At 36.1% G+C, this 144,179-nt stretch overlaps 2 protein-coding genes and 2 pseudogenes across 2 annotated transcripts; 1 reads left to right on the top strand and 3 right to left on the bottom strand.

The window, feature by feature from the left end:
• The first annotated feature begins 19,317 nt into the window (after positions 1 to 19,317).
• Positions 19,318 to 22,040, top strand: LOC129238690 (neprilysin-4-like). Its single transcript, XM_054873807.1, has one exon. The coding sequence runs from the start codon at positions 19,573 to 19,575 to the stop codon at positions 21,607 to 21,609; it is 2,037 nt and encodes a 678-aa protein (XP_054729782.1). The 5' UTR covers positions 19,318 to 19,572; the 3' UTR covers positions 21,610 to 22,040.
• Positions 22,041 to 30,473: 8,433 nt separating this feature from the next.
• LOC129239846 (U2 spliceosomal RNA) lies at positions 30,474 to 30,659 on the bottom strand (annotated as a pseudogene).
• A 237-nt stretch (positions 30,660 to 30,896) lies between these two features.
• LOC129239867 (U2 spliceosomal RNA) lies at positions 30,897 to 31,080 on the bottom strand (annotated as a pseudogene).
• Positions 31,081 to 60,394: 29,314 nt separating this feature from the next.
• Positions 60,395 to 137,943, bottom strand: LOC129237543 (sex peptide receptor). The gene is made up of 5 exons (XM_054872356.1): positions 137,899 to 137,943; positions 133,971 to 134,953; positions 118,936 to 119,066; positions 104,416 to 104,477; positions 60,395 to 62,790 (listed from the first exon to the last, which is right to left on the bottom strand). The coding sequence occupies exons 2-5, from the start codon at positions 134,491 to 134,493 to the stop codon at positions 62,061 to 62,063; spliced, it is 1,446 nt and encodes a 481-aa protein (XP_054728331.1). The 5' UTR covers positions 134,494 to 134,953; positions 137,899 to 137,943; the 3' UTR covers positions 60,395 to 62,060.
• Between the last annotated feature and the right edge of the window lie 6,236 nt (positions 137,944 to 144,179).

Here is a 144,179-nt window from a genome sequence, read left to right as displayed (position 1 = left end):
ATCATTCGTTTGTGCGATTATATGCTGGTGATTTGGCATCAGTGACTGAATAATAAACATAAAATTAAACAGACGCTGCCAAAACAACATGACAGCCACAGCCTGTCAATATCGACCCGTTCCTATTAGAAACGTTTATATAATTGAGCAATATTAGTTAACTTTTGACTTGTATGTTATATCAATTTTCTTTGTATGGCAAACTGTATAAAATAGCCTCCAAAGACCCTTGGTTGCACAACGAATTATGTATTCAATATTTGTAAACTATCTAAGCAAATAATAATGCCCATATTTATGCAAACACACACTCAACACTGCATACTAACAAATCATATATGTACATACATACATATGTGCATATATATGGGTATGTGTGGGTGTATACACAATAAATTAAAATATGTATAAGCACAATTTGCATAAACACTTGAGCAACGGATGTTTGGTTTATACGTAGACACATATACTATACAAATATTATGGGATGAAACAATTTTTGGCTTCATGTGCATAAGAATTGTCGTACATGAAATGAAAATAGTTTTCATAAAGCTATCATGAGCACATCACATCACAAAAAGGTTGTTGGTGTTGTCGCTGTTGCACCGTAGCCATTCCCCATATATAAACGGGGAAAACTGCTGAAAATATCACCAAATAAAGCCACATTTAAACAACATTAAAAGGAAAATGCGCATTTCAAATGACAGGAAAAACATCGTTAAAAGAAAAATCTTGCCGTCAATGTCGTGTCATAAACGTACCGGAAATTGTTCAATAAACCACAAAATAATTGTTTAATCATGAATATTGCCTTGAAAATAGGCTCCTTTCGGAGTAATACATATATGCCAATGATTAGTGCAGTCATTAAAGCTCCTTTTAAATGCATTTGAAGAGATTTTCTTCAGCTCCTTCAGCGAATTCTACTTAATGGCCTCTATCGACTCAAAGTGGCGTCCGCGGAGTAACAATTTAACTTTTGAGGAAAGGAAAAGGGCTTAAGCTGGTGAGCACGGTGTTTGCTCGATGATATTTGTCGAGTTTTTGGTCAAAAAAGTGTCCACAATATGAGCCTTATGAGACGTTGCGTTATCATGGTGCAAGATCCATGAGTTTTCTTTTCACAAAATGGGCCGTTTTCTAGGCACATTCTCCCTCAAACGTCGCATAACTTCCAAATAATATTCCTTATTTACGGTAGAACCATTTGGAATGAATTCCAAGTGCAAAACACCATAATAGTCAAAGAAAACGAGTAGCATGAATTTCACTTTTGATCGACTTTGACGTAATTTTTTGGGTTTCGGCTCATGTGTATAGCCCCATTCAGCCGCCTGTTGACTGTTGACTGGTTTGCATGTCAAACTCATATATCCACGTCTCCTCACCTCTTATGATACGCTGGATAAACGTTGGATCCGAATTCACTTGTTCAAGCATATCTTCAGGCACCTTCTTCCGATGAATTTTTCCAAAGAAATTCAACTCTCTTGGAACGATCGAGCAGCCATGCATCTCATGCCCAATTGATGGTGTAAAATGTTGCGAATTGATTCGTGAGACACGCTGAGGTCACGAGCTACCTTCTTCAAACTTAGATAAGGGTTTTCCACCACCATTTCCTTTGGCGACGTTTTGATCCGTTGGCTACGTTGATGGGCGACCGGATCGGGGCAAATCCACGACTTCTCCGAGACTTCTACGTCTCTAGGAAAACGCCAGCTGTGTATCCAGCATAAGAAGTATTTGAATATTTTATTGAAGAAATTTTGTTTGTGAATTAGTGGCAAACTGGTAAAACAATAAATTCTGAATACTTTTGAAACCTTTTAAACCAGCTGAAGGAAAAAATTTGTGAAGAAAGCCAGTTTGCAAAAGAAAAAATAGTTTAATCATGTCACAAGAGCATTTTGGTAATGGTTAAAATCCATTAGTTGAGGCATGATTTATTGGTGCATCCACCGTATTCATAAGATTTGACCCCTTATGACTTCCAACTGTTTGCAGACCTAAAAAATTGAATGCATGGAAACCTTTTTCATCAAATGATGAGGTCATAACAACTGCGGAAGCGTATTTTGCAGTTCTTCCAGATTGTCTCTTTAGGAATGGAATTCATAAATGGAATCTTGTTGAAACAAGTGTATCTATGTTCAGGAGACTATACTGAATAACGTGTAACAAAGTGTATCTCAAACCATAAAATTGAATTTTTCTTATTCAAACTTACTTAACTATTGAACTTCCTAGTAAACTCACAGCGAGAGACAAGTCAAGGGCAACGCGTGGTTTGGCAAACTCATATGAGGGCCAACATTTTCTTCACCATATAGCACTTTCCCACATAGAATTCCTCAAACGAAATATTACCCTTGTTGGCACTGTCCGAAGTAACAGAAGGTCCCTTCCAATATGCAATACTAAAAATTATGTTAGATTGAATGTTTGGAAGTTTTTTATTCAGCCAGCAAGTTTCGCTTGAGGAATGTGCGTCTAAGCAATATTTATAAATATATAGCAATTAGAGTCAAATTATCGCTTCGTCTATCTTACTATGCACTTTCACTTATTTTTAAATAGAATACGACCTTAAAATTTAATAGTTTTCCATCAGCAACGCTACCAAGAAGAAAATGCTGATAAACCCAGCGAATTAGCGAATACTTAATACCTTGAAAACTAAAATCGCAAAAAATGTTTGACTGAAAATTTGGGTTACGTGATCTAATTTTATCTAAAAGTATAAATTTTATGCAGAAACTCCATAAGAGAAATTCCTTAGGCCGATATGGCTTTCAGGGACTGGAAACCCGTTGACATAAAAATATTGGATCAGGGGGGCCTGCTTTGAAGGTGGAGAAATAAATAAATATCTCAAAAATTATAAAAAACCTAAGCCTACCCAACTTTTTCATCACAGTAATAAAACATATCGCACCCTAAATACAAAAGGGTCACAACTCAAAATGTGCAAATATGAACGAGACGTTATCAATAAAATGGTCGGCGGATGACATATGGCAAAAATAAATTTTTGGTTTTTTGGTAGGACTGTTATAAGCTTACATGGCAAATTTCAGCGTGATATGTCACATAGTTTGCTTTCTGTGCTACTGTAAACAAGTCAAGCTAGAGTGTGGAAAATTTTGAGTTGTGACCCTTTTGTATTTAGGGTGCGATATAGTCACTACCTAAGTGATATGCCATAAATTATTTCCACATAAATACGAAATGCCATAAAATTTGCAGGCTTATAAAGCCAAAATAGTGACCATTGATTTAATTTTTACGTTATGTGTGAAAAAATATGTGCGTCTGAAAAGATGCCCATTACTTATATCAGAATTCATAAAGCAACATGAAAATCAAAATATAACACCCGCACACATATAAAAGTACACACAGCTATGTTATTATTGACATGCTGTATCTGCCATAACAGGCTGCTGCATTTACAGGTGTTTTGAGCTCAATGAGCTTGTTACGAATATATTATATTAGCATATGTATGAATGTACATTTAGTGGAGTAAAATCCAAGTTCCATTTACCTACGAACGTATGTGGCTTCACGCTGCTGTCAAATCAACTAGTTCTTAACTACTTCTTAAAAAATCAATTGTAAGGCTTTATATCAATTATCAACTAAGTGTACACTAGTTCTTGGTCATTATAATGTTAACACAATACGAACTATTTTTCTGCTCTCTTTCTGTCAATTAAAGGTGCCTTAAATGGCATCAGTTCGATGGTTGATGCATAGAGACTGCCTTTGCTGATTCGTAAGTACGGAGCTTAATGACTGTTTTCAAACTTTATGTATACAAAACATATATCTAGTATATATATATATATATATATATTGTATATATATATACACTGCTGGTCTTAGGTTAGACGCACGTTTAGTTGCATACAACTTTGCTTCATATTTATTTATTAAAGGACGAAAGAAAAGAAGTTGATATGCAAAAACATTTCTTATTTAATGATACTTTAAATATAATATTCAAATGATTATACATATTTAACAAAATTGACGCAATTTGGCTTTTTAATTTTTATAAGAAAAGTATTTAGATTTTAACTCAAATTACTATTTGATTTATTTGAAATAAAATAAAAAAAATAATTTCAGTAATGAGTACTGCCTCCTTTGTTAATAATAAATTCATACATCCGGTCCTTCATAGAATGATACAAGGAATCTATGTAGTTCAAGGAAATCTCGCTCCAAGCACGTTTAATAATATATCTCCAGTTAATGTTTCCTTATCTTCGTATTGCTTTCCTCCTTCGTATATCTTCCGTGTTAGCCAGCCCCAAACATTTTTAATTACGTTAAGATCTGGAGAATATGGTGGTCAGATCATGATATTAACGTTCTGACTCGAAATAAAAGATTTTACTACTCGAGAGTTATGAATACATAGGAGCATTGTCTTGTTGAAAAATCCAAGGAATCGGTCCAAAGAGATATTTTAATTTTGGAAATACGGACTCCAACAATGTTTTGAAGCGATCGCCGTTCATCTTTTGATCGATAAAAATCAAGTCAATTGTTCAATAAAACGTGATAGCACCCCACACCATTATTCCCCCTTCTCGGCTATGATGGCGACTTAAATATAGCTCATCTTTCCGCAAATCGTGATAATAATATTGAAATCCATCAGGGCCATCTAAATTAAAACGTTTTTCATCAGTAAATACAACTGAACGCCAATCAGTTAGTCGAGTGTCAGATTGGACAGTCCACGTCATGTATTCTTTCGCGAATTGAAGCCGGTTTTCTTTGCGTATTGCATTCAAAGGGGGTTTTTTCTTGATTTTTAGACGCTTCAGGTGTTCTGCATTTCTGTTCGTACGCTGAACAGTTGATAGGCTTGCTTTTACTCCGGCCAATTCCTTGATCTTAGCAGCAGATTTAGTCGAATTCGAAGCAATTCTAACAATTTGGCGTACTGCTTGTTTTGATAATGCCTTTTTCCCCTTTGAAGTTGTTTCCATATGCCTCTGGATCCTTCAAATATCTGTCAACAGTTCTGGAGCTGCGATTTATTTGTTTGTTTTGTTGAAGAAAGTCAGCTTTTCCCATTTTTTTCTTCAAATGTAGCTCGAAAAGACTTTATTTGTTTATTTTTGATATTTTTTCAATACGAAAGTTTACACTTGTCCACGCAATACGAAGAAATTTAAGCTGCGTCTAATTCAATGAGCAACCGAAAACACGTGTGGTTGCCATAGAAATTTCTATAATCTCCGAATGTACAGTTATTTTTTCGCAAATCAACCAGCTGTCAGCATTTTTTTTTTTCGAACAAGATTCGCACTTTGATAAGAAAAGCATTTTGGACAATTAGAACAAGCATGATAATAAATAATTGATTTTGTTTAAAAAAAATGGTGCGTCTAACCTAAGACCAGCAGTGTATATATTTATATTTGTTTGACTGAGCTCCTCCTCTAATTTGTGGTGTGCACATTTATGTTGCTCCACAAATCCGCCGCGGCTATAAAGAGTATTTGGATTCTTTAGACTGAATAAAGAGTTCTTGGATCTGGTTTAATATTCACGCAATCGTAAGTTTCAAAGTTAAAAGTTATTATTTCATCTGCAACCGATGAGAGAATAAGACGTTATTGGGCATTTTAAAATAGAGATTAAGTGCAAGGCTTTTGACCTAGCTCATTATAGCGCCGCCTTACACTATACTGACATCAGGAATACGCCGAGTATTCCACGAAGGGTTCAGAAACTGCATATCCACGAAAAGTGTTCAGCAAAAGCGGAGCTAAGATGGCATGCGGTCTCCACCTGTTATGTGTATCCGTACTTTGACCGAAAATAAGTAGTCAACACTTACGCTCTGTTTGATTGTATGTTCTTTGAAAAAACTTCTTTAGAAGTTAACGTGATGGGAGAAAAAGAAAACTAAACAGCTTCTTCTCTGTCAACGACAGACACTACCTAAGCGAAACGCTTAAACGCTCTGCAGATACTTAATAAGGAACTTAAGGATATCACTGTCAGAGATAATAGGAGTCTGGCAATATTAGTTTTGTTATCAATTTGTTTTGAAGGCAATTGTAAGCCAAAACGCCAAGGGATCTAAATGTGTCCCGCTCAGCTTAGTTATTCACCAAACAAGAAACAAACATTTTTATTAACCAAATTTTCTTGTAAATGAGAATAATAACAGACACGCAAGCACGCTTGAAATACGCTTAAAATTTGCTCGAACCATTTTTTTTTTCAGTTGGGCAATTATGGAACTAGAACTAAACTAGTCCCAATTAGACTAGTCCCACGTGCACTAGAATAATTGCACACAATTTTTTTTATTAGTTCATATTTTCACTGCACAAGTTTTCGTGGCGTTCATATGTGCCTAGTCATATCGTAGATATAAATTTACATAGAATTTTATGAGCGCTCTTTATGGCATACAAATGGATGATTATAAGGCAAAATGTAGACGACTTCATTACTATTATTAATGTTATTATTATTTTGTAGATGTAGTTATGCAAATAGAAGCAAAATTTTGCACATTTTTCACACATTTTCAGTAAATTGCAGGCGGAGTCGAAAGTAGGAAACTAAACAAAATAAAATATAACTTAGGCTTTTATGAGGCGCAATATATGTACTATACCTTCACATAGAGAATATGTACATTCACACATACATATATAATACATAAAAAAATTAATAAATAATAGACAGGTATACTTCTGTTAAGTGTTTGGTCAAGGTTCTCCTCCTATTTGTGGCGTGCGTCGTGGTGTTGTTCAACAAATGGAATTTTAAGCTGACTTCGAACGGCAAATAGTTTTTCATGACGAGCTTTTTCCTCACAGAAATACACTCGGACCAATATTAGAAAAAACTTGTTCTATCTTTTGGTGTGACATGCACGGAGATTCGAACCTAAGCACTCCCGAATGGTAATCACACACCTCCCATTCGACACATGCAATCTGGAATTAGCGCGCAACTAATGTTTCTACGTTTTAAGTTGTCGATGACTGACCTATAGCAAAACAACAAAAAAAAAATTGTATTTGCTGTTGCAGCGATAAAACTACTAAGTATTTTAAATGCCATTTTTTTTTTTTAATTTTTATCGTGAAAATGGAACAAAAAAGGGCAGACTTGCCTAGGTAGTCACGTATAGTGCAGAGGTCCGCTTACTTGCATACAAATATCTACATCTATAACACCGCTTAATCGTTCTTCTATTGGTTTTATGATAGATATCAAGACTAAGCTATGAAAAGCTACCAAGTCTGAAAAATTAAAAGAAATTTCAATGATGGTGTATTTCAGGCGTTTAAGCTTTTAAACGATGGTCATTTGATTTCAGTTCCTGCACGAGATCTATTTTGTAGGCACGTAAGCCAAGTTCCTTACGTAAAATCGTCAGATGGAATCGAGGCAGTATGTTGACTTTTTCTTATATCACCAACACAATCTCAGTTTTGTCAGAAACAAAAAGCTGTCACACCCTCGGTTATGTCAACACATCGGCTGGTTCCTTCAAAAGCGCTTAGAGCTGGTAAACAGTCTGCTGATACAGGACAAGAATGACAAAAACAAGATTGCGCCTATCAGAGAGTGCGTGATGTCACATTGGTTCAGTGTTGCAAACTCTTTGCTCTTCGTTATAAATTTAGTACTTTTTATACCTAAAATATATATATTTCTGAGTTCGTGTTTGGGTCTTTTTGTAATTTAAAGCTACAAAAAAGTTAAGTTACGAAAAAATTTTAATTAAAAACAAGGCCAAAGGTCACTTTTGTATTTGCAGATTATGTTTAGAAGATATCAGTGCTATTGAAAATTTGTTGGTTCTTATAAAATTTGATGTTTTGAATGTGCAAATCTCATTTTTTGCTACTCTTGTGGTTATGCAAGGATCTGCTTGTCTCAACTCTTCCCCACATATAAAACCTTTTTATAAATAAAAAAAAAAGCCCTGAATTTACTGAGAATGAATTAAAGCCATAGAGGTAAGGTTAGGTTTGGCTGCCGCATCGCACATAGAGACAACGATGCCACTTAAACCGCGAGATGGGTCTGTTGTGAGCCGCTGGAGCTGGGCTACATTTCCCTCTCCATATTGAACCATCCTGAGCTTTTGCCAAAGCGTAAAAGGTTGTTGATACCTAAAGTGTATAGATCTCCTCGTTTCTGCAGCTACAACAGAAATCATGCGTGTAAACGCCTAATCTCCTTGCATGATTTCCTATGAGACAATGTCCTGTGAGGGCCCCTACTAAGGCCCTGATGAAGTCTACGCAATTTTATAATACTCTTGGACAGACGTAGATTTAGCCTTGGCCATGTTTGCCTAGCAATTTCACAGGCGTTAACGCTAATCCATCTTTGATTTGCAGAACTAATTAGTGCCTCCTTAATAAGAAGCTTACAAGTTGCGAGAGGTATCTCCATAAAATAACTTATGTTTGGCATGCAGGTACCTTCTCTTGCGAGTTGGTCTGCCCTACAGTTCCCTGGTATATCTCTGTGGCCTGGAACCCACCATAAAATTATACGATATTGCTTGGCCATCTCATTTAGAGATTGACGACAACGTAAGACACTCCTTGATGTTGTGTGGAATGCATCCAGGGCTCGTAGGGCAGCTTGGCTGTCTGATAGAATGCAGATATCTCTTGATGATGTTGATATTGCAAACAAATAAACACGAATAATCACCAACACCAACAATAATCGCAATTGCCGACAATGTGACCAAATGATAAAAAAATGAAGCCAAATAGAACTGAGTGAATTATTGAACTAACTTTTTAAAAATCTATATTTTAAGTAATTATAAACATCACACTTTAATTAAAAGATGCTAGAAAAATGTCAGGAGAAAGAACTAAAACTCCGAGGCTAGAGAACAAAAAACTGCTAAATCAAGTTTCGAAAATAGTAATCTGATCACAGTGGTCGCCAATTGCCTTATAGGAACATTACAAAAATTAGCTAATATTGTCAGAGCCGCTGAGAGTAAAGTAGTGGCACCACGATCAGCGCCAGGAGGAGAAGCTATATATATATATATAATCTATCATCCTTGCCAGCTTATTATTCTCTCCATTGTGGTTTTCTCTATGCCAACAAATGATTAGAAGGGCTTTATGGAAGAATGCTGCTCACATAAAATAATATTTGATATTTATAGAAATTATAATATTGGATATGAAATTCATATTTCCTATCGAAAATCGCACTATTTTCCTTTGCACTTCCTCAGCACAGTGTAAAAATTACTCCTCTTGCTGATTTCTTTTTGTTTTAGGGCCTGTTAGTGTTCTCGCAGCTTTCGCGAAAGGAGCATCACGAGAGTGAAAATATCCGATGTTTTGAATGCAGTTTTTAAATATTTTTACTCTTCTCAGAATTCGCCTATTCTTCGCATTCAACGACTCGAAAAGCTAACAAACCGAACCCTGGCTTAGATAAAGAAGGCTCAATAACCGTTATGGGATATACAATTGCACTAAAAAATATTTCAGTCTTATTATAAAACTAAAATTTTACATGGATATGTAAGTGCATATGTGCCCTTATTTATGAAAGTGGTCCAAAAAATGCGGTTATGAATTATTTCACACCACATTATTTTATCGATATGATATTGTCAAAAACGAACCATTAGATAGGGACTGTAATTTCAGTATTATATGGAATTAACTTAGTGTTAATTATGAAGGTGGTATAAGTTAAATATTTAAAGAATTTATGTAAACATAACTTTAAAATTGCTCGTGAACCTCTTTGACGCATTTCTGATCTACAAAATGAGAAAAATAACCAATCCTTTGTTAAGGAATGGATCCACAGGAAAGTACTTAACACTGAATATAATTTAATTTTCCAACCCCTTCGAAAAGACACATGCCAAAAATGATCCGAAGGGGAAAATTGCAGCATGCAATAATGAAGAAGAGAAATTACATCTTAGAGAATATTATGATGGACATTTACAAAGTGCTGAACGAGCTAGTAACTGAAAAAAGCAAAAGAAAATTTGAAGAAAACATATTGATTTGCAAGAAGCACTTCCGTATCCTAAACTTTTTGTTTCGCTAGCCTAATATAGGCGAAATATGTGCATATACAACTTGACAATGTTCCATAATTTCCATGATGACAATGTCCAGATATATGTATAGGATGAAGGTGCACGGGAAGTAGCATTTTAGTGCAAAATTACTCGAAAACATGTTTACCGCGATGCTTTTTCTGGCCAAAAACGTAACATTAAAATAGCATTGGCATGGATAAAAATTGCTCACTTATCAAATAATAATTACCCGTCAATAATTACCCGTGTTTGATGACAGAGGGCGTTCCTGAAGTATGCTGGTGTTAGCTTTGAGGGCTGCCATCTATCAAACGACGGTAAAACAAATTTCAGATTGAGTGATAGGTTAGTTTGGATTTGGCAGCTATCCGAGTAAGACGTGTTTCGGGATTTTCGCTAAGATGGAAAAAGAGCAGTATAGTTCGGTAATTCGCTTCTTGTTTTTGAATGGGAAAAATTGTGAGGAGATAAAAGCAAAGTTGAATGCTGTCTATGGGGACGCTTCGCCATCTACGACCACAGTTAGATATTGGTTTATCGAATTTAAACGTAGGCGAACATTCGTTTTTGATGAGGAGCGAGCAAGACGCGCCGCAGACGGGATTAATGAGGTAATCATTCCAAAAGTCCACGACACGATTCTCGCTGATCGACGAACGAAAGTGCGCGAAGTAACAGAGGCCATAGCACCGGAACGGCAATTAAAATTTTACCTGTTAAGTTGGCGATTAAACAATTGTTGGCCCTATGGGTGCTGCGATTGCTCACAAGCAACAACAAGCGGATGCGTTGTCAAGTTATCGTTGATGAAATCTGGATTCATCATTACACACCAGAAACTAAGCAACAATCAAAACAATGGACTTGTCCCGGTGAATTTGTTCCAAAGAATGCGAAGGCAGCCCTATCGGCCGGAAAAGTCATGGCGATGAATTTTTGAAATGCGAACGGCATCAATCTCATGGATTTTTTAGAGAAAAGGAAGAATGATCACTGGACAATACTACAGTGAGTTATTGGACCGCTTCTACAAAACATTGTAGGAGACACGATCGCATTCGGCGAAAAAGAAGTTGCTGTTTCACAACGATAACGCACCAGCATATTCACCCGGAGTTGTTGCCGCCAAACTGCATTAACTGCGTTATGAATTGCTGCCGCACCCCGTACTCACCCGATCTGGCTCCTTGTGACTTTTTCTTGTTCCCTAACATGAAGAAATGGCTCGTTGGGGGAAGTGTATCTTTTTAAAATGGGTCTTTGTTGAAAAATAAATAAAAAGGTTTTTGAAAAAATGGTGTCTTCATTTCTAACACGGGTACTTATTAAACCCCCCCATAATATTGAATAAAAAGCCCACACATTTTCGGTATCGGGTCATTCCTTTCTACCAGAAGATCGTAATTTTGGTTTGATAGAAATTAAAATAAAAATAGCCCTGAGCATTATTATGAATTGATAGAAAAGTGTAAAAGAAGAAATTCGTTTTCGATAAAATGAATGTCGCAGCAGGATTTTATTTCCACGAAATCACTAGAAGTACCAACAGCAAGAAGAGTGAAGAATAACGATGAGTAAAGTGGATGAGATTCTTCAAAACTGAACCTTATAAGATGTTCTATAAAACTTCTTCAGATGATTGCATGTTTTGGATCTTTCACTTAAAAGCGAAAGACCAAAAAATACGGAAATGTTGAGAGGAAATGAATGGCAGAAAAACGTAAAGATATTACATGTTTATTGCCACATATCCCTCTAGTTTTTTCAGAAACCTTTTAAGAATCTTAAAAACTCGAAATGGTAAAAATGGATTACTTTTTGAAAACAATTAATAAATTTTCATGAATTATTTCATTGAAGTTATTGTTTCAAATAAAACTCATAGTTCTTTATTGATTTTCTTAAATATCTGTTAATTTTGAAAATGGACTAAGTCAATTACAATTGTAAGAATAATATTTTCGTATGAAATTCACACAAAATTTAATTTACCTAAAAAATTTCGCTCAATCAAGACTAATACGATTCTAAATGAGAAGGTCGCATAATGTAAACATTTTTTTTTTATTTATTCAAATTCAATTCATTAAATATCTTGAATCAAGAAATATATGTATGCCTTAGCCCACTTTCATCATTTCACGTACACAGTACCATCACTTTTATTTCAATTCTGCTTTTTGAATTTGCAACGAAAGGAGTCAAGGCATGCAACTTCTCGGATTGATTTTCAGCATACCTTTCTCATTCGCGCCCCATGCACCATCTTTGCCTTTAGCAGCTCTACCTTAGCTGCATTTGCTGCTCATCTGCTAGTCAAGACTATGAGTATGCACCACAATTTCCAAGCTATTAATAGCCTTAAAAAAATGTATCTAATAATTACATAAATACCTCCTTTCAATGTGACATACATTTCTTATTCAAGCAAATCAATGAAATATGAACAACTAAGCAAATCGTCTTATCATTCACCCATTGCGTTAAACTATACCACTTAATAGGCATGCCAGTATAAACAGCAATGATTTTCCTTCAAGTGCAAGTAATCTGCAAAATATTACGCCTTCTTGTTTGCATGTGTACGTAGGCAGAGGAGTTCTCTAGGGATTTATTTGTACTTATGCATGCATCGTTAGCGTTTGCGCAACCTAATTTTCCAGACTCAGAAAGCTTAAATATTGATTAGTGATTTAGCACTGAATATGTATAAATGTATATACAGGGTGAATACCTATACACAGTCATCGCATTTGCTTATTTATACTGAGCTTAGGTAAACAAGTGGAATAAGTATTTCACTATATATAAATATGTGGTTTGCGCCAAAGGGAGTTTTTCCGAGCGTCTGCGAGTAGCAAATAAGCAATAAACCTCTTATTGCTTATACTATAAGGCCTTCCAAGTTCGCGTTTCTATTTATTAGTACTTGAGTTTCAGCACTGTCACAATACGATGGAGTATATGATGAATATGTAAAGTCTCTATTTATATAATTGTGTGACAATGTCGTGATCAGTAACCGAAAATAGCAAAATATTATACAGTGTAAGGGGTTGAAAAAATGAAAAAATTGAGTTTGAAATACCAAAATTATTTTTAATATTTATTGCATCCCAAAAAGGAGTAATTTACTTTAATTGGCGGCAGCTTAGCTGCAAGCCCATAATTTATAACATAATAACAAAATACATAGGTACAACAAAATATTACAATTAAATAGAAGCATATAAATATTATATAAAATAGTTAACTATTTTACAAACAAGAAAAACGTTTAATGTAAAAAGTTTCAGACTATGTATTTTTTTTTTATAATTTACATTGTAACTATATAGTTAATAAATTATAAACTAACGAACAATTTGGATTTAATTTTGTGCACTTAACTAAATTTAATAATGCTCTGCCAAAAGCTTGCAGAGAAGTGGGCTACTGCGTGAGTTGGTGCGGTTTTTCTTGTTTCAGCCTTTCTTTCCATTAACCGGGATCAATTAGGGCTGAGGCTTCGCTATTTACATGGTAGCGCAGTCTTTCCATATGAGACTTAGCGCTTACGTTGATCGAAGTGGCAACTGATTCGATGCCAAGGTCGTGTTCGAATCGGTGTTGCGGACGTACCAAGGTGCATTTAGTAGTACCTTATTTTGGAATCTTTTTATAGATTTTATAGTGGTTCAGTTTGAGCAGCCCCACAGCGGGATTCCATAGGTCCAAATTGGTTTAAGCACCTGCTTATATAAAAGAATTTTATTGTATAGGGATAAGGCTGATAGGCAACCATAAGCCAGTACATATTTCTATATCTGATTTCTAACTGTTCTTTTTAACGTGAGCATTCCATCTAAGCTTGGTATCTAGTGTTATACCTAAGTATTTGGCGTTGTTGTGACACGGGATTGACACGCCGTTTATGTATAGTGGCAGATATTGGATTTTCTTCTGTGTGAAGTCTAAATGAACCGATTTTGTAACATTTAGTTTTATGCACCATTTAATGGTCCACTCTGAGATTTTATTTAAATAAATTTGAAGGTTTTTGATTGAGTCAATATGGGTTTCTCCTACTGACAAGATGGCTCGTCAGCAAAAGTTGCTGTGGAGCAATTTGTGTCATTAGGCAAATCACATGTTAAAAGAGTATAGAGAATGGGCCCCAGTACGCTGCGCTGTGGGACGCCAGTTTTAATTTCCTTAAGTTCGGAATATGTGTCTTCGTATTTTATTCGGAAGAAACGATCCGATAGGTACGATTTTAGATTATTAAAATATTGCGTTGTTAGAAGCGCATTTATTTTGTTGAGGAGCCCACCGTGGCAAACTTTGTGAAACGCCTTAGACACCTCCAGAAAGACAGCAGAGCACACTTTTTTATATGACGAAGTAAAGCTGCTTGGGTAAAGCCACTTTCTGCATGTCGAAAATTAAAGATTCTGGGAGTTGAGGAGTTTTAACGTTGTCTGAGATGAGTTTTATTTCCTTTTCTGGTAAAATATCTTCACAGGAGTTTGTTCCGCTTATGCATCAGTGCTGAGTACTATGCCAGAGCACCTGTTTAGCAATTTCATCTTCCTAGCTCTTTAATCAAGATATACATAAACTGTTCTAAAGTAAACACTATTTTTGGAAAAAATTTTAGGCAATCAAAGTCAGACCTTCCATTTCATCTAAAATGTTGTAAAAATAGCGGGAGCTTTAATTTAATAATACCACTGATTTACAAATAGTTAATGCTTTTTTGCCAGGCCCTCCAATTGCTATGTAAAATCGGTTGATAAGTCAGAAAATCTGTGGAACTTTTTCCAGTCTCAAAAAATTTCAAGATATCTTTGCTATATTAAAGAAACAAAAGATAGGTTACAAAAATGTGTAATATCTCGAGAACCCGCTATTCGATGAGAAAAAGTTGACGGTAATTAAATTTGCTATATTTCACTTTTGCTTAAGTTTTAGTTAAAATTAAATATTTTGAAGTTATCTATAAAGCAAGGAAATGATTTTCGTCAAATTTTTTGTATGATACTTTTTGTTTAATTTTATATGAAAAAATTTAATTACCTAGCGTGATCTAGATTATTTTTCATCAACACTGTGAAGACTGAACTTAACAGATTTAACTACAAGGCATAAGCCTATATTTACTTTAAAAGTGTTTCATGGCATAGAATTACTGTTATAAATAAAATGAAATTAAAAAAGTTTGTATCAAAAGAAAACATCCTCCGGTAAGGGCCGATCTTGAATGTGAACCACACCTAAACGTCTAGTTTTTTTTGCATTTCATTTGACATTTTTCATTTTCAGACTAATTCAATTTGAACGATGGAAAGATACACAATAGAGCAACGCTTATTATGAAAACGGGCGTTCAAATCAAAATGCATATCGTGCACTTCGTGAAGAAAATCATCTTCAGTGATGAGGCACATTTTCACCTCAGTGGATTCGTCAATAAGCAGAATTGCCGCATTTGGGCGAATGATAATCCAAGAGTGATTGCCGAAAAACGAATGCACCCACAAAGAGTGACTGTTTGGTGCAGTTTATAGGCCGACGGCGTCATTGGGCCGTATTTTTTCCAAAATGAGGACGGTCAGACAGTTACTGTGAATGGTGTTCGCTATCGTGAGATGATAACGAACTTTTTATGGCCCGAATTGGAAGATATGAATGTAGACGATATGTGGTTTCAACAGGACGGTGCCACTTGTCACACAGCTAACGAAACAATGGCTCTTTTGCGCGAAAAATTTTATGGCCGAATAATCTCACGTCGCGGCGATGCCAACTGGCCGCCAAGATCATGTGATTTGACACTGTTGGACTTCTTTCATTGGAGTTATTTGAAAGAAAAGGTGTACGTCGATAAGCCAGCAATAATTCAAGAGCTAAAGGATGAGATAATTCGGCACATTAACGGCATAGAACCTCAATTATGTCTCAGCGTCATCGAAAATTTGGACCATCGGATTGAGGTGTGCCGCTGAGGCCTCGTTGGCCATTTGGCCAATACTTTTGTTCAATTATTGAGGCATACCAATGTTATCATAATGAAGCGCAACGACAATAATTTCCTAAAAAAATTATATATTATTCAAAATCAACACCGGCCCTTGAAAGTTAACCACCCTATATAAGGGTCTGAGAAGTTTGAATTGTTCCGTCTGACAAAGCCTAAGATCGAGTATGATTTTGAGATAATATAATTGATATGACTAGAGAATGAAAAATTAGATTCAAAAATTACTCCAAGGACTTTGATCTCGATTGTGGGATAGCTCGTGACTTAGCGTAAGTGACTTGAAAACATTTTTTAAAATTTAAAGAGATAGATGAGTATATGAACACTAAGAAGCGAGCTCATTAAGGTCAGCCTGGAGTTCAAGCACGTCCATTGGGCTTATTAGGAGTTTCTCTATTTTTGTATTACCGCAGTAAACAGATTAAAATATGTTATATTTGGCAGTTTTTTCCTGACCTTCAACACTGCTTCGAAGAAATAAATACTTATTTGTTGGCTGTCAGCACCCAGCAGGAATGTAATTTGTAATGAATTTCAAATTTAGGCGCTTACTGACCGTAAAACGGTTTTAAATGCAATTTAATGCTAATTAAATAACTGTATTTCGAGAAAACTCTGCGAATATCTTCACCTAAGCGAACAAATATAATTGCAACGTAACACTATTCAGCCAAAATAATTTTCTAATTCATACTAAACATATTTGCTTGAAAATTGCATAAGGATTTTCCCTTATCCTGAAGCTTACTACACTAGCCTCAAATCATCACATACAAGTAATGCATCATCTCTTTTATACAGGGTCGTCATAAATTTCAACTAAATACAAGGTGAAGTCCAAAATAAACAAAACTGACATCTTAAAAATGTTTTTGATGGCACCATCTTTTTAATCAGTTAGTGCGTTGGAAGTTACTTCCCTAGCTGACTTCCAATGAAAGCTTGTTGACATTCCGTTCAGTGAAGCGAAATTACTACGTCTAAAGTGTCATAATATTTGTATCATCGGTACAAAAATGAGTTTCGAAGAACGAGCTAATATCAAATTTTGTTTTAAAATCGGTAAAACGTTTAACGAAACATTTGAATTGATGAAAAAAGTTTATGGCCATAATTTTCTATCTCGTGCCAGAGTTCCGCAGAGATTTACACGTTTCGAAGATGGTTGTGAGGACATAAATGACAATGAATATACAGGCCTCCCACAATCAGTAATCACCGAAAACTCCATTGAAGTTGTTCCTAAATTTGTGAAAGATGAACCGAAATCATAGTGAAATTCATGTAATCGGAGTTGAATATCTCCAAAACATCGATTTATCGCATTTTTACTGATCAGTTGGGCTTACGAAAGGTCTGTGCACGTTTCATTCCACACAAGTTAACTGAGGACCACAAATTGCGCAGAATTCAATATTCGAAAGATCTCATTGAAGAGACGAGAACTTCCTTTACAACATTGTAACTGGTGATAAAACGTGGTGTTTCCAACATGAACCTGAAACGGAAACTAAGCGTTAAAGTGCCAAATGGAAGGCCCTAGGAGGCACCACCCAAAAAATTATGTTTGGAGAGCTCAAAAATCAAGTCGATGCTCATTTGTGTTTGCGATTCTAAGGTAATTGTGCACAAGGAGTTCGTGTTGGCCCATTGAACCGTCAGTGCAGTTTTCTATATTGACGCTTTGAAGCGTTTGTTGTGTCGCATTCGTCGAATTCGCCCTGAATACCGCGATGGAGGAAGCTGGCGCTTATTGCATGATAGCAGCATCTCATCGATCCACTCTTGTGACTGATTTTTCTGATTAGAAATCGCATTTTAACCATCAATCACTCACCGTATTCGCCTGATATGGCTGCATGGGACTTCTCCCTATTCGGAAAATTGCATTTGGCCATGAAAGGAAAACGTTTTGCGTTCGTAGATGCTATCCAAAAGGCTTTTACCGATATCTCAAAGGACATTCCGGTCAATGGCCTGAAACACTCTTTCGAAAACAGAATCGCGCAAAACAGTGTATCGACACCAGATAGATTATTTTGAATACATAAACTTGAAGGTATCAGAACAAAGTTCCGGTCGTTTCTATTTTAGTTCAGTCTTGTTTACTTTGAACTTCACCTTGTATTGTGTTTTTTTGGTAGACGATGAATGAGTCGAACATTGAACAAGGTTGATGAAAAATTTCATGAAACTTGTTCTGTCGAGGATAGAAAGAAGACTGGCAAATCAAACACTGAACTTTCTTTTCTTCTCTTAAAATACTGAAACCTGAAAGAATCTAAAATGTTTGAATGTTTTATTTTAAAGCAACATATAGGCGTTTTTTCGGAAGGACCATTTACTTGAAACTTACAAAAAATTATATCAAAATTGAAAAGACTACCTAACTGCACACTCGAAATTTTTCTAAAGATTCTGATTAAAAATATTTTAATTTGTTGAATTTTTCTTAAATTTGTACAAAGTTTGCAATTCGGAATTATATGGTTTTTGTAATAGAATGAACTATATTTTAAAAAAAGTTATTAAAATGAAATAAGACAGAAATAAATTTTCAAAACTGATCCACAAGTTCTAGTGCCATAGTCTAAATAAAGTGAAATAATAAATTTTTTTTTACTTGAGCTAACAAGACGACCTCCCTAATACGCGTATAATATTTAAATATTGAATTCTTTCAAATGTACTTGCATAATTACAAATGCTTTGAAAACCGAAATGAACAGCCCACGCTTTCCGCTAGAAAAGCTTCAACAAGGAAATGCAATACATGTACTATACATATATACAAACATATGTGCATATGTACTTACATTTTTCAAAAAAAAAGGCATTAAACAATAAAATTACTTAAGAATTCTCGCTCATGAAAATCGGTTATCAATTGAGCGTGACAAATTTGTGCGATTGCGCTTACGCTCGCATTTTTCTACAGTGACTACAACGCGAATCGAACTTGATTGCGAAAGCATTCACAATAGCAATATAATGAACAACTGCCAGATAGAAATACTTTAATCATCGTCGCTCACATATGTAGCTACTTAAACAGCTAATGCAAAGATGAACGTGCCCTTTTATTTTTGTATTTTCTACTTGCTCAGAATGGAATGGATAGGCAGCATTGATACATGTAATTAGCAACGATGCGCGCGATCGGAAAATACTCTTTAATAAAACGCTGAGACAGCAGAGCGACTCGAGTCGAATCGAACCGATCGTAAACAAAGCAAGGCCGCAAAGTCGGAACGCGCGTAATTCGTGCAGTTCATTGCGAGACGAGAAACCATCTGGTTGTTATAAGCGGCCGGGAAAACGCACGCTTGCAACGCGATACGGCAATTATAAATTTTTAATCTTATTTATGGATTTTTTTGTTGAAAGTCGCGATTAGGGCGGTGAGTTTGCAATTTTCTCATCTACAAATATTTCAAAAATGCGCACATGCACGAGCATTACGCTACAACTGCTGCATCTCTTCCACTTGCTGGCATTCCATCTGTCAACTGCCAGTGCAGCGCGCAGTATGAATCGCCAGCAATTGAAGACAATCGAGCGATATATGGATCCGAGCGCAGACCCCTGCAATGACTACTACCAGTATGCGTGCGGCAATTGGCAGTATGTGCACGCGGACGCCGAATATTACGAAACAATCGGGCTCATAGATTACAAAGTCGATCAGGAATATGCCCAATTATTGAACAGCGTACGCCGACGGCGCCGCCTCCGCATGGAACACACATTTGTGCGCAAGCTACTCGACTACTACAAGTCCTGTTTGACAGTGTACGCATATACACCACAGCTTTACTTGGATTGGCTGCAGGAGCACGAACAGCTGATATGGCCAACGGTATTACCGAGTGCGAGCCCCATACGTCGCGCTGGTAAACGACATGGCAAAGGCAAGGTAGTGCATTACGATTGGCTGAATATGTTGGCGGTGCTGCGTAAGTATGGAATGAATGCAGTGTTCATTGAGGAGACGGTCATACAACGACGCGATAATGCACGCGCCTCTGCCATAGACTTGGACAAGCCTGTGCTGAGTGGTGGATTTCAGCCAATGCCGCATAAGGGTTTCGAATTGATTATGGAATATTTGCGTGTGACAGATGAGCAACGCAAGGCCACTCTGTGGGATGCATTACACGAATTTGAGGCGAAGCTGAAGAGTTTAGACTTTGTGGAGGATACCACCGAAGAGGGTGAGGAAAGTGCGTCGGCACAACGTGAAACGACCTTAGCGGAATTGAATATGCCATTTCTCACACGCTACCTGGACATTATACTGGAGCGTCCGGTGGATCCTTATATGAAGCTGACAATACAAAATCTGCCATATATGAGGCTGCTGCTCACCGTGCTGGATGAGCATGAGCCGGAATTCATCTGCCGTTACTTAATGCTGCGTTTTCTTTGGTACCTGAATATTGATGGACCGCGCAACTTTCTCAAAGGCGATTGTGTCTCACATACGCGCAGCATGATGCCACTTGCCATGACCTGGTTATATGAACGCCAGAATCCCGAACTTATCGATGAGAAGTCACACATTGAAATGCTTTTCCGTAAAATGTTGCAACACTTTACCCAAACACTGCACAACAATGCTAATCAGTTCGATGCACACATTCTGCGCTTCTTGCAGGATAAAATCGATACGATGCGCATTAAAGTAGGTAATTTGCCACGTCCCGCCACCAGTCGCCAAGTGGAGGCATTCTATGCAGAACTGGAAATCGAACCTAGAGAATTTTATGCAAATCATTTGCGTCTACTACAACACTTCACACGCGCCAAGCACAAGCGTCTCGAAGAGCTGCTCGTACAAGATGACTCATTCTTTCACCTTGAAGATCCCGAAACTGGCGCTAGCTCCTCACCCTACTACCTGCTGCGCTCAAATGTGGTAATTGTACCACTCACACTACTACACACGCCCATCTATCATCCACAGTTGCATGAGATTTTCAAATATAGCTCGCTGGGCTTCCTGTTGTCGCACGAGATCACACACGGTTTCGATGACAGCGGTGTTGAGTTCGATAAGCGTGGCAATATGCGTGGCCCCTCCGATCGCATCAAATCGAATCGAATATTCGATTCGAATCTGAATTGCTTGCGTTCGCGGAATCCACAAATTGTCGATGAGAAAATCGCCGACGTGAGCGGTTTACGCTGGGCGTACGAGGCCTATTTCAATAGCATCAATGCCAGCAGCAACGCTAATGCCCGCCCGCTGCACTTTACCAGCCTATCGCCGGAGCATGTGTTTTTTCTTAACTTCGCACAATTCTTCTGCGGTTCACCGGCGACCAGTGCACGTGAGTTGGAGTTCAGCGAACATGGCTCCGATAAGGAGCGTGTCTTGGATGCATTAGCGAATTTCGCTGAATTCGGACGCGTCTACGATTGTCCAATGGGCAGCCGCATGAACCCTCAACGAAAGTGTCAACTTTGGAGATAGCAGCAGACAAACGTATGACTGAAACAACGACAAGTAATTTAGAGCTGCAAAATATGTGCGCTTGTGTGGGTGTTGGTGTGTGTGTGTGTTAAACCGAAATCAATGTATAAATAGGTGTAAGTGAAAGCGCGTGAATGTTGATACTCGTATTAGCTAACTAAATTATTAAGCTGTAAATAAAATAATTTTAGGTATAATTAAAAATTAATTAATATTTAAATGTAAAATATTGAAACTAACGCTTAAAGTGCATAAATTCTCAGAAAATACTTAAATTTAATATTCTCCTATGTATGTGTGTGAGTGTGTGTGTATTTTATTTTGTCGGTAGTGGAAACTGTAAGCTTGTAAATAATCTATAATACCCCACGTTCTAAGATGTAATAATTCGCTTTCAATAAACAAAAAGTTGGTACAATCAAATCATACAATCACAAGTGTCTTATCAATTTATTTAACCGCCTCATGCCAGCGCAATCTTCTATGCATTCCAATTCCATTGAATATGAAACGTCTGAATGGTTTTGAAACAGTTTCCTGGTATAATATAATATCAGTGAGTGTATGTGCGTATATATGCATTAAATGTGTGTACAATATTTTGTTGATGCCGTTTTTTTACTACACACGACTGGACCTAATAACCTCCAACATTAGTTTTGTTTGATTTATTTTCATAATTTTTTCGCCATGAAATGCCAAACTAAAAAATAGCACGACAGACTGATTTACTTTTATGAAATAGAACAAAAAAAACTATAGTGAAATGCGATAGTGATGCGATGAAGATGAAGCTGCTGTTGCAAGCCAACAACTGAAGCCAAGTTATGAGTTATTAATTCAGTGCTATTATAAGTGCATTTAATTGTTTTTGCTTTTTTGTATGGAATAAAACGAACTATTGTATTCTCATTAGAGAAGCTAGTATAAGCGGAGAGTCGTACTATCGATAATTCAGGATATTTCCAAAGTAAGGTCGGGACCCGAGATTCACGCAGGGATATAACTTGGGGCTTATATAAAAGCTAATAAGTCATCCGATCCAAATAATTTGGACATTGTCGTAAATGTGTCTAAAAGTTGGTTCATTTGTAGGCTCGAGTATAAAAAACTGAAAAAATTAAAAAAAAAACAAAGAAACAAAACTACAAATTCCAAAATTATTGAATGTTGAAAAAATTAGTACTTAATCTTTTTTAGTACTAAATTTAAAGGAAAATTTATTGTATTTGATAAGAGAAAAGGTTTTAAAAACCATTTCGAAGAAAATTTCGAAAAAAAGTTTACAAATATGAAATTTATTAAATGTTGGAAAATTTAGTATTTTTTAGTACTTAAATAAGCTTGACATCTTTCCTGTTGAAAAGCCTAGAATGAGTGGTGGAGAAACATATTCGAGTGGGGGTATTGCCGAGAAGTCCACTTAGTAGAAATCAACACGCTTACCAGAGTGGAAAATCATGCGAATCAGCCTTGCACGATCTTGTTAGCAAGATTGAAGCCGGGCTGGAAGCTGACGAATACACAATGGGCGTGTTCGTGGACATTGAGGGGGCTTTTGATAATGCCACTTTCGGCTCAATATGTTCTTCTGTCGAACGACACGGAGTTAATAAACCATTGTAAAATGGATATATTCCATGCTCTCTGAGAGGCTGTTAACCGCTGGTGAGAACAGTGACGAACTAATCACCGTGAAGGCCAAGCAAGGATGTCCCCAAGAGGGTGTTCTTTCTCCACTGCTGTGGTGCTTCGCCGTAAACTCTCTACTAGCGGAGATGCAGGAACTCGGTTTTCATGTCCAAGCATATGCGGACGATGCCTGTGAGCTAATATTGGATAAATCTTTAAGGAGGCTTTGCACGAAAGTGCAGAGGATTCTGGACAAAATCGATGACTGGTGTATGAGACAAGGTCTTTCCGTTAATCCGAACAAAACAACCTTAGCCTTGTTTATGAGAAAACAGAAATTGGATGGACTCAGTTTTCCAACACTGAAGGGTGTGACACTTGGTCTTTCCGATGAAGTTAAATATTTAGGAGTGATCTTCGATAAGAAGCTGACTTCGAAGACAAAAGTTTCACTGAAGGTGAATCGCGCATTGTGGACTTTTCAGCAATGCCGCAGAGCCTTTAGTAAAACCTGGGGTCTGAAACCTGCTGTGGTCCTATGGATATACACAGCACTTATCAGACCAATCATCACTTACGCTTCTGTGGTCTGGTGGCGACGGAGCATGGTTAAGTCCCCAATCCGGGAACTATACAGGCTGCAAAGAAGTGTATGTTTATGCATCACGGGTGCCATGAGTACAACCTCTGGTGATGCCCTAAATGCTATGCTTGATTTGCTCCCCCTGGATCTTAAGATACAACAGGAAGCAATAAAAGCAATGTGTAGACTCCATAAATATGGTTTGTGGCACAAAGACGGAACTTCGGGACACAGAGAAATCTCTAAGTTGCTATCTGAGCAGCATCCACTTTTTTGGCACCTAAAGACGACCTGATATCCACAGTTTCATTTGGAAGGAAATTTGATGTCAGATTTTCATTGCGTGAGCAATGAAGCAATCAAGAATGCATGGAGGAAGGTTTGACGGATATTTGTTTTACCGATGGGTCCAAGAATGAAATAGGGTCTGGAGCCGGATGGTACTTAGACGATAGTAATAAGTATCACTATGCTATGGGGGAATTGGCAACTGTTTTCCAAACAGAAGTTTTTGCCATCCTGAAAGTAGCCGAATGGATAATCGAGAGGAGATGGAGCGGGAAACAGACAAGGGCCAGAGCCAATAATCGGAATCAGTTCCGCTAAAATCAAGAATTGGATCAGCGCTTATGTAGGCAATCTACATAAGAAGCGATGATCCGGTGTAGAACGCTGCAGAACTGCAAAGTGCTTTGTGACAAGTCCGAACAGAAAGCTGTCAAAATTTCTACTAAACCTTAGAAGGAAAGACGTCCGGTTGATGGTCGGTATCATTACAGGACAAAACCCATGGGGTCAGCATATGACCACCATTGGGATCATTGAGGACCCGGTATGCCTGTCTTGCTTGGAGGAAGCGGATAGCACTGAGCACTTTCTCTGTGAGTGTCCTGCCTTTGCTAAAGCACGGCTACGAGTATTGGGTTCCGATGTCATGAGAATGAGTAATATTCGTTCTCTAAAACTGGGGGATATTTACAGATTTGTCAAAGAATCTGGAAAATTCGCACAGGACTAACTATCTCTTTCTCTGTCTATGTTCTTTCCTATCTCTTTCTCTGATACTTTTCTCCTTCCCTCCTTGACTATCTACCCCCTTTCCAGAGTTTTACATACAATGAGCTTTTTAATCTGAGTGTTTTAGGAGCCACCAAATCTCCTGGTGCTCCTTGGCTCGACCTTTTCAAACTTCAATTATTATTAATAATTATTTAATTATTATTTATAATAAGAAGTACACTGAAAAACTAAAACAACGTTTCAAAAAAAATTTTTTTTTTAATTTTACAAATTCGAAATTTATTGAATTTTGAAAATCTACAATCTTTTGCAGCAAAATATATAGGGCTGTTTCTAACTTTTACACTTGTTTTTTAAATATTTTAGGATAAGATATACTTTTAAAAAATTTTCCTTTAAAAAAAAATTCCATAATTTTATGAAAAGTTTTCGGGTAGCATTTGTTTTAGCCACTCTTTAGACTGTTTCTATTAATAGCTGAGACTACGTACAGAAAATTTCACAGTAGGATTCACACAACTTTTCGGGTTATATTCAAATACCTACGGCGAAGTAGTGAAAATAACGTATATCTGCTTAAGAATGTGACTAGCAACGCTTCGATCGAGTACGTATTCTAGAGCAGTATTCTGGGCTGATTTCAAAATGTTATTTCCCAAAAAAAATTTAAAAAAATTAAAAAAAAATTTGCATTAACAAAAAAATTTGTTTTTTTCAAAAAATGTTCCCTTTTTCTAAAAAAATGGAATTTTTTTCACATGTTTTAAAAGAAAATATTTCACATTAAAACACTATATCAGAAATCTTACTCGTTGTTGCGTTTTGTAGGGCGTATTGCCACAAGTCTTTTGACACTACACGATGAAATTATTATATTTCTCTTTTGTTGGGTCAAATTTAGAAATGCTTAGTTTATTTTGAGGTCTGTCCACAAGAACTGAATTAGTCGAATTGAACGCATTCAAAATATGTTCCCGTAGTTTGCCCTACATTTTTCGGAACCTCTGCCATCATATGGACTAGGGTTACATTTAATAGGTCTATCCATGAGAAGCTAGCTAACCATTAGAAGCTAGAATATCTGAATTTTCTTTGTCTTTTACTTTTGTTTTAATTAAGGGTTTTATAGAATATTCCGTTCTTATAGAAGTAATTAGTTTTAATATGCTTCAACGAAGCCTGCTTAATTTCCAGCCATTCTCGTTAATTTGTAATAATTTTTTCCTTAAAAGTGTTTCACATTTTTTTTCATATAAGGAATATACGGCGTAAATGCGAAACATCGTCTGGGAAAAAATTATCGTACATCAACTTCAAACTTTTATTTTGTTATACTACAATTTAATAGTCTATAAAGCTGGTACCCAAATTTAAAGAAAAATACTTATCAAGAATTTTGAATCTTGTACAAAATTTTAAACTTGAATTGTTGTAGTTTTTGCTTTCAATGAACTATATTTTTATAAAAAAATTTAATAAAAAACAAATAAGTAAATAGTCAAAACTTGCCAATATGTGTCGTCTTCATAATAATTTTTAGCTTTTACTCTTTGGTATGAAACCAATGCGTTTATTGTAGGTAAGTCCAATATGACGAAAAACTGTGACTGTCAAAAGCAAAGCCCTCTCCCAGTGTCTGTGGACGGTTATCAGATGTGAACCTCAATAAGTGAACCCTTATAGAAGATATTTTGATGCGATATCTACGCATAGCCAAAACTTTATACAAAATTCGCCAAGTCTCTTTGTCATGCAAGGTATAAATTTACATCTCTCTTTCGTGAGACCAAGTTCTCCGTCTACAAGAATTGATGTGCTCACCTGACCTGTAACAACATCTACAATTGACATTAAAACGGTTCCAGATATGCCAAATCAGTGCAAACTTATCTTTTTTTTTAAGTATAGTAGACCTTTCTGCTCCCACGTAAATATTTTATTAGCGGTTACCCGGAATTTTCCGTTGGTTCGCTGTACGTAATTGAATATAACTCCAAAAGGTAGCTTTCTGGGACCACTGGGCTTAGTCTCAGCTATTAATCAAAGAATAAGAAAAAATTACAAAATAAAATTTTAAATTTAAAAAATATTTACAAAAATATTAATAAAAACATTAAAAAAACTTATGATATTTCCGTTTAAAACTCCTAAACCAAATTTGCACATTTAATAAATCTCAAAATTATAAAATTTTTCAGTTTGATTATCAGTATTCTCTAGCCTACAAATAAACCAATTTTCCGAAAAGTTTACGACAATGACGAAAATACTTAGATCACTTAAGATGGTATTGCTCACATAATACTCTTACGAACTTACGACAAATTGTCTAGTTCAGTGGTATAGTTGAATTATTTTATTAAAAACTGAGATTGATTCTAGCGGGCACCGGCCGCCGCAGATTTCAACGCCTTCAAATAAATTATCCATAAAAATATTAAGTGAAGTAAAAAGTTCTAAGGGTTCTTCCTGACTAACGTTATATACAACGCACTTGGCTCTACTACACGGGAATATAAAGTTTACACTCCATTTGCAGTGCATCGATAATTTTTTGTTTCGTGAAGCCAGTTGTTGTTAGAACGTTCCCAGGTAAAAAATACATGTCTGTATCACTACGACCAAGGCGAAAAATTTGAGCAGGTGGTCAAAAAGATTGTGCCACTTATGAACCCAAAAAGTATTGATTGCGATTGCATAACGATCTGTTTTGCCAATATGACGGCGGAATATGAAGATATTGGCTCTGGTAGGCCAATGTCAATAAATGCTACCAAATTTAGGGAAATCCGGAAGTAAAGTTTATATGATGAATTTATTCTTGAAAAGAGAATTTCTTGTGCTATAGTTGCATTGCTTCTTTCCGGTATTATTTTCGTGTATCTAACCGTTAAAGTTTAAATGTAGTAGTAAGTCGCACTTAAGGACTGCTTTTGAGAACAGGTTCTTTGGGAACAGCTTTTGCATTTTGTTTATGGTATCATATGGCTTTGCGGCAAGGCTTTTGGGAGATAGACAATTTTTTTTCTTTCACTTTTATACTTTTTACTTTAACTGTATGCTGTATACCATAAATAAGTCATAAAAATGAGTAACAATTTATTTCCTGCATTTTGGCTTAGGTGCTAATGGCTTTCACAATTTTCATCGAATTTTGATTAATGGGCGCTAATTTTCTTTCAAACGAAAAAAAAAACAAAGAAACCAAAGGAAATTAGTATGCTTTTTTATGCATAATATTAGTTTGGGGAAAAATAAATCTATTACTTTCTCGGTAGATGGCTGTAGGGACCGATATCTCGTAAAGTATCGATTAAAAATTTCAAAGTTGTCAAGGTGACAAAGTTGCTCGTTGTCAAGGTGACATTTTACACTAAAAAAGCTATTTTGCTATTTTTTTTTTGTTTTTGTTCGATTCAGTTGTGAGTTGCAGGGTGTTTACAACGGGAGTCAATAAAGAATACATTCGGTACATTTTCCAATTTTTTTTATAAAGACGAAAATACAATGGTGCCGATACTGGGAACAGGTAATTACGTGCAATTTTGGTTTCGTTGACTCTGTTCAGGCATTTCTGATGTTAAAGGAAATGTCGTTAATACTGAAAATATTGATAAAATCATGAAATAAATCGAAGTTTACCGGCATGTTAGTAGTCGTAGCATCGTCGTTTTAAGCCATTTAAGCAAACATTTAACGTAAAAATAATGAATTTCTTTTTCCCCTGACACTTTTTCTGAAATTTTATTAAAAATTATACGCAACTGTCAACTGATTGATTAAAAAGTATTGCACAGAAAAGTTAATTATCTTGAGTTTCACGAAAAATATTTCAAAATCGCCACTGTAACTATTTCTAGAGGTAATGGCAATTTAATACATATTCTTTTTTTTTCAAATCGCAAAATTTCCTATACTACAAAAATTGTTTCAGATGTAAGTTTTACATTTGAAATGAGAATCAAACGCCGCAGGCCAGACATTTTTTTTTAATTTGTTGAATTGTGTAATCGATTACTGGCAAACTGATAATGAAAACTATTAATTAACCATTAAAATTGTAAGAAAAAAACACCTAACCGTTTTGATTATTAAGCGTTCACAAATTTTTCATTTCCGGTCAAAGTTACCGCTATGCATTTTTTATGCTTCATAAAAGATGAGCTGCCGGTCGTTTTGCCCATTTATTTCAATAAGTATACTCTCCCAGTCAACGAGCGAAATAATCAGATATAGAGAAAAAATTAATAGGTACTCATTGTGCGAAGAAGTTTACGTCATGAAGTGGCTTTGTGTATTCAACGAGCACAAGTAGGAAAATGTACTTAGCACATAATAACTTACACAAGTCCATTGAATATTAATCAGGCAATTGAAATCAAAAAAGTCTACACGATTGTATATTTTTAGTTAGAGGTACAATTGTGTGTAAATATTTTCTTAATAGAAAACAAATCGCTTACTTGTTTGAAGTAACTTTAATTTACGACAAGGCAATGCAATTCCTTCTGCTTACATATTGAATGTATGAATTAATGTACATATGTATACGCAACCACACACGGCAGAAACAATTATATAATCTTCCACAATGAGTATTTCTAGATGATCCATTTCGGTATTGTCTCGAGACTAGTCCAAAAAAAATAGAGGCAAAGTGTGATGTCCCGTTTGTGGAAACGTTATACAAACATGGACTAAGTAATGAAGTAATTTATTGGTAATCAATACTAGGCACATTTTAACGAGTCTATTAAAAAAAAAAATACCAGTCTAACGGTTAGACTTGATAGAAGTGAAACCTTCCGTAAAACAAACTGAGAGAGAATAAGACGAAAACAGCATTAGGAGCGGGATAATTATAGGTTCATTATAATATTGCTATAAAGTTCATATTTTATTTTCTTCATTTTATCATTATTCATCCTCAATGTTTTCAATTTCAACAAATGATACGAGTGGCTTATGATAGATAAAATATGATACAAATGCTTTGGTTTCGATGTTGTCAAAAAAAATACCCAAACGGACCGAAGAAACAGACTTACAAATTTCTTCCATTTTCGTCTACTTGTATTCATATAAAAATTTATGTCTCTTCCCACCAAAGCTAAATGTATTAGTATATTTTTTCTTGTATTTATTCAAGGCTGAAATCCAAAAAACTGTTTTCAATAAATAATCAGAAATGTCCTACAATGCAAATTTCAAAAAAAAAAAAAAATTGTATTTCTTGTGATTCGAACCAAGAATTTTGGATCGGAAGCTCACATTGCTAGCCGCTCGGCAATCGCGCCATACTGTCGGTATTGGCCTAAAAGTTATTTAGTTCGTCGCTACGTTTATATGTAATTCGTTTCACTTTTTCCCAAATCACTCCCAACGATTCTAAAGAAGTTTTCACTTCAAAAATTAAAGTACGAAATATTTATACCGATTCACTTAAACTGACTTTCAGTATCTAAACCAAAAATAGAAAAGCCAAAAAACTGTTTTCAATAAATAATCAGAAATGTCTTACAATGCAAATTTCAAAAAAAAAAATTCCATTTTCGTCTACATGTATTCATATAAAAATTTATGGCTCTTCCCACCAAAGCTAAATGTATTAGTATATTTTTTCTTGTATTTATTCAAGGCTGAAATCCCGGCGGTACTGCAATACCGGGTCAACCCGTGGCAGAGGCGGAGCAAGCCCATAAAACACTCCGCGCATTTCCAAAAATTAGTTTAACATTTGTTGTCCTCCGATGGAGGATCTATCAGATGTTAAGCTGATAGGAACAGATACCACACTACCTACTTCAATAGATTTTCTAATAAACCTTTTGAGAATTTACACGCTCACAAAAATTAATGTACGAAATATTTATACCGATTCACTTAAACTGACTTTCAGTATCTAAACCAAAAAACTGTTCAATAAATAATCAGAAAAGTCCTACAATGCAAATTTCAAAAAAAAAATTCCATTTTCGTCTACATGTATTCATATAAAAATTTATGGCTCTTCCCACCAAAGCTAAATGTATTAGTATATTTTTTCTTGTATTTATTCAAGGCTGAAATCCCGGCGGTACTGCAATACCGGATCAACCCGTGGCAGAGAAGGAGCAAGCCCCTAAAACACTCCGCCCATTTCCAAAAATCAGTTTAACATTTCTTGTCCTCCGATGGAGGATCTATCAGATGTTAAGCTGATAACCACACTACCTAGTCAATACATTTTAAATAATAAACCTAATAAAACTTTTGAGAATTACACGCTCACAAAAATTATTTATATCAACATATAATATAACGCTTCGTAACTAAATAACTTTTAGGCCAGCGACGACAGCATGGCGCGGTAGCCGAGCGACTAGCAATGTGAGCTTCCGATCCAAAATCCTTGGTTCAAATCACAAGAAAAAATAAAAGTTATTTTTATTTATTTCGTCGCTACTTTTATATCAACATATAATATAACGCTTCGTAGCCAAGTTGGTCGCCTTTTTCGTTTCACTTTTCCTCAAATCACTCCCAACGATTCTAAAGAAGTTTTCACTTCAATAATAAATGTGTACAAAAATTAAAAAAAGATTACATAGTATACTATAAAAACCAATTATGAAAAAATATTTTTTTTTCTACTTTTTTTAGTTAGAAGAAAATTTACACTATTTCTCACTAATTAACAACAATATCAAAATGGAAGGACTTACAATTGTATTTCGTCTACACCAGATCATTCTTATAGGAAACTTATTTTTGATTAAAATGCCAATAGAGATTTTATATTTACATAAATGCCACTTATGTAAAAATTATTTCACTTTTTTTTTAAATTCCGGCTTTTAAATTTTCAATTATTTTCTTGAATTTTAACAGCGACATTCCGCATTTTTAGTCCGTTGGTCGTTTCTTTTTATCAAGGGTGGTTAATAGGCCGGGTTTGTGGGGAGGCAAAAAAATCGTCCATTGCTCTGTGAAAATCATATTCTAGGGATCAAAATAAGAAACTTTGCCGAAGGAACCATACCTCTAAAACGAATTCTGATGTCCCCCAATTTGGGTCGAACTTTTTAGTTTCTTTTCTCATGTAAAGGCCAAAAATGGTGATATTTTGAAATGATTGTATGGGGAACCCCCCAGGGGACTTCCAGGAGGTGTGCCACTGGCATGGATGGATCGGCCGTCCAAAGTTAGTGGGGATCGGTCATACATTTGGACTCGATTGGAGCACTCTAAATGGGTCAAAGAGAGATTTTTCGTTCGACCCAAATTGGGGGACATCAGAATTCGTTTTAGAGGTATAGTTCCTTCGGCAAAGTTTCTTATTTTGATCCCTAGAATACGATTTTGACAGAGCAATGAGCGATATTTAAATCGACCCGCCCTAGTGGTTAAGTTTCCAGGGCCGGTGTTGATTTTGAATAAAATGCAATTTTTTTTAGAAAATTATTATCATTTCTCTTTATAAAGATAAAATTAATATGGTTCAATTACGCATGGAAGAAAATATCGGCCAAATGCTGGCCGCAGCCCCAGCGGCACACCTCAATCCGATGGTCCAAATTTTCGATGACGCTGAGGCATAATTGAGGTTCTCTGCCGTTAATGTGCCGAATTATCTCATCCTTTAGCTCTTGAATTGTTACTGGCTTATCGACGTACCCTTTTTCTTTCAAATAACCACAAAGAAAGAAGTCCAACGGTGTCAAATCACATGATCTTGGCGGCAAAAGAGCCATTGTTTCGTTAGCTGTGTGACAAGTGGCACCGTTCTGTTGAAACCACATATCGTCCACATCCATATCTTCCAATTCGGGCCATAAAAAGTTCGTCATCATCTCACGATAGCGAACACCATTCACAGTAACTGCCTGACCGGCCTCATTTTGGAAAAAATACGGCCCAATGATGCCGTCGGCCCATAAACCGCACCAAACAGTCACTCTTTGTGGGTGCATTGATTTTTCGGCAATCACTCTTGGATTATCATTCGCCCAAATGCTGCAATTTTGCTTATTGACGAATCCACTAACGTGAAAATGTGCCTCATCACTGAAGATGATTTTCTTCACGAAGTGCGCATTTAGATTTGAACGCCCGTTTTCATAATAAGCCTGAATAACTTTAATGCGTTGCTCGATTATGTATCTTTCCATGGTTCAAAATGAGTTAGTTTGAAATTGAAAAATGTCAAATGAAATGCAAAAAAAAAACTTGACGTTTAGGTGTGGTTCATATTCAACAGCCCTCGAAATTTAACCACCGTTTACAACTCCTTTGGCAAGCATTGTTGGGATGGCTGTATACGACTGATTTCCCTTCAATAGTCATGTTATTCTAAAGTGTCAAATACAATTAGTGATTTACATTTGGTTAATAATTTCTTTCCCACTTCTCGGTTTTCGGTGTTCCTATTCCTCCAAGATTATGTTTTGGTATAATCGTTCTTATTAAGTCTGTTCTGTTCTGTTCTAATTCTGCGATTTGTACCTGTTTGCACTATTTGTTGCGGTCTCAAAACTTTCCAGATCTCCGACCATATCAAATTCGTATTCAAAACGAGTATTAAGTGAATCAGAATAACGACAATTGAAAACGCCACTCGATATTAAAATGCTGTGGCTTTGTTACTATACTACCGCTTCGTTCTTCTGCACCATTTTTACGAAACGGGAAGAAGAATTTAAAACGCGTGGTTTCATTTCGACGAAAATATTAGCTATCATTTCACTCTCCATATTCTATATTCGTCTATTTTCGTCTCAATCGACGATGGTTGGCCGCTCAACCAATGGTGCTTATATACGCTGCATTTTTTGAGTAATATTTAATTTATATTTATTTCTCTCATTTTTCCGTGAAATCCCGATGCTCATTGGGCTTGGGTTCCCAATGCTACGAGCTTAATGAATCAATTCGATCTTTATTCCCAGATTTGAACTCTTATTGCAGCACTTTTAATAGATCGCACTCGCCTTTTACCAACAAAAGAATGATAATATCTCTTTTACTAAATTAGTGACTATGAAATGGGTTTAACTTTTTATTTAGCTGATGCATTTTTTCTGTAGATGTTAACAGTTATTTATCTCGACATGTGATCAAGCGAACGGTAGTCACACGCAAACCTATTCAGTCACCGTGATTTTAGTTTGCCGATTGACATATTGCCTACTTCAGACTTAAACACAAAAATATAAGAAATATGGATCGACCATACAATATAACAAACATTTTGCAAAAGTACCCAAATCGCCCCCTTCAGAGTAATCGTTAGCTAGAGCTGTATTTTGCATTGCTTTTTCACTGTTGGCTGTCCGCATTTGAAAATTGCAGAAATAACTTAGCACAGTCTAAGCAATTAATGAAATGATTGGAAAAAAATTTTAGGCGAAGTGTTTTCCAAGAACGACAAAAAGAAAATGTTTTCGCAAAAAAAAATCCTATTTTTTTTTTAATATTTTATCCTAAAGAATTGAAGTAAATGTATTAAACTGATAAAAGGGCAGGAAGATATTCTAAACACAATATAGGTATTTATGTATATGCTTTTCTTTAACTTCTAGTGGAGCATAGGGCGTCCAAGAACTCTCTCTATACCAAAATTTTCAATAAATTAAATTAATTTTTTTTTTAATTTTTAAAATTTTTCTTTTAATTTTTTTTTTAAACCAATTACCGACCATGCCCAAAATACTTGAACCACTTGTCGTGGATTTGCCCATATATAAATGTAAAATTTCAACAAATTCGAAAGCAGAAATGTTTTCAAGAATATCAAAGATCTCCAACACCTCTCTGACAGCACAGCATCAATCTCTCTCCGCAATACAGTGAGTAATTAAGACGAGTGCGTGAGCAAACGCTCTGAGATGGAACTAGAGGAATAGAGTGCAAATCTTAAGCACCTCTTTTGAAAAGTACAGCAGTTACTAACAACTGCTGGACTAATCTGCACTTATGGTATACCATATTACATTCACATTGATGGTTGAATGTAGTGCGTAAAACATACTGAGGCACTAAAAGATGAATACTAAAAGGGAACAGCTGCCACGTTCGAAGTAGCGCAAAACGATTTCTGAAGGGAGAGCAGAAATTAGGAGGAGAAATATGACTTCAAAGTTCTCACTTCCGGTATGCACATTTTAGGTGCAGACATAGAAAAGCTTATTGGATTCACTTAAAATATGAAATGGAAAGTTGTGGCTACAAAGTGAACTCTTTCCAATCACAGCATTTACATTTTTTAAGGAAGCCTAACTACTGTGTTAAGTCGTCCTAGATAAAAATTTTGAATAATTTCTTAACCGGTATTTTTTTCAGTTGGTCATTAAAAATCAAAATATATGTCCAAAGCGATTTTCCCATTTAACTTTATTACAACTTAGAAATCAACTTTTTACCCAGGCTATGCAGATATGTGCGGGACCTTTAAGGATTTTTTTTCTTAGGCGTTGTGGTAGCGCGCTACCCTTAAGTGGCCTTCTGCTTTCTCTCCATCACCTCTCGCTGCGGGACAACCGTCAAGTATTACTTCACGGGGAGGGAAGGCGATTAGTCGCCGTTTCTGTGTCGCAGTCTTTCCAGACGCCTCATCTCTTTCATAATCTCGGCCACTAGGTCGCATGCAGCATTCCACTGTTCCTTCGAGCGCAGCATGTGATGTTCGAATGTTTCCGGCGAAGGAGGTTCTCCAAAGGTTCTATAGAGTCTTTCTTTTGCAGAATGGAAGCGCAAGCATGTGAAGAATATGTGGTGAACGTCCTCTAAAATGTTTCCATCGCAGTAGTCGCAATAAGGATTGCCGTCGTGGTTAAACCTGTATAGATATTCTTTGAAGCATCCATGTCCACTGGGTCAGGTAGAAGTCTACTTCTCCGTGTGGCCTCTTTCACCAAAGCTTTTGGTTGGAAATGCATCTGTGCGTCCAACGCCCTTTGGCCGAGTTGTCCCACCTAGTTTGCCACTCGTCGATGCAATTATCACGTAACGCGGCCCGAGTAGACGGGCCTTTAGGATGTAATTTGTATATTGTTAATTATAGCAATATTATTCTTTCAGTTAATTTATGCTTTCAACGTAAGCAAACTTGTTTAATACATGCCTTACTCCAATCAAATCTTATGAATTTTCGTATATTAGCTCTATAACTTACTAATTCATTAAATAAATATTTAAAAAACGTCTATATATTAAGTCTCACATAAATACCACTCATTTGTAAGCTGATTAAAATATTTTATATATTCAAAGTCTCTTAAAGTTAAACAAGAGGTTTTTTGGAGTGTCAACTTTCAGAGCTGGTGCGCTAGTCTTTAGACAGTTCAACTTACTGCTGGGTAAATACATGCGCTGTGTTTCTAAATTAGTTGTAGATGTTCATCTAACGAGCGTTGCATGAATGCAATGCATTGTTCAAGTATTTGCCGATTTAGCAGGAATTTTTCTATGGTTTTTTACAACTTTGTTTTTATTAAGCTTGATTGTAAACGAAATCGTGCCTGGTGATTGATTAAGAAATATGCACTTTTAATACTTTTAAATATCTTTATCAAGAGTTTCTTAATGAATAGAGCTTAATAATCATTTGCTTCATACAAAACAAAAAAAAAACATTATTTAGTAACATAAATTAATTTTCTTTATTACATATGAGAATTGCCTATTGAGCTATTATTGTATAAATACCAGTCGTGCTTAAACGACGTGAGGGCATAATGAAACTGTTGCTTAACAGCCTTCAGCATCGATATCTCGACGTTCCCAACAATGGGGCATCCAAGAATTCGATTTTTCGGCAGATTTTACATATAGACGATAAGCACGACATGAGCTGGACATTTAACATATAATTATTAAGAGACGTGCTTTGAATAAAACTAGTGAAATCTGAAAGTATTACATTTTTATATATTATATTTTAAAACAACATCTATAGGTGCCTTTTGAAAGGCATTTATAAAAATAATATACTATATATAAAATATATATAAGTAATGTGTACAGCTAATAGAGCAAAATCATCATCATCATCATTAGTCACAGCTACAACCCGGGATGAATTTTGGCTTACTCCGCAATTCTCTTCTAGGCTTCTCTGTCATTTACTAGTAACCGCCAGTTTCTTACTCCAATGGTCTTCAGATTATATTCGACGCAGTCTTGCCAACCAGACGATGACAACATCCGATGAAGCGACGCTTGGAGGGTTTGAGAGAAAGATTCTGCGCAAGATTTTTGGACCTTTGCATGTTCGCAGCGGCGAATATCGCAGGCGATGAGTTGTATGAGCTTTCCGATGACATAGACATAGCGCAGCGAATAAAGATCCAGCGGTTACGCTAGCTGGGTCAGGTCGTCCGAATGGATAGAAACGATCCGGCTCTGAAAGTATTCGATGCGGTACCAGCTGGTGGTAGAAGAGGAAGAGGAAGGCCTCCTCTGCGTTGTAAAAATCAGGTGGAGAAGGACTTGGCTTCACTTGGTGTGTCCAACTGGCGCCGGTTAGCACGAGAAAGAAACGACTGGCGCGCTTTGTTAAACTCGGCCAAAATCGCGTAAGCAGCTATAGCGCCAATTAAGAAGAAGAAGTCTAGCCATCCTTTGCGCAATCTTCTCCTTTTTCTCTCCTCTTTCGGCGTAAAGTGCACAATTGTGTTTTTGGGGACGAGTGCTTTCCACTCCTACGATGTATCCCAGTCATCTTATCCTCTGCGATTTTATGAATTTTACTACTTATATACCTTCTTCGTTCATTAGACTGAGCCGGATGTACTCGCATTTGTCATTTCGCTTCCGGCCGAAGATTTTGCGCAATATTTTCCCTTCGAATACTTTGCGTAACTCTCCCACTAAATTTGTCATGCACCATATTCCGGAGCCATATGTTGCTATTGGCCGGACTGTTGGTCTGCACATCTGCATCTTACTTGCTCCAGATAAAGGTTATAATTCAAACAGCTTCATGTGAACACAATAAGCTTTGTTTTCTGCGCTCTTGTTGTCGCTTGTTACTACATAGGATTCCTAGGTATTCAAATTTATTATAATGGAGCAAAATAATTGCACTTAATACGAGACGGGTTCAATAAATCTCTGAAAATTGTAATAAGAAACATTTCATTTGGCTTACAAAAGCACAAATAAACAATTTATCTTTCAACAGAATCCCCATTTAAGTGCTCAATATTTTCCTTTATTGAACACTGCGTTCCACGCAATAGTCGCTAGGTGCTGAATCGAGAGATCGGGAGAATATCTAACTCATTTTATGAATGTGCAAGTTTGGGTGCTAGTGGATTGAGATATAAGTGACTCAGTCACACGAAAACGACTGAATTAATTAGCATGAGTCATGCACAGATGACCTGGGTAGAAAAATTATAATAGCTACTGTTTTATTAAAGCTGCCACCTAATAAACAAGTTAAATTAAATTAGAGGTATAAATTCAATCAAATATTAAAATACAAATGCCAAATGGAATAAGCTTTAGAGGGATTAATCTGAAAATATTTTTGGAGAGGGTTGCCACCTGCTTGAAAACTTAAATTCACTTAAAAATAATCAAATATGTGATATTAATTATGTCAAAGGAAGGAAGTTTGAAAAATCTCAATTTCGAATGCAGTTTTGAATAGGGTTGCCACCTACTTGAAAACTTAAGTTCAATTATTGTAAAAATAATAAAATAAATGATATATGCCAAAGGAAGGAGGTTTGAAAAATTTAAATTTTTAATGCAGTTTTGAATGGTGTTGCCACTTGTGGAAGTATTAAATTTAATACCTTAAATAATATATTACTAAGTAACCAAAATATGCAGTGTGGGTGGAAAATGAAATAAATTTAAGGAAAATATATCACGTCAACATAAAAAACGCACTACATTTTCCGTTTTGGTTAATTGACATATTTTGACATTAACTTAAAAAATATTTTCAAATGAGCTATATCAATGTTTATGTTTATACAAAATACGACCCTTAACAATTTGATATGAAAAATTACATCACTTGAATGTCCACCATGAGCACGTCGACAGGTAAAATCCGCCAAACACTCGATTCATACAAAAGCTGTTTTGATTTTGTTTATGATGATTTTGGAATGTTTTCCCTGATCTGACAAGCACATTCCAGTACTGTGCGTTGGTCCTCTGTGAGGTTGTGGAAGCCGAGGTAGAATATTTCCTTCTAGGGGCTTAATTAGTTACACTCGGCGACCAAACAGGACAAAAAAAAAATAAAGTGCGCCACAAATGTCATGATGAAAACCTAAATAAGCTTGACTCGTAAAAGCAAAATAAAAGAATAAACACTGATAATCTATTTTTATATTTTTTCAAAATTCATTAGACTTAAAATAAAATAAATAAATAAAATATGAGTGTAAGTTTAGAGTTTAGAATTTATTTTTTTGTAGAGCACCTTCATGTGCATGACATTCTCCCAGTTGAAGCTTTTTTGTTTTTGTTTATTTTGTTTTATCTGATAATTTTTTTTTTTTAATTTAATTCATAATACAAAAAAGCCATAAAATTTTTTGAAACCTTGTGATTGTACAAAATTCGAAAATTTCTTTTAAAAATATACATACGTATTTACATAATATTGATTGCTTTACAAATAAAAATCTTTATACTCAGTATTTGATAAAGGCTTCTTGATGCACCGCGTTGGTGCGTGCGGTATGTAAGTGACGATTAAAGTAAGGTGATTGAAACCTTCAAAGATATGGGTCGCGCATCATGCATATGCCGTGCTTCAATTCAGATAAGTACAGAAACTCATATGATTTACTTACAAGTATATATTTGTCCACATTTATATGGAATATAATTAAAAAAATATTTATGTCTTCAATACTGTAAAAAAACTGCAGGGCCGTAATGCATGTGCCTTGAAAATATCATGTAAAAAAGTGATTGTGGATGCACTTGGTAGTGTAACAGAATTTAATAATTTTTAAAAACTTTGTGTGTTTGCATAATCTTAATCCTAGAACGGATAGACCGAATTCGCTGCCACTTACACTGATATTTAGAGAAATATTGTTAACAGATCATTGGCTACAACTTATTTTGAAAATATTACTCTGCAGGTGAATATGAACAAGTAACAGGTGCTTATCAGAAAATGCTATAAATTTTGCGATTGGCCCCTAATGTCAGTTCTGTTTTGACATTCGTGTAGTAAACATATGCGAAATACACGTTAATAAACAATGTTACGATACACTGCTCCAGAACGCGGAATATTGCTGACTATTTATTTGACCAATAATCGGTCGGTGACTTTGGCACAACGTGAATTTCGTCGCAGATTTCCTCGCCGTCCAACGCCTACTGGTGAAACACTGCGACGTTTAGCCGCTCGCCTCGAAGAGACTGGCACAACACGAGATGCTGCCAGGCGTGGCAGACCCCGGAGTAGCCGTTCTGCAGAGAATATTGCTGCTGTAGCCGAAGATGTCATGGAAGCGCCGTCGACATCGACCAGACGACGTGCCACGCAAATGGGTATCAGTCGACGGTCTTTACAGCGAAATTTGGTACAAGATTTGAAGATGTTTCCGTACAAAGTCCAGACGGTGCATCAGCTGTTAGCTGCTGACCGCCAATCGCGTCTAACATACGCTCAAGCCATCCTTAATCACCACCAAGAGGAAGATGATTTTTCATCAAAAATAATCATGAGTGATGAGGCCCATTTCCATCTTAGCGGGTACGTAAATAAGCAAAATTTACGCTTCTGGGGAACTGAAAATCCGCGTGTAACCCACGAAGAGCCATTACACCCGCTCAAAGTCACTGTATCTATGGTGTGCTGTTTTCGCTGGAGGAGTCATCGGACCTTTTTTCTTCGAAGACGTCGCGGGCCAAACGGTTACTGTGAATGGTGAGTGCTACAGATCAATGATCAACGAGTTCTTTTTGCCGCAACTTGATGAATTGGGATTGGAAAACATGTGGTTCCAACAGGACGGTGCAACGGCACACACTGAACGTGCCACAACCGATATGCTGAAGGATGCATTTCCCGGGCGCTTAATCTCCCGTATTTGCACTGGCCAGCAGAATCGCCTGATTTGACCGCTCCAGACTTCTTTTTGTGGGGCTTTTTGAAGTCGCGGGTTTATGTCAACAAGCCTCAGACTCTTGCATCGCTTAAAGACAATATCCGTCAAGAATGTGAGGACCTATCGCCGGAAGTTTTGGCCAAAGTGGAAATGGCAAATGCCATAAAAAGGGCTCAAATGGCAATCAACTGTGGCGGCGGCCATTTACATGACATCATATTCTCGACTTGATGTAAAAAAAAATAAAAGACCAAATAAAAATAGTCTATAAGAAGAATCAAAGTTTTTCATTTTTTTTTTAATTACAACCGATGTGTTTTGGTTACTTTTGCGCCACCTTGTACGAGTTACGGCCCAATTTCGCTCATATTCCAATCACGGATTGTCTAGTCGGAAAAAGTGGGTTTGCCAAAAAGATGGCCTGCTAGATAACTCGGTTCAACATCTTTTGAAAAATATTATTTTACACTACCCTGACTACCATAAAACGCTTAGAAATGTTTGTTAGAATACACCAATCTCTACCCTATATACACCAAACCTATTAATAAGGCAATACGCAAATTACGCGACTCGTGCACGTGCTGAAGTTATAAAAAATTTTACGTAACTATTTCTTCAATTATAAATGTGCGTAGCAAACTACCCAACTTTCTGTCCTTTTCTGTGAGACTTGTAGGGCGAGTAAGTCAATCATTTATTATTTAATGAATAATTTCGAAAATTGGCATGCACGTGAGATAGAGCACGAACGGGCCGAGAACTAGGTTAAGCAGAGACTGACTGATCATCATTTTTAAAGGCCAAAACTGAACCGAACCTACAGCCAATTTCATTACTGTTCGACGGAAATCGAACCAAAGTGAATATTATCAGGGTTACGAAAATACGCAATAGTTTAAAAAATCTTCTTGTTTTATTGTAATAAAAAGAAAAAAGAAATATTATATTATTACTACTAATAAAACACATTAATTTCAATTCGTATTTAAAAATAAACAAGTAATCTGAAATACTCATATATTGCCATTAAATTTTTGAAGCTTTAAATAAAATATTTTCACCAGATATTTGACCAGATTTGACTAGTTGAAAATTTTGATACAACTTTGAGAAAGTTTTTAAAAAAGTTTAAACTTTTTATTTATTGTTTTCATTTTTTATATATTTTTCCAATGGGGACATATGAGAAGAAATCATAGCGATACGAACTAGGAGTGGCTAGGGCAAGTGGTTGCGCTTTTTAGAATACACTGTATGGTGGTGGACTTGGAATGTATTCATTAGATTCAATTTGATAACATATGTACATACAGTTATTTTTTCTATGCTTGCCACAGTAAATAAAACTCTTACGTTTGCATTACCACAATTTTCTATTCAAGTAGGACTTGAAGGGAAACCCACAATAGTATCAATATTACCATGTGAGTTATGTGCCTTTCATCCGTTGATTACATAACCAAAGTAGGAAGCCTAAAGAAGAAGACACAGTGATATTAGATTACGACAAAAATAAAAGTATCGTTGATGACAGGGATAAATGCTTGGCAGAATATTTAACCAAATAGCGAAAACATATATGGTTTCTGGCATTCTTTTACAATATTCTGGATGTAGCTACCGTTGCTGCGTACATAATTTAAAAATATTATTCGAATAAAGTTTCATTTTCAATTGTGTCAAGATTTTACATACATTTTCAAATACATACAATTTGTATTATATTTCTTTTCTCAAGTTAGTATTGTGTAAAATCAATATTTTCTTTGTATATTCGATTACGCCATATTACTTTGCATTCTGTTTTTTGCAGCAGAATACTTTGCTGGCGCCTTCTATTTTTTGCTGTAAACAAAAATAGTTATTTGAACACACAATAAGCAAAAACAACAACGAAAGCCAAAATGCGCCATATTTTGCGTTGTCCTAAAATTTCTTTCACAACTCGAAAAAATATAAACACCAAGTACATAACGGTAGACTAGTCGGTAGGCGTCGATGAAGAGTAAAATTTCAAGGCCATGCAACGTTTTAGGCGTTTTCGTTCCGCGAGAGAGAAAAAAGATATAACGTAGAGGAAACGGAGAGAGAGAGCTATACCTTATACCTATATATCTTAGATACACTTTAGGCTATTTTTCCTGAGTTTTTCCTTGTGGTTGCTAATTTCTAGTGAGAAATGACACTGCATACTTTTTGGCGTTTGTTTGTTGGTGCAAACTTGGGGCGTATTTGGTCCCAAATTTTTAAGCGTTTGTTTTGGTGCCTACTTTTGCCGCTTATTTGCGTTTCCTGGCTAGTGCTTGTGTGTACTATAAAGTGCTATCCATGCCGGCGTCGGATTTATTGGTATTGCCTTGCGGTAATTTGTGCCATTACTGCGGTCCTGGAATCGCAAATTTGTAGACGCATTTTTTATGTTTTATTATCGATTCGTATTCATCTTTTAGAAGCATTGTACAGTTGCACCTACTATAGGCAATAAAAAGCTATTTCTGTTAGATAATTTAACTTGGTTTAAGAAGCATTTTACAATATAATCGCTCTTCGCTCTCCATAAGGTCAACTACCGTTGTGCGTTTCAATCCTCTTCTAAAAGAATTAATCCGAGGCAAGCTGGATGCTGCATCGTTGACATGCATTTTTATTAGCTGTTTATGAGCTAAATCAAATTTGTTTCTCCTTACTTCAGTCACAGTTGGCATGCCAAAATCACGATGAAAGTCGCTACTCCCTATATACTCGTACAGCAGTATGGCCCGTTTAATATGCTCCAAGATTTTGTTTTGCAGACGTTGTATAGAAGTGACGTACTTTATGCTAGCGTATCACTAAAATTGTATCCCGTAAGTCAAAACCGGTCTTAATGTTTGTTTGTAAGTAAGTAATTTGTTGCGGATTGATAAACTTGAGCGCCTACTAATGAGGTAATATAACTTATTTAATTTCAAGTCAAGCTCTTCCTAAGGTCGCATTTGAAAAAAAATCAGAACAAAGTTGTCCTAGAAGCAAAAGCAGCTTGATGCAATGCTTCACAGAGGAAAAGATTCCACAAGAATATGACCTAAAAAATCTAATTTCATGAATGCTCAGGAAGTTAGAACGGTAACAGATGCTACAGGTGGTCACAACAAATATAATATTAACATAAAAATAGTCACAACAAATATAATATTAACATTTAAAAGAAATTTTGAGACTATGCCGAATATACTATCTTTTTTAATTAATTTTTTCTAATACAAACATATGCCCTATGATCAGAAAGTGCCGGGAATGTTTAAATAAAAAAAACAGAATTAAATTTCAGGTAAATTTATTTATTTTTTTTTTTTTTTATTTAAAACTTTATTTTGTATTCTGTCTATACTCACAATTCTTAGAAGACATTTTACAAATATTTGGTTACATTTAAGAGTGGCTTTGATTTTAGTATTAAAGGAATATTTCCAGTGAAATATCCTTTCTAATAAATATAATAATAAATAAATTAATTCAATATTTTATAGATGGCTCTTGGACGAGCTGGATTGGTGTTTTTCTTTTCAACCTTAGAAAGACACATGATGGTGACATGAGGGTAGAGGCCAGCTCATTTGGGTGCGATTGAAGTCGATTTCGGTATTTACTGGCTACATTTTGAATTTCCTCTTTTATTGAAGGGATGTCTAAGTCTCGATGAATTTGGGCATTTGTCACGTACCACGGAGCGTTGACTAGGGTGCGTAGAGTCTTGGACTGGAAACGCTGCAGGATTTCCAAGTTTGAATTTGACGCAGTACCCCACAGTTGGATTCCGTAAGTCCAGACTGGTTTTATCATAGATTTGTAGAGGATAAGTTTGTTGTCCATTGAGAGGGTGGATTTGCGGTTTAGCAGCCAGTACATATTACGAAATATTAAACCTAGAGCTTTCCTTTTTGTAAAGATATGCGTTTTCCACGTAAGCCGTTTATCCAAATGAATGCCTAGATATTTAGCACTATCACATTGCGGAATTGGAATACGGTTTAAGTTGATTTGTGAGCAGGTGGTTCTTTTTGTGGTAAAGGTTACGTGTTGAGATTTATGTTCGTTTACTTTCAACCGCCAGCTCCGGAGCCATTTGGAGATTTTATTTATGCTTATTTGGAGCATATAAGAGGCTTCCACGGGATCCACTGCTGTCGCCATAATAGCGGTGTCATCGGCAAAAGTGCCAGTTAGTACACCTTTTGAGGTTGGCAGATCGTGTGTAAAAATTAAGTACAGGATTGGACCTAATATACTGCCTTGTGGGACCCCAGCTTTAATTTGTTGGAAATTGGAAATTTCATTTTCGTAATTTACGTAGAACATTCGTTGGTTTAGATATGATTTAATGAGCAAATAGGCATTTAGTGGTAATTTCTTTTTTATTTTAAAGAGTAGGCCTTGGTGCCACACTCGGTCGAAGGCTTGTGATATGTCTAGGAAAACTGCTGAACAGATTTGTTTTCGGTCGAGCGCTGTTTGTATTTTTTCGACAAGTCTATGGACTTGCTCAATTGTCGAATGCTCATTCCTGAAACCAAACTGATGTTTCGGAATTATTTGTTCGCGTTCGATAAAACCCATTAAACGTTTAAGGAAGATCTTTTCAAAAACTTTTGACAGTATTGGTAGAAGACTGATAGGGCGATAGGATTTCACTTCATCGCCTGGTTTTCCTGCCTTGAGCACCATTTTAATTTCTGCTACTTTCCATTGAGCTGGGAAAATGTTTCTGGTTAAGCACGCATTAAACAAATGGGTAATGAAATTATAGGGTTCAGGAGGTAGTTTTTTGAGAATTTCGGCCGTGATGCGATCATATCCTGGTGCCTTGTGATCTTTTAGCTTTTTAATAGTGCTAACTATTTCACTTTTGGTGAACTTCTTCATCGGTAGCTCCATTTGGTAGGGTTCGTTTAAAAAGGCAGCAACAGTGCTGTCAAAACAAAGATCAGCTTCAGTATCGTTTGGTGTAAAAATATTTTTTAGATATTTAGAAAAAAGCTCAGATTTCTCGATTGCGGTTTTCGCCCATGAACCATCTTTTTTACGAAGTGGTGGACGGTACTCTTTCGTGGAACTTACTTTTTTGCTGACTTTCCACAGGGAATAATTGGTGAGGTGTGTTGGTTCCAAACCCCATAGAAACTGCCTCATTTCTTTGTCGTGTTGCTCTTTCAATAATAATTTTATTTCTTTTGATAATGTATTAAAACGGCTTTTATATTCAGGAAATCTTGTTTGTTGCCATATTTTTCTTGCCTGGCGCTTCTCTTTCAGTTTGTTTCTTAGGAAGATACCGATGCTTGAATTTCTTTGTGTACGAGTATGAGGACTCACATGAGTGGTGGATGACCACGCTGCATCCTGGATGCATTTTGTAAGATATTCGGTAGCCTCGATTATATCTTCCTCGTTTTTTAGTGCAACTTTTATGCCAAGTGTCGACGTCAAAATGGTTTTAAATTGAGTCCAATTTGTACGGCTGTTGGTAAGTTGACAGTTTTGGGGCCTATTTTCGAGTTTATCATTTATTGTGATTATCACTGGCGAATGGTCAGAAGAAAGATCCAGGCAGGATTTACAAGTTATCTGCAGGTACGATAAACCTTTGATGACACAAAAATCAACAAGGTCTGGAATCTTTTTTGGGTCTGAAGGCCAATAAGTTGGCTCTCCCGTTGAAATTTATTTATCTCCTTCAAAATATGACCCGTCTGAAGCAACACACATGTGCCAACACTTAACCCAGTCCTCCATGCTCCCCTGGTAGGCCGACGAAGGGATGGCCTTCAGCTCCTTTGTCGCGTTCTCTTTGATCCCCTCTATCGACTGAAATCCCCTTCCACGGAGTTGTAACTTCAACTTGGGAAACAAAAAGAAGTCGGATGGGGCCATATCAGGTGAATAGGTTTGCACAATGGTATTTACTTAGTGCTTGGTCAAATCATCATGCGAAATCCAAGAATTGTTTGCCCATATTTCCGGCCGTTTGCGACATACAAAACGGACTGTCTGGCCCGATGCAAGGTACTCATGGTACACTACACCTTGGCAATCGAAGAAAACAAGTCCACATCACCTTCCCGGTACTTTTTGATCATAGGATATTTTGGTTGAGTTTTTTTTTTAATGTGCAAATGTATTTAAATAATTTTAAAATTTTCTAGTTATCAGCTGAGTTGATGTTGATCATTTGAGCTGTCCAAAGTTTGCGCTTTCTATTGATGGGAGTTGTCGCGTATCAGTATTCGTATGATTTGTTAAAGAGAGAACATGGTTTCATAGCTCAATAATATTCGAGAATGGTCAGCTGAAAGGTCAAAACTTTGGATTTTTTCCAGGTATTCACATTCAATATTTTTCATGATATAACAACCAATCCAATCAGGCCACTTCAGTTGGCCAATAAGTTGCTTCTCCAAAGCTTAAAAAAGTTACATTTGTTTTCCATTACTGTATCATAAAAGTTTTTCCATTTATGTTCGATATTCTGAATTCTCATAAGATAGTCTTTGCCTTGAAATCTCTGCCTGCGATAAAAAGGTCTTCGAAAGTTTTATCAAAATTAAAATATAAGATCTTAGAATTTTTATGTTTAGGAAAGCAGTATATGGCAGAAAGAGTGAAATATACATTAAAGTACTCAATTTGTGAAGAAGTGGGTTACAAATGAAATAAGTTTAGTTTGTTATAAAAATTAATAAATAAATACATATGTGGACTACTTTCGAAATCCACTGAAGCATTTTTCCTTCTCAAATAATTTCATATGACAATATTTATAAGACAAACTGTACATACGCGGATATGCAGTTATTGACAAATCGGAAAGTGGTCAAATTTCTGACGCCTTCTTTTGAATTCTATTGCTTCCCTTTTTGTCGCGAATATAGAGTCAGAGTTAGTGAAAACGGCATTTCTAAGAGCGTTAAAATTTCTTTGAACTGGACTAAAGCAATTTGTTGAATCCGTTTTGCCCCATCCGTGTGTAAAGGTTAAAAATCCTTGAAGTTGATTCTCTTTGTTAGGAATTCTTTGTAAACCTTTAATAATTTATTGAGTTTCTTTTACGTCATTGGAGTAGTTCCAAGTTAATTTTATTGGAAAACAATCCCAAACACGCCGACTCCACACATTCTCTAAACACCATTTCGTATGAAAATATATGATTAACCCTTTTGTGATACCCTAAGTTGCATACTTACTGAATTCTGAGACTGGCTACCCAACCTCACTTGAATATTAATATGGAAATACAAACATTTCCCACAAAATAATTACACTTTGTTTTTTTTCCTCTTTGCGCTTACTTAAGTACTTATTTACATTTCCTTCGATAATAATTTTTTTTGCAGTTGTTTCCTTAGAAAGTCATACTCTCCAGCTTATCTAGAATACAAAATTAGAATGCAAATTCATTTAAATAAATATTTGCATCCCTACCGCAAGCTGGTCAAAGCGTAATAGAGCCGATCAATCAAACTGGTCAAACAGCCATAGAGGCGGAGAAAACAAACAGATTTATTAATTTTTAGCATGAAAATATGCACTGTAGCTCACGTACAAATGAATTTGTTAGGGTGTGCCACTCTCCATACAAAAACAAAAAAATAAACTCGGTACATCTTTTCAAAGCAATTATAAACTTTATTATGTTTTAACATTTCTAAAGGAATAATACAATTTATTATGTTTTAAGATTTGGAAAAATATGAATTAGCCCTTTGCACTCGAGCCCATTTCTGCGTGCACCAACCAGCAACTCGAAGCGTTTCGTAACGCTTTTGGTGAATTTCTTACCTCTAACATAAAATGATTACGCACATAAAGTAACTCATAAAATTTTGAAGTGAAAACTTCTTTAGAATCGTTGGGAGTGATTTGAGAAAAAGTGAAACGAAAAAAGCGACACTCTTGGCTACGAATATTACATATAAACGTAGCGACGAATTAAATAACTTTAAGGCCAGCGCCGACAGCATGGCGCGGTAGCCGAGCGGCTAGCAATGTGAGCTTCCGATCCAAAATTCTTGGTTCGAATCACAAGAAAAAAAATTTTTTTATACAGTTATTTTATTTTATTTTATGATATGTTTATGAGGAGCTTTTTTTCATGGCAGAAATACACTCGGTGTTTTGCTATTGCCTGCTGAGGGGTGAGCGCTATTAGAAAAATAGTTTTCCTTAATTTTGGTGTTTTCACCGAGATTCGAACTGACGTTCTCTCTGTGAATTCTGAATAGTAGTCACGCACCAACCCATTCGGCTACGGCGTTTGTTTAATTTTACTGATGCAAAAATGAGGGAAAATATTTGAATAAAGTTTGCTTACTGTTTACACATTTTCCAAAGGTGACGGAGAACCAAAAAAAAAGTCGATTTTCAAACAAATACGAGTGCATATGTGTAATTGTGTTAGAGTTTCGGTCACGCCCCAGCAAAACCTGCGTGCATATGTGTTTGTAACATTGAAAAAAATGTAATTGTGTTAGAGTTTCGGTCACGCAGGTTTTGCTGGGGACGCTCATAATAGCAACCGCGTGTGTATTTTTATATTCGTAAATATTTTCATTTTTAAATATTTACCGCAATTATGCCAAAAAATAATACAGAAAAGTGTCGTGAGTATCGACAGAAAAAAAAAATCAATAAATAGCATCACGGAATTCATTCACAAAAATTTAATAAAGTATACACCAGAAGTATCGCGGATACTTAGAAAAGATTACAATAAAGTTCCAATGATTTTAAGTGGCGATTTTAACGTAAATTTTGCATTGGACACAGCGGTTCCTTTAATTGACTTTCTCAATACAACATTCAATTTAAAAATGTGTAACAATCGCACTGAACCGACAACACGATCAAAAACAACAATTGACGCGGTATTTCAAAGACATGTTGACAACATCGAAACCAAAGCATTTGTATCATATTTTATCTATCATAAGCCACTCGTATCATTTGTTGAAATTGAAAACATTGAGGATGAATAATAATAAAATGAAGAAAATAAAATATGAACTTTATAGCAATATTATAATGAACCTATAATTATCCCGCTCCTAATGCTGCTTTCGTCTTATTCTCTCTCAGTTTGTTTTACGGAAGGTTTCACTTCTATCGCGTCTAACCGTTAGACTGGTATTTTTTTATTTAAAAAGATTTAATGTAATTTTCATATAATAATATTACGAAAATAATTTTCTAATATTAGTCTTTGCAATTTTTCTTTATATGATTATTCCAATATATTGTACAGCACATCGCATTTCCGCACTAAACAGAGAAGTGAGTGAAAGTCACCTCTAGATTGGAAAGGGTTAAGATTAACCTATGCTGAACCAGTTTCAAAATACTTCTGAATTCATCGACTTTTTATAAATAAAATTAGTTCTAAAAAAATTATTTTTTTAATTGCATTTACTAATTTATTTTTAATAAAAAATAAAATAAAATTTTGTATGCTATTTTAGTCTTTTTAGAAGACAGCTTTGAGGGGTCCCGGTGGTCTAGAATTAAAAAAATCGATTTTTTTATATTTCGAAAGGCTTTAAAGAATATACTGTAAAATTTTTGGAAGGATATTTCCAGAATTTTAGATTCTACAGCCCTTTTAGCAGGAAGAGTCAGATTCGTTAGGCGGCCGCTCTCAAAACTTTAAACTAAATTATATCAACACCTTGTTTTCGGCCTGGTGTTGTAGAAAAAAAACCTATTCAACCGACTCATCTGAAATTTTAATATTTTATTCACAACATCAATGGCTATCGGACGCACTAGAATCATATTATTAATACAATTATTTCGTATTTTTTTACTAAAAAACTGAGAAAAACCCCGAAATTCAAAGCCGCGTCATTTTGACAAATTATTATTATTTTTTCATTCTAGTACGGGACATTGCTACAGTCATACTGATTAGTAATTTTTTTGGTTTTGTGTTTCAGATAAATATAAGAGCCAAACTGGACAACACCGGCCAGGTCCAATTTTTCGGGAGGGCCAACTGCAGCGCCATTTTTTAAATTATTAAAATTAAAAAGAATTTTTTTTTTCATTTTTGTATGTAAAAGAAGTTAAATAAAAAGCCTTAAAAATTTAAATCTCGTTTTTCGTTTATTTATTGTAAAAGGAACTTCCTGAAAATACCCTAAATTTTCGAGCTCTAGACCACCGGGACCCCTTAAGAAAAACTTGAATAACTCAGCCAAATATTTGCCGACTTAGACTTCTAATGTGTAATCGTACCATCTCACGAATTTTATTTTTTTTTAGAACGTGAAGGGGCCACATGACAATTTTTTGTTCGCAATATCACTATTTTAATGCTGTTAATACAACATTTTTCCGCAGGCCTATTAAGTTTCAATTCAATTTTCATCTGAAGTGAGTTCTAATAGGACTATGAATAAGTTACTTGCGGTTTTACAACAGATGGCGTAACTTGATTATTATTCCATCGATCCACATTTCCAAACATTCATTGGAGAGCTACTGTCGTAAGGCACAAACGTCAGTATAAGTTTTTTATTTGAAGCGTAAACAACAATATTTTTACCACACTTGAAAATGTCGAATTTCGTGCCAAATAATGTGTTTTTGCGGGGAATTCTTCTTCATTATTTTAATATGAAGAAAAAAGCAGCCGAAAGTCATCGTATCTTGGTGGAAGTTTATGGTGAGCATGCTCTAGCTGAGCGAACGTGCCAGAAGTGGTTTGCACGCTTTAAAAGTGGTGATTTTGGCTTGGAAGACGAAGAACGCGAGGGTGCGCCGCCAAAGTTCATGGATACCGAATTGGAGGAATTGCTCGATCAAGATCCGGCTCAAACGCAAGAAGAGGTTGCAAAAACTTTGGGAGTTGATCAATCAACCATTTCCAAACGTTTAAAAGCCATGGGAATGATCCGAAAGGTAGGCCATTGGGTGCCGTATGAATTGAAGCCAAGAGACGTTGAACGCCGTTTTATGGCATGCGAACAACTGCTTCAACGGCACAAAAGAAAGGGTTTTTTGCATCGAATTGTGACTGGCGATGAAAAGTGGGTCCATTACGACAATCCAAAACGTCGGGCAACGTATGGATACCCTGGCCATGCTTCAACATCGACGTCGGCGCAGAATATTCATGGCCTGAAGGTTATGCTGTGTATCTGGTGGGACCAGCTGGGTGTTGTGTATTATGAGCTACTGAAACCGAATGAAACGATTACGGGGGATGTCTACCGACGACAATTGATGCGTTTGAGCCGAGCACTGCGAGAAAAACGGCCGCAATACGCCGATAGACACGACAAAGTTATTTTGCAACATGACAATGCTCGGCCACATGTTGCACAAGTGGTCAAAACATACTTAGAAACGCTCAAATGGGATGTCCTACCCCACCCGCCGTATAGTCCAGACCTTGCGCCATCCGATTACTATCTCTTCCGATCGATGCAACATGGCCTGGCTGACCAGCACTTCCGTAATTACGATGAAGTCAAAAAATGGATCGATTCGTGGATTGCGGCAAAACCGACCGAATTTTTCACAAAGGGAATCCGTGAATTGCCAGAAAGATGGGAAAAAGTAGTAGCAAGCGATGGACAATACTTTGAATATTAAATTTGTAACCATTTTACGTCAATAAAGTTTCAAATTTCGAAAAAAAACCGCACGAACTTAACCATAGTCCATTATGAAAAAATATTTTTATATACTTAAATTTATTAATAATTAAAACCCCGATTTCTGTAGATTCTTTCAAAACGATTCTTCCTAAGTCTCTATATTCTTCCAAAATGTTTGTTAAAAATATTGAATTTCAAGTTTAAATTTAATTAATTTACTTTTATTAATATATATAATATATATAACTTTTATTTACTTGGATTCAATTTATTAAATGTTTATTAAAATATGATATATTTGATGATTCCGGTAAAAAAGTATGTTCTCCTTTTTTGGTCTTAGTGCTTAGTTTCTTTGAAATAATCGACTTCTTGCGACCCTTCAGCCTCTAATTCATTCAAATCAATATTTTGGTTTTACAAAGAAATCAATGCAAAACAAAGCAGTAGCTAGCTTGAGCAACTTGTTTTGCCCTATGCCCGCTTTGAATAGAAAAACATATAATAAAATCACTGGTTGGAAACTGTAGTTGCACGCGCAACTGGGATATTGTACTGGGCTGTGTGTAAGATTGGAGATTTGCAAACGATGTAATAGCCAAAATAATGAAGAGGCTGAGGACGTTAGAAAGGCTTGGTTGTAGCAATACCGACTAGTCGCCTTTCTCCTCACGAAGTAATGTTTGCCGGTTTTCTCGTAAGGAACGGAATTTGACGAAAAATGTTGTAAGGTTTCAGCGACCAGTTGAGCGCGCTACCACAATGCACATGCACAAAAAAAACAAAACTGATTTCTGTTTTCAAGTTCAGTGAAAATTATACGACTGAAGTTGAGATTTGAATGATAAAAATTTTGTCTTAAAGCAGATGTCTTCACAAAATGTTGAGCCAACAGTCCCTTTGAGCATACCCGAACACAATAAGGTGGATGAAAATCATCACTCCTTTTAAGGGCGATTTTCCATTTTAAGTAAGTGCTGAAAAGAAAAAAATGGACAATCCTGATTTTCTGATTTCAAGAAAGAAAAGCAAAAACTATATTTTTATTATTTATTTATTTTATTTTATGTTTTTTTAATTTTTTTAAATTTTTTACTTTTATTTAATTTTATTTTTTTTATTTTATTTTACTTTATTTTATTAAGCTACAGCACAAATTACATTACAGAATAAAAAAAAATGTTAAGGAAAACAAGTCAAGTAACTAAATTTACAATTTTTACAAAATGAGATATAGATAAGCGAAACCAAGTAGGCTAGAATTGGATAATGAATTATAGTATCTAAGTGCAATGGGTGCATTACGCGCAAATTTAGGCTTAAAGTTTTCCCCATAAAAAGGTTAAATATTGCGCAAACTTCTCTATGGAACATTAAAGCTTATCCACTCAAGTAGAACTGGACAGTCGACGACGCCATTAACAACACTGAAACTAAACGAGAGTGAAAGAGAGAGATACTGTTCTTCTCTTTTCTAGGGATTCTGTGTTAGAACCTCAAACTGTCGAAAACGTAATGCATGCTTAAGAAATATTTTTTGGTATTAGCTGATGTCATCCATGGAACTTTTATCAATTAAGTCATAAATCTTTGTACATTTATAGTACCAAAGAATTGGTATTCTGCGCGAACTTCTCACATTTTTCAACTATGCAACTATTAGGAGCATTTCGCAGTATATAATTTTCGAACACTTCAAGTGCTGAAACAGTTTTGACTTCAGCTTCTCAAAGTAAGGAGTGTTTTTTTAAGAAAACAGAAATACCTATTGTTGAAACTTTTTTTTTTTTTGAATTTTTATGTTATAATCTGGTAGATAATTTTATGGAATTTTTGGGAATATCCGGCATACATCCACCGCGACAATGAGTTAAATGATCACTTCGATCAGTTCAACCTTTGAACACGTTTTCCAATATACTTATATATTATATATATATATATAATTGGCGCATACACCCTTTCTAGGTGTTTGGCCGAGCTTCTTCTTCTATTTGTGGTGTGCGTCTTGATGTTGTTCCACAAATGGAGGGACTTACAGTTTTAAGCCGACTCCGAACGGCAGATATTTTTATGAGGAGCTTTTTCATGGGAGAAATACACTCGGAGGTTTGCCATTGCCTGCCGAGGGGTCACCGCTATTAGAAAAAACATTTGCTACATTTTGGCGCTTCACAGAGATTCCAACCTACGTTCTCTCTGTGAATTTCGAATGGTAGTCACGCACCAACCCATTCGCCTACGGCGGCCGCCAATAACTCTGAATAATAAATCTAAATCAGCCCAATGTGCATAAGTGCGACGGCAACTTGGTCATTTGGGTTCAATTCTTGCATATTTTATGGGCACATAAGCCAAGATCCTTACGTAAAATTTCCCACCCAGTCAAAGGACAAAGACCAAAAAGTTGAGAACGACAAATAATAGACATTTCGGCGTCTTCTGCAACATTTCGCGCTACAGCAACAATATTCTCTACGGTACGCCCATTTTTTTGGCTTGGTCATGGTTTTGAATTGAGAAGAGTAAAATTAGTGCGAAAACAATCAATAACTGCACGAATTGCTTGCTGCGAATTGCTTGCTTGGCCGATTTTGTTGATTGTAAAATAGACGAAGTGCTCTATGAACTTCGCGAGCAGATTTGTTTTTATTATTATTATATTGTTTTTTTTTTCAAGTAAATTTCCACAATTTTTTTTGCCTTGTTTTTGCATGAAACGATTCATGATGACTTGCAAAACCGTACTGAACAGAAATGTTAACACAATTTGAAATCTTCAGTTGCCATATCATAGTCATCGATATCGATAGTTAGCATTCAGCTAAAGAAAAAGCACTCGCACCTATCGAATCAAGCAAAATTTCATCTGGATTTCTCCTCTTTAACTCCAATTTGGATGTTATCGCCGCATGAAAGTTTGAATGAAAATTGAATTTGAGCAATAAAACCAAAACAAAGCAATTTTGCTTTATTGGAATTTTCTTTTTCTATCTTATACTTCCTCAGTTGGGATTTCAGCCATTTCAATACAATGATACAACAACAAAATAATTATAAAAAAATAATAATAATGAAAAAGCTATTTCCATTACCTGCATATTATGCATAAGCGAAACAATTGCATATTTTTAGGCTTTAAATTATAATACATTTTTAGTAATGTGATGCAGAGTTGGTTGTTTGCTGGAATTCCCTCTTATAGTTTTGCATATTTCAATCTGGTATGAGTTGGTATATTTATATTCCAGGCTATCGCGAAAGTGTGCTTCATGTATTGGAGAAATTCTCTGCTATTTGCGCGAATATCGATTATCCAATTTTATTTCGAATGCCTCGTAACCATTTTACATAAAACAACTTCGTAAGTGATTTATTTACACAATCTTGAAATTTTATTTCACAATTCAGCGTAACATTCACAATATTGAATTTTATTAATAGTAATAAGACTTATAACAACTTAACAGCTATTCGTAAATATTTCATTGCATTAAAATCTCATACCATATCCCGCCTTCGCTACATTGTTATGAAATGCTTACAAAACGTACATGAAGTGTTGCGCAACATTAATGCGTCACTTAAATTCAATTTTTTTATATTTTTTATTAACAATTTGTGCTATTTATGCGTACATATATACAATAATTGAATGTTATAGCAGGTGTGTAGTAGTTTTATTGAAATATTTAATTTCTTTAACTTATATATTTAGCATTTACTTACAGCCTTGTTCATAACAAATACAAATTCATATACACACTTTGCACTTTTGATTTTTTTCTTTGCAAGCATATTTATTTATTGTTATTTCATTTTTTTTTAATTCTAACATTTAGAAACATCGAATTTAAAGTTGCTTAAACTTGGTTGCACTCACACAAGCGCACTCAACTACATACATGCATAGGCATGTGCGTATACAAACACATACACATTGCTAATCATTTAAATCGGTAAACGTAGGGGCTCAGCAGGTTTACAAATTTAAATGAGTACGTTCGTTTTGTTGTTGCAAAATTTGCTTATTTTTCATGTTTTTAATTTCTGCACTAAGAGTAGATACCTAAATAATATTTTTATATATATTTTAAAATATTTTAGTCGATTCTTTGGTTTTTCGTTTTTAATGTTCTTGCTTATTGTTATACTCTATTGTTTTGAAATTTAAAATTGTAATTTGATTTATTTTTCAATTCTTAATTAGCTAAGCTTACATAAGCGGCAAATATAAACTAAGTGAGCTACATAAGTGTAAAATCGCACGCACACACATTTTCAAAACGCTATCGGTCTACTTGTGAATCATTCGCTACTCTTAGATACATACATACATACATAAACATATACATCAATAATAGGTACATGCACCAGCACATTTGTGCAGGACATTGGGTTTGTATATTTGCCATTATTTATATTTAGCACCTGCATAATTGGCTTAACTAATCGCAAATGCAACGAATAGTATTAAATATGCCTAAGTGTGTGTAATTGTGTTTGTGTAAATCTACATATGTTTAAGTATACTTATATTCAATTAAGTATATACCTATGCACACATGTATTTACAATTATTTGCATGTGGCTTAAGGCTCTCTATTCAACTAAGCCAGGAAAAGCACAGCTGCATACGGAAAATATTATTTCAAGTCCTTCTTTGTTTATATGCGTAATATTCTAAGTAAGTATGTGTTTTTAACCATCTCGACACAAGTGTTGGCCTTCGAGCTAGACACGGCGTATGAGTAACATGTAAAGTACAGTAGATTCTGTTTTTATGCGGTATATACGTTCCGTAAGAAACAGCATAAAAAAAAGCATAAAAAAAGCTACCAGTTCTATAGTAACACTATAGATACGTTTCAAAAGTGCTAAGAACCGCATAAATCTGAAATAATGCAATAAAATCGCATAAAAAAAAGGTACTAGTCCCATATTATAACTATAGATACGTTCCATACACCGCATGAATCTGAAATAATTAAATAAAATCGCAAAATACAAAAAGTTGTATTTTTGAAAATTATATCTTTATTTAAGAAACGTCAGAATCGAAAAAAAATTTACATCGTCAGAAATAGAATCAGACAATACCCGCATGTTGCGCATTCGTTTAGGATTTGGTGTAAAATCACTTTCGTCACTTGAGGTAATGTACACGTCTGATCTAGATGGTGATGCAGGCGGTTCCATACTTGTAGGGTTAGCATTTCTGATGTAATCTGTGATGAGTTTTTGCTTAGCTGGTTTAGAATCTTGTTTATATGAACAATTCCCGATAGGTCGACATACATTTTTTTAATTTTTTTAAAAACCGCACTATTTCAAAACCGCATAAAAACAGAATCTACTGTATTTAGAATAAAAATATAGGCAAACAAGAAATATTTAAGATTATTTTAAATGCATATTTTCTATTATTTTTACAAAGCAATCACAATAGTATTGTACAGCTAGTTTTTTACGGATAAGTTTTGGTTTCTAAGTTAGCATGTTACCTAAAATCCATAACAACTTCGCAGATTACTCTCAACTGTCTAAAATAGAGAAAACAAATTCGAAAGCATTCGCCTTTCAGGGTCTTAATTTTGATATCTCAACCGATTTCAGAGATATAGGTCAGTATGTGGTCTCGTAAGGGCTGAGAGGCAGATCTTCCGACAACATAGAGAAAAAATTATAAACAATACTATAAGTATAAAATAAACAGGCTTTCCGAAAACTTTAGTACAAGTATATTTTCATGCAGAGTTGCTAACTATCCAAAAAATAAAATTAGTTAAACATGTAAAATTGTGTGTAAATGTGGAAAAATGTGAATCCAGGAAAAAATAATTAAGCACATTTTAATGTAGTAATATTTTTAAACAGGGTTGCCGCAAAAATTCAAGCTAAATAAATATGGTAGTAGATGAAAGCAGTGCGAAAATGCTTTCGTCTTGATATATTTTTGTGCAGGACTGCCAGCTATTTAAAAAATTGAATAAATTAAATATGTAAGTTTATTAAAATGTTGAGAAATTGGTATCTAGCTAGCAGTAATTAAGCACATTTTAATGTGGTAATATTTTTAAACAGGGTTGCCTCAAATAACTCAAATTAATTAGATATCGTACTTAAGTGGTATATTTCAATATTTATATCAAACGAAAGTTGTATGAAAATACTTAATCTTGATATAGTTTTGAGCAGGGTTGCCAACTATCCAAAAAATTAGAGAAATTGAGCATGTAATGAAAATGTTGGAAAATTGTTATCTAACCAGGAGTAATTAAAAGCATTTTAATGAACTAATATTTTTAAACAGGGTTGCCGCAAATAATTCAACTTAATATGGTAATTAAGTGGTATATTTAAGTATTGGTAGCAAACAAAAGTTGTATGAAAATAATTAATCTTGATATAGTTTTGAGCAGAGTTGCCAACTATCCTATACATACTATCTATAAAATAAGAGAATTTGAGCATGTAAGGTAATTAAAATGTTGAGAAAATGGTATATGTCCAAAAGTAATTAAAAGCATTTTAATGGAGTAACATTTTAAAACAGGGCTGCCGCAAATAATTCAAATTAATTAAATGGTATATTAAAATTTCTGTATTAGACGAAAACTGTGTGAAATTGCTTAAGTATATGGTATATTTTTGAAAAGGGTTTCCAGCTGTCTAAAATTAAAATTAATTAAATATGTAAGTTTATTTACAATTTTCAAGAATTGATATCTAGCGAGAAGTAACTAAGCACATTTTAATGTAATATTATTTTCTAATAGGGCTGCCGGAAATAAATCAAATTAATTAAATATGGAAATTAAGTGATACATTTCAATATTTATATCAAACAAAATTTGTATGCAAAGCCGGAAGTAATTAAACGCATTTTAATGGAGCTACATTTTTAAACAGAGTTGCCACAAATAATTCAAATTAATAAAATATGGCAAATAAGTGGCATATTTAAGTATTGGTAGCAAACGAAAGTTGTATGCAAATTCTTTACTCTTGATATAGTTTTGAGCAGAGTTGCCAGTTATCCAAAAAATAAAATAAATTAAAAATTGTAGCCGATTTAATTGTTGCAATATTGTAAGTATTTAGTGCCTTTAATGCATAAATATTTATTCACTGGCCTGCCACATATCCTAAAACTCAAATTATCTAAATATACAAATTAAGTACCCCATAACAATTTTGCGTGTAAGCTGTGAAAGTAATTCACATATTTTTGAAAATTCTATCTCAAAAATTAAAATAATTAAACAGACGCATGCAATTTAAATGATGCAGAAATATATGGCAAAAATATTGCACAAACATTTTAAGTAGGGCTTCCACAATTTGATATATTTTTCGAACGGCTTGCCAATTAACCAGAAAATTTTAAGAATTAAACACGTAAATTTTTTGAAATCTTGCAATCACCGGAAAGTATGTAAATACACCTTAATGCGGAAATATTTTTAAAAGAGTTGCCACAATAATTCAAATGATTTAATTAGGGTAAGTAAATAGTATATTTCAACATTAATTTTCATAAAATGTCAATTGAGGGAAGTGTTAAACTAAAAATATTCTCGAACAGGGTGATCACCTATGAAGGAACAAAATAATTATACACACAAGACATTTTAGCAACTTCACCAACGATTTTTTTAGGATTTTTATATATCTGAATTTAAAATTATCAGTACAGTAAAGCGCTACAAATTTACTTCTTTCGTGTAGGGATTAGTTATTATTAGTGATTATTTATTACAAAACTTTTGTTTGTGTAAATAGTTTTTTTATATTATATTTATACGCTCATAAACATGCACATACGAGGGGGGGCTCTTTCGTTTATCTGCTCTCTGCCCAACCACACTAAATTTAGAACAAATCTGCGTTAGGAGATGCCACTTAGATTAAAAGCACAGAATATAGTATTTGGCTAAAGTGCGAGGAAATATTTTTTTAGAAAATGAAAGTTTGTATCAAAAATCATCGCAGGAGCATAAACAATTTTTTTTTTTACAATGGATTTTTTCAGTATTTGAAAAGTGAATTTTCTACAAGAATATCGAATTAAAAATTAATTATGTATGCAGCCAGTGCATGATATTCACTGTGACAAGGATATTCGACTATGACACAAGGGTTTCTACTTAAGCTTTAAAATATGGCATCAGCAAGTTTGGCGAGTTGTTATGGTAATTCAGTTCAGTGGAAAAAGGAAATTGAATTAAATGAAAAATGTCTATTTACAAAATCTTTGAGAGTTCCTAAAAAATTATACAAAAATATAAACGAAGGTAAAAAGTAGGGACCCTGATTTGATCGGGTTATGATTATTTTTTGTGGACTGGAGTTAGCAAATGTTTTAGGGCCATTACAGGACTAAGAGGTTGGAGGAAATTTCCACATGAAAACGCGCAGAAATTAACGAAAAGTGTGACTCGATTTCGTAAGGTCATTATTGCCATAGGCGGTGACTAAATGCAAATCTAAGCTATTTAAAATATTGAGCATAATAAATATACTGTAGAACATTTTCGGTTTTTCTTGAGAATTGATGAAATCAAGTTCTCCTTGAGGTATGGAGGTCTTTGCGTTATGGTTTTATGGCCTTCTTGTGGAAAAAAGGCTAAAATATGGAACTTTTCTTGTTTTCTTGTACCAAAGCGCACTCTATCAACCATTTCTGGTAATAGTAAATTCCTCCTTCAGATTCCTCATACTCGAGAACTCGTAGAAAAACCATTTTAAGTAATAATATTTGTATTTGAATAAATTTTACCAGCAACTTCAAATAGAAAAAGAAGCGCTTAGAATCGCCATACCGCGAATGCTGAGAAATTTATTTCCTACATACCCCCCAGGCTTTCAGAAAAGCTTAGGTTCATCAATTCCCCAGCCGGCAGCCGTACAGTGCTATTAAAAATATTACGAAAGTTTATTTAAATCAAATTTGCCAAATAGTTGGTAATGCGAGTTATGCCTATCCTGCTTATTTTAGGCAAAATCCAAAATCATCTCTACAAAATTAAGCAAATTGCTAGCAACATAGTTCAACGTTTTAACTTTCGATGGCACATACGTAGTTTCATTGATAACATTACACAAATTTATAAATAAATAAAAAATTAAAGAATAAAAATAGTTTAAAAATTTGTAAGCTTAATTTAAACACCCAATGTGTAACTTCAAATTGCGTGTAGTCAAAATTATAATATTATATAATATACTCTCAATAACTTTACATACTCCCGAAAACTACTCTACCCTCACTTACACTAAACCTTTCCCACTCTCGCTCTCTTCATTCAACACTCTAACTTCGTTCTTGCCCTCCTCCACTGCGGCCATCACCACTATCGACTCCTCCGCTATAATATCAACATTCGTTTTATATTCGCTTTTTCGTCGCGATTGTCGCGCCACCTTTGTTGCCATAGCACCGTTTCGCCACTTCTTACCGCCTGCGCCAGCACCACGAAACGGTACCCACATTACCATTTACTAGAGGACAGTCTCATTGGTGCTGGTGCATGAACGTGGTCCATTAACCATTGAATACTTGGAGGAAGTATCCTTTTTGATAAGAAACCGTGGTATAAATATATCTTTGAATGTTTCACGAAACTGTCGCGACATGCCACAGTAGATGCCAAAATTGATCGGATAGCTAACCACCAAAAAGAAATTCGTAAACATTATCCAGATATTTGCTATGCGATAGTCAAGAAATTCGCCAATTAACGAGGAGGCGATATGCAATGATGTCACTATAGCGATAGGTATTTCAACAGCCAGAAACACAGATACCACCGTAATCAACATGTAAGTAGTGCAATTGCTGTCACGTACTTTTCTGCTTTCAGTTTTATAATTATCGCGAAAGAGCGCCTTACGTCGATCCCTTGCCTGTTTCATTGCCAACCAGAGTAGTACATTTAGAGTGACGAGTAAAATGCACGGTACGGCATGCACGAAAATCACACGGAATAGGAAATACATCGAGAAATATAAATCTTCGCTCAAATATCTATGTACCCAATCCGAAGTTTCCACATGGCACACCTCCGTTGTGTGGCCATTCCATTCGATGTGTACCGGGAAATAGGCGCGATCAAAGAAGCGGGATAACTGATGCATAAAGGCGACCAAAGCGATGTACATCGTTGAGCGCTTGACACGCGGCATTGTGCACCAGGTGCGCGCCATGGGAGCGTGGCAAACATAGATGTATCTGCAAAAGAGGAGAGCGGAAGAAAGAAAAATTATTAATGAGACGAGTCCTGTTAAAAGTAAAATCTTATTCAAAAAAATAGTTAAATTAGATCGTATTAAGAAGGACAAAAACAATTTTTTTCTTAATGCTACCTCCTAAATCGGTTCTATCACCGAAAAAGTTAGAAACCTATTAACTAATTTTTTTATATTTTTTTATTTAATATTTACCGCCAAAGTTTTAAAAATTATCATTAAATACCCATTAGAAAATTTCCGTTTTCCTTAAATTTGTTATAAAATGTTTACTGATCAGTTTCATTTAATCTTCTCTTGTAATCTTCTCCGTAAGGTAATAATCTATTGGCTGCACAAGCATACAAGATAGGGATTGCTAACACGAACAAATGCAGGAAATGCAGAAAGGATGCTGAGGGAACTTTAGAAAACCTTATATGCGTTCGTCCGGCATTATTAAAAACGCATTTAAAATACCCCACTGTTTGAGGGTGTGGAGGACGTCTGAAAAGCGGATCTCCCAGCTCTACTTAGATTCGCCCAAAGTGCTGACATCCTACACGATGTCTACTTCCTGTATTCATAGAGGTCGGTCTCCATTTGGTATCGCTAGGGACCAAAAGGCCTATGCGTGGCTTAATGACTACCAGGCTAACCTAACCTAACCTTCTCTTGTAACCATTCTTCAAAAAAAATTTCTATAATTTTCTACTCGGCTACTGTGGCTTATTACAAAATAAGTACTTCCAGAATATTCACGAATATTCACAACAACGCTCGTCCCACCAACCGCCTAGCTGAACAGAAAAGAGCATCTGGTGATGAGTCCGATCCTTCAAAACAATTTTTCAATTCTACTTCCTTTATCTAATCTATGTGCATAAGTATAGGTGCCCGGAATAACTAATGGTTGAAAAAGTGAAAAAAAGAGATACGAAAAATTCATAGAATGAGTCTGAAAATAACTGCTTCGGGAGAGACCTTTAAATGCTGTGGGGAGATGGAGCATCAACCATTGTGACCATTTGTGACATTTTAATTAAGACATTAGGTCACTGTAGAAATTTCACAAAATCGATTTTTTGTTAATAATAAAGGGTGATTTTTTAGCTATTAGTTCAAACAGCTGACGCACGTTTCGTGTTTTTTTTCACTGTCAAACATCTTCAGTTTGGTCTATAATTTAGCCGCGAATCGTCTTACAAACGAACAACTCTTGCAAATCATTGAATTTTATTATAAAAATGCGTGTTTAAGTTTATCGCGCGCTTCTTCCATTTTATGGTCAGTTTAATCGACCCACTGAAGCGGCTATTCGAACTGTTGTGACTAAATTTAGAACCAAATTTACATTATCGGACATCAAACCACCAACACGCTTACGTAGAGTGCGAACTGAAGAAAATATCGCCGCTGTATCGGCCACTGTTAATGATGACCATCAATTATCGATTCGTCGCCGTTCGCAGCAATTGGGCCTCTGTTACTCAACAACGTTGAAAATTTTGCTAAAGGATTTAGGTGTGAAGCCTTTCAAAATACAGCTGGTGCAAGAATTGAAGCCAAACAACCTACCGCAATGCAGAATTTTTGGTGAATGGGCTCTTGGAAAGTTGGCTGAAAATCCACTTTTTTATCGAAAAATTGTGTTCAGCGACGAAGCTCATTTTTGGATCAATGGGTACGTAAATAAGCAGAATTGTCGATTTTGGAGAGAAGATCAGCCAGAAGAATTGCAAGAGCTACCAATGTATCCAGAATAGGTCACAGTTTGGTACGGTTTATGGGCTGGAGGTATCATTGGACCGTACTTCTTCAAAGATGCTGCGAATCGTAACGTAACTGTGAATGGTGAGCGCTACCGTGAAATGATATCCAACTTTTTTTTGCCCAAAATGCAAGAGCTTGACTTGCATGTAGTTTCAGCAAGACGGTGTCACATGCCACACAGTACGCGTAACAATGGACTTGTTGAGAGGCGAGTTCGGTGAACCTTTTATTTCACGTTCGGTATCTGTCAATTGGCGTGCGATATAACGCCTTTAGATTATTTTTTGGAAAGAGTATGCCAAAATTGGACAAAGCGGGTGGACCATTTGAAGCGCAGTCGCGGTCAACATTTGCATGAAATAATCTTCAAACCTTAAATTATATGGACCGTACTATCGATTTAAATAAAAATTTCATGCATTTTTCTAAATTTTACGTGTGTTTTTTTTGAAAAACTTTCCTTTAGCTCTTAATAAATTACCCTTTAGTAGGCACCTACTATTTGAGAAATTATTGCATACTCGAAGGGCTAAGGTGAGAAAAATGGCGAAGCACTTATTTCTATTTTGAATTTTTGCACACTGTCTCTCACTGTTCGATGCGTTTCGTATCGAAAACTTTAAAGGTAATTTTCTTCGTACAACAGCTACATTACACGTTTTTTTTTCGATAAACCACCTTTGAGTTTTTTTAACTCAGAATTTCTTTTTCAGGCACCCAAATCTGTAAATAAACAAATGTATTATGCAACAACAACATTGTAACTGGTGGTGAAACGTGGTATTTCCAACTTAAAGCTGAAACTAAGGGTCAAAGTGTAGAATGAAAGGCCCCCTCACGTTTGTTTTAACGATTCCAACAGAATTGTCCACAAGGAGGTCGTGCCAATTGGTCCAAACCGTCAATGCAATGTTCTACCTTGGCGTTTTAAAGCGTTCGTTGTATCGCATTCGTCGAATTCGCCCTGAATACCGCGAAGGAGGAAGCTGGCGCTTATTGCATCATAATGCACCATCTCATCTATCCACTCTTGTGACTGATTTTTTGATTAGAAATCGCATTTTAACGATCAATCACTCACCATATTCGCCTGATATTACTCCTGTGGATTCTATCTATTCGGGAAATTGCATTTGGCCATGAAAAGAAAACGGTTTGCGTCCGTAGAGGCTATCCAAAAGGCTTGTACCGACATCCTGAAGGACATTCCGGTCAATGACCTGAAACACTCTTTCGAAAAGCTTTTAAATCGCGCGAAACAGTCTATTGAGACCAGAGTAAACTAGTTTGAATAAATAAACTCGAAGTTATAGTTGGACTCAACTTGTGGTGTGTGCCTTTTCAACAAATAGAGAAGCATAGAGTTTTATGTCACCTTCGAACAGCAATGGTGATTTATGAGGAGCCTTGTGCAAATTGTGTAACCCGAGACTAATAACTTTGTCCAAAGCCGACTTTAAAGAAAGAAAAAATCATTGATTAGAAATGATTTCCATCTCAGAATCCAACCTTCTTCAACCTTACATCCTTCACCACTTTTACTTGGTACACATTTTGGGCAGAATGAGTAATAAGGCGACTGTTTTTAAGCTTATTCGACTAAAGTGCCAAGTTCATGCGATCTGAGCCCGCTAGTTTGGACTAGGCCCGCCAACTCCCGTCTGCAGGCACAATGACACCATCCAGAAAGAAATGAAGGACCTAATGAAATATTCGATCGGGAGAATTCGAAGTTGTGGTCAGGAAGTATCCAGCGTAGGAAAATATCAGACGAAGTAGAAACTTTAAAACCAAGATATTTGCATTTCAAGGGCCTACTGGGTTTAGATAAAGCTTTTTTAAGTCTAAACGAGAGTTGCGATTTCGATCATCTTTAGAGCCGCTGGATTTTTTTCGAAATTTTTTGAAATCAAAGAACTAAGCCTAAAACCAATAACCCATAACCAACAACCAGCAACCAAGAAATAATAAATAATGATTAATGGATAATGATTAATAACCAATAACCGATAACCAATAGCGTCACAAACTTCGTGGAGGATATTATCCGAAAAAAATGGCGTGAAATGGAAACTTATGTTGAAGAGCATTGAGCATAGGTTTTTCAAAACTAGCGACCCTGGACGCAGGGTGAGTAAGTAAGTGTCCCTCTTAAGACGCCGTCTTGGACCTCTACCTCGAAGCAATGCGTTCCCCCCGGGACTGGGGTGGAGCGAAAAATCCACGAGAAGAGGGAGGATATTTTTAGTGGAACTAACACACTCGTAGTAGCGACGTCATAACAATTTCTCAACAAAAATATGAAATTTAACTCGGCATTGATTAAATTGAGCCGGCACTAGGCCAAAACCTCATGCAAATGCTCCTCAAGAAGGACAACGTGATGAGGCAGTAGGTTGTTTATGGGATTTTTCATTCTCCATAACACAAAACAAAATATCAAAACTTTCAAACAAAAAATTTTACAAAATAATCTTCTTTGCCTTTCTGTTCCACAGATGCAAACTCAATATGGAATTGACATCAGCCAGTAGCTATCAAAAGCAAATTCCTTCTTATCTTTGATTTGTACTTAAATTCTTACAAAACAAAAACAAAAAAAAAAAACGAATTGTACCGCCAACTTTGTGGTATGTAAGAGTTTTCTCTCGCATTGATACGCATGTCCAATTATTATTTTTTTCCATGATTTACAGATGCAATCCGAAGGCAGGAACTGAGACAAATAACAAAAAACTAAGTGCAGCTCGGATTGTACTGCGAACATGTTTACAAATTTTTATCAAACGACATTGAGAGATAGTAAATAAGCAGCTATGCTTGACAAAAGCAAATAAAACCAGAAAAGAATACAAAAGGCTTGGAAATATTTGTATGCATGTATGAATGTGTGCATGCACTAACATTCACAATTACTTCCATTTACCGAAGAGTTCAATGTTGAACTTACATTGGCGATTGTTGTTAGTATTGATGCTAATACAGCTGGAAATTTTGTGATAATAAGGACCGGAAAGGCTGGATATTTGAAAAGTTTTATCATTTCCCTCGTACTTCGTTCCCTTATCATCATTAGTTATTCCCTTCTAGTTATTGAAAGCATAATTTCCACTGTCAACACAATTGGATTTGCTTATTTTGTTTATAGAGACGCCGGCTTATTACCATAAAATATTTCCACAATACTGAAGTATGCTTTTTGCCTTTGTACAAAGAGTTTTTGCATAAAAATACAAACTTGTATGTATTTGCTGTATTCGACAACGATAATAAGCAGTATTCAACTGTTTTTTTATAGCATTTTCTCAATACCGACCAATTTCTTTTACAAAATAACTTTTCTATCCAATTTGTGTTGAATTCCAGTGAATGAAGAGATACTTAAGTGTACAACATCTACAGTTTAAATGCAAAAATTTTTCTATTACCCTAGAAATTGTTTTGAATTTGATTTGCATCGAAAAATCGTATCGGTAACAAGTTAATTCATTTATTTATTATTATTTTTTTTTTTGCTTGAAGAAATCAAGAAAACACGATTTTTGAATACGAAAACTAAAGAATAATGAAAATAAATACATAATTAAATTACAAACTAACATCTAACTAAATTTAAAGACAGAGTTCAAGAGTACCGAAAATTGTTTCTATGAGACTGACAAATCTAGCAAATTAAAATTGGAGATCTCATTAAAATAACAAAGTTCACGTTCAATAGGAGCATTACGAGCATAATTTGTATTGAACTTACAAATAATTCTGAGAGCTGTAAGAAAATTGTGTATACATATACATATATACTTAGTCCTGCCATAAGTTCTGTTACAAGAGAAGTCCGTTAAAGATATGATATTATAACACTTTTTTAATGAAGTTCATTTTATTTAATGAAAATATATATACACATTTTTTTTACTTTCGTTTGAAATGGTCGCCATTTGAGATTACACTTGCAATCAGATCTGGCCTTCCATACGGCCAATCTTGTGCGGCTATCTGGAATATTGTTTTCTAACCCAGCAATGGCCGCGGTAGCCGAATGGGTTGGTGCGTGACTACCATTCGGAATTCACAGAGAGAACGTAGGTTCGAATCTCGGTGAAAGCAAAATTAATAAAAACATTTTTCTAATAGCGGTCGCCCCTCAGCAGGCAATGCCAAACCTCCGATTGTATTTCTGCCATGAAAAAGCTCCTCATAAAAATATCTGCGTTCGGAGTCGGTTAGAAACTGTAGGTCTCTCCATTTGTGGAACAACATCAAGACGCACACCACAAATAAAAGGAGGAGCTCGACCAAACACCTAGAAAGGGTGTACGCGCAAATTATATAACTTAAGCCCTGACCGATAGGGGCTTCCAAAAAATTAAAGTTGCGGTGAACCAACTGTTCACCGATAACATAAAAAACGCGATTTTAATTGTTCACATATAATTTTTATTCCGCACTAGTTGCGGTTCTGATTCTAACTAAACTTTACAAAATATAATTCTTACCAACTAACTTCTTAATCTAAGCTAATTCGTCAACGTTGCAGTTCCCACCACTTGCTGGTATTTCGCAATCGTTGGGTTGCGCGTGTTGGCCAATATGCTGGCCTTGCAATTCCCAAGCATTGGATATTGCAATTGATCGCTTGCGCGTGTGTCGCGTCAGCGAAAGTTCTTGTGTGAACTTTAATTGGAGCAATGAACTCACGTGTAGTGCAATGTGATCACAGGGTGCGACGTTGGGAAGTGTAGTGGTGTATGGCAACATAACTCCTCCCCCTTTAAAGATCTGCGTCTCGCAGATCAAAAGACGAAAATTGCGAGGGGGTAAAATGTTGTAGAGAGTAACTACAGTTTCCTGGTGACATGTTGATACTGACTGGTGTGACTGGCAGGCTATTGTCCAGGCGATGAATTTCAGGAGCAGACTTTCCTCTAATGATTTTGCTGTTGTTAGTGTTATCTGACCAATGAGTCGGGATTTCAACTGGCGGAAGGTCTAGCTTTCTATTGTAGCATCTCCACAGCATGGCGGCAATAAGAACAATCGCGCATATCGAGAGGATTTCTGAAGCGAGAGAGAAATTTACCTTTTCATTAACGTACCCAAGATACCTTATGTTTTCCATTGTCAGGTCGTGGACGTATTCTAGGTTGACCTTCATTGTATGGCTCTTCACCTTTGATAGTACTGCTGGAAGGGCCTGTGCGGTAATAGTTTCATAACTAGAAAATACTTGGTCACCAATGGTGACTGTTTCGTTATTTAATTGGATTACGTAGGTGCCATTTACCGTAATAGAGGCATTACTATTTTTGATTACTCCTTGGAAGTTTGATATAAACACGGTGTTCTCGTTTATCAGCTCTATTTGTGACCCATTCTGTCTGATGAATTCGCAGTTGGCTTCTCCACCTTTTAGGAGTCGCGGTAGGCAACTGCTTTCTTCCAGTTTAATCAAGGATTCTGATTTACATACCGTGGACGAGCTGATTACCAGGCAATTCTTTGTTAGACCGTACGTCTCTTTCTGGTTGACAAGCATCCTGTCAAAAGGGAGATTTAGTTGCTTACCTCCATAGATTCCAGCGCGAGTAACCAGGAGATTATATTTTTTAGTTGTTACTTTTGGCATTGAAAGGACGTAGAGGAGAAGTGTCCCGTTAGTCAGTACCGACGGTTGGCCATATTCGATTGCTTCTATTATATTCTGATATGGGAGCGTTTCTATTTCTGATAGAATTTGGTTAATTTCGTCCATATCCAGTAGGTTGGTGTTGACAATTCCATTCTTTGCCAACTGACATCCCCGTACCATTTCGTTTACATCCTCGCGAAGAAGAAAAATGTTGTGAAGTGCGTTTTGTCTGAATTCCATGATTTCTGTTTCCTTTACCACGTTATTCGTGCGATCCACGACCTCGTCGATTTTTTCCAATACCTCCTGTGTAGCCGTGAATAGTTTCTTATTAATCCTGTACTGATGGTGGCTATTCTGAATTATCTGATTTTGACTGTGCAGGATATTGCTCCAATCCGTTGCGTCAGGTGATCCTGCTATCCATTTCCACGCTGAGCCTAGCCAGTCAATAGATCGAGTATTTCTTGCTCTACCTGTGTTGCCCATTAGTTCATGAAGTCGTTCTAGCGTTTGATTGATGTAGTGCTGTGTCAATATCTGGTCCTCAATTCGGTTTGTTAAGTTTTCCATTTGCCTCAAGGTTGTAGCATATTGTTGTAGATTGATGACGTGTACCAGTTTGAATGACCCGCCAATGATCCACCCGTTTCCATTTTGGATTGTTACGATCGGAGCCTTGTAATTGAAAATGTTCAGACCGCTGATGGCATTTGCCAGCAGTGGGAATCTGCAACGCAAGATGTTAATTCTATTTTAATGTAGTTAGTAAGTTAGTAGTTGTTAGGTTCTAAGAAGGTATTTCGTAAAAAGCGAAAAATGTTGTTGATAGTAGGAAGGTATTATTAGTAAGCGGAATTCTCAGGATTAGATTGAATATCATTAAACTAGTGTTACTATCCTGGTTTAGGATTTTAGCTTTTCCTGCGATATTATTTTGTTAGTGTGTTAGTGGTTTAAAGTTTACAAGTGGTTTACAAGTTATGTTCTTTTTGTATATTTTTTTTCTTTTGGATAAAACGATTTTTTTATAATGATTAGTAGGGAATATTAAAAAGAAAAATTTGTTTAAATTTACTTTATATTGTTATTACAAAAATATTCATAAATAGAAATGAAAAGGAACAGAAAATTAGGAAAAAAACAAAATGGGAAATATGTTGGGTTTGTGTTTTTTTTTTTTTTTTTTTTTTTTTTTTTTTTCTTTCTTCTCCAGCCGATTATGCGGGGGAGGCATTTTAAAAAAAAAATTTTTTTTTTTTTTTTTTCTTTCTTCTCCAGCCGATTATGCGGGGGAGGCATTTTAAATTTTGTTTTTTTTTCTTTCTTCTCCAGCCGATTATGCGGGGGAGGCATTTTAAATTTTGTTTTTTTTCTTTCTTCTCCAGCCGATTATGCGGGGGAGGCATAAAAAAAAATTTTTTTTCTTTTTTTTTTTTTTTTTTTTTTCTTTCTTCTCCAGCCGATTATGCGGGGGAGGCATTTTAAATTTTGTTTTTTTTCTTTCTTCTCCAGCCGATTATGCGGGGGAGGCATTTTAATTTTTTTTTTTTTGTTCTTCTCCAGCCGATTATGCGGGGGAGGCATTTTAAAATTTTTTTTTTTTTTTTTTCTTTCTTCTCCAGCCGATTATGCGGGGGAGGCATTTTAAATTTTGGTATAGGACAGAGGGCCATACTGTTCTCGAACCAGCTACGGAGAGATCGCCAGAATCCCGTTTGGAAGTAGTGTAGCCATTTGTCAAATTCGATGGCACTACGAGCCTACTAGGGCACGATTCATCCCACTAACAAGCCCGCTCTTGTAGTAATGACCATTTCCTTTTGTTCTGGACTAGAGGTGTTATCATTTCTCGAACCAGCTATGGAGAATCGCGTTATCCGGTTAAGGCACGATTTGTCCCACTTACAAGCCCGCTCTTGTTAGATTAACTACCCCTTAGTACCAAGTTTTCTTTCTTATGTTAATTTATTTCATTATATTTCTTTATTATTTTTTATTAAAAAATTTTTTGTTTGTTTTATATTTTTTTTGTTTAGGTGCTAGGATATGTATTCCTGCGTCTCACATTTTTTATGTGAGTTTTATGTATTTTCTTGCCACTTAGCGTGGTGACTGATACTTTATTGTCTTTTGCAACAATTTCTTTTTTATACACGGGTTTTTGCTTTCCCTTAATCTGCTTGTCCTTTACGTATATGACATCGTTTTCGTCATAACGCTCCGGAAGAGATCTTTTCTTATTGTGACGTTTGATCTGGTCTAGCTGCTTTTTTGTCAGCAAGGCTTTCAAGTATTTATTAGTTTTTCTACTTTTTTCTAACAGCTCCTGATAGTTAGAGGATTTTGCTCGATTAAAAAATATTTCACTTGGTTTTTGGTTTATAACCGAGTGAATTGAATTATTGTATCGATCCACTGCTATGTTAACTAATTCTTTTGTCCTTAACTTTGGGTTGTCTATCTTCAGGCATCTAATTATTTCAATTAAGGTAGAGTGGAGTCTTTCTACCTGACCATTCACTTCGCTTCTTTGGGATGGTGTGCGATACAATTTTATTCTTAAAGAGTCTAACAGGTTCTGGATAATTGGACTAATTAAACCGCGCTCGTTGTCGGTCACGAGAATATCAGGTGTTGTGAAATAGTGTAGGAGTTTTATTATTTTGTCTTTAAGGTGCAAAGTGGACTTGTTACGTAAATGGAAAAGTTTCGCAAATTTTGAGAATTTGTCGATAACACTGAGGAATTTCTCCCCTTGAATTTCGAAAATGTCCAAATGGATTATCTCACAAGGACGTGATGGGATTGGTGTTTTTTGCAGCTCTGGTGCATTCGGATGCCTATCGTATTTACTGACCTTACAAGTTTCGCAGGACGAGACATATCCTTTGATTATACTGTTCATTCTGGGAAAGTAGTATTTCTCCAGGAGTTGTTTCTTATTCTCTGTGGCATTGCGGTGAGCCCTTTTATGTTCTGCCCATATTATATCGCAAATCCTATCCGGATCCCTCAAATCTTCTACCATAGTCTGAGCTACTCGGATCTTATATTGCATAAAATTTTCTAAATATACCTTCTGGAGTAGTCCTAATTGAGCTTCTGGAATCTTAATACCATTGATTACGTTTGGTCTTAGTTTTTTCTTGAGGACGTCGATAAGCTCTGCTTCGCTAATTCCCTCTGACCCTAGATAGTGTCGCGAGTAACCGGGATGGGGTTCCTCGAATATTTCCAACCTACCTCCAAATAGAAGTTGGTTTCTGAATGCGTTTATTGGCGCTTCCACGAACGGTATCAGATCCGAATTGTCTTGCTCCGCACTGTGGACGGTGTTGCCTGTTGAATCGTCGTCGCTTATCGATGTAAGGGGATTCGCCTGAGTTTTTAAGCGGGAAAGAGCGTCTGCCACGACGTTTGATTTACCTGGTTTGTATATTATTTCATAATTATATTCCTCGATCCTAGACTTCCATCGCTTTAGTTTTGCATTGTAGTTCCGGTTGCTGAGGGAAAACGTCAATGGTTGATGGTCGGTGAATATTCGTATTCTCTTAGCGCCATATAGGTAGTTCCGGAGATTGTCCAATGCCCAAACAATGGCGAGCATTTCCTTTTCGTTGGTCGCATATGCTTCTTCCGTAGTACTTAGGCTTCTTGATATAAATGCTATTGGTTTATCCTTACCATCGTAATCTTGTGACAACACGGCACCAATAGCGAAGTCGGAGGCGTCAGTTGTTAGATTGAAGGGTTTGTCGAAGTTGGGGAAGGTTAGGACTTCCGATGTCGTCAGTATCTCCTTGAGATCAATGAATGCCTTTAGCGCTTCTGTGTCCAAGCTTATGGGTACCTTTTTGGATTGCGTTGCCTTTATCTGTGCGTGCTCTCCTCGTGTGAGGTTGGTAAGCGGTTTTGCAATTTTAGCGTAATCTCGGATGAATTTTCTATAATATGATGTTAAACCTAGGAAACTTTTAAGTTCCTTTAAGCTGGAAGGAGGAAGCATTTTTCTTATTGAATCTACTTTTTTTGGGTCTGGGAGTATTCCCTCGGAGGTCACAATATAACCTAGAAACTCTACGCTTGTTTTAAGGAATTGCGTTTTTTCTAGATTAACTCTGAGACCTGCGTTCAAAAGCCTGTGGAGAATGGTCTCGATGTCCCTTAAATGAGTATCCTGGTCTTTGCTGAAAATTATGATGTCGTCGATGTATACGAAACATGTACGACCTATGAATTCTTTGAGCACGTCGTCTATCATTCGTTGAAAGATAGAGGGTGCATTTTTGAGACCAAAAGGAAGCCGCAAAAATTCGTATTTTCCATTCATTGTGGAAAATGCCGTTTTTGCGATGTCGCTGTCCTTCATTGGAATTTGGTGAAATCCCGAAGTGAGGTCAAGTGTTGTGAAATATTTAGCATTACCAAGACTCGCGATGGTGCCATTAATGTCAGGTATAGGATACGTGTCAGGGACAGTTACTGCGTTTAACCGCTTGAAATCTATGACCATTCGATATTTCTTTTCCCCATCAGACTGAGATTTTTTCGGCACAATCCATATGGGCGAATTGTATGGGCTTTTTGAAGGACGAATTATTCCTTCTGAAAGTAAATTCTGGATTTGCTTCTCAACTTCTTCGCGCATGTTTACAGGGTAGGGGTAACTTTTTGTGTAGATAGGGTTTCCGGTATTAGGTGGAACAGCTTTTGTTGTTTACTAGCTGTTTGGTTCATGTGTCCCGTGGAACCTGCACTCCTATTTGCGCCGTCATATGGGGTAAATCTAGTGTTTCGCGACTGGGAAGATGGCTCGTAATTTGATTTTACTAACGCCGACGGAGTGCTCCGCCAATTTTGCGGTCTTGTTTGCCCCGAATTTGAGTAAGACGGTCTTGGTACTTTTCGGTTGCCGTCTTGCCACGTTCGATTGTTGTTCGGCTGGCGTGGATGTTGCTGGCCAGAATAGCCTTGGCCATTGTAATCCCGCCTGTTACGAGAGAAGGATGGGGTATCAATAATATTCCCGTCACCTCTACTTGTTAGAGATGGACGGTGAAATGTATTTCTGCGGTCCGCATTCTGCAACTTCAGGCAAGCAGAGTATGCCTCTGGTAGGGATTTGACATTTTGAACGAGGAGCAGGGCTGGTAGGTCCCCGTTGAGACCTCTAATGAACACATCTAGTGCTCTTCGACGGTGCGCCTCTGTCAGCGCTTCAATTGTTTCCTTATGTGCGTACTTATCTGGTTCGATCGTGTTTATCATTAGGGATAACTGTTTTTGAATCTGCGTATAGAAGTCGGATAACTTCTGCCGCCCTTGAGACATTAACGTCAGTTGCTGTTCCAACGTTTGTAAGTCTCTAGTGTCTGCGTAGTGCAGCGAAAGGGTTTCTTTAATTTTTGCCCAGTCCGAATCGTGGATGTTGTGCGCAAGTAGCGCAGAATCGGCCGCCCCCCTAATTTTTCCCCTAATATGTCTTAGGATGGCGGTATATATCGGCTTGTGCCGCACAATTTCGTAGTCTTTTATTACTAACTCTACACTATGCACCCAGGAACCATAGTGTTCCCGTGAACCATCGAATACTTGCAGCTCCTTGACACAGTCCGGAAGCTTGGCCACTTGAGTTAGTTCATCTTCCGTTCGAGGCGTAACTAGTGGCTCGACTGGTTGTGGCCTGGTGTCCGTGGACTGTCTCCGTACCTCCAGTACTTCCCTCTCTATTCGTTCCAGGTCCTGTGTAAGGCCTTGCAAGGAGTCATCTCTGTTCGTTGCTTCCACCCTATTGAGACGCTCCTCAAACTTCTTTACCTTACCAAGAATGGCATTCAGAGCGCCATTCATCTCTGTGAGGGACCTCGAAATCTCGTCGGCGTTCATTTTCTTGAAAAATAGAAATATATATAGATAGAATAGATTTGTAAACTTACACAAACCAATATTCCATTGGCTTCTTGAAAAAACGGCGGTACCAAATGTTTCCAAATTCAGAGTTCAGTCAATTCTTTTATTTTTTTATTTTTTTTATTTTTTGATTTTTGGTATGCAAAATAAATCAATGCGATTAACTTTTCCTTTTTTTTTCGAACTTGATTTCTTTTACACGAAATTTGCTGTTGAATTGGCAAATATGCACAAAAGCACGCACACACACAGCTAAGTATTGCACTTCACAAAGGATGTTTGACTGATTTTACAAGCACCAACTGGCATTCCAACAAAGCTTAATTTTTATCCAAAAAACGAAAATTCTATTCAAATTTCTTGTTTCAATTCGTTTGTGACAAACCACGTAAAATTTAGTTCAATTAGCACTTTATGTTACAGCAACTGCCTATGCCGATTTGTTGTTGACTTCGATTTTGACTCCGTTTTCGACTTTGCCATGGAAAATTTTATTATTATTATCGTTTATTTTTTTAAGTCACTTTACACCGACTGCTCGGGCGCCACTTAAGCCCTGACCGATAGGGGCTTCCAAAAAATTAAAGTTGCGGTGAACCAACTGTTCACCGATAACATAAAAAACGCGATTTTAATTGTTCACATATAATTTTTATTCCGCACTAGTTGCGGTTCTGATTCTAACTAAACTTTACAAAATATAATTCTTACCAACTAACTTCTTAATCTAAGCTAATTCGTCAACGTTGCAGTTCCCACCACTTGCTGGTATTTCGCAATCGTTGGGTTGCGCGTGTTGGCCAATATGCTGGCCTTGCAATTCCCAAGCATTGGATATTGCAATTGATCGCTTGCGCGTGTGTCGCGTCAGCGAAAGTTCTTGTGTGAACTTTAATTGGAGCAATGAACTCACGTGTAGTGCAATGTGATCACAGGGTGCGACGTTGGGAAGTGTAGTGGTGTATGGCAACATAACTTATATATAAAGCGTTTTTCAGTAAGAGCGCTTCAACTTTTTTTTTGAATAAAACACAAACGGTTTGACTTTTTTAACTAATTTTTTTTTTATTATCGAGTTTGAACATATACATTTAAGTATGAAATTCGAATTCTTTTTCATGACCACCGCGTGCACGTTTTACGAAGTCCAATCGTTGAACCCAATTTTCGACCACTCTTTGGAATAAATCGGCCGAAATTCCAGCAATTTCGCATTCAATATTGGCTCTGAGCTCACAAATCGTCACCGGCTTGTTACTGTAGACCAATGACTTCACATAACCACAGAAAATAGTCTAGAGGCGTCAAATCACACGAGCGCGGCGGCCATTTGACCGGTCCATTTCTGGAAATAATGCGCTCATCGAACTTACTCTTCAACAAATCAATTGTAGCGAGTGCTGTGTGGCTTGTGGCCCCGTCCTGTTGAAATCACATGTAGCACAAAGTAGCAGCAACAGAACGGTTATTTTCATAAAAAATTTGCACGTTGCAATCGTTGCTCAAGTGTGTAGAGTTCCGTGATGAAATGTATACTAATGAAACGCACCTATTGAAAAACGCTATATAATGGCTAAAAATGGTTGGTTTTGCCTGATGGGCTGGAGCGGAATCTTGGTGGAAGATCCAACGCTCTCCATGGAAGCGAGTACTGTTCAACTGCTTCACCAGGCCTTTTAAGATACACTTTTGATACACTTTTGCCCCGGTCTTAACCCCTTTGCCGCAGAAATCATCTCTTTATTACAAGACACTCCCAACGCCATTACAAGACACTCACCAGCAAACCATTATGGATGCTGAATGGTGGCCATGCTGAACCCTTGGAATAAGATTTTGTGCATCTATAGAAGTTTTAGATTTCGTCGTTTTGCTTATTAAAAACTTCTTCAACAGTGGAAATTTATCATCTGTGAAAACAATATTTTCATAGCCGTTGATCGCGTGCCACCGGAGAAACTGCGCGCATCTATCGAGTCTAATTCTCTTCAAGCACGTTGTCCAATTCAAGATGATTAGTTGAGCGACGGAAGGCTTTCATGTGGAGATCATCTCTAATTAGTTTTGACATGGATCTGGTCGATACATTAATTTCCCTGGACATGATTTTCTGCTTTCTAAGGGGATCTCTGCAAATTCTTTCTCGAGCGTATTTTATGGCTGCACTGGTTTGAATTACGCGAGGACGACCACCTTTTTTTCTGTTTGTCACTTAGACGTTTGGGAAATACGATTGATTGTGCGGTAAACAAATATTCTCGAAATACTAAGTTTTTTCATCACTTCGTAAATCTCACTTGCACTTTTACCACTCTTATGAAATGCAATCACTGCAATGGGATTTCCCTTTCCATTGTCACGAAACTGATTTTAATTTATGAGTAGACAGTCCTTACGAACAAAAGTAAAAATAACCGAACTTTTTTCTGCGAATTAATTCTCGCCGAACGCATTGTAAAATTTGTCACATGTAAATAGATAAATTAAATGCAAACCATTTGAAAAATATCCCCTTAACCAGAAACTGTCTCAAAAGTATAAATATTAATAATGAATAAACTATTTACGTTTTGAAAAATATGGTTTCTTTGTCCTCAGTTTAATTTCTTTTGAAATAAACTAGGATTTAGTGCAAAATAAATGGTATTCAATTGTTTAATTTTTTTTAAGTTCGCTACAGAATCGACGCTTACTTTTCTATTATACAAATATTATATTCGTTATAAATTATAGTTTTTTAAATATCTTAAATTATTATTGTATGCGTATTTTTATCCTAGTAGAGAACAACAGTCTTAATTTTTCATTTTTAACATATTTTGTCTTTAAATTGTACTCTTTTCAGCACTGTGCAATGTAATTATTCTGTGCTCCCCAACACACTCGCAAAGTCAATTTTGATATAGAGTTAGAAAGTTCTACTGATCTTAGTATACATTTCAGAGAGACCTTTTGCACACGTTCGATCCTATCGATTACAAACTTCTTGAACGAATGCAGTAAACAGCAATTTCAGAGTACATCTGAGGAACTGTAAAATTTGACCTATTTCGTTGTACAAAGTATAAGACGGCATATGATTTTGATTAGATCAGATTAATGCGACTACTGAATTAAAAACGACTGTCGAAAATTACATGCAATAATTAGATTCTGTAACAGATTGCAGTACAATATAAGATATGCTATAAGAAGTATGGAAGACAATATTATTTCATATTATTTACATAATTCCCAAAAAATCCCCTTTTTCTTATAGTTTGCAACTCTAAAGCTCTCGCAACACTGCTTGCATCAGACGCCTGAGAGATTTGCTCTCTTAATTCTCGTGTCGTTTAGCAAGGTTGTGTAAGTTTTGTCCAGCACTGCTCTATAGGGAAGGATCCGAATCAGGTACCTGTAATCTCAGCTCTGAACAATTTTTCCACCGACTGTTACTCATGTTACTACTACGTCTGAAAGGCCTATTCCTATAGAGTGATACCTATGTATATCCATAAAGTTAAACCATTTTGAATAAATGATAGTAGCCGTAGTAGTGAATAAGCCGCATCCTATTGGTATGCAGTAATGAGCCAGAGGATCCATCAGCTTCAGCATCGCTCTTCTTTCTCTGTGTATACCCCATTTACCGCAAGGTTATCAATTTGAAGGTTTTTTTTTATTTTCGTTAACATAAATTTTACTTCACTGTAGAAAAATATGTAGTACGTTTATAAGTACAGAAGCGCACGATTTTGTAACGCATTTATTTTCATCATCATTGCTTTCTGGACAACCCTAACGGGGTATTCGCGTGCTGCAGCATGTGCCACCGATTGTCTCGTGTCTGCGCCCTCCATTTCCGAAATCCTATAAAAACCTGCGTCTTTATCTACACCCCTCCATTCATCTGAGCAACGGGTGGTCTCTTCTACTATGACCGTAGCACTTTCCACAGATCATTTGTTGGGGTTGGTAATCGGTATTAACCCGTAATATGTAACCTGCTCATCCCAGTTTATTTATCATTATTGTGACTATTACAGACGGGTGCACGTACAGTTTTTCGAGTTCATGATTGTAGTGTTTTCGACATTCGCCTTTATCACATATGGCGCCAAAGATTTTTCACAAACTTAACCTGTCAATTATCAGCAGCTTCTGTTTATCCGTGTCTCTAAGTGACCAGGTTAGAATGATAACTAAGCGGCACAGATAAATCTTCGTTTTCCTGTCTAGAAGGTGGCTCTTTAGGTGATTGAACAAAGGGAAACAGCAGCGGTTCGCCATAAGGATTCTGTGAGCCATTTCTACAGAAATTTTGTTGTCATGATCAATGGTACTCCTAGGTTCTCAAATTACTTCAAAACTGTAATCACCGATTTTGAGTTATTGACCCACATTGTGCCTGACATAGTTCGAAGAAATTGAATAAAGCACTTTAGTTCTGGCTTCATTTATTTCCAAGCCCATATTTTTAGCTGTTCGTTCTATACGTTCGAAGGATTCTTTCAAATTCTTCTTCTTCTTAATTGGCGCGATAACCGCTGGCCGAGTTTAATTAAGCGCGCCAGTCGTTTCTTTCTCGTGCTAACCGGCGCCAGTTGGACACACCAAGTGAAGACAAGTCCTTCTCCACCTGATCTTTCCAAGGCAGAGGAGGCCACCAGCTAGTATCCATTCAGACATGACCCAACCAACGTAGCCACTGGATCTTTATTCGCTGCGCTATGTCTATGTCGTCGTAAAGCTCATACAGCTCATCGTTCCATCGTCTGTGATATTCGCCGTTGCCAACGTGCAAAGGTCCAAAAATCTTACGCAGAATCTTTCTCTCAAACACTCCAAGTGTCTCTTCATCGCATGTTGTCATCGCCTACGCTTCTGCACCATACGTTAGGACGGGCATGATAAGAGCCTTGTAGAGTGTTAATTTTGTTCGTCGAGAGAGGACTTTACTACTCAATTGCCTACTTAGTCCAAAGTAGCACTTATTGGCATGCGAGATTCTACGTTGGATTTCAAGGCTGACATTGTTATCGGTGTTAATGCTGGTTCCTAAATAAATAAAGTCTTTTACAACCTCGAAATCATAACTGTCAACATTAACGTGGGTGCCGATATGCGAGTGCGCGGACTGTTTGTTTGAGAACAGGAGGTACTTCGTTTTGTGCACGTTCACCACCAGACCCAATCCATTTGCCTGTTTATCTAGTATGGAGAAGGCAGAACTAACAGCGCGGTTGTTAAGGCCGATGATATCGAAGTCTCACGACAGCCCGTCACCCTGTCTCGGAGAGGTCCTTCCCAATTCTGACGGCGCTGCTCGTATTAAGCAACTTCATCTTGCAAAGCCTTATTAGTTTTGTGGGGACACCAAATTCAGACATCGCGGCATACAGATAACTCCTTTTCGTACTGTCGAATGCAGCTTTGAAGTCGACGAAAAGATGGTGCATGACGATTCTCCTTTCATGCGTCTTTTCCGAGATTTGGCGTATTGTAAATATTTGGTCGATGGTAGACTTTCCAGGTCTAAGGCCACACTGATAAGGTCCAATAGGTTGGTTGATGGTGGGCTTTTCACACAATACGATCGCTAGAACCTTATAGGCGATACTTAGAAGACTAATCCCGCGGTAATTGGCACAGATTGCAGGATCACCCTTCTTATGGATTCTTCTTTCAAATTTAGCAGCTTCAATCCTATGCCGTCCGAGTAAGCCAGTAACTGAGCCGATTTAAATAAAATAGTTCCTTTGTATTTACACCAAGTCCCTGATAACCTTTTCTAGGGCAATATTAAAGAAAAGACATTAAATCCATCCCCTTGCCGGAGTCGGTTTAGGGTGTCGAGCTCTCTCGACAGATCGTTTTGAACTCTTACGATGTTCCTTACATGGTGCATAGTCGGCCACGTCAAGCGTATGAGCTTTTCGAGGATCCTGAACTCGCATCTATTTTACCCTGATATAAATTATTTATTAATTTTATATTATTTTAAATATAATTAATTTAGCAATTTTGTGAGTTTAGAATAGTTTTAAAAACATGGTGCAATCTTATTATAAATTTGCGTATTTTAAATACTTTCAAACATAAACAACCAGAACACTTATGAAAAATTAACGGCAGGCTGGCAGACGCCCCTGCGGTGTACGTATGTATATAGGTTATCTGAGGTTTAACATTCACTATTCCCTCAATTAAGTCGAATTATACTTTTTTTACCACTGTGCAACATCTCAAAAATGCATTGAAAATCTATTTTATATTTCATATATTTTTGTTCCATATTGCTTAAACGCTGCCTACATTCATTTACATATACAAGCATATGTTTTTGCCCAATTCTAAAATTTAGTGCCGCATATCTTTAAAGCTATTTATAATTTCACATTTCTGCTCCACTTGTATAATAAAATATTTGCCATATTTTGAAGATTCACGTAAGCCCGCACACATTTAATCATATTTATCAGCATTTGACAGCATATTTAAGGAGATGATGTGCACTTTATCGCTTGCTAAATTACAATTTATATGCGCTTTGTTTATCCTTTTATTGACATTTTTCATCTCAGTAGCTGTCAAGAGGGAATTTAAGCATAAAAAGAGATCAGGAAAAACAGCGCAACCCAGTTATGAAGTGCAAAAAGGAAAACAAATGACTTTGTCACTACTTTATGACAGAAGATTTTGTATGTGAAGATATGGCGGTTGCAATATTGTTTTAAAACCAACAAAAAGGGTAATTAAAGAGTTATGCCTAGATGTCAGTAGTGAATAGTAGTTTTTTAAGTCATCTTTGACATTTCTCAAGTAGGCAGATGAACAATTTTACACGACAGAATAGCGCCTTAAAATTTTTGAAACTGATGAAAATTGTCGATCTTTAAGCACAACATATAGCGATATTCGTGATTTTTTTGATAGAGCTGATCATCCGAATAAGTCGACAATTCAAAGGTTGGTTAAAAATTTTCAAGAAACTGGTTCTGGCTGAGGGTATAAAAAGCACTAGAAGGCCAAGAACTGTACGTTCTGTTGAAAATATCGCTTCTATAGCCCAAAGTATTACCGAACAACCTTCAACATCGATATCTCAATGTTCTCAACAATTAATCATTCATGAATCGACTATACGAGTACGATGGATTTCACCTGCCCATTGGCTCATGGTGGACATTTAAGTGATATTATTTCTCACATACAACTCCTAATAGCTGTATTTCGAATAAGAATAGTGAAACCTGAAATAATCTAAGTTTTTACATGTTTTATATTAAAACAACGCGTCTAGGCGCGTCATTGGAAATACTTTTTACTAACCCTCTTCTGTTTCTTTTATAAAATCTATTTGTATGTAAATCCGTTCATAAGTACTAAGGTTAAAACCATAGAGTAACCTTAATCTGGGTCCCGGCGCATCGGAACATTGAAGGTAACGAAAAAGCAGATGAACTGGCAAGAGGGGGATCTGCCATGCATAACGCTCTTGCAGAACCGGTATTAGCACCATTGGGTGCAGTCAAGAATACAATTTCACTAAAATATCTTCGAATCGCAGATTGTAGGAGGAGAGACCAGACGAAATGCAAAATTAGCAGAACGTTATGCCCACCTACACCTAAAGCAATCGTTGGCATTGATAAACATGAAACGACGTTACGCCTGGAGACTAACGGCAGTCATAACTGGTATCTGGTCTATCGGAGAACAAGCCGCCAAAATGGGCATCCCTCACAACACATACTGTGATAGTTGTAAACAACCGGAGAAAAAGGAAACAATCTTCCATTTCCTCTGTGAATGCCCTGTCCTATGGAAGGACAGAATGTGTACTCTGAGCAAACCGCTGCTCGAGGTTCTCGAACAACTGTCTGACTTTGATGTCAACAACCTAATAAGCCTGCCTGGACTGGGTATAGTCGTGCCGTAAATAACTGGCAAACATGTTGGTAACGACGATGTGGTAACAAAATGGTGCGGAAGCGCTAGTAGGATTCTGGAAGAATCACCACTTAAACCAACCAAACAACTCCGCTGGAAAATTAGTTAATTGTTTAATACTTTTTTTATGAAAATATAGTTCATTCACCACAAAAAACCAATAAATATATGTTTAAAATTGAAAATTAAAAAAAAAATACAACAAATTTGTATAAGAATTTTCAGCTTTTTTAATAGAATATTAGGAAATATTTCGAGTATATGAGTTTTATAGTTCATCGAATTTTAGTACAATAAAGTGTAAGTTTGAAGTGTTGAATTTTGCTAGCGGTGTTGTCCATATTCTTCAACGAATGCACGAATTTTTTTTATAGGGAGTAAATATATCACATGAGTTCCCTATGGAGCGCAAGGAATAATTATATAACTACGCCACAGAAAACAGCATCAGGTAAAAGAAATATCTCAAACCAAAGAGAGTTTGAGCCACTTAAGATTTGCAATTTATTATTCATTCTAAAATTGAATGGGTTATAACACTGCATACCAGAATTTTTTTTTTTCTAATTTTGAATAAAACCTTTAAAATCTTGAAAATTTGTCAACTTGTCGCTAAAAATCTTGTGCAAAGTTTAAAACTTATATTAATATGGTAACTATTATAAAATTAATAATATAAAAAAAAATAATAGTAATGAAATTAAAAAATAAATAAATGAAATGAGAAGACTTGTTACAGCAAAAAGCCCCGAAGAGGCATCGTGTGGAATCCCGTTACCGTGGCAAGCAAACTATCCCATTTGCAATCAAAGCTGAGTATTTTCGCGAACTATCCTTAGAATAAGGATTAAAGACCAATATTATGAAAACCAAATATATGAGTATCAATGCTACTCAGCCCAATAAACCCAATAATATCATCATTGCTGGCTAACGGATTGACCAGATCCAAGAGTTTACATATCTGAGTAACCAAATTACTGCAGATGGTGACGCCCTAGCAGATATATCGGTTATATTAAACAAAGCTAAAACAATGCTTAAAAACGTATGGTTCCCCAAATTCCTGAAAATTCCGAAAAACTAAAATAGCCATTTTTAACTCAAATGTAAAATCTGAAATATAAAACATTACAGAAAATAATATCCGAACTGCAAGCTTTTGTAAATCAATACGCCCGTACAGTAATCCGAGCTTGATGGCCATAAAACTGGATAACAAACATTGATTTACACAGACGATGCTATCAGTTCGCAATCAGTATAGAAATCATTAAGAGGAAGTGGGCCTGAATCAGATATACTCTTAGAAAACCAGCGCAAGAAATTCAGCGATGGCTATATAGTGTAACCCTCGAGTTACATGCAGAGAAGACGACCCAAAGGATCCTTTCGACGCATCCATCATGAAGAATTATCTAGGAAGAATCTCACCTGGACACAAGCTAAACAAACAGCCAGCCAACGATAGAAGATAGTGGAAATCACTGGATCTGGCCTATGCGCTTTATAATCGACGCCTAAGTAAACAATAATAATAATAATAATTGCAGCATGGGTTAAGGGGGTATTCTAGTCTAGAGGCCCGAACTTCGAGGATTTTTTGACGGTGAATAAAAACAAAGCTATTGATATTTTTACTATCCTTTTTTATCATTTCTTTATTTATATACTAAGAGCACAGAAAATTAATGAAAAAAAAAAAATTTTCATGAAATTATGCGTCCTTGAAGTGGAAGGCGAAAACAGAAGGCAGTGTCCTCGTCGCCCCGATTTCTACCCTTGTGATCATTTCAACAAAAAAGATGACAAATTCTTAATTAATATGAATGTCATTAGTGTATGACGCAGAAAAAAAGGGAAAATAATTTTTTCATAAAATGACGGCTACTCAAAAATTGAGGGATATTTTTCCCTCATTTTTAAGCCTTCTTCTCGAATTGTTTACACATACTAAAAAATTGATATTTCCAGTTTTTCGTGCGTCATAGAAATATATTTAAAGAATATTCATGATAAACTTCAAGCAAATCGGTTCATTAGAACTTGAGATATCGGCACGATATCTGCCGACCGTATCGAAAGAAGTAGTTTCGAGAAAAACACGTTTGAAGTTCGCCGTCCGCTCAAACCAGTCTAGCTGTCGCATCACTAAAATAGTTGTAACTTCGAAAATAATTCGAATTTTGAAAAATCCTTTTGGGGAGATATTTTCGAATACTTAAACTATCGAATTTTTAAACAAAAATTTTCCATTTTTTTTCAAATTTCTAGACTAGAATACCCCCTTAAGAAAGAAGTGTTGTAAGAAAAATTCATTCCAAAAACAAGTTTGTTTTTTGATAGTTTTTCCACTTCATTCAAAAAATAACAACTGATCATAAACTTCGTTTAAATTTAAAAAGGATGCGCCTATGTTCACAACAATAGCAAAGCAACATATTGCTAAATTTTTCACTACTGTTTTTTTAAATAAAATTTTCAGTAAATGTATTTATTCAAGAACATGTAGAAAAATCTGATTTCCGTTGAAGATAAACTTAAGCTTTGCGAAGGTAAACTTATGTTATCAAATTTGCTATAAATTAAGTTATCTTCTGCTCGCACTCCCTCAAGTGTGTCTATCACACCGCCTTTCTTCGCAACAGGAAAATGTCTGAGACTAATTGAAAAAGGATAACATTTCACGTAGCCTAGCTAGCCAATAGAGTAACCTAACTCAACTTTTTACAGATACTGTTTGGAGTACTTGCACTTTCCGCATACGAAATGCTTTCAGCAATCAACTGACGTCAAAGCGGCGCTGAAAAGGGTTAAGTGCCTTATACGAAAACATTCCTGTAATGCACATAAAAAATTGAAAGTGATACTAAAATAGCCTGGTGTAGGAAGATTGCGAAGGTATAAAGGCGAAAGGCTGCAGCAAGCACTGCTTCAAATATTGGCTGTAAATGAGCCGAAAGGGCGCTTTCGAATCAATTGAAAGGCTACTTACTACCTTTTTTGTACTAGAGTATAGCCAAGTATAGAATAGCAAAGGATAGCCAATTGTCGCAAAGTAGGCGTCGAGCCTATATCTACACAAGAAGCAGAAAATTCAAAAATACACAAGTGCCACAATGACTGAGCCTAGTAATCCAAACTGTAATCGGCTTCACTGTTCCATGCTTAAGGATGCTTTTAGGCACTTCACGCAACCCGTGCCGTCACCATTTTCCACATTTCAAAAGGGTAGCAGCCATTAATTACAGCTCTAAATACAGCCAAAAAGCCGGCGTGTAACTAATAATTTTTCATTCGTCCCTCACCAAACGTAAAAAAACGTGAATTGAGTAATATAGGCTTTGAATGACCTAATGAAACATTAATTAATTTATATATGTATACATATGCACACACTTACAAAATTTTATTTATGGTTTTATGGAAATTTCGCCCTTCATTTCATTCGAATTGGAGAAAACGCCACCCTCGCATTCCTCATCATAGCTGCATGGTTCGTAAATATTTATTACATTCGTTTATGGTTAATGAAGATTAAATGAATATTTATTGAATTTTATTGGTGGTCTGGCGACAGACGTATTATAAAATAATATTTCAGTTCGACGGCTTTTACATAGAAGGTTTGAGCAGCGACGCCCTATCTGTATGAAATAAATGAATAAAAAAATGTACTCAGCGAACTTCCTTGATGTTGAAATATTGAGCGCATTTAATATTTGACAATGTGGATGAATAATTTAGTATATATGTAAGTGCTTTTGAAATACATACAGGGTGTGCCATCTTTTATGTCGGTATGAAAACATTGCATAACTTTGAAAAAAAAAAAACAACTGATTTGTATAAGTGAGATATTTTTATTTGGTTTGGTTATTTACAATTTAATAAAACTTTTTTTTGAATACAATATCAATCAAGTGGCCACCTTTATCAGCAATCACAAACTGTGATCTTTTTTCTGCGTTTGTCATCACCTTGTCAAGGTTTCGGGTTTTATAGAGTCGATTTCGGTTGATTCGGTGTAAAGCAATCAATTGTTAAAATTGTACTGAATTGACGTAGCGAAAACATGTATGTCGAAGTCGATCGGTTGGTAAATGGCAAAGTTATTCAGCGTTTACATACCGACATAAAAGATGGCGCACCCTGTATACAGTCACTCACAACTTATTTGATACAGATACAAAAAATTTGTATAAAGTATTCTATATTTCACAATATTTTGCGAAAATGGAAAAACAGAGTATGTAGATATTTTATTTATTTTACTTTATTTCATTTCTCAACATAAAATACAAAAGAGTGTCAACTCCCTTCATTGTAATGCAAAGCAAACAAAAACATGCAGAGAATTCACGCCGCAGCTTCAATGATACAGTTAAATGTACCGCTCCTCTCGGCGCAAGTTTCAACAAACACAAATGTATTGCTCGACAACAGTTCAGCACCGCACCTTATTGAACGCTTTATGCAGGAAAATCGTGTGGTAAATAAGGGGCGATAGGATTCAAATAAAACTTTCACAGAGAAAGAGCGACAGGGGATAGTGCGCCACGTGAAGAAAAATCCAGCAACAAACGCTCCAAAGTTTACTGAAATAGCCAAAGATGATTTAGGCAAGACTTGCCATCCAGAAACTATTCGAAGAGCACTGAGGGGACCAATAAATAAATAAACCATTCGTAAGTGTAAGGAATAGATTAAAAATATTGCAGTTTGCGCGTGACGAATTAAGTCAACACCCAGCATTTAAACTTATTTAGACCAGATGGCAGACCTTTTATTTGGCGCGACGCCAATACGTAGCTCAAACCTAAAAATTTGCGACGTTATGGTGTCGGCATTCATGTCATCAACTGGCGTTGGAAATTTCACTTTCATCGACAAAGCAATGAACAAATATGTTTATTTAAAACTTCTGCAAGAAAGGTTGGTTGGTTGAAAGCCTTAGAAAATTACAAATTGAAGATGACTATCGTTTTTATCAGGATAACGTTATATAAGTGTCCCCACATTGTTGAAGTCCCTGCACAATCACCGAATTTGAACGTCATCAAAAATTTGTGGTCGGTTTTGTAGACAAACATAAGAAAATATGAATCTAAAGCCAATTTGATCTTACAGGGTTCGGCACTCGAAGTGAAACCAACTTCAGACCGCTCGCGTAGCTGATTCACGGCCATCAGTTGACTCAATGACAGTCCAGAGTATTGTTTACAAGCGCGTGGAAGTAGTTTGCCGAGAGTAAAAGCGAAAAAAGAAAATAAGTAATGGATTTCAAATGTAATAGTGTGATTGCATTATAGTTGGCTGAAAAATCACAACCAGCGATGGTTCGTAAGCTCGAGCACCTTCAAGTAAATAAAGTTTTTATTTATTGCACCATTACTCATTACGTCATACTGATAGCACCGCGAAACGTCATGGAGGTGGTCATCAAAAGACTGCAACCTCACGGTTCAAAAAGTGAAGGAGTTACTGAGCGAAATCCCCGACGAAGTGCCAATCAAATGGTGAAAGAACTAAAAATATCTGATCGTAGCATCCGCCGCCTATTAAAAAAAGTCAAGCCTTAAAATATCCAAAACACGCATGATCTCACACCAAAGCAGCAACAAGTCAGACTTGAAAGAGCGAAGGAGTTGCTTCGCTTAGCCGAAAGCGGTCAATTTCCGAACATTGTGTTTTCTAACGAGTATTTTTTCAAATTGAGCAGTTCGTAAACTCCCAAAGCGACAGGGTTTATTTGACCAACCGTTCACACGAGACTCATCAATTGGCCACCAAGAAGCAGCTTTCGTCACAGGTAATGGTTTGGGCCGCTGTAACCGCAGATGGGTGCCCTCCAATCGTTTTCATTGAGCCTGGCGTCAAGGTAAATGCGAAGCGTTATCGGGAAAGTATTCTGAAGGACTCGGCACCGTCTCACAAAGTTCGAGTGAACCAAGAATGGCTAAAAAACAATGTCTCGAGCTTCATAACGTCCGCACAATGGCTCTCAAATTCACCAGACGCGAATCCGATAGATTATTCTCTTTGGGCCAGTTTGAAGAACAAGTTCCAAACTAAAAGATTCACCAGTCTCGAGGCGCTGAAAAAAGCCATTGCAAGTTACATTCGGGCAACTTGCGATTCGTTTCTGGACCGTCTTAAGGCCATAGCCAAGGAAAAAGGTGGTCATATCGAGTGAAGTAAATTGATTCTTAATTTTGTTTTATTTTCACACATTTCTTACTTTAAATTGAATAAAAGGAGATTTACAAACGAAATTTATGGCCCTTTTAATTGGTTACACTTCGAGAACGGGATCCAGTGAAAAGGCAATATTTGAAGAGTGGAACCAAATTAGTCCAGAATATACAATTGGTTGACTCCATGCCATGTAGACTTCAAGCTGTAATTGATAATAAAGAATACCCCACAAAGTACTAAATACCTTACAATTGTAAAAACTAGAAACAAATAGTTGCTCATTTTTGACTGTATCATTCCACAGCTTAAATGAAATCTCTGTATGTTTTTTTTCCGCATTACAATGAAATGAGCGTACACTTTTTGATACTTTATGTTGAGAAACGCAATAAGGCAAAATAAATAAAATATCTGCATACTCTTTTCGCAAAATATAATATTATGAAATATAGAACATTTTACAAACAAACTTTTATCTGTATCAAATAAGGTGTGACATATACAGTCAATGTGTGGACATATACATAGATACATTGCGAGCTTCTTATATGTATCATGAGGGAATGTTGAATTGGAATAAAGCCAGCTATGTGTGATTATTTGTTCATTGTAAAAGACCCAAATATGTCATTATACAGGGACAGGGACGCGGCTTCATACAGTACTACAGGTCCAGAATGTCCAACTACACTGTTCCAGTTTTTGACACGAAATTTTTGCACCAAAATTCTAATAAACTCTGTTCATTAAAGTCGAGTCCACTGAGTTGAGCAGTACCCACCAGATCTTTGTTTCGTGTAAAGTTTTCGAGAAAATTATATTAAATTCCTTAGCTTTTTTAACAAAAAAAATTTAAAATGTGCTATAGGGATATAAAATGCTGGCATCAAACGAAAGAAGAAAGTCGTTGTAACTAAACTAAATGAAACATCAATCATAGAAAAGTTTTTTCTAGTACCGCTCGCCCCTCGGCAGGCAAGGACAAGCCTCCGGGTGTATTTCTGTCATGAAAAAACTGCTCGTAAAAAATCATGTGCTGTAGATCTTTCCATTTGTGGAAAACATCAAGACGCACACCCCAAATAGATGGAGGAGCTCGGCCAAACACCCATTAAATTTGTTTTAACCTCATTGCAAAAGCTGTCATGAAATTCAATAGAATAAATAGCCTTAATTTGGATTTTGCTCTCCTGAGGTCTCGTTTTGATTTAATGCGTGAATTTTTATACTCTCAGTCGTATATTCTTAGTTACATAAGTGAAATTTGTTAGTCTGGTCTGTAAGGTTCAAGAGTAAGGTGAGTTCAAAGACTTTGGTGACTTCACATATTTTAACTTATATCCTAGAATACGGTATATGTATAGAATTCGTGGTCACGGTGCCCTTTCAAACGGTACGGAAGCGCTAGTTGGATTCTGGATGAATCACCACTCTAACCAACCAACCCTTTCAAATGCCATGAATATACTTATATAAAACATCAGCATACTTTTTGAGTTGCTTTTTCCCATTTCCATATATCTTACCATTTGGCGGCAGCGCATTTCTTCTTATTTCATATTTACATTAACTGCACTAAAAGCTTTCACTTATCATTGCCTGGCATACTCAATTCATGGGTATCTATGAAATGCAACTCTTTATGTGGCATATTTGTGAAAACGCCATAAATCTTAAATTTTTGATGTTAGATCTTTCTCACCTAGTAACATTTTTTTCCATACACGCAACTTAGAGTGCCATTGAAAAAGCTTCTAGTTCCTGACGTTTATTAAGAGATTTCAAGCAAAACAAGAGGCAAAGAAACGTGGGCATATGAGCTTAGCTGGATTATAAAGAGTCTTGTGTACATACCACATATCTATAAAACACAAACTCACATGCTAGTTATATATTATAAGTAACTTTCCCCTTTCGCTCTCGCTCTCTTCATTATCTAACTGGAATAATTATTATAGCTATGTAAGTTATATATTTAATTGTTGTAATAGTAAATGGGGAACTCTTTCTCTCTTCATTTTAAGTATAAATCTAACTGTTAAAATAAATTGAATAAGTATAGTTTTTAATGTTAAAAGTAGTCTTCAAAGTCACCTTGAAGAGTAAAGAACAAATTATTTTGAAGTGTAATCAAACTTGTTCCATTTTAATAAAAATAAAACTAATAAAAATAAAACTTTAACAAATTTATTTTATTTTCAAAAATAAATTTAACTGGCGACGAGGATGGGATATGTTACTTAAAACATATCCAGTGATAATCGGGAAAAGAAAAGGTTAAAATTTTCAACAAACCGATGTGAACCGCAAATAATTCAAATGGACATTACTAAAGTGTGGCAAAAAGCGAAATTTTTGTAAACTTAAAAACTAAAAACTAAACCAAAAAAAAAAAAAAAAAATATTTCGTGTAATAACTAATCCGAAAGAATAGTTCTAACAAATTTATGATCGTTGAAAATAATTTGAACTTAGCGCAGTTGAGTGCAAAACGGCAAATTTGTGCATAATTTGTGAGCAATTTTACTGCCCAAATTGATATGACTACTGTACATATATATATTTAAAGCGGACAAAATCTTTGACAAACAAGAAAAAAGATTGGCTTCGTAAAAAAAAACAAAAAAAAAAAAGGAAAAGAAATTACTAGAAGTTAAAAGTTAACGGAAAAAGAGAAGAAAGTGTACGGTGTGCATTCCAGTGCTAACGGCGTGAAAGACGAAAGAGAAAGCAAGCCAGCTATCATTAGAGAAAGAAGCAGAGCAGCGTTTGCTTAGAACAAACAACAACACCCACAATGGCTTTGACGCTAGCTGAGAGCTTGCGTGAAGCGAGGAGCTTGCCTGCATTTAACGGGAGCAGTGAATATACGCTCAGCAACTACCTGAGGGACGTCGCAACTGTGTTGCAGCTAACGCCAGCAGAACATGTACAGACAATAAAAACAGTATTAAGCAACAGACTGCAAGGTAAGGCGTTAAAGGCGGTTGAAACCTTATTTAACCCTACATGGGAGGGTATAATAGTTAAGCTTAAGGAGGAATTTGGAGTAAAAAGAAGTTTTTTTAATTTAAGAAGTGACGCTCTAAACGAAGAAGCTAGAAACATTGAGGAATTACATTATAAATTAAGTAAAATTTTAAGTTTAATGAACACAAAGTATAGCTTAGAACCTGACATTTTGTATACACCTGAAAATAATGAAAAATTAATTTTTGATATTTATGTAAACTACTTACCTATTAGTATTAAATCTCTTTTGCTACAAAATAATATTAGATCTATTAACATAGCTTATACATTTTATTTAGAAAATAATTTATTAAAAGATATAAAACTAGTAAATAATAAACAAGCGAATAGTTTTGCGTATAAAAGTTTTCAAAACAATAATGATTTTCGAAATAACAATGCCTTTCCAAATAATAACTTTCAAAATGCAAATAATTCATTAAATAGGAATGGTTTTCAAAGATTTCAAAATTCAAGCACCTTTCCTAATTATAGTAGCCGTAATAACAGAAATAATAGTGGTGGTTTTAATAATTGTAACAGAAATTTCAGAAATTTTCAAACGCAAACTTTTAACACTTTTAACAGAAATAATCAGCAACAACAAACCCAAAATTATGACTTAGAAAATTTTAGTAATTTACGACAAAATCAACAAAATTCATATAATAGACATTTAAGTAATAATGAAGAACCAATGGAAATTGATGCAATTCACGTTACAGAAAATTTTCCTGTGCAGCCTCGAAATTATCATTACCCATAGTAATATTAACTATAAATAATACAAAAACAAGATGCCTAATTGATAGTGGTGCTGCTACTACCCTCGGAGATTATAATTTTTTTTTCCAATATAGGAATAAAGAAAAGTTTAATAAAACCAATTTTATTAAATACTCTGGTCGGTAATAATATTATTATAGATGAAGTGATAGTAAATGTGCCGGATGAATTCAAAGAAAAAAATAGCACCATGTCTGTTAAATTAATTAATTTTATTGATAAAAAATTCGATTGCATAATAGGAATAAATATTTTACAGCCCTTTGGAGCTATAATAGATTTTCAAAATAATACTCTTAAAGTAAATAATAATGAAATAAAACTAATTGACTATAAATTTAACATTTCTTATGAGGAAATTAATTATATAGAAAAATTTGAGCTGGATAAATTCAAAGATTTAATGCCTACAAACTTAAATAAGGAAGAAAATAAGTTATTAGAAAATTTTTTACATAAAAATAAAAAGACGTTTTATATTAAAAACCAAAATTTAACTACAACTACCTGTGTAAAACATAAAATAATAACTACTTCTAATAAAATAGTATACTGCAAGAATTATAGGCATCCACAGATTTTAGAAAATGAAATAGAAAAGCAAATAAATGAAATGTTAAAAGAAAATATAATACGCCCCAGCAAATCGCCTTATAATTCCCCTTTGTGGATTGTTAAAAAGAAGTCCGATAATTCGAACCAGCAGAAATGGCGATTAGTTATAGACTTTAGGAAGCTAAATGAAATAACTGTGGATGACAAATTTCCTCTGCCAAATATAGAGTCATTATTTGACAAGTTAGGTAAGGCGCAATATTTCTCGTCCTTGGACCTTGCGAAAGGCTTTCATCAGGTTTTGATGGAGGAAAGCGACATTGAGAAAACGGCTTTTTCAACGCCCCGTGGTCACTTCGAGTTCATTCGAATGCCCTTCGGTCTCAAAAACGCGCCCGCTACATTTCAGCGAATGCTAAACTACATTTTGGCTGATTATATAAATAAAATTTGTATAATTTATATGGATGATATACTAGTCTTTTCAACCTCGCTAACCGAACACTTAGAAAGCTTGCAAAAAGTATTTAATAAACTGAATGACTACAATTTAAAGGTTCAAATAGATAAGTGTAGATTCTTATCGAAAGAAACAAACTTTCTTGGTCATATCATAACAAATAATGGGATAAAGCCCAACCCCGAGAAAATTAATATAATACAAAACTTGGAGCTACCAAAGTCAGTAAAAGAAATTAAATCGTTTTTAGGTTTAACCGGATATTACCGGAAATTCATTAGAAACTATTCCTTTGTTGCTAGCCCTATAATAAAATATTTAAAAAAAAATAGTAAAATTGATATTAATGACAAATCTTATATTGACGCTTTCGAAAAATTGAAGAAAATTTTAACAAATCCACCAATATTATGCTATCCAGACTTTAATAAAAAATTTGTATTGACCACGGATGCAAGCAATGCTGCTATTGGCGCGGTGTTGAGCCAGGATGGCAAACCAGTAAGTTACGCCAGTAGGACTTTAAATGGACATGAAAAAAACTACTCAACGCTGGAAAAAGAATTATTAGCCATTGTATGGTCAGTGAAATATTACCGTCCATACCTTTTTGGTCGAAAGTTTCTAGTTCAAACTGATCATCAGCCTTTGAAATGGCTTTATTCACTTAAAGAGCCCAATTCTAGAATCATCCGATGGAAAATATTATTAGATGAATTTGATCTCGATATTGAATATATTAAGGGAAAGGAGAATAAGGTAGCTGATTTTTTGAGCAGAGTTGAAGTAAATCATAGTACGGAAGAAAATGTAAATATTAATTTCTTTAGAATAAATAAAATTGTTAATAAATATAGGACGCAAATAAGAATAGTTAAAAATAAAAATAAAGAAACCGAAATACTTTTTAAAAAATATAAAATAATATATGTGTCTGAGAATGACTTAAATAATACTCATTATTTGAATGATTTATTTAGACGTGAAATAAAAAGAGGAAAAATTGGGGTATACTCGGAGCTTGACAATAATAAATATAATATAATACAGAACAAATTAATTGAATTATTTTCTAGTAACAATAAAATAAATTTCATAAATTGTACAAAAGTTGCTAGTGATATTGAATCCGAGGAATCTTTATTGAATATCATTGATGATATTCATATTAAAGGTAACCATAGAGGAATCCAGGAGAATTTCGAAGAATTAAAAGATAATTATTATAATCCTAAATTATTAAAATTTATAAATAGATATTGCAATAACTGCAGAATATGTAATGAAAACAAATATGACAGAAAACCAATAAATAAAATATTTCAACATACTCCAACACCAGAAAAACCAAATGAAATAGTACATATAGATATTTTTCAGATACAAAAGACTAGTTTTTTGACAACAATAGACAAATTTACGAAATTAGGAACGGCACATAAACTAAATGACAAAAATATGGTAACAATTAAAACTAAAATCGAAGAGCGAATCGCATTTTTAGGAAAACCTGATAAAATTATTATGGATAATGAATTTAATAATGCACTTATAAAGCTGTTCTGTCAAGAAAATAATATAGAAACTCATTTTACAACACCGAATTCGCACACAGGAAATTCAGATGTAGAAAGAATGCATTCGACTCTCTTAGAGCATATAAGAATATTAAAAAACGCTGAAAATATTAATGACTCTGAAGAATTAGTACTAAAAGCAGTTAATTTCTATAATAATACAATTCACAGCACGACTAAATTAAAACCAATTGATTTTATAAATAAGTTACATATAAATTTAAAAGAGGTTAAAGTAAGATCTGAAGCAATTAAAAAGAAAACCATTGATAGAGAAAATATTAAAAGAGAAAATATTACACTTAATTTACAAAAATCTAATTTATATATTAAAAATCCTACTGCAATTAGACAAAAAACTGCTAAAAGATTTAACAGATACCACCACAGCAACCCTAATAAAGTAGACACTGCACAATTTAGACGCCCATTAAAGTCTATAAAATAAAATAAAAATAAATAAAAAAAATAATAATAATAAAAAAAATGAAATGGATTTGTAGAGCAAAACATGGAAAACTATTCGTTAATATTTTTTTTATATTAAATCACACTATATTTATTTTTTTAAAATGTAAACTATAGAATAAGAAATGAATATTTATGGCTAATATAGTTTAATATTTATCTTGGAAAAAAACCGCTAAACAACTTAAATATATTTCAAGTTATTAGTTAAGTGTGATTTAAATCTGTATCACTATAAGAAACTATTAAATTTTCGGATTGTATATTATATTTGTAAAAGATTCGACGAGACTCGAATTCTTTAAGGAGAGGCGAGTTATATATTATAAGTAACTTTCCCCTTTCGCTCTCGCTCTCTTCATTATCTAACTGGAATAATTATTATAGCTATGTAAGTTATATATTTAATTGTTGTAATTGTTGTAATAGTAAATGGGGAACTCTTTCTCTCTTCATTTTAAGTATAAATCTAACTGTTAAAATAAATTGAATAAGTATAGTTTTTAATGTTAAAAGTAGTCTTCAAAGTCACCTTGAAGAGTAAAGAACAAATTATTTTGAAGTGTAATCAAACTTGTTCCATTTTAATAAAAATAAAACTAATAAAAATAAAACTTTAACAAATTTATTTTATTTTCAAAAATAAATTTAACTTGCTTGCACTCAAATGTTTATTGTGCTGTTGGCGGAAATTTAACTGAGCTGCTGGGGATGCCGTGCTGTTTTTGCAGTCGGCAGCTTAACAGCGTCCATTAACAGAACCAGACAGTCATAGAAGAATATGAAAAAATATCGCATGCGGCATGTGCTTGTGGGATATTTCGGTTTTTGCGCTTTAGTTGTTAAAGTAATGAAGCACATTTCAGAAAAATATTTGTGCAGAGAGATTTCCTGTACGTGCAAACACGAAACAGGATATGTGCTAAAGGTGGCAAATTGAGTTAAGAGCGTGAGTGTAAACGGAAAATGATGCATGCATGCCAGAAAGCTTTTGCGAGCTATTTTTTAATAGCGAAATAGTAGAAATTAAAAAAAATAGTAATTTTTATTTTATAAATTGGTGATTTTAAACTTAGAGGGCATGCAATAAGGAATTAAATAGAATCTCTATTTTAAAAGCAAAATAGGTTCTCACTCGATTTTGTTACTTTCTTCTCAGAATTATTTCGTGTCAAGGGAGCCAAGTAGTTTGGACATGGTCTTAAATTTTTCTGAAAATTGGTTTACTTGCAAGCTTATTTCTTATAAGAAGTATGTTCGGAGAGTCACCTTGACTCTTGCATTTATACTTTCATTGTATTCATCTACTTAGGGCATCACATACATATAATATATTAATTGTGATAAGCTAAGTTTTGACACTCTACTATCAGCCTCTCTACCATCAGCGAGCCTTTTGGTGAACACACGACCACATATATTCTAATCACAAATAAAGACTTTTTGAAAATAAAGGTGTGAAATTAATCAAAATGTTTAATTAATTTGTCCTAGCTGCCAAAAGAAACTTGTATTAAAAAAAAATGTATTATTATTATTATTTATACGGGATATACCATATACCATATAATCATGATGGAAAGAATAATGAGATGACGCCTATCGTGGTACCCCTGCTTTGCTCTCAGCGAATTTGACAATGCGTTACATCGTTTTAGCTTCCTTGCTATATTTGAGGTTAAATAACAAGATACGATACTCTTCTTGTAAAAATGTCGTTATGGTTTCTTCAGTATTTTCTCTTGTTGCTTATTTTTAGTATGAATACACCTCTTCATATCCTATGTCCCACTAAGGATTGAGGCCCGAAAGAAACAATTACACCTCTACCTGAAAGTAGCCGAATGGATAATCGAGAGGGGATGGAGGGGGAAACAGATTGGAGTTTTCAGTGACAGTCAGGCTGCACTGCAGGCGCTGAAAAACGTGAAGCAAACCTCAAAGATTGTTCAGGAATGTAAGAAGAATCTCAATTCTGGCGCAAGGCGAAACAGGCTTGTACTATGGGTTCCAGGACACTCCGGTGTTCAAGGAAACGAAATTGCCGATGAATTGGCCAACCGTGGGTCAGCGGTTCCCCCACAGGGGTCAGAGCCAATATTCGGAATCAGTTCCGTAGGAATCAAGAATTGGATCAGCGATTATGTAGGCAATCTACATAAAGAGCGATGGTCCGGTCTAGGACTCTGCAGAACTACAAAGTGTTTTGTGACAAGTCCGAACAGAAAACTGTCAAACTTTCCACTAAAACTTGGAAGGAAAGACATTCGGTTGTTGGTCGGTATCATTACAGGACACAACCCATGGGGTCAGCATATGACCACCATTGGGATCATTGAGGACCCAGTGTGTCTGTCATGCTTGGAGGAGGCGGATAGCACTGAGCATCTTCTCTGTGAGTGTCCTGCCTTTGCTAGAGCTAGGCTACGAGTTTTGGGTTCCGATGTCATGAGAATGAGTAATATTCGTTCTCTAAAACTGGAGGATATTTACAGATTTGCCAAAGAATCTGGAAAATTCTTGCAGTACTAACTATTTCTATCTCTGTCTCTATTCTTTTCTATCACTTTCTCTGATACTTTTCTCCTTCCTTCCTTGAATATCTACCCCCTTTCCAGTGCTTTAAATAAAGCCACCAAATCTCCTGGTGCTCCTTGGCTTGACCTTTTCAACTTTGAATTTCATGGTTTTAATTCGCTTTCAGTAAATTCAAACGCTTTTTAAAATGTGTAAAAAGGTTTTCAATATTAAGAAGAGTTGATAGAGGGACATTTAGTATTCTTACATAACCTTAAAGGAGCAAAAAATTAAATTTACATTTCAAAATATCAAATTTCATAAGAATCAACAAATTTGCATTAGCACTAAAATCTTCTCAAAGTGACCTTTTTTAACATTCTTTTGTTTAATAATACAGTTTTTTTTTAACTTACAGTTCCGGTATCTTTAAATTAAAAACAAAAAGAAACAAACACCAAACATGAAACTTTTCGCAAAAAAGTTCTAAATTTATTGTGAAGAGCAAAAGGTTGGCAACATAGGTGACGTCACGCACTCTCTGAAAGCACACTGGGATCTTTAGTGCTTCATGGCGATTACAAAATGACTTATTTAGAAAAAAAATTTAAAAAATTTAAGATTTATGCAATGCTGAAAATTCTTCATTCATTTTTAACATTTTAATAAAAACACAGTTCAGCTTTTTTAGGATAAAATATTGATATTAAGATGCAATACTTTTTAAAAAAAATGTTTTTTCATTATATGAGTATAGCTGGAAAAGTTACGTGAATCCCATTATAAAACTTTCAGAAATTAGTGAAAATAATGGACTATGGTTAAGTTCGTGCGGTTTTTTTTCGAAATTTGAAACTTTATTGACGTAAAATGGTTACAAATTTAATATTCAAAGTATTGTCCATCGCTTACTACTCCTTTTTCCCATCTTTCTGGCAATTCACGGATTCCCTTTGTGAAAAATTCGGTCGGTTTTGCCGCAATCCACGAATCGATCCATTTTTTGACTTCATCGTAATTACGGAAGTGCTGGTCAGCCAGGCCATGTTGCATCGATCGGAAGAGATAGTAATCGGATGGCGCAAGGTCTGGACTATACGGCGGGTGGGGTAGGACATCCCATTTGAGCGTTTCTAAGTATGTTTTGACCACTTATGCAACATGTGGCCGAGCATTGTCATGTTGCAAAATAACTTTGTCGTGTCTATCGGCGTATTGCGGCCGTTTTTCTCGCAGTGCTCGGCTCAAACGCATCAATTGTCGTCGGTAGACATCCCCCGTAATCGTTTCATTCGGTTTCAGTAGCTCATAATACACAACACCCAGCTGGTCCCACCAGATACACAGCATAACCTTCAGGCCATGAATATTCTGCGCCGACGTCGATGTTGAAGCATGGCCAGGGTATCCATACGTTGCCCGACGTTTTGGATTGTCGTAATGGACCCACTTTTCATCGCCAGTCACAATTCGATGCAAAAAACCCTTTCTTTTGTGCCGTTGAAGCAGTTGTTCGCATGCCATAAAACGGCGTTCAACGTCTCTTGGCTTCAATTCATACGGCACCCAATGGCCTACCTTTCGGATCATTCCCATGGCTTTTAAACGTTTGGAAATGGCTGATTGATCAACTCCCAAAGTTTTTGCAACCTCTTCTTGCGTTTGAGCCGGATCTTGATCGAGCAATTCCTCCAATTCGGTATCCATGAACTTTGGCGGCGCACCCTCGCGTTCTTCGTCTTCCAAGCCAAAATCACCACTTTTAAAGCGTGCAAACCACTTCTGGCACGTTCGCTGAGCTAGAGCATGCTCACCATAAACTTCCACCAAGATACGATGACTTTCGGCTGCTTTTTTCTTCATATTAAAAAATTCCCCGCAAAAACACATTATTTGGCACGAAATTCGACATTTTCAAGTGTGGTAAAAATATTGTTGTTTACGCTTCAAATAAAAAACTTATACTGACGTTTGTGCCTTACGACAGTAGCTCTCCAATGAATGTTTGGAAATGTGGATCGATGGAATAATAATCAAGTTACGCCATCTGTTGTAAAACCGCAAGGAACTTATTTATAGTCCTATTAGTTTCAACTATGAACGAAAAAACAAGAAAAAACTCAGGGCGGTGGCTCATAAGAGACAAAACAAAATTCCCAAAAATTTTGAAATTTTGAAAAAAAAATAAACTTCCAGGAATTACTGAACATAGTTTCAGTTATGAGCCAAAGAATTAGAAAAAAACTGAGGGCAGTTGTTTACAAATTATAAAAAAAATCCCAAAAATGTTTTAATATTTTAGAAAACAAATTTTTTTTTATGTTTTATGCAAAAATGTCAAATTAAAAAACAAAATTTATAAAAAGATTAGTAAGCGCCGAAGACATTTAGCTTTAAAAAACTCCATAGATAAATTTCAAAATCGTTAAAAAATTTTAATTTCTTTTTATTTCAATTTTATTCACCACTTATTAGGTTCAACTATAAATAAACCATAAACAATTAAAAAAAAAATACAAACATGTCCAAACCAAATGGATTACTTAACGTGGAAACACTCTTCTCCCGCATCCTTGAGATGCTTTACTATTGGATCAATACAGAAATGAATTGAAGCTTCCTTATTTTCTAGTTTGTGTGCAATTTTATTTCCTTCAATGCAAATCGAGGTATCCCGGTATCCAGAGAACCTAAAGTTTATTGGTCATACCAAGCATGATTACTTTATGAAGATTCAGACGATGACTCCAACAAAACGGCGCTATTTGGGAAATATTGTCGTACATCTATCGTATCTTCTATAAACACAAAATTACCCATTCTCTTGCTGGGTATGCATCCCCACACCATGACCGAAAGTTTGCCTAAGTTTTGCATAACTAAACGGACTGATTCATGAGTAACTTCTACCCTACACTCGTCTCTAAGCTCAGTAGCAAGGTTTGTAGTTTGCGGGTTTGCGGCTACTTTTCTCAACAAAATACGTTCGGCGTTGGTTGGTTGGTTAGAGTGGTGATTCATCCAGAATCCAACTAGCGCTTCCGCACGTTCGGCGTGCTAAAATATATTCCGTGGCCTTCCACTTGCAGACTTTGACTCCAGCCTACTTTAATTTTTTGCCCAATTTTTTATGTTCTAAACAGTTTTTCGGGTCAATAAAACATTTCTGATAATTGGCGCACCATTTAATATTTTGATCAACAAATCACTCTTACGATCACTTTATGACTGATCATCAACAAACCATACAGAAAATATATTTATTTGTAAAAATACTTTATTGACAGCCGAGAGGAACATTTGTTTTGTTTTTGAATTTTGGTTTTTGCTTGCTGTGATGGATTCAAAAAGTTTACCGTTACGAAGTACTGATAACATGTAAGTTAATGAAATATTTTTTTAAGGCTCTCCAAATTCACCAACAGACAGCCATTAAAGCAATTACATCGTTAAGTATAACGTTCAAGATCATTCCTCACAGCAGTGAAGCAGTGGAAAGCTTGGCAGCGAATCATAAGCTACATTTCTGTTGGGTGTCAGGCCATAATAGCATTACGATATAGTGAAAAATGGAGTCCCTCTATTCGCGGATTTGGTCAACGAAATACCAAAGTCAGTACAAATATTACACAACGAACTAGACGAAAACATTATCGGAAAATTCAGGACAAAGTTGGAGAGTTTGTGCTCTTGCAGAAAGGCTGAGATGATGTGTAGACATGATGACCACAATCGTACTCCATTTATTGTATACAAGCACTAACATGAAGAGATTGTATAACTATAATAGGCGTGCTGACGGGACATCGGCCAGTAGCAGCGTATGTTTATATGATAGGAGTCTCGGACAGCGAGAAATGCAGGAAATGTAAAGATCAGGGCTCAAGGAAAACTGTAAAACATCTGCTTTGCGGCTGTCCTGCGTTATTCGAAACACGCTTACAATATCTAGGGGCACCCAGTTTGATGTATAGGACGATATCTCAGCACTGGATTGGAAATGTCTCCTTAAATTTGCAAGAAACAGAAAACAGAAAAAAAAGCACCATGTAGGTGGACTGTTTCAAAACGCGTAACTAATGAACTTCATCTGGTATCGCTATGAAACGAATTAATCGATGTGTGACCAGTTCAAACTAACCAAACCTAACATCCAAATTCAATAAGAAGTGATGGTTTTGTTAAAAAAGTGCAAATAGCGTGAATATTTTAGTATATCGGAATTCTCGTGACAAGTTGTATGTTAGTGTGTAAGTTTAAAATAAACAAATACAAATTATAAACAAACAAAGTGAATTTCCTTGAGTCTTCTTTTTTCAAAACATGTCTAAACAGGCTTCTAATAAGGGGCAAGACCTTTGCTAACTAATATTTATAAGCACAAGTTATTTTTACTCTGGGGTCCCACAGATGTGTGGTGTGACAATAATTTGTGGAATGTACTTAAAGGATAAATTAATTTGGAGTCACAGCTAAATAAAATAGTTAATACCTTTGATAAAATTTAACTCTCGTTGATTAAAAATATGGACGTTACTTTACTTTTCGATCCTGGCAACTTTGTTGTTGGGTTATTTTTCGGCTCGTGTGGTAGTTTGTGCACAACACATATGTTATTTCTGCATGTTCGCAGTTGGGTATGTAAATTTTGATAACACAACAGCTGCATGTAAACGCTCAAAGGCAATACCGAAAAATGTTTGATCTAACAACTTCAATGTAAAAAAGTGCAATCATTCTCCCACACATGCATACATATGTGTGTATTTGTATCCCTTATTAAAATGCTGTTCGCGTACATACCTTTGCACAGCCAACGCCAAGGTCAGCCAAATGGACGCCGTGTGACATACAGCTGGCATAATCTGAAAAGATAATAAACCAACAGGAATTTAGTAAAAAAGCAAGCAATACACGCAGAAACAACAACAAATAATTGTCAATGGATTGTTAGCAATTGAAAAAAAACTCTTACAAAATACGTAGAATTTTAGCGCCGGTACAAATGTGGGGATAAATATAAAAATTCAGTTTGTTTGAGTAAGGGTGTGTATTTACTGAAAAGGAAAACATATGAAGAGCATATACAAACACGTATAAATATAGCCGACAGGTACAGCAAATATTTGCTTCTGTTGTTCGATGAAGTTTACAATTAACGGTGTATGCGGAAGTGTAATAAAAGTTGTCTCAACCATTGAGTGGGTGTGAATGTATGTGTATGTGTGTGCGTGTGGTTGTTGACTGTCACTACATGCATTGTCACCGACCCACGCTCGACATGGGCTCTCGACATTTTTTAATCAACATCAAGCTACGGCGCATACCTTGTCTATGCAAGTATTAATTGATTATCAAAAAGGACACGTACGACGTACATTTTTATCAGAACATGCGCTTGATATTGTTGTAACTGCTGTAACTATTAGTTTTAGTAAGACAAAAAATTGTAATTGCCAAACAAAACTTAAAATGTAGTGAAGCTAAAAAATGTTAAACAAATATTATCAATATTGCGGCTCAGTTGTAGAAAAACGAGGAAAATTCATGGGCCGTTTCAAATGAGGACAAGGCGAAAACATTGGCGAATTACTTCAAAAAAGTTCTATGAAATGACGAAGAAAAGAAAATTAACAACCAAAACAGCTTCCACCATAATTTTACAAAAACAAAAAGAACGAATACACACTAAATATTAGCTTGGATCAAAAAAGGAATAAAACATAAAAAAGTACCCCGATATGACATGATAAGAGGAAAAGCATTAGCGGAGCTACCAACCAAGGCATATATATATAATATAACGGGTGATTTTTTAGCTATTATCTTTTTAAACAGTTGGCTTAAACAACTGACGCACGTTTCGTGTTTTTTTTTTTTCATTGTCAAACATCTTCAGTTTGGTCTATAATTTAACCATGAAACGTCTTACAAACGAACAACTCTTGCAAATCATTGAATTTTATTATAAAAATGCGTGTTCTGTTAAGAAAGTTTATCGCGCGCTTCTTCCATTTTATGCTCAGTTTAATCGACCCACTGAAGCGGCTATTGGAACTGTTGTGACTAAATTTAGAACCAAATTTACATTATTCGACATCAAACCACCAACACGCTTACGTAGAGTGCGAACTGAAGAAAATATCGCCGCTGTATCGGCCAGTGTTAATGACGACCATCAATTGTCGATTCGCCGCCGTTCGCAGCAATTGGGCATCTGTTACTCAACAACATGGAGTTTCATGCCTTTCAAAATACAGCCGGTGAAAGGATTGAAGCCGAAGGACCTACCGCAACGCAGAATTTTTGGTGCATGGGCTCTTGGAAAGTTGGCCGAAGATCCACTTTTTTATCGAAAAATTGTGTTCAGCGACGAAGCTCATTTTTGGATCAATGGCTACGTAAATAAGCAGAATTGTCGATTTTGGAGTGAAGATCAGCCAGAAGAATTGCAAGAGCTACCAATGTATCCAGAAAAGGTCACAGTGTGGTGCGGTTTATGGGCTGGAGGTATCATTGGACCATACTTCTTCAAAGATGCTGCGAATCGTAACGTAACGTAACTGTGAACCGTGAAATGATATCCAACTTTTTTTTACCCAAAATGCAAAAGCTAGACTTTCATGACATATGGTTTCAGCAAGGCGGTGCCAAATGTCACACAGCACGCGTAACAATGGACTTGTTGAGAGACGAGTTCAATGAACATTTTATTTCACGTTCGGGACCTGTCAATTGGCCACCCCGATCGTGCGATATAACGCCTTTAGATTATTTTTTGTGGGGCTATGTTAAAGCTCATGTCTATTCAGACAAGCCTGCTTCAATTAACGTATTGGAAGACAACATTAAAGCATTTATATGTGAGATACCGGCCGAAACATTGGAAAGAGTATGCCAAAATTGGACTAAGCGGGTGGACTATTTGAAGCGCAGTCGCGGTCAACATTTGCATGAAATAATCTTCAAACATTAAATTATATGGACTGTACTATCGATTTAAAAAAAAAGTTCATGCATTTTTCTGAATTTTACGCGTGTTTTTTTGAAAAACTTTCCTATAGCTCTTAAAAAATCACCTTTTATATTTGCGAAACGTTTTTAATGCAATGTTTCGCTTACAATATTTTCCGAAACTCTGGAAAGTGTCAGATATTATTGCATTGCCATAACCAGGTAAAGATCCAATCACTGTGTCATCACATAGAGCAATAAGCTTACTACTCACAATATCTAATCAAATGCTGAAAATTTCTGCATGATCGACTAAGCCAATTTCTGGACCAAAAAACGTATAATACCGGATCATCAATTTGGATTTAGAAAAAAAGATTCCACTATTCAACAGAATTACAAATTAAATCCAATCAGACCTTGAAAACAATCGATAGTGCGCGTAGCTCAGGCGTTTGACAAAGTGTAGCACAAAGGCTTACTCCACAAAATAAGACCACCTTTTGACTACTATCCCATCATAAAAAGCTACCTTACCGATTTTTATATTAAATACGACAATCAATGTTTAGATATTCATCAAATAACAGCTGGAGCTCCGCAAGGAAGCGTTCTTGGACCTCTGTTATATGTTTTATTCACCGCAGATATACCACCTCCTGACGAAACTAATTCTTCAATTGCTACGTTCGCAGACGATACAATACTATTAGCATTGGTAAATGATTGCCTAAACCTTCTCAACATGTTAGGAAACCTCAACACAGTAACTCTAGTCTGGATTCCGGGACATGAAGGGCATGAGGGGAATGAAATGGCTGATGACCTCGCAAAACAAGGAGCAAATATGCAACTTACTGGTCCTGAGCCTTTCTGTGGACTCACGAAAAGCCACATTAATGAATTCCTCAGGAAATGGGAAGAAAGGAAATTTGCTGCACACTGGCTAAATTGTGCCGGTCAGCGTCAAGCCAAACAATTTCTTAGTCCCAACAAAGGAATATCAGACAAGCTACTCTCACTAAACAAAGTAGATCTGCGTCTTTTAACAGGATACCTCACAGGTCACTGCAGCCTGAGGTATCATTTAAATAACATTGGTCTATCAGAGACCAATGTCTGCCGCTTTTGCGAAATGGATATAGAAAGCTCAGAACATGTGCTTTGTGAATGTCCTGCGCTGGGCAGACAAAGACTTCACCACCTTGGTGGTATCGTAGTATCTCCATGTAATCTTTGGAACAACAAACCCACAATAGTGCTAAAATTTATAAAAAGCCTTAAACTCTAGGGTTACAAAAATAGGTCTTGCACAATAGATCAACTCTGGTCGCAGTGCGTAATGGCCTTCTAATAATAATAATAATAATACTATTAGCATCGGACAAAATCTTAACTATCGCTACTGAAAAACTGCAGCATTACTCAAACGCAGTTACGGAATGGTTTGATAACTGGTGCCTAAACATAAATGAAGATATAACCGTACAGGTTATATTTACTAACAAAACAAAATTTACACCAGTTTCAATTAAAATAAATGACAAAGCAATTACAATAGAACCAACTACTAAATACGGGAGTTCAATTGGAATCACCACATAAAGCAAAAGGTCAAACAAATAAAAGAAAAACTTCGACAACTTCATTGGTTTGTCTGCTCAAAATCCAAAATTACTATACAGAACGAGCTGTTATTGTACAAAACTATGATTAAACCAATCTGGCTATATGGACTACAGGTGTGGGGAACGGCTAAAAAAACTTATAGAAAAAATCCAAAGACAAAAATCCAACAAGGCACTTTGAAAACATACACACACACATAAATGTAAAAATCAACAAACTTCTTGAAAGGGAAAGAAACACAAAAAGGCGTATAAAGAGAACTTGACCAAGCGACCTAATAAATGCTAGAAAACAATAAACTAGTTAAAATTCCATTATATTGTTGTACAATTGTAATTATGGTAATTATGTAATAGTGAATCTTGTATTGTATATTATTTCATTTAATAAATCAGCCGGTCAGCCGAATTTGGCATTAGCTCGTCTTAATTTACGGTTGGATTGGGTCTACATCCGTAAAAAAATTATTTTGATGCAAGAATTGAGGTCGAATATACATAGATCACTTCGGAAGTACGTCACATAAAATAGTAACAGTTATCCTGATATTGGCTAAAACACAATCCACACTTCGCGCTTGCTCAACCAAATGTCTTGAATCCCCAAATATTGGTTCATACAGTGGTTATTTTTGAAAATTCAAGAAAATTAACAAAAACCATAATTTTTTTTCAATATATCTTATTATTTATGCAAGATAATTTCAATCATGTGGCTGGCTACCTCTCCTACCTTCGGCGTAGCATATATTGTTAACCCAGTTTTCCAAGACCTTGCTGCCCGTTTCTGGCTCTATCTCACAAATGTTTTGCTCGATATTCGATAATTATTTTTTTAGCGGCGGCCGCCGTAGCCGAATGGGTAGGTGCGTGATTACCATTCGGAATTCACAGAAAGAACGTCGGTTCGAATATCGGTGAAACACCAAAATTAAGAAAAACATTTTTCTAATAGCGGTCGCCCCTCGGCAGGCAATGGCAAACCTCCGAGTGTATTTCTGCCATGAAAAAGCTCCTCATAAAAATATCTGCCGTTCGGAGTCGGCTTAAAACTGTAGGTCCCTCCATTTGTGGAACAACATCAAGACGCACACCACAAATAGGAGGAGGAGCTCGGACAAATACCCAAAAAGGGTGTACGCGCCAATTATATACATATATATATAAGAATTATGGACATCCATAATTATGATTTGACGGCTGAAAATGGCAAACTGTGTAGACATTTCCATTCAGGAAGGTTTGGAAAATCGTCATGAATCTTTAAGTGCCAGAACAACGCTTCCAAATTGTTGAAATGTACTTTGAAAAAAATAAATCTATTCGCGAAGCTTATAGAGCAAAGAGCAAAAATTTAAGAAAAATGGCCATCGTTTGCGTCGCATTTTGCTGATTTTTTTGCTCATTTAGATTTATTATACAAATTTATTGAAAAAAGCAATAAAAAATTAAACTGATCGAATGAACCTTTTTTTCTCTAAGGTAGGGATATTTAAAGAAAATATGTTTTATGATTAAATTTTTCAAATAACAGTTGTTTTTGTTTCTGTACTCCCAACTGACTTTCAAGATGTATACTAAACTACATGCCCAATTTCGATCTTATTTAAAAAGGAAAAGACTGAAAGCTTATCAAATACTAGAACGTAAAAGCTTTATAAGACGGCTTTTGGTACAGCCTGTACTAAACAGCCTAAATATATGAAACTGCAAGCATTGGCATTGATGTGTGTGAAAGTGTGTGTTTTATTTCGATATTGCTGCAAGTTTTCGTTGTTGAACGTCAGAGAAAGTGCAATTGATTTACTTAGAAGACCATATGAAAAAAAAACTTATTGATAGCAAATAAACGGAGCCCTGTCTATGTGCATAGTTGTAGCAAAATAAGATTCTAGAAGTCACGCTGTCGTATAGTAATATATTTGGTAAGCGGAAAAATTGCTGATGTGCTGTTGAGTGTACCTTCTGGCGCCAAATGGAAGCTTTCAAATTTCCTTGCATCCGCGCCAGACTCTGTTTTCGTATTCACATCTAACACGCCGCACGGTGGTATGCCTTCTAACACTTTTTGACAGAAACTAGAAGTATTGATTTTAGGATAATCAATTTCTAGTCTAGTTAACACTAAACCTACCATGGCGGGTCAAATGAGCCATTTTAAACTTTTTTTCAGAAGATTTTGGAAATAACATTATTAAATCGTCGTTTTCTTTCACGACTTTTATTAAAAAATAATTGTTTTACCGAGAAATATATGTGATCTGCTCTAACTACCGTAACGGGTCATTTGACCCATGCACATATTGTGTTTCTTGATTGAGCCGTTTTTCCTATTACGTGATATATTTCGCTCCATTGAGTTATATTTTTTGCAGACTGATGGATGAATAGCCAATTTCGTTCTACTACAAGCGAGCATTACAGTAAAAATTTCAAGTTATAGTGCTATTTTGTGAATCAAAAATTCTTATTTGATAATTTTACATATAATTATTATCCCAAAAATGTCAAAACATTCAAGATATTTGAAATCATTGGAAGTTATAAATAACATAGATGAAGAGTGTTCGGAATTCAGTGAGGAGCAACTGTCTGAAAGTAAAGTACAACATAGTACAATATAATAATTCATTTGACAGTACAGATGAATGTGAGTCCTCAGGTAAAGAAAGCGAAGACGAGAAAAAGACCGTTATCGAGTTCAGAAAGTGAAAAATATGTGGAAGGTCGATGTACTGAAATTGCGCCTGATGGTACAATTTGGCAAGAAATAGAACAAAGCTAAACACCTGGACGTTCTCCAATTTATAATATTTTTAGGGAGGTTGTAGGCCCGACAGCGTATGCCAAACGAAATATAATGAAGGGCAAAGTAAGAACTGCATTTTCTTTGATTATTGTCAATCGTGTAATGGAGCACATAAGAAAATGCACAGAAGAAGAAGCCTCTCGAGTATTGGGAGCTCAATGGAATTTTACTCCTGCAAAAGTAAATGTATTTATTGTTCTTCTATGTATATGCACGTGGCTTATATCAGGCAAAAAATTTGAACATTTCATATCTATCACTAAATGGGGTCTAGCCAGCAACGAAGCCAGCGTTTACAAAATGATAAATTCGCTCTAATCTCAGAATAGACAAAATTGTTAGAAGCCTGTGTAACATGTAACTATCGATGAACAGCTCTTCGAAAACAAAGTAGATTTACACAATATATGCCGAACAAACCGAATAAGTTTGGTATCAATTTTGGCTAGCATCTGATATCAGCACTAAATACATCATAAATGGATTTTCATATTTGGAAAAGGAAGAAAAAAGAGGTGCTTCAACTCCGCTTGCGAAATTCGTTGTTCTCAAACTAATGGAACCGTTCACAGGATGCGAAAGAAGCGTCACTACAGATAATTTCTTTACAAGCTTCACTCGCTACGAAACTATTAGAAAAGAGAACCACTCTTTTGGAAACGATTCGCGGAAGCATAAGAGAACTGCCCAAATTAGCCAAGTAGAAGAAAGATGGTGCGCCACGCTTCTCAACAAAACTATATAAATCGAGTCATTATTCACTTACCATTTATAAAAGTAAGACAAACAAAAAAGTGCTTTTACTAAGCGCAAAACATAAATCTGTAAGCATTGAAACATATGGCAAGCGTATACCAGAAACGATAAGATTTTACAATAATACTAAGTACGCTGTAGAGATGACGAATCAGATGGCCAGAAAATACTCAATGAAATCAAAATCGCAAAGATGGCCTGCGCAGATTTTCTTCAATATTCTTGACCTGGCTGGAATCAACTCAAGAGTTTTATATAGAGAAACAATCGGCAAAAACACCTCTAGATAACAATTTTTATTCTAATTAGCTGAAGAACTTGGCGAAAGAAGATTTTCAACAGGAGCAAAAACAAAGCAAAGAATAAACTATTTTTATGTTTTTTAAATTTAATATATAAACTATTTTGAATCATTAATTGAAAACAATTGTTTCATTCATGTACTAAATTGGCCTAATTGATATATTTTTCGCTAGACTTAGTAATATATATAACATTTTAAAGGCGGGTCATTTGACCCACTTTGGTAGGAATAGGAATACATAAAGTATCGGTAGGTTTAGTGTTAAGCAGGTTAACAGAAATTCCGAAAAGAGTTGATATCGGTACATCCTTTCGACCTACAGAAAATATCTAAATATATGTATAATATTAATGTAAGCACATTTTAATGAAGCTCCGTACATAAGTTACCCTTATGAAAGAGGGTTCTCGTTGTATAGACGTCCCATCCGGAGCGGCACAAGAATCAATTCTCGATGCCGACTTGTGGAACATTAGTTGTGACGCGATATACAATATTAAAATGCCCAATAGTACCTTTCTAATCGGATATACAGACGATCTGACAGTAGTCATCACAGCATCAAACCTTGAAAAAGTAATGATACGAACATAAATGTGCCTAGCTTCACGTGGACTCACTAATACTTATAACCAAGAAGCGCATCCCGTTAGACGTTAGCATGCAAACTTGCTCAAAAACGATAACCACAAAAAAGGTTTTAAAGTACCTAGGCATAAGATTGCACTCAAGACTAACTTCTAGGCCCAAATAAAACACGCAGTAGAGAAAGCCGCTAAGATGTCATCCCTACTCAGTGGACTGATGGAAAATATAGGGGGTCCAACCCAAATGAAACGGGAAATAATGGTGGCTACCACGCTCTCCGTTCTCTTATTAGGAGTTGAACTGTGGGCAAATGTGCTAAAGGTAAAGCATCTATGCAAGCTCTTAGCATCGGTACAACGAACGGCAGCCCTGAGAGTTATGTCCGCCTACGGCACACTATCAGGGCAAGCTGTTCAACTAATAAGCGGTTAAATGCCGATAGACTTACTAGCTTTTGAAAACAAAAAGTTATGACCATCAAAGAAAGAGGGAATGGAAGAAAGAGTTAGCAAGCACGCACAATAAAGGAATGAAACGCTAAGGCTATGGAAAGGTCGCGGGATTAAGGAAACACACGGCAAATGGGCGGCTGACTCATAAAAGTCGTCGCCAAATGGAAAAGCAGGAACATCAGTAAAGTCAATTTGTATACAACCCACATGCTTTCGGGGCATGGGTATTTCCAGAAATACCTGTTCATAATAAGGAAATGCGAACACTGCACATGCATATAGGGATATGCTCCCGAAGATAACGCTGAATTCACATTCTTGCAATGTTAGGAACAAGAACGTCGAACGCTAGAAAATACAGTCGGTCACACATCCACTGAAAATGTAATCGACAAGATGCAAAGTAGCGAGGAAGCGTGGGAGATCATCAATGGTTTTACGGAAAGAATTCTACGTATAAAAAAGCGGGACCTGGACGCAGGCACTTAGACATAGACCTTTGTAATGAGGAAGATCGAATGCCACTCTGAAGTAATGTGAAAGCGGTTACAGGGTGGGTGACGATTCCAAACGAGGAGGAGTTTTTTAGTCCCCAGATATTCCAATGCATTAATGATGCATTAGGCATTTTAAACCCTCTCAGCCGCCGAAAAAACAAACAAAAGTTGGAAGTAAACTTGGACTGTACCTTTTATTTCTTCCTTTTTTCCAACTTTTTTTGTTCTAAAATTAAATTAACAAAGATCTAAAATGTTATATTTGAACTATGTACTCTTACATTAATAAAATTTTAGTACAATAATTATCTTGCATACACATATACGCTACTGAAATGAATGACAAATTTCTACTGTTTTCCCTATACAATCTTATGACTTCCTTAAAATTTTCTAAAATAAGATTTTTTTGTAGGGGAGAAATTCCAATAGTCGTAAAATTTATTTTCTGCCGCCCAAATACCACTGTGCATCACCCACGCGCTCTTGCACCTGACTGCGCAAGAAAGCAACTGAGGTAATGAAAAAATAATCAACATTACCATTTTCAACTGACAGCAACGGCATTGCTGTCTTCTGTGCTCTTTCTTTCTTTTTGTATACGAGTGTATGTTGTTGGTGCAGCTATAATTTGGCAAGGTATACACAGGTGCGATCTTGTGTTTATAGGTAATAAATAACTGCGTCACTGCTTTTATATCATTCTTTTCGGGACAGTTTTAAGAAAAGCAAATGAAGTAAAATAATAAATATATAAAATGCATGCAGAAAGGCGGAAATGAGATTCGAATAAAAGCCATTCAAATTAAATACACTTGGGCAAGCCAAAAATCGTGCTTTTCAAGAAGCTTTTCATTGCAACTTGCAGGCGTTTCATAGAATTTATTTAAAACTATTTACTTTATTTATTTTATTTAAAAATTTACTAAAAATCGAAACTAGTGCAATTCAGCTTAATACGAGTTTTTAGATGAGCTCTTTATGGCCAATGTGAAAGAAATTTGTACGCAGCACACAGTACACAGTATGATTCGGAATCGAATTGGGATAAATGCAATGGCAAACTATGAGCTGCATAAGAAGTTTTAAGAGGAAAAGGCGTTCAGAAAATAAATGGCCAATTATACCGCTTTAAATAAAGATAGTTTTAGAAAATATTAACAAATTTTTAAAATTTCTTTACTTCTTTGAACTTGGCCGCCGTAGCCGAATGGGTTGGTGCGTGACTACCATTCGCAATTCACAGAGAGAACGTAGGTTCGAATATCGGTGAAACATAAAAATTAAGAAAAACATTTTTCTAATAGCGGTCGCCCCTCGGTAGGCAATGGCAAACCTCCGGGCGTATTTCTGCCATGAAAAAGCTCCTCATAAAAATATCTGCCATTCGGAGTCGGCTTAAAACTGTAGGTCCCTCCATTTGTGGAACAACATCAAGACGCACACCACAAATAGGAGCACGAGCTCGGCCAAACACTCAAAACGGGTCAATTATAAAAAAAAAAGTGAAATTGGAATAACATGAATTTTTTAAGAAGATTGATTTCCCTATAAAAACCATATAAATCCAAGTTTCCAAAAAAAAAATAGTTCAAGAATTTTTTGTAAAAATTTAACCCTGATAATTAGTATTTTTAGAAACACTTTGGGGGTGCAGTTTTATAGCCCATTGAAATATGTTATAATAAAGCCTCAAAAGTCGCATTGGGTTTTGACATTCTCTTTTATTTGTCGGTTTTATGCATTTTCTCCATATCTGTGCCGACAAGGAATAACAGTTATTTCTTGCATTTGCACCACCTAAAATTGTATCATCATAACTCAAAATACGAATAATTTATAATATACTTTTAAATCAAAACCGCTAAAGCCAAGCAGCATCACCCCAAAACCGTTACATTATCTATCGTGATTTGACAATTGTGACGTCGGGTACCTTAACTATACAAAACAAACAAAAGGAGCGAAATCACATCTCTGTCAAAATTCTTACTAGCGGCTTTCTTAGCCGAATACGTTGGTGCGTGACTACACTACCATTCGGAATTCGGACAAATGTAGGGTCGAATATCCGTGAAACACCAAAAGTTTTTTTCTAATAGCGGCTGCCCCTCGGCAGGCAATGCAAACCTCCGAGTGTATTTCTGCCGTGAAGAAAAACTCCTTATAAAAAATATTTGCATTTCGGAATCGACTTAAAAATATAGGTGCCTGTATGTGGAACAACATCAAGGAGGAGGAGCTCGGCCAAACACCCAACAAGGGTGTAAGCGCCAATTGTACAAGTATATAGATATATATATTAACTAATAAAAATGAAAAAGCTTCCAAGTGCATCTTTTTTTGCGTTTTTATGCGGATGATGCCCTGGCAAGAAAATGTGTGTGTGTATACCCTATGATCTGAAAGTACCGGGAATGTTTAAATAAAACAAAAGAAAGTTAAATTTCAGGCAAATTTATTTTAGCTCCTTCAAAATATGACCCATCTGAAACAACACACATGTGCCAACGTTTAACCCAGCCCTCCATGCACCCCTGGTAGGCCGACGAAGAGATGGCCTTCAGCTCCTTCGTCGCATTCTCTTTGATCTCCTCTATCGACTGAAATCTCTTTCCACAAAGTGGTAACTTCAACTTGGGAAACAAAAAGAAGTCGCACGGGACCATATCTGGTGAATACGGTGCTTGCACAATGGTATTTACTTGGTGTTTGGTCAAATAATCCAGCACAATTTGGGCTCGGTGCGATGGCGCGTTATCATCATGCAAATTGCAAGAATTGCTTGCCAACATTTTCGGCCGGCCAAGCAAGTTACAGATGTGTGTTTTACAGCCTTACCAACATGAGAAAAAAATATTAACCGATTCCCACGTGCGCGGTTCTTTAAATTAAACATTCCCGGTACTTTCTGATCATAGAGTATATCATTTCTTGTGTTTAGTAGTTGCTATTGCTTTCACCTGCTCTTCCTTTTCACAAAAAAGTAATTCGCCTTCCTTTTGTTTGTATATTCTCGGAACTTGACGTCACAGCAAATTCGGAAACCACTGTAAAATCCTCGGTTACGTCAGAAATTCTGCTGATTCCTTCAAAATCGCAGAGAACCACTGAACGGTCTGATGTTGGCTACATCTCTGCATTCTGTGCATCGTGTATACGTTCATCATATGCCGAGAGTCTAATCGTAGTTTCCATCGAACTAACATCATTCTTCTTTAACTTAAACTACATTCATATACTTCGAGTAAAAGTAGGTATGGAATATAACCTAGTAATAGCCCAAATAATGGTTGAAGCTTTAGTTAATTCCATTTTCCAATTTCTTAAAAAATAAAATTTATTTTAATACATTTTAAAGAATAAAAGTCTTTAAGTGAAACGCGCTCTTAATCAAAAGAGCTCTGATTCTGAACTTATCCGTTCAGGTATTAAAAAATATTTTTCATTACAATTTTAAGATTCCTTGTGCTCTTTCATCATCCACCAGTATGCTATGCAAAAGCACATTATTTTATGGTGACGTTTAAAAATGTGTCAAAAATAAAACCAACAACAATGAAAATGCTGACAACAGCAGTTCAAAGAAACATTTTTAATTAATTTCTCATTTAATATCACTCAGCAGGTGGTGTTGCCACTTGTGCACATGCACACAAACTTAAAGGGTTCATTGCACTTTTCCTGCGCGGAAAACTTCTACCAGTGAAATAAATTTCTGGAACCGAGCTAATAGTATTTCACCCAAATTGGACCAGTTCGTTATTCAATTCCTGTCAGTATCTGCAGAAAATATCGATAGCTAAACTTTACTGAGTCAATATTAGCTTAGTCACCGGTACTTGTGTTTGTCATTGAAATTCTATCAATTTTCTTAGAACTCTTTATTGAGTTGGCATTGATTGAGAAGACATTAGAACCAGTGACTTAAAAGTGCCTACATTTCTATAATCATAGTCAACCATTTTTGGAACTTTTTAATAGATTCTGTTAATTTTTTGTATTATTATTATTTCTCTTCCATCGGGGCGTGGGCGCAAATGAGCGAGATGTTAAAAAATCGTGCTTTAATGCGAATTATTCCGAGTCGCTCTTCCACCGGAGTGAACGGCAGTACTTGGTGACGAAGTTTCTCTCCCACAACAAATTCGAAACGAATTTGCGATCCTTTACAAATTTAAGTGGCGGGTTCCAAACCCAGCGCACAACCAGCTATCCTGGAATGCTTCGCCTTCTCACGTTGGCTCACTCCCGAACGGGTGTTCGGAAGCTACCTAGGCGATACTTGGGCTAATCCCGGAAGTTGAGAGCAGCTTGAACCATATGTAGAAGAATCAGTAACTTTCCCCACTTGCGTGGCCTTCTACATATGGAACGATCCTCAGAAAGTACACACCGCTGGGAAAATAAAAAGCGAACTTTCAGTTTTCGGTTTGTATGGATAAAAACTATGGAACGAGTAAACAACAGTTTTCGAGACCGGACCGAACTTGGCAGAAATGCACTCGGCGGGCACCGAGGGCACCCGCTATAAAAAAACTTTTTCTATCATTTTGCTGCTTCATGCATCGGGATTCGAACCTGCGCTCTACCAAATGGTAGTCACGCACCAAAGCATTCGACTACAGCGGCCGTACTTAGTATGGAAGAAAATGCTTGGCACTGGTTAGCAAAACTTATTATCAAAAATCAACGCCATTTTTTAGTCTCTTTTCTAAAATTGAATAGACTATAAAACTGTAAACAAAAAAAAAAAAAGGGAATATAAAATTTTTAATTAAAAAGTTTAAAATTAATTTTTGTTGTAAAATTAATTAAGTTTTCATTGAAAATTAATATACACAAAATAAAAAAATGTAAAATAACCAAAACTAGTCAGAATTTAAATGCGTGGAAGCCTTAATTGAATCCTCTTAGAGTACGAGTACATCCGTGTAAAGTTCACTAAATACTTATATGAAAAAGAGTAGAAACACAAACCAGTGATGGTTATGAATTCATAAGAAACGGTCCAGTTCCAAACTGATAAGTTTCTCTGTAGGTATGCATTTTCCTCCTTGTGTGTTAAAATAAAGTCAAATAAACGCAAAGTTTCGAGAAAAGCTAAATTTAGTATAGTGGAAAATTCCGTGAAATTGATTAAAACAAAGTAAGTAAGGAGAAGAGTGCAATTAAGTAAGATACACGCATAAGAATGTATGTAATCACAGTTAAGTGCGCACAATTAATATTAAAAGCCATCAGGATGATGATTACAATATAAAGTACATAAATTTACAGCAATATTAAGCACTCATTAAGTTCACTTTGTTGACGCCTTTTGTAGTTTACTCACCTCGTTAAATATGGTATATGCCAAACACATCGACACCGGATGCAGTGGCTTGTAATGATTGCCGAATGTGTACATGTACCATAGTCCTGGCGCCGGAAACATCACCGTCAGCATATCGCATATTGCCATGGCTGCAAAAACGAAATGTAGAAATAAGAAAAGACAAATACAATTAGTGTTGCAGTGACAGCAGTAAAAACTCGCTTACATAAGACGAGTATAATTAAACGTTTTTCCCTAACATGGGGCGACAAATTTTAACATTTTTTCTGAAACATGCGAAAATATAAGTAGATATCTATGCGTTACTATTTTTCAATCTTATGGCGCTGTCGTTTCTCCTTTTGTACTTTTTTGGTGTTGGATTCTAAACTAAATGAGCTCTAACGTGAAATATCTCTGTTCAATTGTAAAAATCCCAGTTCATTCATTTCAATTCAGAAATTTTGTCAAGGTAGTTTGTTGCCCTGGAAAGCAGCTGACCACTTAAAATGTTAATATTATATTACCTCGCAGTGTTTCTCAATTTCTACAAACGATATTCTTTGTGTGAAAATGTGTCAAAGCCTTCGGAAAGTCTATGTATACTGTGTCAACTTGCCAACTACAGTTAAATGCTGAGATGCAGTACTGGGAAAATACCACGTGATTGGTTACTGTGAAATGTCCATGGATAAATCTATGCTGACACTATGTTTGGTGGTAAACAGTAATGCACTGTTTTTTTTTTTTTGTATTCACGATCCTTGTTCATTTTTTAGAAGCGTTGTAAACTGGACAGTAGTAAGAAATTTTCGTTTGATAATTTAACTTGATTTAAGAAGCATTTGGGCCGGGTTTAGCATAATGCCGCATGAGAATTTTGAGGGAAAGAAAAGGGCGATAAATTTAGAGGTATCAAATTTTAAATTGAAATAAAAAAAATGTAAATTGATTTATCCATCTTTATTATTTTTGTGGATAATCATTCATGGAATTTATGTTTTAAAGATAATCCCTTTCAAATGGTGGCCGCAACAAATAACAATTTTGAATGATTCGCTGGAGGACTTCGGTCGATATATCGTGAATAATTTTAGTAATGTTTTTTTTGTTTTTTTCTTTTGGTGGGTGAGGTAGGCTTCCAAATGCCTTCGCACTTACAGCGACCGTCGTCTATTGCGTCGTTTGGTGTGGCCACTAAAACGATCCCTTCTCTCCTTCTGGGGAGACATCCTTCCAGAACTGCTTTATATGTATATTACTTCGGGAGGGCCGAGAACGGTATCCATAAAGGACCAATTCTATTCACCCTCGTCTGGGTTCACTATCTTTGTAGCCAGCTTTCATGCTATAGGCTCGTCTTCTTCTGTCTCTATCTGTGCGGCCTAGCTTTGCTGCACTGTGCCGAGGTCAATATTTTTTTTTCGTAGTACGTTCTGGACGTATTTCTTTACCGCGTTCCGGGTGTCCTCATTCGTTCAAACATTTTACTGATTATATTTCTCGGTCCGATGTCGCCAACCTACTCCCATAGAGCATTTCTTTATATATATGCACTTGGATTCGGTTACCTTGTCCATACGGTATAGGTATCTCCGGAAGTATACGTGGTTCGAGAAGAACTGAATTAAGAAGTAGTTCACTTCCCCGAAGATTCTTTGAACCCATTTGTCAGTTGATGGAATAAGTTTTGCCGTCCATCTGCCACTCAGTGTCCCATAGGCTTTGCCCCCGCAGCATGGTTTGGCAATTGTACAAACATTGTTAAGGCGTTAGTCTTTCCATGATGAAAATATTCAAAAAAATTGTGTATTTATGGTAGTTTGATACTAGTCACCTGTAAAAAAACTGGAAAACTACCTTCAATTCGATGATGATTTATTTAATGAAACTTTATGGAAATGTTAGGGAGTGGTCCCTGAACAACTTTTGTAACTCCCTACATTACGGAGAAAATTATTTTTCAATAACTTGTCTTCAAAATGGCTTCAGCAACTTCAATACAAATCTCACTCCAAATCATAAATGCTTTTATATTTGTAATCAAAATTTAATTTCTATCAAAATCGAGAATAAAAATTCATTGGAATTGACAACAATATTGTGATGCCGGAAGCAGGCAAATTAAAATGAAAATACGAACAAAAATTAAATATTTCAGTTCAGTGTAGAAGATGATGGATGGCTACCTTGCCTCCATACTACACACATCATATGAGGTTTTAATTTATGAGTGTTCTTTCTTTGAATCGCAGCCGAACGCCGTCCACGCGAAAAGCGATTCTACGTAAAAATTTCACAAATTTACAAACACCCTATTTTTACCCTCTCTGTAAAATTCTACCTGCATTAGAAATGCGTTCTGGTTTGAGGTGTCTGGCTACCCTCACCTTTCGCAAAATTACAAAGTACAGTTTGTACAGTTTGGCGTTATGGGACTATCGACGTATCGATGAAGCCCGACTTTTCGTTTTTTAGGGAAAACACTATATGTGCTGGCATGCTTTTATTTAGCTTTATTCTCCATTTGCTAGCCCACGCAGCAATAAGGTTAAGGTTAACAGCTTCTTGTAGCTCATTCGTTGCATTTTCAATGGTGGTACCGACTGCAAGTAAAGCGTGGCATAATGCACATAACGTTGCAGTTACTTACTGCTTTGCCGATGGTAGGTCGTGGGTATGCAGGAGATATAGCAGAGGATACAAAATGATTCCCTATGGAACGTCTGCGTTTATAATTTTTAGAGAAGAATATGCATATTCATATTTAACACAAAATAACCTATCAATAGCGCGACTACCATTCGGAAGTGCGTAGGTTCGAATCTTCGTACATGAAAGAGCAAAATGATAGGAAAAGTTTTTTCGGTCGCCCTTCGGCAGGCAATGGCATACCCCCGAGTGTATTTCTGCCTTGTAAACACTCCTCATAAAAAATTGCTTAAAACTGTAGGTCCGCCTCATACTACAAATAGGAGTACGCGCCAATTATTTATTTATTTTTTTACCTATCATTATAATATGACGATAGCACCTCATCAACTACATCTTTTTGACAACCTTTTCGGTTTCGATTTAATTTTAGAACAGCTAACTAGATGGCTTAGATATACTTAATTATATAATTTGTTATGTACCAATGAACATTATCTTATTCCGGACAGATCTACGTTAACGAATTTAGCTGTCTTTATGGAGGACTGTTTGTACATATTTTAAAGATGTTTCCAAATGGATGCAATCTATACAGATTTTTCTAAGGCCTTTGATAGGGTATCTCACCCAATATTAAAAGCTAAACTTAGGGATTTTGGCTTTCACTCTCAATTTCTTAAGTGGTTAATTTCTTACGTTAATAATAGCCACTGCGTAGTTCGACTTGATAATGTATCGGCTTATTCATTTGTTGCTTCGTCTGGTATTCCCCAAGGTAGTGTCAAAGGTTCACTATAATTTATCCTCTTCACTAATGATATGTCCTCCTGTTTTTCATTCTGTAATTTTGTTCTATACGCGGAGGATCTAAAAATCTACTATGAAATTAAATTTCCAGAATATTCAACCCTTCTCCAGCGTGAGTAGAATAACTTATATATATTAACATTAATAAATGTCACTATACTTCGTATACGAAAGTTTTTAATATTGTTCCAAAAGCTTACTACATCTCAAACTCGCCGTTAAAGTCAATTAGTGAATTTAAAGATCTGGGTGTTTATTTTGAATCCAAGCTCAAATTTACCACCCACATAAACTTCATAAATAGTTCGCAATGTTAGCCTTTATCCGTTGAAATAGTTGTTCGTTTTCTGATCCCTATACTTTCAAACTCCTTAGATTGGTCCAGGTTAGAATAAGCGTTATTCGTTTGGAGACCGTTTCATGCAGCCTATTTAAATAGATTAGAGTCTTACTGTTTTCATTCCTTATTAATAAATTTAATGTCCCTAGAGTTACTTATAAGACTATTGTCACAGGCGGTGTTGGATCGCCACCATTCTCAACAAGCCAGCATCTGCTTGTCCGCTGTTTGGAAAATTTTTATCAAACTCGTACCAATTCAAATGCAAGGGAATTAAGTTCAATGCAGCTTCTTTCCGTTAAGCAGCAACTTGTGCAAATTCCCTGAAAATCTATTAGAAGTAGAGGTCATTTTTAGTGAATTATTCTTAAGCGCAGCAGCCCATTTCTGTCTTTCCTGGTATATGGGAAAACAAAATTCGTTAAGTGTAAGTGCGAACAATCTTTACTAGACGCTTAAGATCACATGTCCTACAAAAAAGCCTATTGTGATTGGCCCTTATATGGCCCGCATTTGTGGTTGACCCTTACTTCTTCAAAACTGAACAGGACAAAATGATGAACCCGTCAATGATGTGCGCCACAGGCAAACAATGCTCCAAGTGGTTAGTAATCGTTTAGCAGCCATTACTTCGATGTATTTCGTCAAAGTTTTGGTGAGCTAATAATTAAAAAAAATTGTTTGGAAGGCAGGTAAAGCAGTTAAAGTCAAGTTTTCAAGCCATTATCTAAATTATTTGCACATAAAACCTCTCGACGGGCATACCAAAGTAAAAGTTTAAGTTTTCTCGAACACTTATCCGTAGACTGGAAAAATTTTGTGATTTGTAATCTTAACTTAACTTTGCCGGCACTAAATCTTGTAGGGAAACACGTGGCCACCGCCTTGACGATTAGACTTAACAGTATGGCGATATGGAAAGGCCGGTGGTTTGGCCACGCTTCTATTTTGCATACCCTGAGTACTTACAAACAAGAAATAAACTATTAAATTCTTAGACTCACCTTCCAAGCCGAGTACACCGTCCAGAAGAGAGTGCTAGACCCCAAGGTCAAGAAGAAGGGGGGAATTAAATTTTTATACAGATGGTTCCAAGCTAGACGAATAGGTTGACTATGGAGTATTTTCAAAAGAATTAGGGCTTGAACTATCCGTTCGACTACCAGACAACTGCAATGCCTATCAGGTAGAAGTTCTAGCCATAAAAGAAATGGCTACTTATCTAAATTTGAATGCCGTAACAAAAACTACTATAAATATATTCTCGGATAGCCAGACGGTCATTACATCAATGAAAGCGGCTAGACTAAGATCAAAGGTTGTACAAGAATGCCGGGGAGCCTAATTTGTATTTGCGTTATAATCAAGGTCAGCCTTATTTGGGTTCCGGGGCACAGAGATAATGAGGGAATTTGCAAAACCCATGAGCTGACCAGGAAAGGTAATACTCCGCTACTACTCAGTGATAGTAGTATCATCGGGCTACCTATAGTCACGAGCAAATTAATAATTAAAAAATAAGAGGTCAATAGCGCATGGAGAGATAAAGGCAAATGCGTAACTGCTAGGTTACTATGGCCGCAAATAAGCATGAAAAAAGAACAAAGGAACTGCTTAGCTTTTCAAAATAAGATAGATTCGATGGTCGTGGCTTGTATAACAGGTCCTTTGGCAGGCATTCTTCGAAACTAGGAGTTTTCTTCCATGAATATGCAGAAGTTGTAGAAATGAGGAAGAGGAAGAAACGGTAGAGCACTTCCTTTCCAATTTCCCAGCCTTAGCTAAAATCAGCGCAGGTTGTCTAGGTAAATATTTTTCAATTTCCTTACAGAACGGCCTGGCATGGAGGTGGGACCAATCCTGCGCTTCATAAGAGCCACAACATGGTTCCACGAAGAAAACTAAATGAGGTACCCGTAGCGGTCACCGTAACCGAATGGGTTGGTGCGTGATTACCATTCGGAATTCACAGAGAGAACGCAGGTTCAAATCTCGGTGAAACACCAAAATTAAGAAAAACATTTTTCTAATAGCGGTCGCCCCTCGGCAGGCAATGGCAAACCTCCGAGTGTATTTCTACCATGAAAAAGCTCCTCATAAAAATATCTACCGTTCGGAGTCGGCTTGAAACTGTAGGTCCCTCCATTTGTGGAACTACATCAAGACGCGCGAGGCAAATACGAGGAGGAGCTCGGCCAAACACACAAAAAGGTTGTACGCGCCAATTACATATGCATACACATACACATATAAAGGGTGGTTAAATTTCAAGGGCCGATGTTGAATGTGAACCACACCTAAACGTCAAGTTTTTTCTGCATTTGATTTGCCATTTTTCAATTTCACACTAATTCAATTTGAACGATGGAAAGATACATAATCGAGCAACGCGTTAAAGTTATTCAGGCTTATTATGAAAACGGGCGTTTAAATCAAAATGCATATCGCGCACTTCATCTTCGGATTCGTCCGATTCGCCGGTCAGAAGAAGGGATGTGGACGATATGTGGTTTCAACAGGACGGTGCCACTTGTCACACAGCGAACGAAACAATGACTCTTTTGCGCGAAAAATTTGATGGCCGAATAATCTCACGTCGCGGCGATGTCAATTGGCTGCCAAGATCATGTGATTTGACACCGTTGGACTTCTTTCTTTGGGGTTATTTGAAGGAAAGGGTGTACGTCGATGAGCCAGCAACAACTCAAGAGCTAAAGGATAAGATAGTTCGGCACATTAATGGCATAGAACCTCAATTATGCCTCAGCGTCACCGAAAATTTGGACCATCAGATGGAGGTGTGCCGCCGAGGCCGCGGCGACCATTTTGCCGATATTTTTCTCTATACGTAATTGATTTACACCAGTATTATCATAATAAAAAGAAATGACAATAATTTCCTAAAAAAAATTGTATTTTATTCAAAATCAACACCGGCCTTTTAAACTTAACCACCCTTTATATACCCGCGTCGCACGGTGGTGTCACAACCATCCTTTGAGGTCTAAGCGAGTTGGTCGTATTGACCGACTACCACCATAATCTAAGCTAACCTAACTTCACTTTTATTTGACACAATAAATTTTCGAAACTCCTATCAATTAAACCCGATACTGAAAAAACGACATATCGGGGTCCCGTAATGCCGGGATTCACATCAACTAATCGCCGGACTTTCAAAACCTAAATAACATCAAGTCCAGATTGGCCTTAGTCCTGTAATCTCGTAATCCTGCAATCTCGAAATCCCGATATTGGCATTCCTAATCACGAAACTCGTAACCTATATTTCACAAATGTATACAAAAAATTAAATTATACAATCGAGTACTTTGAAAAGTTAATGAAGTGCCTACAAATTTATAGATTTTACTACTTGTGAATTAAACTGCTTTAGCATAGTGTTTTTACATAAAAGGAACCCATAATTACAGCGTAACGCTCATACGCGCTGTAGGGTGTAAATTCCTACAAATTTGTCACAATGCCGCAGCACAGTCTGTTACCATGAGAACGTGTTAGTAATAACCGTAGCAACGCAACTAACAACTGTAATTAAAAAATCAGCAATTTCACCATACGCTGTTAATTAACTTGGATGCCCGACCAGCCATGCGTACGTATGCGCATATACTCGAATGCGGGTAAATATGGCGCAAATATTCATATTTTTCAACAGACGTTGCCGAGTTGAAAGTCGAAGCTGGAGTTTTTCACGTTAAGCTACTTAACTGCGAATATGTGTGGATGCATTTGGCTTGTATTCGTTTAAAGTTTAAAGCCACTCATTGCACATTTACATGAAATCACATTATGATAAAAATTTTGACTAACAATTTTTTTTTAATTTGGGAGCTAAAGAGCTAGGAATATCAAAAATTGTTTGCATTCAATGAGTACCCTCAACTAAACTTCATATAAAAAATTATAAAATAAAATTTGTATCGCAGTTATCTGGCCACCTCGTTCGAATAACGTATGGCACAAAAAAGGGGTATTCCCATTGTAATTGTTTAAATGCAAATGTGGAGTATGAAATTATTCAATGAAGCCAAAACTGAAAGTTTTAGTGAAACTCTCGAATAAAAGTGTTCTTTCTATTCCCATCTGGAGTGTAGACAACTAAATCGAATCCAACGCGACGTAAGGGTTATTTTTATAATTATTAAATTCACTAGTTTCAAAGAAATAGAAATCAATAGAGAAAAAAGAGTATCTCTGGTAGCCTTCCTAGACATAGAAGGCGCTTTCAACAACATCCTACCGAAGGCCTTAATAAGCGCAATGACTGATTTGGGTGTCGCCGAGGGTCTTGTGAAATTCACAGAACAGTTGCTATTAGGCAGGTTCGTAATTTCGACGTTGGGCCCCTCGACGATACGCAGACCTGTCAAGAGGCGCACCCCTCAGGGCGGTGTACTTTCTCCTCTACTGTGGATTCTGGCAATCAATTGTTGAAGAGTCTGGAGGGAAGGAGGATACACGTAGTGGCCTACGCAGACGATGTAGCAATTTTAATTAGAGGAAAATTCCCAGATAGCCTCTGCAACATAATACAAAATGCTTTGAACGATGTAAGCCGGTGGGCTGCATCGAGTGGTCTTGGGGTAAGGCCCAACAAAACAGAACTAATCATGTTCACCAGGAAATACAGGATGTCTGTTCTAAACCGCCCTACCCTTGAGGGAATCACACTCTCATTTGGGGAAGAGGCGAGCTACCTAGGACTAGTATTAGATAGGATGCTCTCGTGGAAACAAATGATTACTGATAGAGTAAAAAAAGCAGCCACTGCACTCTATGTATACATGCAAAAGAATTGTGGGAGAAAAATGGGGCCTAACCCCAAAATTAAGTGCACTAGCTACATACAGCGGTGGTACGGCCTATCATGACATACTGTGTCTTAGTCTAGTGGCCAACACTTGAGAAAAGAACAACAGTAAAACGCCTTGAGTATTCAAAGGGGTGCTATTCTCTGCATAAGCGGGGCACTAAAGACTACGCCCACGGCACCGATGAATATCGTGCTGCACTTATTACCGAATGAGGCCTACAGCAAACAGCTGGCAGCGAAATCGGCACTCAGGTTATGAGAATCTTCTAACTTAGCCACTATCAGAAGGGGTCACGCAAGAATACTAGACGAATACCCCATCCTACATCAAACGACAGACTTTTGTAGCTCAGTATTTAAACACATCCTTTACCACAACTTTTCCAATGAGAGAAGATTGGTACAATGGGGCAATAGACATGAGAAGCGGAATCAGCATTTATACTGATGGTTCCAAGCTAGGTGGGGGCCTTCATTCTGAAGGAATAAATACCAACATCTCATTCCGGTTACCGGATCACTGCAGTGTATTTCAAGCTGAAATTTTGGCTATCAGGGAAGGCCTGCTAGCCCTAAATAAAAGTGTCCTCACCACAAGCGATTTAAAAATATATTCTGATAGCCAATCGGCCCTGAAAGCTTTAAAATCGCCGAATATTAACTCGAAGACAGTAAAAGAATGTAACAACGGTTTGATAGAACTAAAACAGTACTTTGTAATAAACCTGCAACTGCAAAGCATAGGCCGCACAAGCCGACTGTTGAAACTAAACATGAAAAACATGAGAAATCTTCTCGTGGTCCTAACAGGGCATTGTCTGATTGGCAGGCTTGCCAGTAGACTGGGAGCGCCCTATAACGACTATTGCAGAAGCTGTAACGACATTGAAGAAGAAGAGAGTATAGAATACTTTCTATGCAGGTGCATGGCTCTGGATAGAAGAAGGTGCAATATTTTAGGAAAAAGTTCTCTGAATAACTTAGCAGAAGTAGCCAATATAAAAATAACAAGTCTTGTTAGATTTGTTAAAGCCACAGGTTGGTTCAATGAGAGCAATGTAGAGTGAGGAAAGGGGCAGCCCTGGTCGTATCACAATGGGTCTACAGCAGGCCTAGGTGTGTCAACCGACAACTACTATAACTACCTACCTACCTAATTAATTATACAATATAATCGCCGTTGCTATTTACAACCTCTTCCCACCTCGCGGCCAATTGGTTGATGCCGTTCTGCCAAAAATCGACTGGTCTGGTGTCAAAGAAGTTGTTGAGCCAATTTTTAAGAACCTCTTTGTGATTGAGGGTAACGCACTTCATATGGTTTGATAGGGACGGGAAAGATGGTAACTGGTCGGTGCAAGGTTCGTTTGGTAGTTTGATCATATCGACCAGGTCTTTTTAGTCGAATAGCCTCATTCACGTTGTGTAGCTGAGCAATGTAGAGCTCCTTCTTGGCGGTGGCATTCTTTTCGAGTATTTCCTAGCGCAACATGCCCTCCCAGTCCCACCAAAGACATATCATGATCTTCTGTGGATGAAGATCCGCCTTGACTGTCGGCCTTAGCGTATCTCCTGGAGCCACCCACTCTTTTCTTTGCTTCATATTGATGTATTGGTATAATGACATCATTTCTCATCCACTGCGGCGATTTGGTACAAAAACACGGTGACCGCGTGTTGCTCGATGATAGGCGAGATGCTGAGAAGCAATTTGAAGGCGACTTCCTTTGTTTTTTCGTTGAGCTCATAAAGCTTTCAATTTTTTGGTACATCCCATAGAATGAATGTGATTAAGCATTATATTACAATCACAGCTTATTTTTTCCGCCAGTTCACGACTGGCTTAGCAATCGTTCTCCTTTATCGAAATTAAAAGGCCTTCCGCTGCGGACGGTGTCAAAAATATTGATTTTTGCCTCCTGTTCCTCCATTTCTAAGCCTCAAAAGTAATAAAAGATTAAATAACTCAAAAGCAGAGTTAAGTTAGTTGTGTACCATAGAGCAGAAATGTCTATCGAAGGGGTACTTTTCCTTTGCCGAATAGCAAACAAATCGTTATAAAATACAAGAATATCTAATGGTTCCAGGATGGAACAAAGGGCCTCCAGACTTAAAGATTCTGAGCAGGATTTTGTAATCGCTGAAATCAAATAGCGAATTCGAGATAGGTGTGCATCTTCTCTTTTATATTTTCCAATTATAATAGGCAGCCTCTATGAACCCCGGATGACACCAGCAGATCTTCCTCTGCTCACATCGTGACGGTTTTTTGAGCCAGCCACGCACGAATCTAATTCACTAGCTCCCAAGAGCCTTAATATGACAATTTCTTGATGACAGACTCTTAGGAAGTATTGCAAAAAAAAATTCTCATATTTCAAAAATACATTAAAGCGTCGCATTCAGGTTGTACAGGAATATGCTGAAACTCCTTTACAGTTTGGCAATGCATTTTTTGCTATAATGAATCTAAGTCCAACTAGTTGGAATCAGATGAAAAAAGTTTGAGTGCTTTGATATGATGTCTTTATTTGGTTATTATTTGGTTATTATTATTTTTGATACTTTCTACATCATTGTAAAGCATTTTGGGTTAATGGTAGCACAATATATATTATGACTATATAACATTTTGACGAAAATTTGTTGTGGCATTCAGAGAACGGTCAGATGATAGCTTGAAACATAATTTAATTTTCATTTGTTCACGATAAAATGATTATAAATATATATCTAAATATATAAGAAAATGTAAAGAATACTTCAGTTGAATCATGATTATCCCTTTAAAATCAATCACATGATTGAATGCTCGTAGTTGGCAGAAAAAATTCAAACCTAAACAATCTTCGAAAATTGAGATTTATTTAAACTATTTGGACTATATTGAAAATAATAGCGTGCCTAATTATCAACCGCCTGAGAGTTCATTTGGAAGCATCTATAAACTCTTGACAGGCGGAATTTCACAATGGATTTTCTTGCGCCTATCAAACAAACACCCTTAGGAGTGACATCGAGCAATGTGTTGGGTATAAGTATGAGCTGCATTTGCTTTTTATACACTTTGAAAAAGTCTTCAACAGCATCAATTGGGGAACTATCTGATCTGCTCTGGGAAGAAGAGGTATCCCAAATAAGCTAATTGCTCTGTTAAATGAGAGCTACAGAGGCACGAGCTGTTACGTCCAACACAAAGGATTGCTTTTGTGAGCCTTTGCAGGTGCTGAGTGATGTTCGACAAGGATTCATATTGTCTCCAATATTACATATTTCTTCATGTCATTGATTCGTCACGTGCGCTGCTTTTAATAATGAAAGCCAGAAGAAAGGCATTCAATGGCAGATTTTTTTTTTTAGATCTCCATTTATTTCATATAATCTGTCATAACAATAACAATAAGTACTATTTTTACCTACAATTTAAAGAAGAATCATCAGTGGCAGATAAACAATCAATTTCTCAGGTATTTTGCTACTTCAAACAGCTTTCTCAAGACTTGCGGAAAAAGTATCAAGGTGCCGACTACAAGAACAGCTCAAGAAAAACGAAAGCGCTGCACTTCAATTAGATCACATCAGAGCGAGCCGGTGACACTGGACGCACCACAGTATGAAAGCGTAAAGAAATGTTTCTACTTTGGCTACATGGTCACCCCAAAAGTGGCTCTGTGTAAGATGCTGAGTGTAGGAATAGCAAAGGCATCTTTTGGCATCCTCGTGTCTTTGTGGCAAAGTAACAACATCGGCCTTAATAGACAATTGCACATATTGAACACTAATTCCAAATATGTCCTCCTATATGGTTGCACCACATGGAAAGTAACCGCGACAATCGCACGACGCCTGCAAACGTTTGTCAGCCACTACCTGCGCCGTATTGTAAGAAAAAAATTTTCCCCGTACAATATTCAACTCGGACTCGCTGGAAAAAAGCTAACTAGCTTTACGTGGTGTCTGAAATTCCAAAAAGAAAGTAGCAGTGGATAGAATATACGCTTAAACAAGTTTTAACAATGTTATATTACTAGGCAGGCCCTGTATTGGAACCCCTTCCAACAAGCTAGCCGAGGAACGGAGCCACCTGGAGTCGCTCAGCAATAGCTGACATGAACTCACTCGGTCTTAGGAGCACCGAATTAGGATGTACATATACATATATCAAACCCGTGCCCACTGTCAAAGAGCCGGAGTTGATGTCTTATGTTCCAATAGGAGTTAAAGGAAAAAATAATAAATATATCTATGCTATGCGTTTTTTCGATGCTTCCTCGACCTATTGGGAAGTAGAGAGTTAAAATATACCACAAAAATAATCCTCGTTTTCTTTTTCATAAAACTTCTAATATATGATATACCTAAAATATAAGGATCACATATTTTTTTTTTGTCGTTTCACCTTGGAAATATGCAAAAAGTAAAATTTTGAGGCCTCGAAAAAAAAGTTGGTCGCCTCTAACCGAATTGAATGTTATTAAATACCATTTATTTATTGGCTTCTACTCGTAAACCTTTGCTCATAAACAATATTTACGTACTCATTTGCTCTAAAGTAACCAAAAAATAAAAATTTTGAAAACAATTATTGTGAAAATGTTCACTAATTCTAAACCTCTGAAATGTTTGCAGCTGTTAAAGGGGCTTTTGAAATTACACCATTCCGCATTTGCCACAGCATACTTGGCATTTAAAATTTTCTCTGTAAATGCACAAATGATCAAAAAGCAATCAAATGGCCACGTGGCAGGAGGTTAAATGGGAAATGGGATACACCCCGATTGGGGAAAGGTCGGCAGAAAGTCCTTCTGCTACCAGAATTTGCTAATAATATCGATTTCATTTTAATATGTGTTTACATTTGCACTCTGTGTGTTGTCACTTAGAAATGTGTTTACTGTTTACATTTCACAAACGCATCCATACCCACCACTCGCTGACGCCTTTGCGACATTGTGCCACCGAGGCGTATACTTAATATTGAAATTAATGTTGCCGTCGTTGTCGCGCGTGTTTGCATCAAGGATCAGGCACTCGAATCACTTTGCATTACCAGCATACATTGCCATAGCAATGCGTGCATGTGTATGTGTGTGTATGCAAATGCATATTTTCCAAATCAAACAGCGGCATATGTAAGTGTAAGTGTATTGTGTGCATTCAAGAGACTGCATTCACGTCCAACTCCCCTTGACTCATGAATGCTCAGTGAAAATAATAAGTAATATGGGGCAAGGATTAGCATGTGTGTATGTATGTGTGCGTGTGTTTCGAATTTGATCGATAGCGTAAGACAGCAAGCTGTTGTAAACAAAGCAGTAACATCTAATCACGGCATTGATGCTTCAGGTTTTAGAATAATCCGGAAATTACTCCAATTTTAATAGTTTACATAAAAGGGTTACCCAGTTCTTAATTACAAAAATAATTAAAAAGAATGGACGAAATTTTTATTGCAAAATATTCTTCGAGTATGCCACATTCGAATATCGCACCATTCAAGGCAGCAAGTGTCTAATTTGTGAATGTTCTGCATTAGACAGCCAAAGACTTCACCACCTTGGGGGTACCATAGTATTTCTATGCAATCTTTGGAACAACAAACCAAAAATTGTGCTAAAATTTTTAAAAAGCCTAAAACTCTAGAGTTACAAAAACAGGCATTGCACAATAGATCAACTCTGGTCGCAGTACGTAATGGCCTTCTAATAAAAATAAAAATAATAATCTTAAAATAAGCTTGAGGGCGTTGGCCTTTCAACATCATTCTCATTCCATCTCCTTGTAAATTACATTATATTCTCTAACGCCAGTTGTAATATTTTATGGAAGCAAATAAATAAATACAGAGCAGTTAATACCAGTATTTGTTGCCTGCGGTCTACCTTTTACTGAAAAAACTATCCAATAGACAAATCAATTGTACACTAGTCCGCGTAGAAGTCGTCTGTCATACTGCAATTTTAATTACAGTAACTGGAATACGTTGGGTCGAATCTCCGTAGAATATTGAAAAAAAAATACAATAGTTTTTTCTAATATCGGTCACTGAGTTTATTTCTGCTATGAAAAGGATCCTCATAAAAAATACCTGCCGTTCGGAGTCGGTCCCTCCATTTGCGTAAAAGTATCAAGACGCACGCCACAAATAGGAGAAGGAGCTCGGCCAAATACCCAAAAAAGGCGTAAGCACCAATTATATGTATCTAAGTTATATTAAAATCCTATCGAAAGCAATATTTTTGTTTTGCATAAATACAAAAATCGGATAATAATCAGACATATTCAGTAATTCAGTTCCGAATGAGTTTCATTCAAATTTTCTGTCACTTTTCTTGGAAGTTAATTACAGAACCTGCCCAATTACTAAGTCACATAATAAAATTCAAATTCAAATTCAAAATTCGCACCACTTACCCATTAATACGTAATTTGTCGGCGTAGCCAAGTGTTTTTTGCTCAATACCACCACTATCAAAGAATTCGCAGCAACGGTAATAACCAATAGAAAAGGCATACAATAACCATATAAAGGCATACCATACTCCAAGGGGTTATCACAAGTCACATTCCAATATGTCACATTTGTATTGAAATCCATTGATTGACATGGAGGCGGATAATCATAATAATAGCTCGAATTGTGATCGTATAACTGGGTGTCATTGGAATCATCGGTATTGTCGACTGTGGCTATCATTGCCATGCCAAGGCCATTATAAGCACCGCTTCCACTGCCACTGCCACTGCCGCCACCACCACCGCCACCATCACTGCCCCAAATGGTAGGAACTGTGGTTGTTGTGGCTGTACCATCGGTGGCATAACGTGCAGTTGCATTGCCTCTATCCAGAATGGGCGCCATAATGGCGGCTATAGTCTCAGTTACAAGACTTGCGTGTGCCGTATTGTGTTGTTGTTGCTCTAGTTGTGCATTCATCTCTTTGTAGCACCCATAAAATTGCAAGACATAATCGGCGTATAGCTCGGAATCCGAAACAATTGGCTCACCTGCGCGTCGCTGTGTCACGTGTTCAACCAGCTGAGCAACAGACTGCAACTTTAAGTTCAACAATGGAGAAGCTTGTGAAATCTTGTGCAGTTATTTACTTTTAAATCTGATAATAACTGGTGCACAACGGAAAGTTGGTAATGCTATCGCTTTTGCATACAAAGTAAGTTTCGCACAAGGATCTTATTGTACGTACTTTCGGTGGCTAGTTATTAGACACTATTCGATATTCACACACTTATAAATATATAAATATATAATCTTTGGTATTGTTCTCTATGTAATTTTATGTGTCCATTTTGTATGATTCCTCAGCTGTTGCCATAAGGATTTGTTGTCTGCCATTATTAGCTTGCGTGCTAAACTTTTTCGAAAATTTAAAAATTGCCTGAAAATAATTAAAATATAGAATTAATGCATCAGATTGGTAGCTTAGAAGAAACTATGTTAAAGTATTTAGATTAGATGTCATAATTCTACACTCCTCCTATTTCCAAATACTATTTGTCAATAAAATTTTAATGGTTAGATCATTGCAAATTCAAATTCATCATATTCGCTGTTTACTATCGTAGCAGTCATGCTGGCGACAAAAACCTATCACCGTATGCGTCGCCACTAACTCTAACGGTAGTTATTTTCGGTAGCACGTAGTAAGGCGCGCGTCGAAGGTGCACACTCATCATTTGCGGATTCAGTTTTAGTGTTTTTAGGACGATTTTTTGGAAAGAAAAATTATTAAATTTAAGTTAAATTGATTTATTTAATAATTTATTAGTTTATCGGTTTTCAATAGAATCCCGTGCGGGTCCCTACAATGGGAACAAAGAGGAAAAAATTTATATTGGCTAGAGGAAAATCAAAATAAAATTATGGAAAGAGGCCCAAAACTATCAATAAATAGGAATAACAGCGGACAATGCATGGACATCAGTTCAAACAGTAATTCAAAACTACGAAAATACCGGAATATTAACATCAAGGCCAAGAGCGTGCCTGCCGAGGGGCGACCGCTAGAGCGTGGCGTTCTTGTGAATAAACAGAAAGAGAAAATCACAGTATTATAGGACTCTATTCTTTGCGTTCGAGCGCTGGGAGCGGTATAGTTACGTTGTATTCAAACTTTAGACGCGTTTTTCTCAAAACTATATTTTTGGAATTGGCGTACACGATAACTCGGAAAGTTATTGACCGATCTCCCTGAATTTTTTTATGATATAACTTTCCATGTGAATTTACAATTTCGAAAATTTTTCGAATAAATAATTTTTCCGAAGCAAAAATAGTAGGAAAATTTTCCCGAAAATTAAATATTTTTTTTTTTTTAAGCATTTTATTCCGCGAATTTTTTTCCCATTTGTTTTTAATTCATATAGAAATTATGACATTAATAAGCAAAAAAATGTTTGCTTTTTTTTATTCAGGTCACTGACGCCGATGTTGCAATGCCCGCCGATTGAGAAGCCCCGCTGCGGCTTTCCTGGAAGAATTTAGTGTACATCCGCCATTTTAAATGATTAAAATAACAAACAAAACAATTTTTATATTATTTCAAAGTATAAATAAATTGTATGCCAATTTTGAAAAAAATTTATTGGCTTCTTCAATATAAATAATTTTATTGAAAATCAATGAAAATATGGCCGTTTACAGGTATCTGTCCGCTTAAGAAGGTAAGGCGGGGGTCATGTAAAAATTGCTAGGAAGAAGCCATTTATTCATAGTTTTCACAAATGAGCATACATAAGCCTTTAGAATTTTGGAATTGGAATTGCTATCGAACGAAAAAAACTGTGTGGACGAACTCTGGTACAGCGCTGAATAATGAAAATTATTACATCCAGTGAAATTTAGTGGGATTGGGGTGACGGGTGCGCAAATTGCAGTTTATTGATTCATCAATAGATAAGTTTGCTTACTTGGATATTTTAAAACAAAATATAAAGCAAAACATCGAGGTTATCAAACGAATACTACTTTCGACAAGTCAATTATCCCAAGCATACGGCTCATATAGCAAAGTTATTACTTCTCTATAATGCCCCCAAGCTATTGCCAGCACATCCGTAATCGCAAGACTTAAACATTACCGAACACTTATGAACGCTTCTGGCAAGAAATCTAGGGAAACACCCAATTATAAGCAAAGAGGTTTTGAAAGGTGTTATGAAGGAGAAGAGGGAAAGATTACTGTCAAAGAGACTACCAAATTGACAAACTCCATACACAATTGACTTAATATCTTGCCGTGGAAGGGCGTGCAATGCACGTTGACTTGTTAATTGTTCTAGACTGGCAATTACGTACAATGTACGCCCACTGAATTAACTGTAAAAAAGCATGTCGTTTACTTCAAAAAGCAAAACAAATTCCAAATTCTAATAAATATTTATTTTTAAATTTTCCGCTGGGCATTGCAAAGGAAATTCCAAAATTGTTAATATACCCAACACGCGGAAGGACAAGTGAGGACATTTTCCAAGAAAAATTCCTCCTACCCAAAGTAAACAAAAGCCTCAACGAAGATGTATGGTATACGCGAACAAAATAAGAATTATATTAAGAAGGTACCTTTTCATAGACTAGGTCACATATAATGAAAAATATATGTATATATTTCAAATTCTTAAAAACTTGATTCTTGTTACTTTTTCAACTACCCACTTTTTATATCATCCCTTCCCTTTCTGTTACTATTTTTTCTATTTTATTTATTCCGTGAGAAGTGTTGAAATGAGTAACGATACCTACCAATGACCGATTAGATAGATGTGTTTGTATGTGTAGAAACCTAAACTGTCACTCTCAATTTCAATCCACCAACAACTACATACATGGCTCCTATTAACATTCTCATTCTGTTATACGAACAAGTTGTGACACGAATAGTTCTCGTGCTGACGAGCGAAATTCTGTTTCTTACTCCTTCGCGCTCAACACTCGATTTAAGTAAATTTTTTTTTATAAATTTTGCTTGAGCACCTTTCTCATATACTCCAGATCAGAAGGCGGGCATTGATTAAAAAGCACTAATGAAAATCATTTGACCTAGTGATTGGCGCAGCAACGTAACCAGCAGGCGAAATTGGTGTATTACAATTTGTATTGACCCGAATTGATGCTTAAAGTTCTAAGTATTCGGTTTAAAAAAAGTTCGACAGAACACGATTATTTAAATTATTGGCAGTGAGTACTCAAAAGTACTTAGTAGCGATTCAGTACATAGCTAGGATTTTGAGGAATGTAAAAATTAATTTTGGAAACTATTTTATATCCTTAGCTATATTTAGTTGACATTTAAATTGTAGATAAAAAACTTGTATGCATACGTACTTGGAAAATTTACAATTTTATTAATTTTAAGAGGTATTTATGGTTATTTATACTGGAGAACTTCTCTTCCAGGTTCACTTTCCAACTATCCATGTACTCTTTTCTGCAGTGTTCTTTATTATTTAACGATGTTTTAGTAAATGAATAATTTTTCAACATCTTTTCTGTATTTACGAGTGTTTACTGAAAGTTTTTACCAATCAAATGAGCTCATAAATCAATTACCAACCCATCCACTGCACTCATAAATTGCGATTTCCTAAGCATTAATCTGTCAACCACATTTCAATTTAACTCTAGTTCACTCATCGCTTCATTGCACAATTTTCTCTAAATAATTATTCTGATGCAGTGCATGCAATTAGAAACTTAATTGGTTGTATATCTGGCAGACCACTTGTGTATAATAGAGGTATGCGCTCACTCTTTACAGTATTCACGCTTTTAATTATAAAATTTTCCACACTGACAGAAATCGTTCCAATATACTACAGGGTCCGGGACTCGAAGTGTAACCTATTAAAAAGGCCATAAATTTAGTTAGGAAAATTACTTTTATTCAACTCAAAGTAAAAAATATGTGAAAATAATACAAAATTAGGAATCAATTTACTTTTGCTCGATATGACCAACTTTTGCCTTGAATATGGCCTTGAGACGGCTTTTTCAGCGTCTCGAGATTGCTGAATCTGTTAGTTCGGACCTTGCTCTCCAAACAGGTCCAAAGAAAATAATCTATCGGATTCGCGTCTGGTGAATTTCAGAGCCATTGTGTGGACGTTATGAAGTTCAGGAAGTCGTTTTTTAGCCATTCTTGGTTCACTCGAGCTTTGTGAGACGGTGTCGAGTGTTGTTGAAACGTCCTTGGTCTGCCACCCAAAATGATTGTCTGCCCATGGCATCAAAGCAACCTCCAGAATACTTTCCCGATAATATTTCGCATTCACCTTGACGCCAGGCTCGTTGAAAACGATTGGAGAGCGCCCATCTGCCGTTAAGGCGGCCCCAACCGTTACCTGTGGCGGGTGCTGCTTCCTGGTGGCCAAACGACGACTCAAATTCTCGTATGAATGGTCGGTCAAATAAAGCCTTTCGTTTTGGAAATTTACGAATTGCTCAATTTGAAAAATTTTCTCGTCATAAAACACAATGTTCGGAGATTAACCACTTTCGTGCAAGCGAAGCAACTCCTTTGCTCTCTAAAGTCTGACTTTTAGCTGCTTTGGTGTGAGATCATGCGCCTTTGGATCTTGTAAGGCTTGATCTCATTTTTCAATAGGCGGCGGATGCTACAATCAGATATTTTCAGTTCTTTCGCCATTTGATTGGCACTTCGTCGGGGATTTCGCTCAAGTAACTCCTTCACTTTGTGAACCGTGAGGTTGCAGTCTTTTGATGACCACCTCCATGACGTTTCGCGGTGCTACCAGTATGACGTAATGAGTAATGGTGCAATAAAGAAAAACTTTATTTAGTTGAAGGTGCTCGAGCTTACGAACCATCGCTGGTTGTGATTTTTCAGCCAACTATAATGCAATCACACTATTACATTTGAAATCCATTACTTATTTTCTTTTTTCGCTTTTACTCGCGGCAAAATACTTCCACGCGCTTGTAAACAATACTCTGGACTGTCATTGAGTCTACTAACAGGCAGTTGGTGTACATGCATCAACTGCGCGAGCAGTCTGAACTTGGTTACACTTCGAGTGCTGAACCCTGTATATATACACGTGTGTAACGGGATGGAGTGGGGTGTGGTAGTGACATCTTATCGTTCATTGAGCTAATTAAAACTAATTGAAATACTATTTAACTATATGAAAATTGGACGTAGATACCAATAAAAGCTATTTATTCCTTTGTGTTACTGCCTATTTGTTGTGCGCCAACGCTTCGAAAGCTATTCATTTGGGTTTTTTAGCTTGGAAAAACTTACAGCTGTTGCGGACTGATTAAGGGCAGTGACAAATATCCAAAGCTCTAAGCGAACTACCAACAGAGAGCCAAGTCTTAGAGGTGCATAAAGGGTAACTATTCATTTCATAAATCTGATAAGATTTTCAATATTTAACAGTCTATTGAAACGTCTGTTATTGCTATTGCTCTGTTCAAGCCAATATGTTTGATAAAAAAGGGGTCATCAAATAACGAAAATTTAAGTTATCGATTTTTTTGAACACGTCATTTGGTAATTAAATTTAAATCATCAGAAATTTAGTTTATGGTTAGACTTTTACAACAAATTCTGAACTTTGCTTGAATATTAAACCTCTTCAAAATATTATATAATAGAAGTAATTTTTTCAACTGAAATTTATTTTGATCACAGTGGCTATGTAAACAATTAGAACTGTCGTACTCTGAAGTCATGTCGTTATAGTGAAGCTCACGCATCCACAATGCGCGACTGTTTTAGGCGGATGTTTTGTTTTAGAAAGAAAGCAGGAGGTCACCGTTACAGTCAACGGCGAGCATACAAAATTCGATTTCAACAGGATGGCATTACGTGCCACAGAAACAAAATGATATTCGATCGTTAGCGCACTGCCTTCGAAATGTAAAAAGAATAATCCTGAAAAGATGATATCAATCAATCAAACTATTGGGAAGAGCCGTAAAGGAGAAATTTTTTGATGGCCAACCCGAGACGATTCTAGAACCAAAGCATGAAATCGAAGCTAACATTAGAGAGATTACCGTCGAGACTGGGCAATGACAGAATGATCTACTAGAAAGGAAATAATTTCCAACCGAGGAAATAATTTTATTGAAATTGGGTTCCCTGCCATATTATTTACCATACCAGGGACAAGAACAGGTAGAAGTAAAAACTTGAGCTAGCGACTAACAGTGAATTATCAAATTGATTATCATAGAAATAAAAAATGTAAATTCCATGAAATATTTGATACAGAGTGTTTCCTAAAATATTAAACATTTAGGATTGAAATCGTAGTTTGAAAATTAGAAATTTAACTTCTTGTAACTTCTTTTAAAATTAAATAAAGCTCGTGTATATATTTTTTCGGCCGCCGCAGCCGAAAGGGTTGGTGCGAGACTTCCATTCGGAATCAAGAGAGAACATGGGTTCGAATCTTGGTGAAACACCAAAATTAAGAAAAAGTTTTTACTTCCTGCCCCTCGGCAGGCAATGTCAAACCTTGGAGTGTATTTCTGCCATGAAAAAGTTCCTTATAAAAAAATATCTGCCGTTCGCAGTCGGCTTGAAACTGTAGGTCCCTCTATTTGCGGAACAACATCAAGACGCACACGACAAATAAGAGGAGAAGCTCGGCCAAACACCCAAAAAGAGTGTACATGCCAATTATGCATGCATGCATATATTTTCAGTGCATGTAACCAGCAATAATGAATATGGAGCTACATGAAAGGTCATGTTAACTCGCAGGCGTATAATTACATCCATATGTAAATATAAAAATAAAATATTTGTTTCAAATTAATCAAAACACACGAAAAAACTAATTCCCTAACATTCTGCTAACTCGTATTTCCCTAAAAACAAAAATATATATATATTATATATATTATATATATATATGTATATATATATATATGTAAGTTCAGTCGCAGATAACCCATATATGCGTGTATGCACAAGCGCTCTTTATACTCTGACTACTTCACACACTCGCCTCTTTGTCAAGCCAGCCTACAAATACAATTTTTATAAGCTCTCTGAATGTATCTTCTACATATGTATATTTTTCGGTTCTGTTCGTTCTAAATGCTGTTGCCGAACAGACAAGCCACTGTTCCAACTACTGTTAATGCTACATTCTCTGTGAATAAAATCTACGTGCTGTTAATGAACATTTAAGTTTATCCTCTGCAAATATCTATTTTAAGCACTCCTAAAGAAGTTTTGGCTTCAAAAAGTCGCACAAAATATTCTTGCACTTTTTATTAACAACCGAATTAAATTACAAATCTTAGAGGGATCACTCTGACTGAATATCCAAATTTTACTACATATGCAGGTATGAGTCTACTTGAATTCAATACTACACATAGAAAAATAATCGGCCTTATAGTGAATTCCGTGAAGGCAAGCCATTCACATAAATCATGAATACATTACAAACACACATATATTTACTTAGCTGTAGGTCCTGCCAACCATGCTGCCGCCCTTCAATAACTTAAAAATTATAATTTATTCTTCTTATTAAAAAAATAAATAAATAGTAAATACATGTGTTCAATCATTTTTCTTTTGCACTGTAAGCGGATTGCTTATGTAATAATTGAATCCCAACTATTTTAATCAATTTTAGTTTATTCGCTTTATCAGTAATTGAGAATTGCATTCATTCAGTGTTCATCTTGTATCATAAATTTCATGTATGAAACAGTTGTAGTACGCAAATAATATTCGTTTTCAGTATAAATAGAGGATAAATTTGGAAAATAAAATGACTTTATAAAAAAACAAATACGTCCATTTCATCATTCGGCAGCCTCGGCAGGAAAACAGCACCGCACATCACTATAATTTAAGAAGTTGCTAATAGGTTTTAGCTCTAACTCATGAAGAGCTCAGACCATATTAGACATGTTGAGAGCAACTTCTTAAACAAGTCTCCCACTCGCACTTCAAGGTATAATAGCTCTCTGGAAATAGAGACTGAGAGTGAAAGGTAAAGATGCGCCTTCCTCTTTAACTAAACAATATATTTTTCTGTTAAGTCACTAACTATATCAGACAAAATTTAGAAAGTTTGATAATTTTACCTAATAACGTTTCAGTGAGCTCAAATATTTACATCGTTTCACCATACAACGCTGGATAACTACCAAGGAACTGTTTAATAGACTTGACCTGGTCTTCATATTTATAACTTCATAACTCATGAAATGTGGCACTAGTTTTATTGCATTCGCCTCTTTTTCAGTTAGTACTAACCTTAAAAAGACAGCTGTTTAAGATGCATGATGTTCTATTCAATACTTTGTGAGTTATTGTGCTAAGAGTGTACTTACTTTTGTTATTTTTAAAACAATGGATCAAAAAGAATTTCGTGTTTTAATTTTACACTGCTTATTGATGAGGAAAAATACCGTTCAAGCAAAGCAATGGCTTGAAAAGTGTTATAGGGATTCTGCTTCATCGATGGTTTACTGACTTCAAACGTGGTCGTAGAGACTCCGATGATACACAAATGAGGCGGTAACACCAGAAAATACGAAAAAATCCACAAAATAGTTTTGAATGATCAAAAAGTGAAGTTGCATGAGTTAACTGGCATTGTAAAGATATCAAAAGACCGTGTTGGCTTTATATTGCATGCGCTTTTGACTATGGCAAAGCTCTGTTCAAAGTGGGTGCCGCGTTTGCTCACTGCTTTGTTTCATCAAGACAACGCACCGTGTCACAAGACAATCAAAACAATGGCCAAACTACATGAGTTGAACTTCGAATTGCCTCCACATCCATCGTATTCGCCAGATTTGACTTTCAGAGACCACTGGCTTTTCGCAGACCTAAAAAATGCTCACCGGTAAGAAATTTTGCTCGAATGAAGATGTTATCGCTGAATTTGAGGCTTAGTTTGAGGCAAAAAATAAATCGTCCCATAAAAGTGGTATTGAAATGTTGGAGCAGCGCTGGAATGATTGCATTGTTCTTGATCGAAATTACGTTGACGAATAAAGCTAATGTTGGACAAAAAAAAATCGAGTTTTCCTTGTTAGGCCCGGTGTCCCATGTGTTACGTTAAGAAATCAGTGCAACATCTTCCTCTTCTTCTTAATTGGCGCTATAACCACTTACATGATTTTGGGCAAGTTTAACAAAGCGCACCAGTCGTTTCTTTCTCGTGCAAACCGGTGCCAAGTGGACACACCAAGTGAAGCCAAGTCTTTCTCCACCTGATCTTTCCAACGCAGAGGAGGTCTTCCTCTTCCTCTGCTACCACCAGCTGGTACCGCATCGAATACTTTCAGAGCCGGAGCGTTTGTATCCATTCGGACGACATGACCCAGCCAGCGTAGCCGCTGGATCCTTACTCGCTGCACTATGTCTATGTCGGCGTAAAAATCATACAGCTTCCATATTGTCATCGTCCACGCTTCTGCGCCATACGTTAGGACGGGCATGGTGAGAGTCTTGTAGAGTGTTAGTTTTGTTCGTCGAGAGAGGACTTTACTTCTCAGTTGCCTACTTAGTCCAAAGTAGCACTTGTTGGCAAGAGAGATTCTGCGTTGGATTTCAATGCTGACATTGTTTTCGGTTTTAATGCTGGTTCCTAAATACA

This window comes from Anastrepha obliqua, chromosome 2 (genome assembly GCF_027943255.1).
Source record: "Anastrepha obliqua isolate idAnaObli1 chromosome 2, idAnaObli1_1.0, whole genome shotgun sequence".
Classification (NCBI taxonomy): domain Eukaryota; kingdom Metazoa; phylum Arthropoda; class Insecta; order Diptera; family Tephritidae; genus Anastrepha; species Anastrepha obliqua.
This window is presented reverse-complemented; position numbering and strand designations above follow the sequence as displayed.

What these genes read in the sequence shown, in the direction of transcription:
- LOC129238690 (XM_054873807.1), top strand. Translation starts at nt 19,573, where the DNA reads ATGCGCACATGCACGAGCATTACGCTACAACTGCTGCATCTCTTCCAC.
- LOC129237543 (XM_054872356.1), bottom strand. Translation starts at nt 134,493, where the DNA reads ATGAATGCACAACTAGAGCAACAACAACACAATACGGCACACGCAAGT. An exon ending in GACAAATTACGTATTAATGG is followed by an intron (nt 119,067 to 133,970) that starts GTAAGTGGTGCG and finishes TCGTTTTTGCAG; the next exon opens with CCATGGCAATATGCGATATG. An exon ending in CATATACCATATTTAACGAG is followed by an intron (nt 104,478 to 118,935) that starts GTGAGTAAACTA and finishes TTATCTTTTCAG; the next exon opens with ATTATGCCAGCTGTATGTCA.